Raw genomic sequence first — 144,179 nt, 5'->3', positions numbered from 1 at the left:
AATAGTGTAGGGGTACAATTTGGTAGCCAAATCCTTATTGTTGCAAGTCTTGGTCCAAAAAGCTCAACACAATGAATTCTTATAGAGTATGGATTGAAGAACTAGGTTTAAGTAAGTTAAACGGAATATTGCATGGGGTAAAGGAACACATGAACAAGAACAAAAGTCATTGTATTGAAAGATCACCCGAAATGATAGGGCTTTAAACTTGATTTATGGATACAGGTTAGTGCAGTAGGATTCCTTTGCATGTTACCGTATTTCCCTCACCCTTTTTTTTTTGTCCCCCTCTTATGGGGGCTTTTACACATTATATAGACATTTTCCTGTCATCTAGGCTTTACACTTGTCGACCATCCAAACCTCCACTTGAGCATTTGTCCCATCAGACACTTCTTTCAGCTCTTTGTGAGTTACGGTAATCAAGACAGCACTGTTCAGGGGTCTTCTCCACATTAATGTGGCCAGGAGAGTAGCTGTAGTGCATTCAATGTGACGGTAGCAGCTTTTGTTTAGATATTTTGTGTTTCCTTCATTTTCACGTACTTAGGGGATGGGCTTTAGTGCCTGGGGTGTCCTTTCGCTTCAAATTTTCAGTGTCCGAGGAGAAATTCCTCCTTGGACCTGTTTTCTTTGTTTCCAACGATGTTTAACGTGAGTTGCTTAAACCACGTTAACTCTTTGGATGGGCTGTATCCTCGGACGGGTTCAAGACCCAACCTGTTATTTTGGGCCATAGTCCTCACAAATAGTATTTAAATTATATATATAGGAATTATATTATGCATCTTATTGTATATCTTTAAGTGTATCCATGCATATGCATGTGGTTACAAGCTAGTCTATATATATAATAATAGGGAAAGTAGAGAGAAAATTCAATTAGATTTCAAATTGGGATTCAATTGGAGTCTAATTTTGCGAAACGTGTCCCATCTAATCTAAGTTTTTAAATTTTTGTGCCAAGTGAGTTAATTTAATGTAAAAATTGGATTTCAATTAGAGTTTAATTTTGCGACATGTATCTCATCTAATCTAAGTTTTTTAATTTTTGTACCAAATGAGTTAGTTAGTATAAAAAACAAGGAGTCCAATATAAGTAAACTATAAAAAACATCATTTTTAATGATTTTATATTTATGAGTCTTTTTTTTGTAGACCTAAAACAATTCAAGTATATAAGTCATATATATATATATATATATATTAATAAGTAAAACTGATAGAAAATCCAATTAGATTTTAAATTGGAATTTAATTAGAATCTAATTTTGCGTCACAAGTTCCATTTAATAAAAAATTTAAATTTTTTGAACCAAGTTAGTTAATTTAGTGTAAAAATTAGATTTCAATTAGAGTTTAATTTTACAACACGTGTGCTATCTAATCAATTTTTTTTTTTTTTTTTTTTAATTTTTGTGCCAAATGAGTTCATTTAGAGTAGAAAACAAGGAGTCCAATATAAATAAATCATAATAAACATAATCATATATCTAACACTATATATAAAATTAGGGGAAGAGTGAGTTTGAATGATTTTATATTTATGAGCCTTTTTTTTTATAACTAAAAAAAATCCATTTGGAACAAAAATTATATATATATATATATATAATAAGTGAAGATGAGAGAAACTCAAATTAGAATTCCTAATTAGTGTTTTATTTTTGCGTATGTTTCTTAAATTATTTATTCTTAAAGAGTTTTATTTTTTAATTTTAAAATCAAATGTAGGACCACATTATAAATATTCATCCAAGTGAGTTATTAAGTATAAAAACCAAAGAGTCTAGAATAAATGAATCGTAATTTTTTTTTTTATAAAAAAAGTTCTTTATAATAATTTTAAAAAATTGACAATTTACATTTTATATTTAATAATATCCTTACAAATTTTTTTAAAGAGTTAACAAAATATAAAAATGACTATTAATAGTATTGAAATTATATATGTGGGGCCAGAGAGTTTATGGTCCCGGCCCACTTTCCATTGGGGTCCAAGGCCCGCGTCGAGGAGAGTAGTTGCCGAGGACAAGCAGCAAAAATCCAAATGGCCTAAAGGTGCAGCCGAGGATGACCCTGTCCTCGGCATCCTGAGGCCTAAAAGGGAAGAACGACGCGTCATCAAAGGCAGCATCCAACGCACTCCCAGAAGAAAAGGCAAGTAAAATGAGACTCGCACGGGGGTACAGTGTGGGAGTGGTTCAAGGAAAAAACGTCACCTCCACATTGAATGCACCAACAAACGTCCTGGCCACATTGATGGAAAAAGACCCCTGAACAGTGTGTCTTCGGTTATTGCAACTAACAGAAAGTGGGGGGAGGCGGCTGATGGGATAGACACTCGAGTAGTTACCTGCCTGGTCGACAGATGGAAAGTCAGGATCAACTGAGAAGGGTTATATAATGTAGGGATTCATGCGCCAAAAAAGGAACCCAAAAAAAGAAAAAGAGGGATAATAAGAACATGAAGCTCAATGGACAAGGTCCATGGAAAAACTTAATTCACCTCTGTGCGTCCATTATGAACACCGCGACTAATCACTGTCCGATGACCAAGGCTTAGCCTTTCAGCTCACGCTCTACAAATTTTATTGTTTGGGCCTTTAACGTACGAACCTAATAACAGTTTGGGGTCGTTACAAATTGAGTCCTTACAATATATATAGGAATTATGTTATGTATTTTATTGTACATCTTTAAGTGTATCCATGCATATGCATGGGGTTACAAGTTAGTTATTATATATAAAAGCAGAGACCTCATATGGGAGTACATGAGGTCTTGCCATGTGGCGCTCTAATTTTGTATTTGGTTTTTTTAACCTCTTTTTATTAAGTCTTTTTTACTGTTATCCAAATGATCATAGTAACTTCTTTTTATTGATATATAAAATATGGGCTACCTTTTAAAAATAAACTAAACCTTATGAAAAGCCCAAGCTCAATTATTACGTTACATATTATGACCCAGGTCTAATTCTTTCTACATATAGATCAAAGTCAAAACTCTTACCCGCTTACAAACTCTCTTCCACCTTTCCCATGTGTAAATGATACTTCTAGAAAATCTCATGCTCATGAAAGCATGTCTATGCAATTTATGTAGGTAAATTTTCTTTGTCATCAACAAATGCAACAAAAATATATATAAATCTTGAGATTCTTGAGATTGATGAAATAATTGACAGATGCATATTTTTAAAATTTTTAATAACAAAGAAATTTGATAAATAACATATACTATCTCACAAAATACCATTTACATAATATTTTCTTTAAAAAAAAATTCAACGACAAGAATGGTAAAAAACATGAATCTTTACAAGAAAGATAAAACAATACATGCAAAAAAAATTTCATAGGAGGATTTATCTTTAAAGAATATGAAGATAATAGAAGAGAACAAATGCATTGAATGGGATCCTATGAAACAGGTTTATTAATCATTTCAAATTATACTCATCATTTACATGTAAAAATAATAAGACATCATACTACTTACATTAAAAAAAATTCATATTGACTTCAAAATTCATTGCAGGATGAGAATTGCTATGGTATTACAACAAAAAACATTGATACAACGATGTTTTGGTATTACATTTCATGCGTTCTTTATGGAAGGGATGTCAAACCACAATCAAGATCATTTTGGTGTGCAAAATCTGAAAAAAAAAAAATATATATATATATATATACCTATCCCAAGGTTAAAGGCACCCACATTAACTACATACTCTCTAAATATTTATAACATATTCATCTTACTATAAGTACTATATATACAATTGCAAACTACTTCAGATACATGATTCAAGATGAAGTTTTCAATATAGCTAACAAAACAACTTTTGTAATATTGATGTTGAGAAAATTCTAAATAAACCTTCAAGAAATCTTATTGAAAAACAAGATGAGGTATAGTTTATTTAAATTATTGCAAAACTTTTGATAATAATATATATTAAATATATTTCCTCATATGCAAATTGATATTGGAGAAGGAATCCCACATGATCTGAAGAAAATTTTAGGAAGAAAATACATTTTACTACTTCATTCGAATGAATTCAATCTAAAAGATAGTTTTAAAAATTACACAGTTGCTAGGATTTTTGATGCACCTTCAAACGACCCAAAGGTATGGAAGAAAAAAAAAACTCAATTTATTATGCTATATTAATGCTTTTGCTACACTATTCCTTATAAAGTAACAAAAAAAATATATAATTATTTACAAAAAAATGTCACATCACTGAAATTTAATATGAATGCAAATATCTACGCAAAATCTTAGTGACAATAAATCCACAAGTTCAAACTTTGTAAGATCCAGTCATGAATCTTCCAATACCAATTCATTAATGATTAACACAAATGATGCAACAAAAGGAAAAAGTGATGAAATCTCAAAATTGAACAAATGGGGATGGACCAAACTTCAAAACGTTGAAGATGAAAAAACAGGTGATGATAATATACCCCTCAACAAGATTTACAAGCATCATCATTCTACAGAAAAAAAAAAAAAAAAAAAGAGAAGATGATTTCGCAATGAAGTTCTTTTTTACATCACATAATAAAGATTAATAATATGGAATGAATTAACATGCCTTTATCAACTTTTATTATACAATATTACTCTAAAGTTGTTTTATTATTGTACATTACTTGAACAAAATATTATTTCTTATGATGAACTCATCACTAACAAAGTTTTGTAACAAATATGCTATAATATATGTAAATCATTCTCCAATTTTTTTTTTACATAAAATATTACAATATTATTCGTGCATCGCACAGACAACATACTAGTTATAATTAAAGAACTTGGCTGTGGATGTGCTATTTGTTGAAAGAAAGTTTCTACCAGATACCTTATGAATTTGATTCTTTTGGCAACCATGGTAATAGCCACAAATTGTTTCAATTATCTCTCACTTATGTTGTATATCATTGCAATATTGCCCACTTCATGTTTAAGGCCTGTTTAAGTATTTGTCATGCTTAGTAGAAGATTCCGTGCGCCAATGACTTTTAAGTTGATATAAATATATATTTTTTCTATTTTCAACAAAAATATTCAAGATATGAATCTCCCTTCTACACTAAAGATCTTTAAAAAAAGAAAAAAAAAAAAAAACTCTACGTGCAATTGCACATGAATTTATCCCTTTTTATATATATATATATATATATATATATATATTTTATATATACCAAATAAAAAACATGCATTAATCATAGAGAGTATTACAAAATAGGCCAGTAGGCTTATAAGGGATTCGAATATAGTCTGTGATAATAGCTTAATTTTGCATATTTATATTATTATTAGAAAGCATTATCATACTTAGAGGTATTTGAGGTGTGGTGCGGTTTTAGGCCATTTTTAGCACCGCACTTTGCAGTGCGGTTTAGTTAAAACTATAACTACACTGCACCTCATTTTTGCGGTCACATGTGTGGTGCGGTGTATTGTTTAGCCAAAACCATAACCGCACTATACCTCATTTTTGCGGTCACATATGTGGTGCGGTGTGGTGTAAATTGAAATAGAATATCACATTCTTTCATTGCTAGCTTCCCAATCTGCCTTTTCCTCTCCTTCCTTCTAAGCAAAAAGCAAAGTTTATGTATATCTATATACCCAGATTCAATATCAAACATAAACAAAGAAAACCCACAAAATTTAAACTTAAATATCTAACATAGGACCCATCAATAAACAAATAATATCTAACTTAAATATCTAACATAGGAAGTTCCAAGTGCCAGTATACCAACGACAACACAACAATCAATAAAAATATATATATATAATTAACAACTAGTGCAACGACAGTGAATTGAATAAAGAAAAACTTTAATAATAGATTAACTTTAACAACTTGTCTTGAGTGATAGTATAATAGGCCAATAGATTAACTTTAACAAAGAAAAACTTGAATTGAACACATGAATACCTCAATAGTAGAAGTAATTGGTGCAACGGCAGTGTCGCGGCTAGGGTCTGACTTCTGAGGTCTAAGAGAGTGATAAGATTTTTATTTTTTATTGTTTTTTTTACTAACAGAAGTTACATAACAATGAGATACGACTAGGGACTAGGGTATTAAATTATTAATGTATTGATCTTTTATCCTTATATATATATATATATATTTATTTATTTATTGATTTAATATTAAATAAATAAATATATTAATATATATAAAAAGGGTGCAGTGCGGTGCGGTCGGTGCGGTGCACTGTTACTTGTGGTGCGGTGCAGTTATGCCATTTTGCGGGCGGTTTTGATGCGGTTTGGTAAACACACCTAATCATACTTATTTTGAGTTAATTTATGAATTTTATAGTTGGTTTTGGAATAATGCTGAATAATCAATTTTGTGCTTAATTGAATTTTAATGCATGAATTTGTCTTTTGTAGGATAATGAAATTAAATAAGTAGATTTGTGCAAAGAAGAAAGCTAATGGACTTTACTTTTACAAGGGCCATGATGAAGTCGAATAGGGCCAACTCAATTAAATTCGAGTTCAATTGGAGTAAGGAATCAAAGGAAATTTGCACCAAATCGAAGTCCAATTTAGGTTAGGATTCTAGCCTGCGCAGCAGTTAGTATTTGGAGTATAACTTTCAGCTCAGATGTCCAATCGAGATGATTCAAGTTGGGCTAGAAAGCTAACTTAAAGGGCTACAACTTTTTAGTTTACCAAAAGTCCTAATTCTGAAGTTAAATGGGCCTAAAACGTCGGTTAAGTGAAGCCTAAAAACCTGGGAATTTTTCAAAATGGGAATTCAGCTTGTAATAGGATTCCTTGACTTATTTAAAGGCTCTTTAGGGCAAAATTCAGGGAGAGCTGCTGTAGAACATAATTTAGGTTTCCTTACAGTTTTTTTTACAGTTTTTAGAGTTTTATTTGTGATATGACTTGCTAGAAGCTTTGCTGAGGCAAGGGGTGAAACCTAACTATTTATTGGTATGTTCTTAACAATTATTTTATGGTTTTAATGCTTATGTTATTATGTTTTTGATTGATTTACTAATCTAGAAAAGTGTTTAGTTCTGTATAATTCTTTGATTTATCATAGACTCTGAGCATGTTAAATGCTTAGTATTCCTTGCGAACTAATTCACTAGTTTCGTTTTGCCTAAAATCAATCAATTTCATGAAACTACCTTAGACAATTAATTTTTGAGTTTTTATTGTTAAATTGTCAGACTAAGATCATCCTTCATATGAAATTTAGTTGAGTTATAAAATAAATATTGTTAGTTTCGTTTTGCCTAAAATCAATCAATTTCATGAAACTACCTTAGACAATTAATTTTTGAGTTTTTATTGTTAAATTGTTCGACTAAGATCATCCTTCATATGAATTTTAGTTGAGTTATAAAATAAATATTGTTAAGACTACTAATAGATATGTTGTGTGTGGATTCCTAAACCTTAGCGCTTTAATATATTGTTATTTTCTCTTAGTTTAAATTAACTTTATTATTTTAATTTTATTCTCTTGTGGTTTGCTAATCAATTCCCTTTTCCCTATAGATTTGAACTCGGACTTATCGAGTTATTACTTCGCGACAATCCTGCACTTGGGAGCATTATTTAAGTTGCAGCAAGTTTTTGGCAATGACGCATTATTTAAACTTGCTGTAACTTAAATAATGCTCCCAAGTGTAAGATTGTTGCGATGTAATAACTCGGTAAGTCTGAGGTCGAATTCACAGGGAAAAGGAAATTGATTAGCAAACCACAAGAGAATAAAATTAAAATTATAAAGTTTAATTGAAGAGATTTTTAATAGTTTAGTAAAGGTAATTTAAATTGAGAAAAAATAACAATATATTAAGGCGCTAAGGTTTAGGGATCCACACACAACTCATCTATTGTTAGTCTTAATAATATTTATTTTATAATTCAACTAAAATTCATATGAAGGATGATCTTTGTCGGAGGATTTAACAATAAAAACTTAATAATTAATTGTCTAAGGTAGTTTCATGAAATTGATTGATTTTAGACAAAATAAAATTAATGAATTAGTTCGCAGGGAATACTAAGCATTTAATGTGCCCGGAGTCTACAATAAATCAAATGATTATACAGAATTAAACACTTTTCTAGATGAGTAAAACAATAAAAAAACATAATAACATAAACATTAAAACCATAAAATAATTGTTAAGAACATACCAATAAACAGTTGGGTTTCACCATTTGCCTTAGCAAGGCTTCTAGCAAGCCATAACACAAATAAAATTCTAAAAACTATAAATAAACTTTAAGAAAACCTAAATTATGTTCTAAGGCAGCTCTCCCCTGAATTTCACCCTAAGGAGTCTTTAAATAGGTCAAAGAATCCTATTACAAGTTGAATTCTCGTTTGGAGAAAATCCCAGGTTTTTAGGTTTCACTTAACTGACGTTTTTAGCCAATTTAACTTTAGAATTCGAACTTTAACTACAAAGTTATAGCCCTTTAAGTTAGCTTTCTAGCCCAACTTGAATCATCTCTATTGGACATCTAAGTTGAAAGTTATGCTTCAAATACTAAGTGGTGCGTAGATTGGAATCCTAATTTGAATTGGACTTGGATTTGGTGCAAATTTCTTTTGATTCCTTTCTCCAATTGGACTCGAATTTAATTGGGTTGACCTTCTTTGACTTTATCATGGCTCTTGTAAAAGTAAAGTCCATTAGCTTTCTTCTTGTACAAATCCATTTATTTAATTTCATTATCCTACAAAAGACAAATTCAAGCATTAAAATTCAATTAAGCACAAAATTGATTATTCAGAATTATTCCAAAACAAACTATAAAATGCATGAATTAACTCATAATAAGTATGATAATACTTTTTAATAATGATATAAATATGCAAAATTAAGCTATTATCAGTGTACAAAAGTGAACTGGAAAACTAGTAGCTCTAACAGCAAGTTCTAACACATGTGAAACCACTATCTTAGGTACAAAAATGACATGTGTGATCAGTCCATGTTGCTACAGCTGAAGTAGGTCCAAGCTGAGAGTTTGTTCCTGCCATGATGGTTTTCTAGTGTAATTGCAAATCTGAACTAGTCTTATGTTATTGCTCATTATTATGATTTTGCTGAATCCTAGATCTTTAGCCTTGATCATTGCCTCCACCAAAGCTTCCTAGGCTATATGACATTGAGTTTGTCTCCCACTGCTAGCTTCTCCTGTGAACAGGATACCTCCATCTAGCTTAATGGCTTCAAAAGCATAGCGACATCTCTTGGGTTTTCTATTCCTATATGTGGCCACTTTGATGAGAATCTGCCAGTTTTGGTTAGTAACGAGTTAAGGATGTTTCTATCTGGTATTGTGTTTCTACTCTTGAGTTTGTTGGAAGGCTTCCTAGTACATGCAAATGAGAGATTGAGAAGTGAGAACAACCTCTATTGGATTAGGTACCTTTCCTTAATGAAGAATGTTGTTTCTGTGATTCCAAATTGACCACAGAATGGGGAATAGAGATTGTAGATAACTCATTCTGTTTTGCTCCATAGATCTGCTTGTGATGATACAATTTAAAATCCATTGTTTTGCTATGTTGTGATTTAGATCAAATGTCCTAATCTCGAGAATAGAGTCATGCCAAACAACTCTTGCAAAAGGACATTGTAAGAAGAGATGAGTTATGGTTTCCTCTTCTTCATCACACATCAGGCATCTGTTAGAGGCTGGAATACCTCTTTTATTGAGGTTTGCAAAGACGGGGAGATTATCATGCAAAGTTTTCCAAATGAAAGTGAGAATTTTCAAAGGTAGCTTAACTTTCCAAATCAGCAAACACCAAAGGGACTCCGATTTCTCCTATTTGTGTGGTTCACATGTTGGTGGATTAGAGAATATGCTTTACCAGCTTTATATTCTCCTAAGTTAGGGTGCTTCCATAGGAGCTTATTTGCATTGCCATCAGTCTTGGCGATTGGAATTTGTTAGGAATATTACACAAAGTAATAATGGAAGAACAATGTTAACACAAAAGACAAATAGAAAATAGATAATTTGGAGGCACTATATCGTTTTCCTTAGACAATATTTGCCCCCCACACTTCTGTGCTAAACGGTTATCGCAAATTTGTCCTTATGATATAACCAATATGTTAGGTTCTACAGATAGCAATTTTGGAGAATGACCATAGGATTTCTTATGTTTCTCTTTAACTTATTATTTTGTGGAGTCAGTTATTTTTTAAGTGAACATAAGTCTCTATTTATACCCATATGGTTATATTTCATCAAAAGGCACGTATGGAGAGTTAAAATGTTTCATAAAATCATTAACAAACTTGAAACCTCTTCAACCTTTCTGAACAGTCACCATAAAATTCTGTAGAAAATCCTATTTTGAACATAAGTCTCTATTTATACCCATATGGTTATATTTCATCAAAAGGCACATATGGAGAGTTAAAATGTTTCATAAAATCATTAACAGACTTGAAACCTCTTCAACCTTTCTGAACAGTCACCATAAAATTCTGTAGAAAATCCTATTTTGAAAGTTACTTTCGATTGATCGAGTGCACTTTTCAATTGGTTGAACGAGAATCGAACAGCAATCGAGTCATCCAGAGACTCCAGGATTATTTTCTCACCATTTTGATTGATCGAGCCAAAGTTTCGACCAATCGAAAATGCTGAATTTTGAATTTTCACTTAGAAAATTTCAAAACTTGAATTTTCACTTTATGAAACCATATTCTCTAAACTCAAACATTATTATTACAACTTATCCATGTATATACCTATATATGCAAAAAAATTTGCATGATTTCCTTACAAATGGGATATTGGTATAGTTTCCTGACTAGATTATATTTCCGGGATTTTGTACTGATCTCAATGAGGTTAGCCACAATACCATTAAGAAGATTATTCTCACTTAGGGAATGGCTTGGACAATGAAACCAATCTAGGTGAGTAAGAGGGATTTGGTGACTGGAACCTATCAACCAACAACCTTGATGTAAGGAAGCAAACTATGGCGCTGTAATCTTTTTCCAAATCCAAGAGTGATGTGGTTTTGGCTTATAGTCTTGCAAAGGACATCTAGGAAAGTATTTGGCTTTGAAGGTCCTAGCCAGCAAGGAAATTGGATTATTTTGGATTCTCTAATATTGCTTAGAAATCATTGCTTGATTAATAAGATTGAATTCTTTATCCCTTAGGTCTATAAGGAAATGTGTACTCTTAGTATTGACATTTTTTTAGCTTCTAATTATGAAAAAAGCTAAAATTTGCTATATGATAAATAAATTATTGATTGTTCTAAAAGTTTAAGTTTTTTTTTAAAAATTGAGAATTTCATTTATACAATATTCGAATAGTAACAAAGAAATAATAATTAAATGAAATCAGTAAGAGGCTTGATATAAAGTTTTTCTTCAATAACAAACCAACTAAAATAACAAAGTAACTAAAGAGGCAACATCTTAAAAAAAGAAAAATAAAATGGGTATCTTTGGAACCAACTAATTTCCCACTCTTTGTTTGAGAAATTAGCAAATACTTCAAATATTCGAATAGTAACAAAGAAATAATAATTAAATGAAATCAGTAAGAGGCTTGATATAAAGTTTTTCTTCAATAACAAACCAACTAAAATAACAAACTAACTAAAGAGGCAACACTATCTTAAAAAAAGAAAAAGAAAATGGGTATCTTTGGAACCAACTAATTTCCCACTCTTTGTTTGAGGAATTAGCAAATACTTCAAATATATTACTTTTTCAGTTAAATCTAATGCAATTACAATTATTATAAATGCAATTTAAGAAAATAACAGTGTAATCCTCAACTTTTTCTTCAAAATTTTGTTAAATTTAATTGAAAAGGTAACAAATTGGGGGTATTTGCTTATTTTCCAAACATAAAAAAGGAAACAGGTTGGTTTCAAAGTTGAATGTGGGAATTGTGAACCACTCCAAAAAATGCTTTTTCCAAAAAAAAAAAAAAAAAAAAAAAAAAAAAACCCTAAAGAGGCAGATGTCCTTTGGCCACATTGGCTCCATTTGTGTTCACTAGCCACGAGAATTGAGTCCAAATTATTTTACGCAAACACAATGATGATGACGAGAGAAAGAATTTAAATTATTTATAGGTGTGAGATCTGATTTATGATCCTTCATTTGGCATCCACCAACTATTTTAATTGTTTCCAGTTTGATGAACCAGAACCAATGTATTTTGTTATCTTGATTTTGAGCATTCTAGTAAACATAATAAAATCAACATAAAATAAAGTAACAAGAACAAATGCATTTTAATACATATTCAACATATAAAACTGTCCAATAAACTCTCCATTAAAAACACTCACCTGAGCTACAAGATTTTTCGTTAAAAGAAATTATTCACTTTTACGGAATCCTACCATGTGTTTCACAAAAGAACTCACATCCCTTGTAAGAGAAAGAAAATCATTCGGTAAGAGTGAATAATTCTCATTTGGACTGACACAATTGATTATGAAAGTTACACCCAAAAAAAAAAAAAAAAAAAACCAAACCAAAAAGGAAAGCATGTACAGCCAAGGCTTTGCTAAGAATCTGGATTCAAATGTCAAATCAAAGTTTGCATTGCTAACCAAACAGAATCATCGTGATTTCAAATCAAAAAACCAAAAAAAAAGGTTTCCAAATTAAGTATCTTACCAAACTTTCCTAATTTTCCTCAACTTTCAAGTGAAACAAACACAAAACAAAACAGCCATCAGTGCCAAAAATTCAAAGTCAACCCATCCATCCACCACCGTCAGATCTCACACTCTCACAATCCACATCAACGGTTACCAAACTCCCAAAACCAAAACACCACGTCACAGATTTGACATTCCCTACGTTAAAAATACAACAACAACTTTGAACTTTCTACGTGAAAATAAGCCACAGCCATATAAAACCCTCTCTCACATTTCCATTCAAAACCCTCATGCATTTTTTGCACTTGCCTCTCTTCCTTTCACTCTCCGAGAACCAAGGCAAAGCCAACCGGTACTCTCTCTTTCTTTGTGTCTGACTTGGTCGGTTTTTCTATATGTGTTAGTGTCTAAAAAAGTGTTAGTGGTTTTTGTGTGTTTCTGTGAACTATCTATGGTTGGCTGTGTTTGTTTTAAGGATAGCTGGAGTTTCGGGTTGTTATAGGTTGTTGTTATAATTTTTTTTTTTGATTGTAAACTAGGAAAAGGGTATTCAGATCTCTCCCTTTTTGCTTCTGGGTTTTCTCTGATCTGTTTCATTCTGTCTTCCTGCTTTTGTTTTTTGGCTTTGGATATCATTTCTGCAGGTTGGTTTTGATTAGATCCATGTATGATTGATGGTTGATTTTGTTATGTGAATCTGAGGCTCATTGTTTAGATTTTAGATTTGGGTTTGAATTGATTAATTGAGATTGATGTTGTTTTTTTTTTTTTTATAAAAAAAATTCAAACTTTGATTGGTTTTTCTTTTTCTTTTCTAATGGGTTGTTTGGAAAATATTAATTGGTTAATCATTAATTGTTAAATGTACGTTAATTTCTACAATGTAGATCTGGGGTGTGATGGGTACGATGTATTTTAACTTGTTAGATGGTCTAGATGGGCATTTTTTATTAATTAAAAATGAATTATGGTGGTAAATCTGAGCAGGGAAATGCTGTTATTTAAATTTTCATTGGCTTAAGTATTGAGCAGGCATATAAACTAATAAGAATAAGTGATCGTGTTGAATATTGGTGTTAGAACTAGAAGTGGTAGACTGATTCAGTCAGGTAGTGAAGTCACTAAGAGAACTCACTCTTGTATAGCAATTGTTTTTGAGATTAGTTCTGTTTGATTCTGTTTTTCAAGGTGGGAGTTATTGTCCATTTCAATTGATTGTGAGCGAATAAAACTGGATTTTGGATTTTTTTTTGTTTTTTTCCGATTAGTTAAGATGTCAGACTTGCACAAAAATGAAAAATCAGCTTGATGTTATTTTTTCATTGAGCTAATTCATCATGACTGTATACAGTTTCCTGTTCAGAACACACTGCCACCTGATTTTTTCTGGACCTTTGTGGTGTTTTTAGGCTCATAAATTTTTTGATCAATGGTCGTTTTTTGCATTTCTGTGAGTTTACAATTGTAAACACATTGCACTTTTGCTATCAATAAAACTTTTATTACTTATCAAAAAAAAAAAAGAGGTACAAGATTCAGTGTGTAGAACTTTGATGTTATCTTTCATTGATCTATCTGTACACTGATTGAACCATTTTGTGGTCTGTAACTATCTCAATCATTCTGGATAGTTATTGTTTTCTTATGTTGGTCCTCTCTGACCTCTATGTGTTGAAATGGGTTGCAGAGGTTTTAACTGCTAGAAGTGATGGCTATGGCTGATAGGCACCAGCACCCAACTGTCATGCAAAAGTTTGCTGGCCAGCTCCATCACAGCTCCAGCGTTTCCCAAGATGTTCAAAACCGCTTTCAAAGTCCTGCTTTGTACAAGAGAAATTTTGCATATGGAAATTACTCCAATGCAGGATTGCAAAGTCCCATGACTCAGTCATGCCGAGCTACACAGGATTTGTCATTGCTTGCCTCACCTGTGTTTGTCCAAGCCCCAAAAGAGAAAGGCTTTTCTGGCTTTGTTATTGATTTTCTTATGGGTGGAGTTTCTGCTGCTGTGTCCAAAACCGCTGCTGCTCCAATTGAGCGTGTGAAGCTCTTGATCCAGAACCAGGATGAGATGATCAAGACTGGTCGGCTATCTGAACCCTACAAGGGAATTCTAGATTGTTTCAAGCGAACAATGAAAGACGAGGGCGTTGTAGCATTGTGGAGAGGGAACACAGCTAATGTCATCCGCTATTTCCCCACACAGGTTTGCCTTTTCTTATGTTGCTAGCATTTCAATTTAGCAGTAACTTTTATTGCAGTACGTGTGTTTATTTAATTAGTTTTTAATTTCTCCCCCAGGCCTTGAACTTTGCTTTTAAAGATTACTTTAAGAGGCTGTTCAACTTCAAGAAAGACAAGGATGGCTACTGGAAATGGTTTGCAGGTAACTTGGGTTCTGGTGGTGCTGCTGGTGCCTCTTCCCTGCTCTTTGTCTACTCTTTGGATTATGCTCGAACCCGTCTTGCAAATGATGCTAAGGCTGCAAAGAAGGGAGGAGAGAGGCAATTCAATGGCATGATCGATGTCTACAGGAAGACTCTCCAATCGGATGGTATTGCTGGCCTTTACCGTGGCTTCAACATTTCTTGTGTTGGCATCATTGTTTACCGTGGTTTATACTTCGGAATGTATGACTCATTGAAGCCGGTGCTCCTGACTGGAAAGATGCAGGTTAGTGAGTTAGTTGGGGGATTCATTTTATTTATAATTATGATATGATATGATGATTCTGTTGGTGATTTTAATACTTACATAGCATGGATATATCCATAATTAACACCATCACTGATAATTTAGGCTTATTGACATGTTTCTAAATTTTGGAATTAAGAATAACTTGTGGTGTTTTTTAGGCTTAGTTCTTTATGTTCTGTGCTTCGACTAAGCAATGTTCAATATTGCAACTCTTTTACCATAAATGAATCATGTTTTTCTATCTCAAGTTTACAATGAATTGTTAGATTTGTGGAGAGCAGTTGATCTCATATATATCTTCTGGATGATTTCAGGATAGTTTCTTTGCTAGCTTTGCTCTTGGTTGGCTCATCACAAATGGTGCTGGCCTTGCCTCGTATCCAATTGATACAGTCCGGAGAAGAATGATGATGACATCTGGTGAGGCTGTCAAGTACAAGAGCTCCCTCGATGCATTCTCTCAAATCCTTAAGAATGAGGGTGCCAAATCTCTCTTTAAGGGAGCTGGTGCAAATATCCTCCGTGCCATTGCTGGTGCTGGTGTGCTTGCAGGTTATGACAAGCTTCAGTTAATCGTGTTTGGTAAGAAGTATGGCTCAGGTGGCGCCTAATTAAGATGAACAAAGAGACATCTCCACTCCCATATAACTATAGATGTTGATGAAAATCTTTTTGAATTCTGCTTTTCATGAATTTATTCTTTATTCAATTGAATAACTTAGTTTAGAGGACTTTCGCTACGAAAAAATTGTTTCCTTCTTGAAGGATTTTTGTTCTCCCATAATCTTCGATTATCATTCAAAGCAGTTGCAATTTCACTTTGTTGGATTATTGATTCATAAGCAATTTTAAGTATCGCCTTTTGAATTTTACCACATCTTTAGAATTTCGTAAGAGCTTTGCTATGTTGTGGATCATTCTTTTCTTTTACTTGAGACTTGAGATAGAAAGCAGGTTTGATGAAAGCTATAAATAAGATATTCAGCTGAAATTAGTTGCTTTGCTGTGGTATTTAAACCGGCCTTGTTTGAACCTTGTTGTTAAGGTTTTTGATATTATTAACAAAATGACAGAATTTGGCTACAATTTCTCTCAATACCTAATGTCTATTTATTAAATGTGAATATTGATAAATCCATCATTGAATTACATTTTCTTTTTATATATTTCATACTTGTAAAATTTCTTGAAGATTAAAGATCTATAACTATTCCATCATTCAAATGTTTTGATTTCAAGTTTTTATACTCTAATATTATGCATAAAAAATAAGTTTATTGATCGAATAGTAAATAACATTCGATTTATACAAAATATGACATACATGTTAAGAACATAAAGAACATGCAATGAAACAGTTATATATTTAAAATTATGCAAAGATGTTAACCAAACTTTATCCTCAACAAAATGGAAGTAAGGTGATGATGGTTTTATCTTACAACTAAACCATACAGCCTTTGGTAGGAGTGAGATTGGAGGTTTTGTGGATTGTGATAGGTATAGTTTAACTACAAAATGACACCAAAAAAAAAAAAAAACACATTACGTTCCATCGTTTCATGTACAATGTGGAGATTCACAAAGCAGATTAGAGAGGAACAATTTCCATGGAAGGTTTACCAAGTCCTAATACTTTTTTTTTTTTTTTTTTTTGAATCACTAATCCCTAAGACTTCATCCTCAGAGTCAGCGGATGATTACTATCCATTACAAAAAGTATTGGGTCGTTTTTCAAAATTTAAGCCTCTATTTCTAATGCTCAGAAGAATTTGTGAAGTAAATCTCTTTTGGTGGTTGCAAGAAAGTATAAAACATATGCAAATTAATTTAATAAAAGAAATGACCTTTTTTTTTTTTTTTGTTAGTCCAGGATCCTGGTATATAACTATATATGTTGGCCAAGAGTTGATATTGTATTATACTCCAAACCTGGAAATTTTAATTTTGTTTGATAAATCTCTCTCTCTCTCTCTCTCTCTCTCTCTCTCTCACATTAACAATTGATTGGAATCACGCCTCATGTAGCAGAGGTCACTAGTTTGAATATATCTTCTCTCCATCCCTTGAGCCAAAACTTAAAAAAAAAAAATGTATCTTCCTTCATAATTATTATGAACAAATCTTTTATTTAAAACTTTAAAATTATCTCAATTGCATTCACTTTAATTGAAATAAAAATTTCCAAAATATGTATATATATTTTTTGCCTTTCTTCCGCTCAATAAAACAAATTTTAATAAATTTTTCAGTCAGCCTAATGACTTAAATATGAATTTGAATTTTTAAGTCTTTACAAGAAAATATAATTTAAAAAAATTCCTTAAGGGAACAAACAACCATTCACAAAGGCACAAAACTATGGTCCACTCCATATATTTAGCTATGAAAAGCTTCTAGCTTATTCACCTACATTTTTCTTTTCCTATTATCCTAACGAGTAATAATGTTATAGTTACAAACTATTTTATAATATTTTTACAAAATATTGATGTAACTAAATTTTTATTGGTTTTTATCTAGATTCATCATTGTAAGGATACGATTTGTAACGACTCAAAATGATACTGGGTTCGCACGTAAATAGGCCCAAACAATATAATTTGTAGAACGTGGGTTTGAAAGGATAGGCCTTGGTCACAAGACAGTGGTTTTCCGTGGTGTTCATACATAATTAAATCGTGTTCGTTCTAGGAGTCTTTCTCCTGGAGGCGGGCTGGGAGGCTTTGGTTTTTGGCCATTTTTCCCAGCCCCTTTTTTGGTGCATTAACCTTCACATTATATAGCCATTCTTGGTTGATCTTAGCCCTCCACTTGTTAATCAGGCAGATGCATACTTTTGTACCCGTCCCATCAGCTGTCCCTCCTTACTTTTTGTTAGTTGAGATGATCGAAGTCATCCTGTCCAGGCGTCTTTTCTCATTAACATGGTCAGGACGCTGGCGGGTGCATTTAATGCGGAGGGGACGTATTTACCCTGAACCAGTTTTGCACTGTACCCCCACGTGGGTCCCATTCTACTCGTATCTCCTTTAGGGGGCTTTTTGGGGGCAGCCATCATCGAGACGTTACTCTTCCCCTTGAAGTCCTAGAATGCCGAGGACAGGGTCATCCTCGGCTGTTCCACTCGACACTTTGGCCTTTCCCGATTCGTCCTCGGCAAATACCCTCCTCGGCACGGGCCCCGGGCCCTAATAGAGCGTAGGCCGGATTATAAGTTCCCTGGCCCCACAATCATTAATATCATTTTTTCATTTACTAATAACTACTCATCATATCAATAATTTGTAAAAATTTTTGGAAAAGAATTTGTATCTAGCATTATTCATTAGAGCATTTGTATCAGATGTGGTAAATGTGCCAAATGCCAAATATTTGGCACATTTGCCACACCAAACACAAAAATGGAGGTTTATCAGATGTTCCAAATTCCAAAAATTATACAACACGGCTACAGTACCGTCTTAAATATGAGACGGTACGGACAGATGTTGCAAAATTTTTTTATAGTTTTTTATTCTCTTTTCTCTCTCCTCTCTCTTCATTTTTTTCTTTTCTCTTCTCTCTCATCGGTTCCCTCTCTCTTCTCTTTGTATTATCTCTGTACTCATCTTTCAGGATCTTCAACCAGTCCGGGATGTTCACTGACAGCGACGATGGCGTAACTCCGACGACGACAGTGCGCTCCGCCGGCGAGGGCTTGGAGGACAGCTTCTTGGAAACGCACGCCAATCTCTCTCACCCTCTGAAGCCGCCACCGCCGATCTCGCCTAGCCACCATCAATATCTCAGCCATGCTCGATCTCGCCAATCTCACTCACGGGCCGATCTCACCCCGAGGCCGCCGTCGATCTCACCCTCTTCCCTCTCCTCTCTGTTTGCCTTTCACTTTGCCCTTCTCTGATATTGGTGAGTAATTGTGGTGGTTGGTTTGCAGTAGAGGTGGGTTGTAGTGGTGGTGATGGTGGGTATTTGTGTTTGTTTTTTAAATTGTAGGAGGTAGGTAGTGGTTCAGTTAATCTGGGTGGTGGTGGGCTGTGGGCTGTGGGCTATGAGCGGTGACAGTGGCAGTGGTGGTGGGCTATGGGGGTGATGGTCGATGGTGGCTATCGGTGTTGTTGCCACAGTGGATATTTGTGGCCGGTGGTTGTGCCGTTGATGTTGTTGCTGTTGTTGAGGATAATGGGGGAGGGGATAATATATTATTTTAATGTGTAGTAAATATTATTTTAATGTATAGAATTGTATGATAAAACATCTGATAAATGAGATATTGTAAAATGATGTGATAAAATAATAAAATAGGTATTTAGCATGACAAAATGACATAATTTTTGTCACATCTACTGTGGATACTCTTATAGATCATTATTTTCTTTTCACTATCCATAAGTCATAGCCAGTCACATAAAATTAATAAATAATTTTTTTTTGACTTATTGCAACAAAATATTCGACTTTACATCTATAACACTTGACGTAATATAAACTTTTTGGTAACAAAATCGATCTTTTTTCCCGCCAAAACAACAATGCAACACAGAAATGAACACACTTAGATCTCTACGTTTATTCCCAAACCCAAACCCAAACCCAAACCCACTCTCACTCTCTTCTTCTTCTTTGCTTCACGCTCGCTCGCTCTCACTCCACAAGGAAAGAAGAAGACCCACAAACTGGAACACAACCCACACTCTTGTCCAAACAAACCCACTCCTCTCTCTCTTAGAACGATGCAAATCCTTGTCCCAGTTGAAGCAAATCCAAGCCCAAATGACTCTCACAGGCCTTTCATCAAACAGCTTCGCCTCAAGCCGGCTTATCGCCTTTTGCGCCATCTCTGAGTGGCGGAACCTTGGCTATTGCTCTCAGATTTTGTATAATTCGAATAACCCAAATGTTTTCTCTTGGAATGTTGCCATTAGAGGGTACTCTGAGAGTGAAAATATGGAAGAAGGGGTTGTTTTGTACAAGAGAATGTTGAGGGATGGTGGGTCTTCGAGGCCGGATAATTATACTCATACTTATTTGCTTAAAGTTTGTGCTGGTTTGTCGTGGAAGTTGATGGGGGATGAGATTGTTGGGCATGTGTTGCAGATGGGTTTTGATTCGTATATGTATGTGCACAATGCTGTGATTCATATGTTGGTTTCGTGCGGAGAATTGATCAAGGCACGTAAGGTGTTCGATGAAAGTTGTGTGAGAGATTTGGTTTCTTGGAATTCTTTGATTAATGGGTATGTTAGACGTGGGTTAGCATGTGAGGCATTGGGAATTTATCGAGAAATGGAAGTGGAGAGAGTGAAGGCCGATGAGGTTACGATGATTGGGGTGGTTTCTTCTTGTGCCCAGCTTGGGGATTTGAATTGTGGGAGAGAATTTCATCAGTATATTGACGAAAATAAGTTGGAGTTGACAGTTCCACTTTCTAATGCCCTTATGGACATGTATGCCAAGTGTGGAAATCTTGAGGAGGCACAAGCAATATTTGATAGTACGGAGAATAGAACAATTGTTTCTTGGACTACAATGATTATGGGATATGCCAAACTTGGGTTTCTGGGTATTGCACGGAAGCTTTTTTACGAGCAGCCAGAAAAGAGTGTTATTTCATGGAATGCAATTATTGGTGGTTATGTCCAAGCCAAACACAGTAAGGAGGCTTTGGCTTTGTTTCATGAAATGCAGGCTAGTGATATTAAGCCTGATGAGGTGACTATGGTTAACTGCTTATCTGCATGCTCACAACTTGGAGCAATTGATGTTGGCATATGGATCCACCGTTACATCGAAAAACATAATATTTTTCTAAATGTTGCCTTAGGAACTGCTCTAGTTGACATGTATGCCAAGTGTGGGAACATCACAAAGGCTCTCCAGGTTTTCCGAGAGATGCCACAGAGAAATTCACTGACTTGGACAGCTGTTATTTGTGGCTTAGCCCTTCATGGGAAGGCACATGATGCCCTATCTTACTTCTTGATGATGATAGATAGTGGGTTGGTGCCAGATGAGATCACCTTTATTGGGGTCTTATCTGCTTGTTGTCATGGAGGTTTGGTTGAAGAGGGCCGTAAATATTTTGCTCAAATGAGCTTCAAATTCAATATTTTCCCCAAGCTCAAACACTACTCCTGCATGGTGGACCTTCTAGGTAGAGCTGGTCATTTGGAAGAGGCGGAAGAGCTGATTAAATGCATGCCAATGGAGGCAGATGCTGTGCTTTGGGGTGCATTGTTCTTTGCTTGTCGTATTCATGGAAATGTAACAATGGGAGAAAGGGCAGCTTTGAAGCTTCTTGAGTTGGATCCTGGTGACAGTGGAATATATGTTTTGCTTGCAAATATGTATGGGGATGCAAATATGTGGGAGGAGGCTAAGAAGGTAAGGAAGATGATGGTGGAGAGAGGAGTAGAGAAGACTCCAGGTTGTAGCTCAATTGAGGTGAATGGCATTGTGTATGAGTTTATTGTTCGGGATAAATCACACCCTCAATCTGAACAAATTTATGAATGTTTAGTGCAGTTAACAAGACAATCAGAGCTCGTATATCCAATATACTTGTAATTAGAAACAAGTAGTGCTGAATTTAGCAAGCAAGAGGCGAGGAGAGAGGAGAGTAGATGATGGATCTGATGGAAGTTGATATGTTGGTACTGAAAATTGTTCATGAGCCATATTGTAAGAAAAACCTAATGGTCGGTTTTCAGAAGGTAGCTTGTGAGCTCCATCTCAGTTCCATTCTTTTTGTAAGTGTCTAACTCACTGCAAAGGCTTTGCAAAGCTTGCATTTTATCAAGGTGGTAGAATGTTGGTTAAATGATTAAATTATCATTTCCTAATAGCTTAAGCTTTAGGGATCAAGTTGTAGTTTATCAAGAGGCATTGAACATTTGGAAAAATATTCTGTTAAGATTTCACTTCTGTGAAGTACACATGCTAAGCTGTCCTTTAGTGGTTTCAGCTCATTACCTGTTATTCCCAGACTCCTAAGAAAAAGGCTTTGCCATTTTTCTCTGGCAGGGCAGCTGCTCTGATTTATTGTGCAAAGCTTGTGTTTTGAAACCAGGAAGATTGGCTGGTTGACTATCTGAACCTAAAATGGATGGGATATATACCAGGATGTTCTTTGTCAAACTCCAACTCAGGTCCACTAAATCCTTTATCCTTTGGAATTTATTTGTTATCTCCATTTCATCCATATATTTTGGGCTTATTATTGTTTGCATTCTTCCCTAGGTCTTGGTCATTACATGTCAGGAGGAGTAATTCAAGAAGCTGGAATTTCATGAAAGATCAGTATCTAAAGCCAAAGGATTCGAAATGAGGAAATCTGCTTAGATAGGGGTAGCCTCTATTGATGAAAAGATGAGGGTAAGTCACGTCAAATAGTTTGGTCATGTGCAGAGGGGATCAATTAATACATTGGTAAGAAAGAGTGAGTTGATTCAAGTAAAGGAAATGGAAAAAGGTAGAGGATGACCAAAAATAACCTTAGTGGAAGTAGTTATAAAGGACATATCAATTAAAGAAGTTACAAAAACTATGACTTTGGATAGAATAGAATAGAGAAAAAGAATATATGCAACCGACCTTGACTATCTTGTTGAGGATCCTTAGGCCATAGCTGCCCCCAAAAAATATGGGATTAACGCTTTGTTGTTGTTGTATTAGTAATTTAGTATCTAAAGCCAAATCAAGGTATATTTGTTGTGACATTTGAATGATCATAGAAAATGGAGGTCTTGTGTAAATGGTTTGGTAGTGTTCATGCACATGGTTGTACTGCTTTTGAATCTTACTGTCTCTCCCAAAACCAGTAGGTGACACAAAGGTGTAAATAGGTGTTGTGAATGTAATGGATTGATTGAAATCTGCAACAAGATAAAAGTTCCAAACTGTTGGTGTTGCAGGTCTTTACCATGAATTCAATCAACCGTCAATATCTGTATCTTCTATTTATTAGTCTTCTGAGTGGGTCTGAAAGGAGCTTATTATCTGACGGGTTAAGGCCCAGCAATAAATGCTATCTTGTTGGGCTTGCAAAAAAGGAACAAAGAGTCCAACTTAACCCCAATTGGTTGGACCATCGGCTCAATCTCCCTCATTGGCCCATGAAGCCCAAATCCATGTCATTCCCCATTCCACTCCCTCCAAGTCCTTTTTGCTATGATCCCTGAGTGTTGCGGATTACTTGGTTAGTATTAAGTTGGTAAAAGAGTATGGAAAAGTTGTTTTAAAAATTATGTGAAAACATACTATTGGTCCCTAAAATTTTAATCAAGTTCTGTTTTAGTCCTTGAAATTTGGAATTTCTTTTTTTATCCTAAAAAATTATAACCTTTTGTGTGGCTTTATGGAATTTTTTCCCATGTAAGCAAGAATTTTAACCATAAAGTTTCGGAAGGACTAACTTGTTATGTTTACAAGTTTTGAGGATTAAAAATGAACTTCGTATTTTAAGTACTAAAATAGATCCTAACCCAAATTTTAACCAACTTATTTTTTTGCCTAAAATTATCTTGGAGTGACATATCTTAATCTCTTTTTTTTTTTTTTTTAAGTCCTTGAAGATTTCGTTTTTCATGTTTTCTCTTATGAAAAAAATTATTAATAAGCTTTTGTGTTGAATAATCATTATAGAGATGTAGTTGTGAATTTGATTCAATAGATTGACATATATGGCCATGTAACTATTCCCTTTACTGGAGCATATAGTTGTTTGGTTTGATTGTTTTCATTCGTAGGAATATCCTTTAACTTATTTTATTGGAGCATATTGTTGTTTGGTTTGATTGTTTTGATTTGTAGGAATATCCTTTAACTTATTTTAGACAACTCATAAAACCACCAACGGATATTATTTAAGCAAGTTAAATGACTTACTAAATAAGCCATGTGACTAAAAATACATATGAATAATTTTATCAATCATCACGAAATAGGTTGGAAAAATTTTCTTTCAAATTAGTTTGAAGATAAACTTTTTTATTTTGATTGAGCATGATAAGCCTTTCTTTTCTTTTCGGGTGTGAGCTGATGTGGAGCATCCTTAATCCAAGACCAGCCATAAAAGCATACATCTTGAGCTCTAGCCTTTCGGCAAGAAAAAGGCATTTGAAGAAGAAAAAATTTGAAAGTTACTTGTAAGTTGTAACACACACACATTTATACATATATCACACTATTTCTTCTTAGCAGCAAATGCGGTCCTAAGCCCAAAATTGTATTTCTATTTAGCCATTAGGTGGATTTTCATTTTACAGACATAGAGCATTTCCAGTCTCCACCCCAATCAAATTGGGACTTTCTTAAAACTTATTTTTACGATAGGTTTCAATCAACCAAAAGTATGAAAGTTTCTTTAAACGAAAGACCAACAAGGCATCTAAAAGATGTGGACTTGTGTGTGTGTGTGTGTTTTGTTTTCTTCTATTCATGGTAAAGGCCAGCTGGTGTATTCGATTAAACAGTCTTGAATTTCTTTGGACCTAATTCAGCATAAATAGAATTTCTTTCGCCCAATATAACTTGCTTTATAGAATTCGATTGGCTTTAAATTTACAAAGACATTGTCTGTGGTGAAACTGAGCCTATCACATGCGATATGACGAGGAGGAGGGAGGATGTAACACTCATCATATGATAAAAGCAAATATTCTTTTTTGTACGTATTGTCGTATTTGGAAAAAGACAGTCTAAGGAAAAAATTTTTGTACCACAATTCTAATTTGATCAATTGTGAGGGATGACGAAAAAACGATTGGTTCATACAAAAGTAATCATTCATTGCTTACAATCGATTACTTCAACAAGTGACAACAAAAGTTATGATCCTTCGTCTCCCAGGTGGGTTACAATTTCCATTTCTAAGCCAACAACACCATTCAATTGTTGTGTTCCAAAAGCACCTAGCCACGCCCTCTTAACGTGTCATTGATCATCAGGGCTTGCCTATAAAGCCCTAAAGTATAGTAAAGTTGAAAGAAAAAAAAAATGAAAAAGAAGAAGAAGAGAAGTTAAGTTTAAAAGTGAATCCAATTACCCTCTAGGCCTCTCTACCTGCACAGCCTATGGGGGCAATGGAAGTGAAACAAGACCAAGTAAAAAACTTTTGGGTGTTGAAATTTAACACAGCCAACTGTGTTTGAGAGTCTGAGACACGTTTTCAGACAAAAAGAATGGGAGAGAATATTATGACACGTCCTTCACTTCCCTTGCACGCCAGGTTTTTGTTCCATTCTGATTACTCACTCATTCATGTCTCCTTCTTTAGCTTCTCTCTCTCTCCCACATGCATGCCTGACAGCCTTTGCTGTTCTTGCTTACTCCAATTTGTGATTGCATAAAACCCCATGGAAAAATTGGCATAAACCCAAAACAGAAGTCATCTAGTAGAGGTGATTGGGGGGAACAGAATTAAGGTGATTTTAAGCACCTTTTTATTTTGGTCAATTTGTAATCATATTGTCAGCAGTAATAGCAACATTTTTCATTGGTGAAGAGAGATTTTCTTAAACCTCTTCACCAATGATTGGTTCCCTTATCTTATTTTACTACCTATCTCTGCATTTTTAATGGGAGAGAGAGAGAATTGAACTTGCTTTACCAAGCATCACTGGTTTTTTTTTAATAGACTACAATATATAGATTTGATCATTGTAGTGTACTAGTGTCAGTGTCACCCATGAGTACTTTTACTATTGTAACATAAAAAAAGTATGAGCATGGTGGCTCGTGGGTTAAACTTAAGAGAGAGGGAGAATTTTTAAAAAAAAAAAAAAGTAAAAGTGAAAAGTTAATTATAAAAAAATTCTTCTACAAAGAAAAGTAAGAGTTACGAGAGGCAGATAGGTTTCATGATTAAGTAAAGTTTCAAATATTTAATTTAAAAATGTTCTTATTACATGTTTTGAGATCCATGGTCATACACAAACACACCTTCACTCCATTATAATCACCTTCCCTTCCAAGCAACATCTTTGAAAGGAAAATTTGTTACATAATCTATTGTATTTAAATAAAACTGTAAATACTTCATAGTATATATTTTGTTTTTTTACGCCCTCTCTTTCTATTTCATCTCTTGTCTACTATTTTTGTGAGTGTTAAAAAGAATGAAATGAAATGAAATTGATAGATCATGAAAGACTGAAATGGAATGTAAATAAAAACAATATATTTTATCTAATCTGTTCGAGAGTTTATAGAAGGTGTGAAGATAAAATAAATATATTATTTAATTATTATACCATTGACATTTTATTTGTTACAAAGATCCAACATTGGATAACGGATCATACGAACATTGAGAAGGAAGACCCATACTAATAATGGATTGAAAGAGATCAAAATGATTTTATTATTTTTAAATTCTTTTTTAGTAAGTGAGAAGCAAGAGTGAATGAAAATCTTTGTAAGTGTGAATATGAATGTTCGAATGTTATGAGGGAATAGAATATTGTAAAAAATCTCTTTCAATTTGTTTCATTTTCATTTCTTCTTCCCTTATAATTCCTTAGTATTAAGGCAAGAAATAGTAAATGAGGAAAGCTCTATTGAATTCGTGTCAAGTTTTTTTGTTCTTTTTTCTTTTAAGCCATAAATTAAGTATTTGATCTCATATTTGTTTTAAATTTCAATCATACACATCTCAACAACTAACGTATATCGGATATGAAAATACTTGAATCCTAGACCTTGAGAATTACTAGGCATATATTAAAAAAAAAAAGAAAGAAAAAAGAAAAAAAGAGAGGCTACAATAGGGATTTGAATGCATCCCAAATTTTTGCATGATGATGGAGTAGGTGGAAAAATTTCACCATCTAAATTCAATGCAATGGTAGAAAACCTAACCTATGGTACTCTGTTACTTTGTTTGCTACAATAGCCCTCCCTAACTTTTGGAAATATGTCATTATGAGACTTTATCCACAAGTAAGAATTCTTAAGCAACCTTTTGAAACACATTAGAATTTCTTTTGCCAGCACATAACAAAGTTAGATCCATTAAAGGAAATTCCCAAAAGTCATTTTCATTCTCTGTTTTTATAATAAGAAAAAAATTTCTAATAAGAAAAAAATTTCTAATATGTCCAAAATAACATGATGATTTTTTGGTTGTAACCTTAATTCTCTTTCCTTTTTGTTCTATTGGTCTTTGGTTTTTGGGAGATAGTGTTGGCTATTTGATACCCTACCTGGATGACATTAAAAATATGTTGTTGCTCACATGATTATTAGCAGAGCTAAAACTAGCTATGCACAAAAGGAAAAAAAGAAGAAGTATTTCTTTAATGATAGTGTGCTCGTAATTTTAATTCCTAACGACCCCCAACCGACACCAACTTCCATTTTTGGAGAGAGTCAGATGGTTTTGGTGACCATTCTTCAACCACACTGATGGTTCATTTTCCATGCACAAGCCAACCACTAACTTCAACCCCTATCCACAAAATCCTATGATTCTGTTCTCTATAGCTTTGGCACTTGGCAAATGGTTCAACCTATTATTATAAAACATTGCTTTCAATGGCATTCACATGATTCAATTTTCTAAGCATGAGAAAGAACCTATGATTAGATTTGGATGATGATTCTGATTTTGTGACTTTCAACAGCTAATTAATTATGGTTTGCAAAACTTCTAAGCTTTTATTTCATGTCATGTCAATAGGTGATAGAAACTTAAAAGACTACTACCTTGCTAACATCTCAAGTCTTAGAAAAAGAACTACACAACATGTTAACCACATTTATCATCCAACCCAATTTCTTTCAATCATCTCTACCTAAAATTGCTAGAGTTATTTAATCATGTTTATGCCAATTTAATTTAATACTCACAATCATAATTAATTTGTACTCTTAACGCACTGTTAAAAGCTTGAATATATTTATAAAGAGTGTCATAATCTTTATTAAAAAAAAAAAGATTAAAATGGATGACTAATCGTAAATTTTTATTTGGATAATTTGATAACTACAATGAGTAACAATAACTTCAAACAAATCAAAATCAACTTATCAAAACATTCCTATCACCAAATCACATGAAAACAACCTTTTTATCAATTGATCACTCACACCCATATTGTCACACAAATCACATTACTCACAAACCTAGAGTGAATGAAACAACTCATACTCTCTCTCTCTCTCTCTAACACTATACCCCACAAAACTGCATGTGAAAATGAATCATCATGATTCATTGGTGGGTGAGGTAGCTATAACATTTACGTACACAAAAAAAATACTATAAACCAAAAAGAAAGAAAAAGAAAAAAAAAAAAAAAAAAGTAGTAGTAGTAGTAGTAGTAGAGTGCTATAATTGCAAACACACACCGCGTGACACTGGAACATTTACCCCCGCACTCCATAACAAGGTTCGCGTGTCTCTGCATAAAATGATAAAAGCCACAGCTTGAAAACCAAGCTCTGTGAAATAACAAAAACCACAAACCAAAAACAAAAAAAAAAAAGCCCAAACAGAATCACGTATTTACAAACCTGCCATTCCCTTCCAAATTCACAGACACAGAGAGAGAGAGAGAGAGAGAGAGAGAGAGAGAAGTAGAAGATGAAGAAGTTCGTTTCAGGAAAAAGCGATCAATGTCGGTTCTTTAATCTCTCTTTGGAATCCTTCTTTTTCTTTTTTAAATTTTTTTGGATTTAACAAAAATTTTTTTTTGGGTTCTTTTATATTACGTGGTGCATTGACTCCATTAAGCTCGCTTTCTCTCACTTTCCCGAGAATTTTCGGTTACGGAAAATGAAAATTGTGAAAAAACCGTGAATTTTTTTCTTTCTCTGGGTGAGGTGGTGGAGATCAGTTTTGTGCCTGTGGTGTAATGAGGAGCTCGTTTTTGTTGGTTTGTTTAAGTTCTGTTTGGTTGCTGAGAAAATTAAGTGCAAAGGAGAGGAATTGAGACGCTTTTTTTTCGTTGTTGTGTGGTTTTAGTAGAGGACGAGTTTCAGCTTTTGTAAGCATACATTTCTTGCTTTTTGTATTAATTAAGCTCATTAGTGATCGGAATGTGATTTTGAAAAATGCTAGTTTTGTTTGTTTGTTGTTTTTGTTTTCCTTCGTTTTCTCAGCCGCCAAACAGAGATCTTGATTTTTTGTTACATTGTGGTGAATTCAGCTCAATTTTGATGTTAATGGAATATTATTACTTTGAAAATTTTTACTAGAAAGGGAAAATTTTTATGGACTATTTACTATTGAAAATATTATTGTTGTTTTGATTTAGAGAGAAAAAAAAAAAAAAACAATAAAAGAAATATAGAATTTATTGTGCTTCAATGTTTGCATTAAATGGGTTAGATTTATGAAATAATAGAGTTTATGTGAATGTGGAAGTGGTAATTATTGTTGTTGTTTTTTTGGTGATTACATTTAACTTGTGAACTTAAGGCCTTTGAATTGACTTGGGGGCAATTGTGTTTGTTGGCTTTGCATTTGTAGGAATCGTTGAAAGGCCGGAAAGAAATCGGCTTTTGTTGATGGCTTGATTATATTTCTGGATGAATGTATTGGCTTGGATTTTGTAGGAAGATCAGGTTTATTGCTTATGTATAAACATTTTTTTTCTGTGTATGCTTAATGGTTGTGTTTTGAAGATTAAAGTATTCATTGATTCTGCTATAATTTGCTTTGTTTATGCTACAGATTACATGTGTGAGAGCTTAGTAGTGGAGATTGAGAATGAGTTGGAACCCACATATGGAAGTTCATTATGTGAACACCAGCTATCCTTATAGTACAGCTGGAAGCTTTATGGAGTACTTTGAAGGACTTACGTATGATCATGTGAATTTCATATTTTCTGGTGCTTCACATGCTCAGGTACTTTATGTTTCATGTATATGTCTTTTTCTTTCAAAGAAATATAGGGAAATTATATTTATTGGGTTCAAAAAAGAAAAAGAAATTTTCAATTAAAATTTAGTAAGTTACACACACCTAGTGGGTTCTGATGATGAACCAAATGGAATCCATTACCTCGCTCTTCTGCCCCTTTTTTTGGGGAGCAAGTGCCATTTTAGCTAGAGCTCATTGGCGGTTTTTCTATATGCTTTTAACAATGATTTGATCCAAAAGATTGGAAACAGTTTATGTGAATTGATAGAGATTGTTCCTTTGTTATAATGCTCTGTTTCCCATATGCAGATTTGTGAGGAAGCTGTACTTCTTTGATTAATTTGGATCTTAAAATTGCTCATAAACTCTGATGTGCACTCAAATTCTTTTCATTGTTTACTACCAATACTTTGTACATTTGAAGCTTCTAGTGATTGGTTACATTTTGTCTATCTGTGGTTAAAATGTAGTTGGTTTAACTTGTAATGGAAGATCACTGCAAAAATTATATTAAGATTTTCATGTAAGCATAAGATCTACTCCTATACGTGCAGGAGAGCGTGTACCCACAAATGAATACGAGTTTTTACAAGTTTGGATTTTCTGAACCTGGGAACACTTCTTATTATGATCATGGTCATACCTATGCGGTGAATGATCACGAACCTAGAATTGATGAGTACAGAAGACCTTTTGAGAACTCTTCGACAATGGTTAATGAACAGGCTGCTGCAGCACAGACAGAATGGGAAGGAAATGCAGCCACTAGTACTACTACGCATGACAACCCTATAGAATGTAAGTTCTGACCTTAATAGAATGGAGACGATATTTACTTATTGTGTTCATTATTGCAAATCTTGTTAATATTGCTCAATATTGCACTCAAGAGGATAGTGCATTACAGAATTTTATGCATGCTTGTCAATTTCATTGTAATGCTGAAATTACTTCTTGATGCTTCCACCAGTTACTGCTTACCTTATGTATTACACTGTCATCTTTCTGTACAAAGTATAATTCATTCTGAATTTCCATTATTTCTTACTCAATAATGACTAGCTATATGATGGATTTTGAGCTTAGCTTTCTCTTTGGATGCAAGATTTCACATCATAGTCCCAACTGTTCCTATCCAACAGATTGTAGTCAAAATTTTAGGCTGTTTGGTTTGGATATCATAGCTCAAATTCTTACAATGAGTTCTAAATTCTGTAAATATTTTAATGGACAGTGTGGAGGCTTCATATTTATCCTAGGTTACTCCCTAGACTATCTGCAGAAAATTGGTTATTTTTGTGTTTAGGAGACAGAAAATAGAAAAGCAAGCATGAAAAGAACAATGCATCAAGAGGATCATCCTCTGATATCTTTCTCTTGCTTTTTGCTGAATTATAAAGATTTTATTTACTACTATTACATATAAGCTCATCGTCATTGATAACAGCTTCATAAAACTTTGGACGAAACAAAGAAAACACAAACAGAAGGTTTGTTTTCAAAGACCATCTACTAAGCTCGTCAATTGCTATGTTAGCTTGCCTTTTAATCTAATTAAACTGACAGTTAGAGAAACTATCTTTCAGCACCTTGATATCTTCAAGAATCATGCTATTTTCCAAGCTTGTCAGATGATTAACACCTCCAAAGGCATCCAGTCAGCATTTGTTATCCCCTTCTCCAACAGTGCTGTCTAGATTTTCTTCATGAGCCATTAAAAGTGGAAATTGAGCTGCTTTTGCTTCAGCAGTCTCTGGTTTGCATTTTTCAATAATCTTCAACCAACCGCTGCTATACAAACCTTTTTTTTTCTCCAACAGCTGCATTGCAATTGATCTTGAGACTTCCTGGAGGTGGACTGCACCATTTATAATCAGGATAAGGCCTTGGGTTATGAGATAAATCTTTTAAAACAGAATTCTGTTTTTCCACCCTAGCATTAATTGTAAATGGCAAATCTTCCAGTTTCACTCGGCTTTTTGCAATAATCGTTGTGTTCTCATTTTCCATATAATCTCAATCACAACAGTTCCAATATCTTTCTCTAACTTACCCAAGCAACATAGGAGGGAGCTTGCTAACCAAAGAATGGAGTGCACAGCTGAGAGAAACAAGCTTGTCAAACCTCTTTTGTGAATGGGCAACCTATGAGCTGGTGATTCATTAGGTTGAAATTTGAAGAGCTGTAGTCCATATACTTTCATGATATTGTCCATTGGTATAATCTTCTGCTGTTTCATGGAATCACCTGATGTGAATCATCTTGATTGGAAGCCCCAATATTCAGTGTCATTCATCATTATTTTCCCTACTCTATTCTCACTTAAAGTAGCTGTGTGCTGGGAACTAAGGAGTGAAGAGTGTGGAATGCCAAGTTAGCAAGCAGTTTTAAGACATGTATACAAATTTAAATTTGAATTTGAACTTTGATAGTCCAAAGATATAACACATTGACTTTCTATGATGGTTGTACCCTAAAATTTTCTGTTATTTGATGTTTTTTTTATTGGTAGGACATAAAGGGATATAATGGCTGCTTTAGAAGTTTTTCATGATCCTTTCTTCCCTCTGATGTTATTTTTTTTTCTCCTGTAATAATTATTTGGAATATGAACTACTTGTATCTCAATTTAAGTTTCTTCTTTTATTTTACAGGCCCACGGAGACATCATAATTCTCATGATTATCAGGTGTGTCAGTTGTATAAGTTTTAGTGCAAAATAAGACGTACATAAATGCTTTAAAAGTATGAATTGCCTCTCATGTTTTGCTTAAGTCTATCTTTCTCTATGACTTGCACACTAGCACAAACATACACACCGAGAAGAGAGAGAGAGTGGTGGGGTACAGATCTAGTTCCTACTTCAAGTCTCTCTCTCTGTAACATGAATGTTGTGTAAACATGCATAGAGAGAGGGAGAGGCACAGCCTTCCAGGCTTCTAATAACCAATTTCCTTGATAAAATGTTTTTGTCACATTTGTTGGGCCCCAAATTTTCTTTCGAGATCATTTTTGCTTAATGGGAGAAACTTAATGATAGTTGAACACATTGATTAACTGAAGCAATTTCCCTTTGAAACGGGCAGGTCATTTGGCAAGACAACATTGATCCTGATAACATGACCTACGAGGTTAGAACATAAAACTCTCACATTTTCTCTTGGCATTGCTACATTTCCTGATTAATTGAATATGCTTCTTAATTCTTATTTTTGAGTATATATGTAGATTTTGGTTCTAAGATTATAAAAAAGTAAGACAGGTTAAGAAGCTTCCACTTTTTGGCTCATGGAATTTTTAATTCTCATGGTTTGGGAAGTTTTAAGAAGCTTGTATTTTGCAATTAATATATTCAACACTTTTATATTGGCAAAAACTGTGGCAAGTTTGGGACTTCTGAGAAACTTAGTGCAATGTTCAAGTTGATCATACAACAATCATAATGACATGTCATGTATGATTAAGATGTGAGAGAGGCAAAACCCCTTGGTGGAAAAGATTCTTGTAAGAGGTGTTATTGAGTGAGTCCTTTCATGATCGACGAGGTTGCCGAAGTCCCATAAGTGATGCTGTGTAGTTTGAAGCGGATTTGTCTGAATATGTAAGATTGTAAAAGAGGCTGTAGCCAATGCACAAAGCTCTCACTTCTATAGGATATAAGAGATGTGGGAGACTTGATTAGTACGCAGCCTTACCCCCAATTATTAGGGGCTATACTAATAGGTTCTTTAAACTATGCAGGTCATTGGGCTATTCTGTTATTTGTTTTTGGTGGGTGTCTAGAGCTCTTCGAGCACCTAACTATTTCCCTGGGTGTGTGTAATCTTCCCGTCCCAGATGCCAATTAATTATAGGAAAGAATCCATTGGGGTGGCCCCAGCATGCTAGCTTGGAGTTTAAGACCTAGGATCTCATGAGGCCTTGGCCCCAGGAAGTTGGAAACTCATATTAAAACTGAAAACCTTATGTCTTTTAGGGGTTTCTATAAACATTAACTCTATAATCTTAAGGACACTGCTTGGATGAAAGCATAGGCAGCTTCCATGGTCTTTCATTTTTGGATTTTATTAGGGGCTATACTAATAGGTTCTTTAAACTATGCAGGTCATTGGGCTATTCTGTCATTTGTTTTTTGGTGGGTGTCTAGAGCTCTTCGAGCACGTAACTATTTTCTCGGTGTGTGTAATCTTCCCGTCCCAGACACCAATTAATTATAGGAAAGAATCCATTGGGGTGGCCCCAGCATACTAGCTTGGAGTTTAAGACCTAGGATCTCATGAGGCCTTGGCCCTAGCAAGCTGGAAACTCATATTAAAACTGAAAACCTTATGTCTTTTAGGGGTTTCTAGAAACATTAACTCTATAATCTTAAGGACACTGCTTGGATGAAAGCATAGGCAGCTTCCATGGTCTTTCATTTTTGGATTTTATTGCAGTTTTGAACTTTAGATTGTAATTTTCTGGTGGTTACTATGCACACCTCCATCATACCTTTTCTACTGTTTCTCCAATAATTCTTTTTTAAAAAAAAAATTTATAAATTGAAAATGTGGTTCTGGTACTCCAGATTAGCTTCATATTAGTAGTATAACTTGTGTGCTAAGCAATCATGCATACGTTATTCATCAAGAAAGAAAAAATCATGCATAAGTTATAAGCAATCAAATTGAACACCTAAATACTCAATTAGTCATATCTTGGTTCTGTTTAATGTGATGACAATTGTAGACTCTCGGCCACTACTGCCTTTCCACTGAAAAATTATCTATATTCCTGTAGTCATTCAATAGCATTCTGGTCAAAGTGCTAAACTTGTGTTAAAGCCTAGCAGAACCACTCATTGCTTACATTAAGCCCAATTCTGGTGGTTGTAGCTAGGCATGACATGGAAAGCCAGAGGAACCAGGTCATAGCTATAAATGGTTGCTTAAATTTCATTCCTGTTATTTATCCTCTCCATAACTTTGAGTCCTATCACTCTAATGAAATATAGGAATGTGGTTCTTAGGCTGATGATATGTGTAATGAGAAAATTGTGACTCAGTGTATTATTTCTCATGAGGTGGTAATGTGATTTTAATTTGAGCCTGTGGGAAGGAAAAGGTTTTGGTTAAGCAGATCATATTCCAACTTCCTTTATGCCTGATGAGCTTTAAAAGGTTTTGGTTAAGCAGATCATATTCCAAGCTTCCTTTAGTCCTTATGAGCTGTCATATTTGGATGTGGAATGGTGGATTAGAGTTTAATGCTGATTTGGCCAAACACATTTTGATTAATAGAGACTACTTGCTTTTCTCCTACAGTCTTATCTGGTTATGATGGTTGTTCTTACAGCAAAATATCTACGATATGTGAAAACTCTAATTATGAAAATTTTGATGAAAATTGAAATTATTGAACGACTTTTTTATTACTCCTCCCTTTATTATTATTATTATTATTATTATTATATTACTGACAGCATTTTCATGTTTAGGAATTACTTGAATTAGGTGAGGCAGTAGGAACTCAAAATAGAGGTCTTTCTCAAGAACAGATTTCTTTGCTTCCAATCTCAAAGTACAAGTGTGGTTTTTTCTCAAGAAAGAAGTCACGAGATGAGAGGTAGTGTTCAGGCTTATGAACTGTGCTTTTATGAGATTCTGATATCTTTGTTTACTTTTCAACTGGCCTTTTTTTTAAAGTGTGTGTGTGTGTACACACTATATATATATATTATTGTAAATATATTTTATTCAGCTTTTGAAGTCATGATCCTTTCTATTTCATGGGATGTGATTATCACTTTCTTCATCACCTGTGGTAATTTAATACCTAATCTTTCTTTCAACAATAATTTAAGGGTCCGTTTGGATACCGTTGAAAACTGAAAACACTATAGCAAAATAATTTTTAAATGTGTAAATAGTACTGTAGGATCCATTTTTATTTTTTTTATTTTATTTTTTCTGAATAAAGTGGTTGTGGGTCCCGTGAACAGTGCATAATGTCTCCTGCACAGTGTAATCTACGTGCATGAACAGTGGGTTACTGTTCATGCACTAAAAAAAAAAAAAAAGAAGGCTGAAACGCAGAGGCAAAACGTGCTGCGTTTCAGCTATCCAAACCGCACCTAAGTTTGATTTTTCCAAAATGGAGAAAAAGAAAGAAAAAGGATAATAATAAATGGAAAAGAAATCATTTGAAACTTCCTGTTCTTTCATAGGCATGTCATTCTGAAGAATGAGTACTATGAAATGACATTGCTTGAGAGAAGTTTGGAGGTAGATTGTGTGATCATATATTAGTACATTGTGTAGGGCTATGCAATTTCAAATTTAATTGAAACTTACAGGAGAAGGAAAAAAGGGATAACTGTTAGGTTTAACTTCTTGTTACAAAATGATAAAAACCAAAAAAATATATGAAATTAAAAGAGAGAACCATAAATTCTCCCCAAGTAGGATTTGAACCTATGATCAGCCTTTTAACAGCCAACTTCTCTACTACTGAGCTATTGATGAACAACGGCTTAAGGAAGCTGACTCTTGTTCTTTGGACCAACATAAGACAGAACAAAAATTGGTTCATCACTCTTTTTTTGACATAGAATATTCAGATTAGTATTGGACACAGGCAGTTGCCATGACTTTCCTCCCCCTGCTCTGCACAGATGATAGCTGAACAATTTACCATCATCTATGCTACTAGTATATTAGGTAAGTTTTCTTATGGGCGGTCTTATACTCCAGTAACTTGTTGAGATGTAATTTTGTCACTACTCAGGGTAAAAGTAAAAGTGCGACAGATAACCAGCCAATCCCTTTTTGCTTCAACAATTATTGACATCTGCCTATGCTATCATATCAGTGGCCTTAAATTCATATCTAATAGATCATCAATACCTCTGGGAGAGAACTTACAAACTCGTATTCAAATATTCTAATTACATCTTAATAATGACTCCATATATATAATATTTTTATTCTTGCACTTATGGTTTTATGGACACTTTGCTAGACATGGTGGATGTTATACATGTACATTTTGAGACATTCTCTTTGTCGTGAACCTCAAGTTGAGCTTGGCATCATGGCTATTATGAGACATCTTTTTGGGCATCATTGTCTATAAAATCATCTTATGCATGCATGCAGAATTTCTAATATATATGCATCAGAGCATTAATGTACAAAGTTTTTAGAATGCATTGGGGGTTGGATGTGCACACATCACAGTATAAGGTGCATCTGCATTGCTTGCCTTACATTTCTGAGGCCTTCCTCCAGAAGCATAAGAGCACTGGAATTTTATCCAATTTGACTGCAATTTTTGTCTTTCCGTCTCTGTTCTTACTAAACTTTTTGTGGCCTGTTGATCTAACTTGTTTAATTTTGTTCTGTATAGATGTGTGATTTGCCAGATGGAATATAAACGAGGTGACCGACGGATCACACTACCATGCAAGCATGCCTACCATGCTAGTTGTGGGACCAAATGGCTTAGCATCAATAAGGTAAGCTATTGGGATTTTTAAAGATGAAAATTATAAAATATCTCATCAGTGGCGTATTTGGCCATAACCCAAATTTGGCTGACAATTTTCTGTTTTCTCAGGCTTGTCCCATATGTTACACTGAGGTGTTTGCTGATGCTTCAAAAGATTCGAAACAGTAAGGAATAATCACTAAGAAGAGAAGTGTCATACCTTTTTTCTTTGTTTCTCAAGTTCATTATTTTTCTTCCACACAAAGTTGTTTGTTTCACTCTCCCACTTGCTTATGTTAAAAAAAAAAAAAAAAAAAAATCACTTCCTTTAGTAAAGAACCATTTTATTAGCTTCTACAATAAGGGAATTCAGACTATACATGATTGGATGTGTTAGTAAGGTAGGAGATTGCAGCAAGTTTGTATGATTCATCATATTCTATCTTCTTTACTTTTCCAAGCAAGATTTTATTTTTCTCTAGCTTTTTGATCATCTATTCAACTTGAAAGTATGGGTGTCACAATTATTGAGTGTTCGGAAGTGACTCTTGGGGAATGGATCCAAATGAATTATACTGGTCACTAAAATGATTTATAGGCGGAGTCTTGAGAGCTTGATGCTGGTCTAAGCTCACAGGCTTGAAAATTTTGGCTTTGGGAGCAATTTGTTCTTGATTTTGGTTTTAGTTTTTAAAGCTGCAATTCTCCTTATCAAATTCATGTCAAAACTGAGATGTCAATGCCAGCAGATAGCCACACGGGCCAAATTAGATCTTGCCTTAAAACTAGAGATCTTCTATTCCGCTCCTTGTCTGCAAAACTGTGTTGGTCCTCTCTCTATGATTATATCCCACGTTTATTCCTCCTCTTCAAGCGCTGGATTTGTTATTTGGAGCATTGTGTTGTGTTGGGGCAGTGTTTATTATACACTAACACAAGTTGTTGCACATTTTTTATTTTTGAACTGGAATCGTGAGTTGAATTGAGTTACGCAAGCAACTAACCAGCTGGTGGAGCCTATGAAAAGTGAGAATAAGTGATGAAAATTGAGTTACACCTGCTCAACTAAACACAGCCTAAATGAGCCCCTAAGTGCATTCCTAAAAAAATACAAATCTTGAGATGGTTTAGATACATAAACGTAAAACATGTACTAGGCCACCTAGGTGGTTGACTTAATTGGCTGCTTCATCGGCTGCCGGTGGAATCTTCGAAATTGACTAGTCTTTGGTATTTTAGTTCAAAGCACACTATATGGAAGAGGTTAAAGTAGCGGCTGACTAGCTTAGAGCAACTGCATTAGTTGATGCAAAGTTGTGCAAAATAGAAAAATGTGCTCATTTTACACATTTTGAGCAAAAAAACACCCACATCAGTTGGTGTAAAATTGTGCATTTATGCATAATTGTTACAGTAATCGTGCATATATGCACGGTTACTGTAGCACTTGTATTTATTATTTTATTAGTTTTTTTTCCATCTCTCTCTCGTCTCTGGTACTCTCCTTTTTCTTATTTTTCTCTGTGCTTGAGAAACTTGACAGAACCAGCGCCTCTCTCTTTCCATTGGTTCCCATCTTTATCGAATCGATAAACGATCGGAGCAACCTGAGCTTAACGATCGGAGCAATCGAATCGGTAAACGATTTGATAAAGATGGGAACCAATGGAAGTTTCATCCTCCTCGCCAGTGGTGACGGCGATCTCCTCGAGCTTAACGATTGGAACAACCTGAGCTCCGGTGTCCTCTTCCTCATTGGTTGGGGGTTCCTCTTCTTCTCTGTGCTCGTGCTCGGGTTCAGTGCTTGCCATAGCCTTTAGTTTCTTGCTTTGATGTTGTAAAGAATGATTCAAAAACAACGAGGATTCACAATAAAGCTAAAGAGAGATGGGGGAATTGGGCTGCTGCAATAGGAGGGTTGTAATTGTTGTTTGGTTGATGAGAAAGTGAGAGAGAGGCGGATTGGGTCTGTGAGAGAGAGAGGCGGTGAGGGAGAGATGGGTTTCGGATTGGGTCTATGAGAGAGAGGCGGTGAGGGAGAAAATAATAAAAAATGGTAAAAAAGAATGAATATTTTATTGAATAAATGTGCAGAATAATTAAACTGATGTGAGTGTTTTATAAAAATGAGTGTGTAAAATAAAAAAAGTAGCTTTTTCTGTGCAAAATAGAAGGAAAGTTTGTATCAACTAATGCAGTTGCTCTTATATGTCCCCTGTGGGCTATGTACAACGTTGTCAAGCATTGAGTTAGGTGTGGATGCTGACTTGTATGTATTTTCTTTTATTATTATCACTATTATTAAAGAAGTGTTATCTCAACTTTAGTTCACACTATTCTACTCATTACTCACGATATACATGGAAATCCCATGAATTGTTAGTATGGTGGAATAAAATTTGGAACTTTCAGATTTATGTTACTGTCTCAAAAGATCATTAAGCCAACCACTTAGGTGGCCTAGTACATGGTTTACTTTTATGTATCTAAACCATCCCAAGATATGATTTTTCTTTTTTTTTTTGAAATGCACTTAGGGGCTCATTTAGGCTGTGTTTAGTTTAGCTAGTGCAACCCAGTTTTCATCACTCATTCTCACTTATCATAGGCCCCACCAGCTGGTTAGTTGTTTGGATTAATTTTTTTGTTCTCAATTCTTATTACTCATTATCCAAAAACGTGAGTATGAGTTATGAGAATTGAGAAAAAAATTTCAGAGTTTTTAGTTCGCATTAGAATGAGTTAAGTGGCAAACTTGTAATATTACACCATCAATGGAACTCACACAAATGAGTTCTCTCACTCAACTTTGACTTCATTAATTCGCCCAACGGCTCTTTGTGTGTTTAACCCCATCTCAGTTACTACCACTCCAATAGAACACTAAAACTGGATTTCAGTTCTCTCTCCGTCTGTCATTCTCCTCTCTTGGCCACATATTCTCTCATCTCTCTCGGTCTCTCATCTCTTTCAATCTAGCAGATCTGTATTTTATCTCTCTCGGTCTCGTCTCTCTTCAGTGGGTTATTGATGTTGTGCTCTTTGTGTTTTTGGGTTAAATTTCTATGGGCTTTTTAGTATTTGTAAGGCTTTTATTATTATTATTATTATTATTTTTTTTTGCAGTGTTTTTTGGGTTTTTCCAAGTTAGCAATTTCAGGATGAGCAATGAGTTTTTCTAGTTAGTATTACTTTGTTTTTTTGTTTTTCCAATTTTGTCTTGGAATTGTTTGGGTTTGGAGTTTTTTATTTTTTTGGAATCTGTTTGTTGTGTTTGCAGATAACAATTTAGAATAAGAAACTTTCTAAAATAAACCAATTACGTGAACAACAAGAAAATGGTCAAGCAAATGTGCCAAAGATTATAATAGAGTAAGTTGTGACTATGTGGATTCCCTCCGAACAAAGTATTGAGGAAGAGTGACATAACAAAGAGAACGTATTTGTTAAAGATTTATGAGAATGGTGCGTGGTAGGAACCAAGCAAGAATTTATGCATGTGGGTTTTGATAAGTAATGGAGTTTGGGATTTTATGGGTCACTAGTTGCAGACACACGCGATGCGTGAGAATAAATAATTATTTTTTATAGTAATATAATGTATAATTTTTTCTCTAAAATTTTTTGAAGATAATTTGTTCTTAAAAATTAAATAATTTTTATTTGGTCCAATAAGGTCTATTTCGGTCCCATATGGTCTAATTCGGTCCACCCGGTCTATTTTGACCTACTTTAGTCAATTTTAGACTAATTAAGCCTTAAATTGATTCTTTTTGTAGGTTACATTTTCAAGTTTAGCTCAAAAATTCATTTTTTTCTTAATTTTTGGGTTGAAAAGTATGAAATTTTATTATATTTGGGCTAAATTCTATAATTTTGAGTTAAAAAATATAAAGAAAATAGATATTAGAAATTAGAAATATGAGCCCTGAAAATTCAATAAAAATGGCAAATATTCTCATTGTTTCTATTTGGTCCATTCTGACATCTTCGGTCCATACGGTCCTAATCGGTCCATTCAGTCCTATTTAGTCTATTCTGTCTATTAAAGTTCTATTCGGTCCAATTCTATCTTATTCAGTGCACGTCGGTTCTATTCGGTCCATTCAGTCCATATTGGCTCTATTCGGTCTATATTTGTCCTATTTTGTCCACTTCGGTCCATTCTTTCTACTTTGGTCCATTTCAGTTTTATTCGGGTCATTCAGTCCACTTTGGTCATATTCGTTCCATTTTGGTTCTATTTGGTCCATTCTGTCCACTTCAGTCCAGTTTGTCCATTAAGTCCAATTGGGTTCTGTTCGGTCCATTCTGTCCATCTTGTTGCTATTCGGTCCACCTTGTTCCTATTCAGTTCATTTGGTCATATTCTATTCATTTGGTCCACTTCAGTTCATTTTGGCCCACTTAAATCTATTTTTGTTCAATTACATAATGGGAAAAGACATATTTGGGTTGAAAGCACCTAATCAAAATCCAAATTTATTAAAAAAATATAAATTTTAAACTCGTAATATCTAAAATCTTAAGTATGGCATTTACTGTTGTTACACTTTTGTTGAGACACATTAACATAGCATTTTAGTCAACTTCGATAATGCTAAATTTAAGAGAAAGTTTTTCTAAACATAAAGGCTATGAATATATAAATGTAATCTTTAGGGTAGTTATTCATTTGTTTTAATGTCATTACTTTTAAATGAATTGCATGAGGTTGATAATACATTTAAGCAAAATAAACAAATATATACATATATGAATTTATGTATGTATGTATAATTTTTATTCAAATAAATTATTCAAATTATTCATTCTCTTAAAAGAGATTATCATGATAGTCAAAACTCATATCAAACTTATATTGAATATGTATAATTTATTCTCTAAATTTTATTTAGATCACTTGTGATGAGGAACTAAAAAATACAACAACAAAACATATGAGCCTAAACAAGAGTTTTAAAAATCACAATGATTCACCAATATAGAGTAGAGTTGAAAGAAAGAGTAAAAAAATAAGGAGAATAACCACTTTTTCAAGAGAGAATGTGAGAGGGAATAATAAGAAATTTATAGAAAATAATATGATAAGAAAAAAGTTAAAAAAAAAGTAATAAATACCAAATTATCCAAGTTATGTTACGTAATAAAATAACATTATATTTTTATATATTATCTTTATAATGCAATATGATAAAATCTATGAAATCAAAGAGAATAAAAAATATAACAACTTAAAAACACAAAACTTAATCACATCAACCCAAAGTAGAGTTCCAAATAATACAAAAACTTATCAATTTAAAGTAGAGATGCAAGAAAATATTAAAAAAAAATCCACCAAAAATGAAAAAAAAATGAGAGAGAGAAAGAGATAGAGAGAAATATCTTTTTGTGTGTATGAAAACTATGTATAGAATGGGAAAGAGAATTGTAAATTTATAGCAAGAGGAGGGGAATAAGAAAAGTGAAAAAATAACAGAAGATAAAGGGTTAGAATTAAAGTCATATTAAAATAGATAGTAGTGGGGAGATGAAAAGGTAAAAGGGAGGAGAAAAGTTAGAGAAAGTATAACAATAAGTTGAGAAATTAATAAGAAAAAAGAATTAAAAATAAGAGAGAGAATGTTGAAAATGAGTGGGTCATATGGCCGTTGATGGGGCTTAATAGGAGCGTAACAATGATAAATGCATGCTTCAACTTTTTGTTATATATAGATGCGAGTTATATATGAAGAGAAGGGACACATTACCGTTTTGACAAGATCAGTAAAGGCCATTGAGTTAAAGTTACTTTTGTTAGAGAGAACAAACTAGATTTGGGGTGTCAAACATGGTGACACCAAGTTAGGAGAAAATTGGGAAATATATATGAGTTAAGAGTTAGATATGGGATATGGGTGAGTTAGAGCATTCACAATCATGATGCTAGAAGTGGGTTCCAGTTAGTTTAACTGGTCAAGTCTCTGATGGTTGAATAAGAGATCTAAGGTTCAACTCCCACTTACACCAAAAACTGACTGGTGTCTTGGTCTGGTGATAAAGTATTATCATCAAGAGCGGACGCCATAGGTTGAAACTCTCTTAAAAAAATAAACAATCTTGGTGCTAGAAAACAACTTTATCTATTTTAATACCATACTTTACAATACACCCAACATAAAAAAATTCTATTTTATTTACTACTTCATTTAAATATTATTTCTTTATTTTCCTCTGTGTCTCTTTCTATCTCTTCATGTTTGTCTCTCTCTCTTCTCTCTTACAACTCACCGCCAGCACTTCTTTCTTACAACTCACTGCCAGCACAACTAGCCACCACAGTACATGGCCTTAGCCTTTCTCGTGGTCATAATGGAAAAACAATAATAATAAAGCAAATGGAGAAGATAATTTTCCTCATTTAAAATATAAGAACAAAATAAAAAATGAATACTTTTTTTTATTATTTGGGTAGGAAGTAGCTAATTTTCCTCATTTAAAATAGAACAAAATAAAATAAAATTGAATTCTTATTCTTTATTTATTTTTATTTTTTTTAGGAAGGAAAGTAAGGAAAGAGATTTTTGGTAAAGATTTCATTTTAACTCTGTAGTTTTCAGGTGTTACAAATTAAGTCTAATGGCAAATTGAACCATGGAATTTTAGAAAAATAACATATTTCACTAATTGTAATATACCATGTGTGTTTTTTTTTTTTTTTTTTTTTGCTGCCCCAATTTTAATTTTGCTTATTTTATAAGGAAGTGGATATACAACAAAGTGTGATTGGTGGAGCGTAAATTGAAACACTTAAAGTAAAATTGAGGATTTGTATTCATTAATAATTGGTTTTTATTGATACGAGCATAATTCTTAAATTCCACTGAGGGCAATGTTTTCTTTGAAAGTATGTCCAAACTAAAATAAATTGCATTAGGAGTAGTACCACAAGTTAGATTCTAAATTTCTAAATTTGAATACTAAAGCTAAATAATGCAGCAATTGTTACAAATTAAAATGTAAATCTAGGAACTGATTTTACCTTTATTTTTTCAAAGCTAGACAAACAAAGGACCTAGGAACATTGAAGAGACTGTATTGCCACATTAATATTTCATGAAAATCTTAGAAATAATATTGTATGTGATATGGCATATGAATTATATATGTAGGTTTTAACTTTAGGGTAAAAAACAAGACCAATTCAAAGTAGATCCAGAAGCACTACGATTTGCAACTTCTACGGAAGAAATATATAGTATAAACCCATATGGAGTATGGATTCAAGTGGAAGAAAAATATTTAATAAAACTGCAAAAACACTAAACTAGTTGTTGAGATTCGAAAGTGCATCACAATTATTAAAAAAAGACTATAATGTATAGATCTTGTAGTAGTACGGTATCATATCATATGATCTTCTTTAAATTTAATGGAATTTCTCCAATGATTAGAAAGTCATAGGGCATGTTTAAGTCAAATTAATTACCTTATCATTCACAGCCCTACAAGTATGTCATGTTAAGCAAAGAGCTATATGTCATCCGAGTTCTTGTAATTAAATCTAACTCCATAACTTTTACCCCCCTTAAATAATGAGATAAAGAGTAATTATTGTGAACATAAGTATTAGTTGAGTTTTTATCCCAATATTCTTGGAGTACGAGATATAATTTAATATCCCATTATATTATTGGACTTTGTTAACAGGTGCCTTATATACATGGTTCTCCTAATCAACATAAGTAAATCATTTTGGGTTTCAATTACTGGCTCCTTATCAATCAATAAGAAATAACTTCTTTTTATTGGTTGGGCTAACCTATCATTGTATTGAAAAGAAAATACTAAGCTACTCACATTAGATACCGATGATACGAATAAGTGCAGAAGCGGAGTCATGTACATGGCGTGGGGGGCCAAAATTTTGGAATTTTCCTAAATATATATAATTATTTTAATGTTTTCAAAATTTAGCTTACAAAAATAAGAGTGGTCCCTCCAAATATTTGAATCAATTCAATGATAATCTTACAAAAAATTATTGGTCTTAGATCCGTAAAATGTGCTCTTAGATTTGTCAAATATTTGATAAAGTTTGGCACCAAAAATGTTAGGATTTATCTTTTTCAACCCATTATGTGGCAGTTAACAAATCATTGACTCATTAAAAAAATCTTATTACTAAAATTACAAATGAAATGTCTCTTTAATTGTTATATAATGAATTAGAGCAAGATAACTTCAAATATATTTAAAGCATAACTGATTCCTCCAAGTTTTGAATTATTTATGTTTTTGAAAATTTCATTAATTCAATTGAGAGATTTTTTACTTACTTTAGTATAAAATTTGATAATTTATATTGAAAATGAAACTTTTTAAGAATTTCACAGTAAAAATGAATTTTATTTTATAAAAGATCGCTATCAAACATAATTTTGTGTAAAAATACTAAGTTATTTTTTGTTATTGGGTGTGTGTATTACTTATTAAAAAAAAAAAGTGTGTATATAATAAAAAAAAAGTGTGTGTATATATATATATGTGTGTATGTGGGAGGTTGTCTTGATAAATATATTAGTAACGCAACTTGCTCTGTCAAACAAAAATTTCTAGTTCCACCACTAAATGAGTGCTTAATAACTTAATATAATATAATTGAATAAAGGTCAACTAGATGTGGTGAAATTCACGTGTGAGTGATGTGAGTCTCTCCGAGGTCACTCTCCCCAATAGTGACAATGAATATGATCTGTGTTGTGCCATTTTACCAACATAATATATAATATTTGCCTTACTTCTTTTGTGATTAGCAATGCATTAGTTTATAAAGCTCATTGAATAACTTTGAAATTATCCAATAATTTTTCATATTTTTGCATTAGTTTGTTGTCGCTTATATATATATATATATATATATATATTTATTTATTTATTATGTAAGGAAGGGTTTTTCCCTTCTCAATTTTATTCTACACAATTATATACATTCGAAAGAAAAAAGAAGAAGGCCTGGCTTTAAAGGGTCTACGTTAAGTTCAATTGAAAAATGTAATAAGTACTAATATATTTGCTAAATCAAAATCATTGCACCGTCACTTTGGTAAACAAAATAATATTTGTAGAAATAGCTATCCAACACAATAACCATTTAGACAGTAAAGATATGCATTGTGCACGAAATTTTTGCTTACCTAAACACGTAGTAAACATTTGCTAAAACAAAATAATAATGCAGCCGATGACGGGTCAAGTAGAACAATATTGAAACTGTTGCCATCTTTAAATGAAGGGGCCAGGTCTTATTAAGACAGCCTGTCTATAGCAAACTTAGATTTTCATTTCATATACACGTCTGTCCTACCCTTATGCCTTCCTATACGGTGGAAGACAAATACCCTTAACTTTCAATAAAATGTACTATATTGAACAAATTTTTTTTAAAAAAAAAAAAAAATCTCTAGCCATCATCCAGCCAAATACTACCACTTTTCCTACTCTGTATCTTCTGTATCTTCGCATCTGTTCATGCAAAAGTTCCTATCTATTTTAGCATAAGAACCTTTTTTTTTTTTTTTTCCTCTCTATTTTATGTGCTTACTTTTCAGAAACATCTCACATCAGATTATCTATTTTACACATAATTTCATTAAAATTATAATTTTTCTTAATTGTTTCTCTTTCCTCAAACGCAACAACCGTCATTCACTCTGTTTCTTTATCGTCATAATACATAAAGAAATAATAAAAAATTAAATGCAAAATGAATAGTACCAGTGTAAATTTACATAGTTACTCTAGCAACCATGTATCTTTACATAACTTTACATGCAATCAAATATTGGAGAATTGTGGATTTGGTTTGCTAAAAGCTTAAAATATGGTCATTTTTCTATGTAATAATATTTTTACAAGACTTTTTAAAGAATTAACAAAATATAAGAATGACTATCAATAGTATTTTAATTATATATGTACAAATTATACTATGCATCTTAATATATATCTTAAGTATATCCACACACATGTATGGGGTTACAAGGTAGTCTATATATATAATACTCCCTCCGTTCCACTTTGTTTGTCCCTTATTCCATTTTGGAATGTCCCAAAATATTGTCTTGTTTCTAAAAATAAAAGTCATTAATTTATTAATGTTCCTATTATACCCCTATTTTATTAATAATTCAGTTTTTTGATAAATTTATTTAAGAGTAGTTTTGAAAACTTATACATTTTTAAAAGGTAGACAAGATAATAAATGATGTTCCCTTAAAAAGTTTGACTTTTCAAACAAGACAAATAAAGTGGGACGGAGTGAGTAATAGGTAAAGCAGAGAGAAAATCCAATTAAATTTCAAATTAGAATTCAATTAGAGTCTAATTTTGCGTTATGTGTCTCATCTAATTTAAATTTTAGAAATTTGTGTCAAGTGAGTTAATTTAGTGTAAAAATTTAATTTCAATTAGAGTTTAATTTTGTGCTACATGTCCTATCTAATCTAAATTTTTAAATTTTTGTGCCAAATTAGTTAATTTAGTGTAGAAAACGAGAAGTCTAATATAATAAATCATAAAAAATATAATCATATAACTAAAAAAAATTCAAATTTATATGTCATCTATATATATATATATATTAATAGGTAAAGTTTAGAGAAAATTGAATTAGAATTTGAAATTATAATCTAATTTTGCGCCATAAGTCTAAATTTATGTGAGGATTATACCATAATTATTCACTTAAGCTTGTGCCATGTGTCTACTTAAGTTTTTTAATCTTTGTGTCAAGTGAGTTAATAAGTGCAAAATACTAAGAATCTAATATTAATGGACTATAATTAAAAAAAAAAACAATCACATATACTTAATAAAAATCACCACATGTTTCTCAAAAAATAAATAAAATAAAAATCACCACATAAGAAAAAACACTACACATTCTATCTTATTAAACATTAGAAAAAAAAAAAGATCATAAGTGGTATTAAATTTAGGTAATAATTTTAATATGTGAATAATTACGTTTAATTACTTTAAAAAAATAATTTGACTAATTATCTATATTTTATGATAAAAATTGTGTTTAATTTTAAAAATATCTATATGTATGCATGAATGCATGTGTTACATGCTTTAAAAAAAAAATTGACTAATTATTTATATTTTTATAATAAAAATTTTGTTTAATTTTAAATGCATCAATGCATTTGCATGAAGTTATATGCTAGTATATTTTAATAGCCAAAACTGAGAATAAATCCAATTAAATTCTAAATTGGAGTCCAATTTTACATCACATGTCTCATCCAATTTTTAAATTTGTGTGTCAAGTGAATTATTAAGTACAAAAATCAAAGAGTCTAAATTCAATTAAATTATAAATTGAATTTTAATTGAAATTCAATTTTGTACCATGTGCCATCTAATTTTTTAATTTTTGTGCCAAGTAAATTATTATGTGCAAAAACCGAAGAGTCTAGATCCAATTAGATTTTAAATCATATATATATATATATATATATATCTAGGAAAATACTAACGAGTGCCCTTAGGGTACTGGTTAAGAATCTAATTAAAGAAAGTTTTTATGGGAAAAGAAAAAAAAACAATTAATGTTTTGACAGCTTTTTTCATTTCCCATAAAAGTGATGCCAAAACTTTCTTTAACTGGATTCTTAACCAGTGTCCTAAGGGCACTCGTTAGCATGACCCATATATATATATATAATTGTGATTGGTTTTAAATGTACCCATACATATGCATGGGATTACACATTAGTTTAACATAAAGCTTGACACAATTTTTTTGGGATTGGTGATACATCTAGTTGTAAAACTCATTGAATTTCTCTACAGCTTGACAATGTGGTACTCCCACCAGTCACAAAATAGTGAATTTTATTAATTAAATTCATAGTAGTATATATGATTGATATGAGAGTATAGAGTACTTTGAAAATATTTAATAATATTTCTTCAAAAAAAAAAAATTTAATAATATTACTTACGCAAGTACCTAAAGTAGTATGTACTAAAAATGTAGTAATAAGTACTAATGTTTGCTAAATCAAAATTATTGCACCGACACTATTTTTATAGAAATAGCTATCCAACACAACCATCTAGACAGTAAGTTTTACATTCTACATGAATACAGAGTTCAAGTCTTACTGAAATACACATAATAAATACACGCTAAATCATAATAATGGAGCTGAAGGCTGGTCAAGTAGAACAAAATTGAAACTCTTGCTATCTTTAAAATAAATGAAGGGGCCAGGTCTTATTAGGACAAAGTCGGTCTATAGCCAACTTAGATTTTGACTTTATTTCTTGACTTTCATGTTGTCTTTCCAATATGGTGGCAGACAAATACCCTCAACTTTCGATAGAATTTGCTTCTAAATTGATATATATATATATATATAAAGTATCCTAGCCATCATCCAGCCAAACACAACCTTACCTACTCTGTACATCTTGACTTCGTTCATGAAAATGAAATTGAGATACTTCGTTGGAAACTTCTAATCATAATGACGGTCAATATTTTTGATTTGATTCAGTAAAAAGGAGAATCAAAAAGAGAATTGGAATGATATTTAAATCATTGATACAGTCTGTTAAAGGAATAAACAAATACATCATTGTCAAAAATGATTATGGAGTTCACTATATAAAGGGTTAGCATCCTTTGTTAACATGCAAGTCTAAGAACTAATCCTTCAGAAATTAGAGTTGAAATGGGTACCTTGAAATACCTGGGGCATTGGCCTCAGCTAGTTTATGCTATAACCTTTTGCATTATAGCTACTAGCGTAGTAGCTGATAAGCCATACATTTATGCTTCACCTCCTCCACCACTTCCACTATTGAAATCTCCACCACCTCCACCTACCTACCACTACAACTCGCCACCACCACCTTCTCCATCACCACCTCCTTCATCACCATACGTTTATAAATCACCACCACCACCTTCACCGTCATCACCTCCACCATATGTTTACAAGTCTCCACCTCCTCCATCTCCCTCTCCTCCACTACCGTATGTCTATAAATCACCACCTCCTCCATCACCATCTCCTCCACCACCATACATTTATAAATCACCACCACCACCTTCACCATCACCACCTCCACCATATGTTTACAAGCCCCCACCTCCCCCATCTCCATCCCCACCACCTCCATATGTTTACAAATCACCACCACCACCATCACCTTCACCTCCCCCACCTTATGTTTACAAATCTCCTCCTCCACCATCTCCATCACCTCCCCCTCCATATGTCTACAAATCCCCACCACCCCCGTCTCCATCTCCACATCCTTCATACATCTATAAGTCTCCACCACCACCCTCACCATCTCCTCCACCTCCTTACATTTACAAATCACCACCACCACCATCTCCATCACCCCCTCCTCCATATGTTTACAAGTCACCACCACCACCATCTCCATCACCTCCTCCCCCTTATGTCTATAAATCTCCACCACCACCCTCACCATCACCTCCTCCATACATTTACAAATGACCTCCACCACCTTCTCCATCGCCTCCTCCTCCTTACGTCTATAAATCACCACCACCACCCTCACCATGCCCTCCTCCTCCATACATTTACAAGTCACCACCACCACCATCTCCATCACCTCCTCCTCCTTACGTCTATAAATCACCACCACCGCCCACACCATCCCCTCCTCCTCCTTACATTTACAAATCACCACCACCACCATCTCTACCAGCACCTCCTCCATATGTTTATAAATCTCCACCACCGCCCTCACCTTCACCTCCTCCTCCTTATGTCTTCAAATCTCCACCACCACCCTTACCATCCCCCCCTCCTTATATTTACAAATCACCACCACCACCATCTCCATCACCTCCTCCTCCCTATGTCTATATATTTCCACCACCACCCTCACCTTCACCTCCTCCTCCTTACATTTACAAATCACCACCACCACCATCTTCATCACCACCTCCTCCATATGTTTATAAATCTCCACCACCACCCTCACTATCCCCTCCTCCTCCTTACATTTACAAATCTCCACCACCCCCATCTCCATCACCTCCTCCTCCCTATATCTACAAGTCACCACCTCCTCCATCTCCTTCATTGCCACCTCCGTACGTCTACAATTCTCCCCCTCCCCCATCCCCCTCTCCACCGCCTCCTTATTACTAAAACTCACCTCCTCCTCCATTAAAGTCCCCACCACCTCCAACTTACTACTATAAGTCTCCACCTCCTCATTCTCCATCACCACCTCCTCCATACTACTACATTTCTCCTTGACCACCATATCACCATCATTGTCCAATTCCTTCATATTTCCATAACTCACCACCACCATCTGATTGGGAACATCTACCATACTTCCAAAAATCTCCTCCTCCACCTTCTGATGAGTCTTCCTCACCCCCACCTCCAGAATACTTTTAAGTTTAAATTTAACCCTTATTCAATGGTCAATTTGAATAATAATCAATTATCCTTGGATTTTTTTTGAATTGTATAATTCTTTTTACAGATTTGAATTTTATTTATGAACAAGTGACCTTCTGTACAATAAAAGCATGAAATGGAGAGCCCAAATGATCTATATTATATGTACGAAGAATTCCGTTGTATTATTTTCTGTAATGTATGCTAGAAATTCAAGTTCTTAAAGAAATTCTATGTATATTTCTATTTCTGTAACCAATGCATGCCAGAAATTCAAGTTTTTAAAGAAGTTTTGTTTATATTTCTATTTGCACAACTACAAGTCACTATTATTACAAATGTCATCTAAACATTCTAGTTCTTGTTGCTGCAACATGCAAGGGTTATTATATCTCAAAATCCAAAATCAGGTTTGTTTTAAACAACTGCAGATGGTCAAAATTCAATCAAAAACACCTTGGTTGATATGATTTATATCCATGCATTCTACGTGTATTCGATTTTTGGAGTTGAATCCACAACATTACTCATAAAAATGTATTTTCTAATGGTTTGGCTTAAAATCTTGGCTAACTAGAGGGTGTGGTAATTAGTTTTATGACAATAATTTGTTATCTTAGCAAGTATAACATATCTTGACATAGATGACTAACCAACCATTATGGTTTCACGTCAATGGCAGACCATACACACAACCGTAACTCGTTTAGTAACCCAAAAATGATTGAGTGAATGGTGACTTTTTTTTTTTTTTTTGGGTAAGGTTGGGACCAATTGTAGCAGTTGTACATGAGGTTCTTACTTGTATTTGTTTTGTTTTTATTTTATTTTATTAAGAAGATATAAAGATAGTGACCAGTCGTGAATGGTCTGTAGTAATTATCCGATTGCACAAATGGCAATTTTCCTTCACTCCAAACCACGACAAATTTGTTTTTGTCTTTGATTAAGCAGTAGAGTGCAAACAAAGTATGATTAATTATAGAGTGCTTTCACCTAGGGGTGTTTGTGGTGTGGTACAATTTTGGGCCAATTTTAGTACAGCGCTTTGCGGTGTGGTTTAACCAAAATCATAACTACACCGCATTTCATTTTTGCAGTCACATGTGCGGTGCGATGCGATGTGGTGTGGTGTGGTTTGGTTTAGAGTTTAGCCAAAATCATAACTGCACTGCACCTCATTTTTGCGATTACATGTGTGGTGCGGCATATAAGATGCGGTTAGAAGCTGGTATATTTTTCAAATTTTGGATTTTTCCTACCCAGCCCAAAATTGATTTTTTCCTTTGTTTTTGGCCAAATTTTAAATTATTGAGCTAGTTTTTCTTTATTTTGGGCTGATTTTCCTAATCAACACTTGCTAGGTTTATTAAACTTTTTTTTTTTGAAAACTAGGGTTATTAAACTATTAATAATATATTTAATATTAAAAAAAATATATATTAATATATAATGAGGGTGCGGTTTTTTTATTATAAAACTGCAACTGCACTGCACCATGCGGTGCGGTGCACTGTTACTTGCGGTGCGGTGCGGTTATGCCATTTTGTGGGTGGTTTTAGTGCGGTTTTTACGTTTTGTGTGGTTTTTGCAGTTTGGTGAACACCCACACATTGTCCATTGGGTTCTTTTGTTTTTCTCCACAACCTACTATCACGCTGGAACCATTTTTTTTTTTTTTTTGGTAAAGTAAAATTCTAGTACTACTTTTTTGTAAAGAATAAATTATTATTCCAATTAAAACTTAACTACCAAAAATTTCAAGATTATTAAAAGAAGTTTCATTATAATTTTTGGGTTTCTATAAAAACATTATATTTATACTATGTGTGTGGGGGCTATTTAATTAGGAGGTACTGTTAAGGTTGTACTAAATGGGCCTATGGCCCAATCTGAGGAGATTGGACCATCCGAGGATGTTCAGATGAAATTATAAGGGGAATAGAATAAAGAGAAGAGTAGAGATAATAAGAGATAAGTCCAACAAGTGTCCGAGGAGAAAAGCCATCTCAGTATCTAGTGTTCGAGGTCAGTAAGAGTGCCATATCATCATGGACTTTCTTCAAAGTTACATCACAAATAAGGGTTGGACGTTGGACAAGGGGTGGAAAAAGGAAAGGGGCAAACAAATATCTTCAAAGGCTGCTACCTCCGCATTAAATACCTCCCAACCAACTCTCTGGCCGCATTAATGTGAAAATGATGCCTGAACAGTGATCAAGCAGCCTTACAACTACTAGTTGATGGTTCTGGGAGGTGCTGGATGGGACAAAAAGGAGTTCCCCGAATCTAACCTACACGTGTGCGGTAGGGATGATACCAAGATTGAAGTATATAACATAGGAAAATGCGCCAAAAAGAGAAAAATGATTTTGAGAAGAAGAAGACTACGAACTCTTGTATGATCTTATTGTTTAACAAGTACAATATAATATAAACCCCTGGAGTTACTCCGAGAACAGATTTTCTCATCTTACATGTATTTAACAATCTTAAATTACCAAGTTTAATCGTTTTTATTCTGGAGTAGATCTAGTTCTTTCATCCACGCTCTACAAATTTATTGTTTGGGCCGCTTGGGTTAGAACCCAATCCTATTTTGGGTCTAATCCCATTTCAGTCCTTACAATTGGCGCCGTCTGTGGGAAGAGTTTGATCTAGTTTAAAGGAGATTTGGTTACAACATGCACGATGGAGGAGGCAGGTCCACACCAAGCAGTAGCAGGACCACACCAGATAGATGTTGATCTACATCAAGCAGAGTTAAGGGGTTCCCAGCATGGCAATCAGCGCAGGAGCCTCGAACGGAGAGGGGGCCGTGAGGGAAGTGTGCACGCAGCTCATACCGGTTAAAGTCAATCTTGAGGGAAGAGTCATGTTTCCCATGCAAAAAATGACAAAGACATGCTACATGAAATCGACGAGTTGAAGAGGGAGCTGCGTCATGCTCGGCGAAGACGTTCACCGCTAAGCTCTGAGCCGTCCTCTAAAGAGACAAACGGTGCTAGTTATAGACGGAGGTCCAGAACTCCGCCCAGCGAGACCTTTTCCTATGAAGAGGAGCACCACCATAGACATAGGTACAGAAGCCCACCTTGTAGAGGCTTGGGCAACGATGCCATGAACAAGGCGTTGAGTCAAGTTTCTAAATCACCCTTCACACGAAACATTGAAGATGCGAGCCTTCCTCGGCGATTTCATCAACCCACATTCACCATTTACAATGGTCGGACTAACCCGGTAGAACACGTTAGCCATTTCAGTCAGAGGACGGCTGTTCACTCCAAAGATGAGGCCTTGATGTGTAAGGTCTTTCCATCTAGCTTGGGCCTAGTGGCAATGAGGTGGTTCAACAGTTTGAGGGGACATTCTATCGATTCCTTCAAAAAACTCACCCGGGCTTTTGGTGCTCGATTTATTACTTACAGCAGGGTTCCTCGGCCTTTGGGGTCCTTATTGTCTATGTCCATGCGGGAGGGTGAGACTCTGAAGGCTTATTCAGATAGATACTAGGAGATGTTTAATGAAATAAAAGGAGAGCACGATGATGTGGCTATTAGCACTTTCAAGGCTGGTCTTCCAACTGAGCATGATTTGAGGAAATCTCTAACTGGTAAACCTGTTACTAGTGTACGCCAATTGATGGATCAGATTGACAAGTACACAAGAGTAGAAGAAGATCAACTGCAGGGGAAAGGAAAGGCTAAGTTGATCCCTCAGGAGAGGAGGGATTTTAGGTCGGACCGGTACAATAATAACTGACCTCGGAAAGACTTTGCAGGGCAGTCAGGATCTGCCAACACCCAGGCAGTTAACGCTGTGTTTCGAGAGCCAGTGCAATAAGTACTAGAGAAGATCAAGAATGAGCCGTTCTTCAAATGGCCAAACAAGATGGTAGGAGATTGTATGAGACGCAACTAGAATCTTTATTACCACTATCATCAGGATCATGGACACACAATAGAGGATTGCAAGAATCTATAGGACCATTTGGACCAGTTAGTCCGAGAAGCGAAGTTGAAGCAACTCTTACATCATTCCAGTGGTTGGTTAAGCCAGGCGGGCTCAGAGCTTCATGGGGATGCTTCTTCAAGACTCCCTATTGGCACAATAAACGTTATTTTTGTTGCCTCGGGAAGGACTGGATCTTGTCCTTCCAGGGTAATGTTGGTATCCCATTCTCCGGCCGAGGAGTCTAGCTCAATGCCTAAGAGAGCCAAGATGGGTGCCCCGTTGGTGTTGGGATTTTCAGATGAGGACAAAGTTGGAACTATACAGTCTCACGATGATGCTCTTGTAGTTAGCTGAGAATTGGTGGGTACGATGTGAAAAGGGTGATGATTGACTAGGGCAGTGCTGCTGACATAATGTACCTCGACTTGTATAGAGGGTTAAATTTGAAACCTGAGAACTTGACGGCTTACAGTTCTCCTCTGGTGAGTTTTAAGGGAAAGACGGTTATCCCAAAAGGTCAGATCATATTACCTGTGCAGACCGGTACGGATGTGGTGGAGGTGCACTTCATCGTCGTAGATGTCTTCTCTCCCTACACAGCCATTATGGGCAGACCTTGACTTCATACCCTGGGGGCTGTCTCCTCTATTCTACACCAGAAGATGAAGTACCCATCCGGAGACCAGGTTTTGGAGATAGTAGGAAATCAAACTGTGGCCCGACAATGTCTGGTAGCGGCTATCTAACATCGGCCCAAGGTGGAAACCTCGGCCACCATTGATAACGATTTATAGCAATCAGAAACCCCGACGTTACCCTTCAACGGACCAGCTGACGAGGCGAAGTGCGAAGATTTGGAGAGGGTAATCGTTGGTGATGATCCGGAGAAGTTCTTTCAGATTGGAGTTAAACTGCCTCTGCAGGAGAGAAAGCATTTGGTTGAATTCCTTAGAGAAAATGTTGATGTGTTCGCGTGGAGCGCATATGAAGCCCCAGGTATTGACCCAAGTTTCATCTGTCATCATCTAAATGTTAATCCTTCCATCACCCCGAAGAGACAGCCACCTCGGCGTCCATCAAAAGAGCATGCAGAAGCTGTCAGAAATGAAGTGGCCAAGCTCAAGCAGGCTGGGGCTATCAAGGAAGTTTTTTACCCCCAATGGTTAGCCAACACGGTGGTGGTGAAAAAGAAGACTGGGAAATGGCGAGTGTGCGTGGACTTTACAGACTTCAATAAGGCTTGTCCTAAGGACCCTTTCCCTATGCCTAGGATAGACCAGTTGCTGGATGCAACGATAGGTCATCCTTGGATGAGCTTTTTGGACGCATTCAAGGATATCACCAAATACCGTTAGCATTGGATGATCAAGAAAAGACAACTTTTGTTACTCCCATTGGAAACTATCATTACAAAGTGATGCCCTTTGGTTTAAAAAATGCGGGGTCTACTTATTAACAGATGATGACTAAGATGTTCGAACCACAATTGGGCAGGAACATTGAAGTCTATATCGACGACATGGTTGTAAAGAACAAAGTGGTGTCTGGGCATGTGGGAGATCTTGCGAACATTTTTGGAATTCTGAGAAAGCACAAGTTACATTTGAATGCTTCAAAGTGTTCATTTGGTGTAGGCTCTGGAAAGTTCTTGGGCTACATGGTGACTCACAGGGGAATCGAGGTGAATCCAAATCAGATTAAGGCCATAAATGGCTTGCAAGCACCTTGGAATCCCAAGGAGGTGCATAAACTGACAAGGATGACAGCTGCTTTGAACCGATTTATATCTAGGTCAGCTAATAGGTGCAGACCCTTTTTCCTTTTACTGCACAAATGGAAAGGATTTGAATGGACTGAAGAATGTGCTGTAGCGTTTCAGCAATTGAAAGAGTACCTATCTCGGCCACTTATCATGTATAGTCCTGAGGTGGATGAGTCCTGTTTGCCTATTTGGCGGTAGCCTCCCATGCAGTAAGTTTTGTTCTGATACGAGAAGACAGTGGCATCCAAAGACCAGTCTATTACGTAAGTAAGTCACTTCATGAAGCCGAGGTGCAGTACTTATCATTGGAAAAGGCTATCCTGGTGGTAGTACATGCTACGCGAAAACTCCCCCATTATTTTTAGGCGCACACCGTGGTGATTCTGACTCAATTACCGCTCAAGTCCATACTTCAAAGTGCAGATTATACTGGGAGGATTGCTAAATGGGGCACGATTCTAGGGGCTTTCAATATCAAATATATGCCTCGTACATCTGTGAAAGGCCAGGTCCTTGCCGATCTAGTAGTTGAGTTTGTTGAACTTCCAGAAGAAGCAGAGGTGAAGCAACATGACATGGATGAAAAATCGGTTGGCCTAATCTTCGCACAGGACACCTCATCCTGGAAAGTATATGTGGACGGAGCAGCAAACCAACGAGGAGTAGGAGTGGGGCTAGTTCTGGTATCCCCCGAAAAGATCATCATTGAAAAGTCCTTGAGGCTGGGATTCTCGGCTACAAACAATGAAGCGGAATATGAGGCTTTGGTAATGGGAATGACTATGGTACAGAAAATGGGTGGAAAGGCAGTGGAAATGCTCTCAGATTCAAGACTGATCGTGGGTCAGGTAAAAGGGGAATTGGAAGCCTGAGATACAAGAATGCAAGAATATTTGGGTCAAGTTAGGAGTGTACAAACGAAATTTGAATCCTTCGATTTGTCACATATCCCCAGAGGTGAAAATACCCATGCAGATTCCTTGGCTACCCTTGCCACCTCCTCGGCACGGAATTTGTCCCGAGTGATAATTGTCGAGGATTTATGCATTCCCACCCCAACGAGGAAAGATTTGCTCCAGATCCATCAAGTTAATTTGGGGTTGAGCTGGATGGACCCTATACTGTTATTCCTTGAAAGGGATATATTGCCTGAGGAGAAACTAGAAGCTGAGAAAATATGAAGGAAAGCTCCTCGGTTTTAGTTGTCCGAGGATAGAAAGTTGTATAAACATTCTTTTTCTGGGCCATATCTGCTTTGTGTACATCCTGAGACATCAGAGTCACTCCTAGAGGAACTACATGAAGGAATTTGCGGAAGTCATACGAGGGGAAGATCCCTATCTCACCGAGCTATTACTCAAGGATACTGGTGGCTAAATATGCAGAAAGAAGTGCAAGAATATGTTAGAAAATGTGACCAATGTCAAAGATTCGCTCCAAACATCCACCAGCTTGGAGGAATTCTTAATCCTCTTTCCAACCCTTGGCCTTTTGCTCAGTGGGGTTTAGATATCGTAGGTCCTTTTCCTAAAGCACTAGGGAACAAAAAGTATCTGCTGGTTGGCACGAATTATTTCACTAAGTGGGTCGAAGCTGAACCTTTGGCTAATATCAGGGACGTAGATGTTAAAAGGTTTATCTGGAAGAATATCGTTGCTCGATTTGGGGTTCCCCATACCCTTATCTCGGACAATGGCCTTCAGTTCAATAGTAAAGCCTTTAGGCAATACTGCTCTGACCTGGGGATAACGAATAGATATTCCACTCCTACCTATCCTCAAGGGAATGGGCAAGCTGAAGCTGTCAACAAGATTATAGTGAGTGGACTTAAAAAGAGGTTGGACGATGCAAAGGGAAAATGGGTGGAGGAATTACCACATGTCCTTTGGACGTATCGAACAACACCTCGACTATCAACAGGAGAGACCCCTTTCTCAATGACATATGGAGCTGAGGCCGTAATCCCTCTAGAAATTGGTTTCCCAACGTTGAGAACTAGCGCATTTACCCTGGGCGGTAATGATGGGTTGTTGGAAAGGAGTCTGGATTTTATCGAAGACCGAAGGGAGAATAAGATGGTCCAATTGGCTTACTACCAGCATAAGCTTAAGCAAGGTTATGATACCAATGTAAAGCTGAGGCCTTTAGCTGTAGGAGATCTGGTACTAAGGAAAGTTCTGGGAACCACCAAGAGTACAGCATGGGGAAAATTGGGGCCTAATTGGGAAGGACTATATCGGATCACTTCAGTGGCGGGAATAGGTGCCTACTATTTGGAAGATTTAGATGAAAAAGGTGTACTCCACCCTTAGAATGTAAACAATCTAAAAAGGTATTATTATTAATAAAAATAGTCCTGTTTAGTTTCCCTTTAATTTGTTCCAATCATATGTCATGTGCTCCCTCATCTATTGAAGTATTAAACAGAAACTAAGTTATGTCAGGTTCCTCAGACCACAAATTTAGTGGAAATTAATACCCTATGACATCTATTGAAGTATTAAACAGAAACTAAGTTATGTCAGGTTCCTCAGACCACAAACTTAGTGGAAATTAATACCCTATGAAATCTATTGAAGTATTAAACAGAAACTAAGTTATGTCAGGTTCCTCGGACCACAAATTTAGTGGAAATTAATACCCTATGACATCTATTGAAGTATTAAACAGAAACTAAGTTATGTCAAGTTCTTCGAACCAAAAATTTAGTGGAAATTAATACCCTATGACATCTATTGAAGTATTAAACAGAAACTAAGTTATGTCAGGTTCCTCGGACCACAAACTTAGTGGAAATTAATACCCTATGACATCAATTGAAGTATTAAACAGAAACTAAGTTATGTTAGATTCCTCGGACCATAAACTTAGTGGAAATTAATACCCTATGACATTTATTGAAGCCCTAAACAGGTTCAATAGAAATTGATACACCCTCGTACTATTAAAATGCCAGTTCAACACGAATTTGAGCACTTAAAGGGAGTAAACCCTTAATTTCCATTCTCAGATCACAGGGTTAGTGATCACCTAGTAAAGATATAAACCTCAACAAGCCTATAAGCATCGTTTAGAGCATACTGAGGCCCTCCAGATTTGACTTTATTTAATTAAACGCTTGGATGTTTAATTGAGGTTAAACTTGTTAGAATAGATATATATGTATTCAAAATATGTCTATGTAATGTTATGGATTCAATGGTTATCGTCCATTTTAACTGCCAATTAAAAGCATGTGTAAACTATGTTTTTTCTTTTGTACAGACAAAGGACAGTTAAGATGGAAACTACTCAAAACCAAAGTAACAAAACATATAAAATAAAAATGAAATGAATAATAACTCAAAAGAATTCAAGAGGTTAAAAACGCATACTTCATTAAAATATGTCTAAAAAAGAAGAAAAAAGAAAGGGGGACAAAATGCCTTACAAAAGTCATAATTATATTACAAGGCAAGACTGATTTCTTCAACTTGATCTGAAGCTTGGAAGTTTTGTTGGTTGGGTTATCTGCCTCCGAGATAGTTGTTCCTTCTTTACCTTTGGAGGCTCCCTCAGCAGGCAATACAGTTGAAGCCAAGTCTTGCTAGAAGCCCTGGGAAGTTGCTCCTACCTCTAGAACAACTGCAGCCTTGTCCGAGGGTACTTCTTGGGGAGCATCGATTTCTTTTGTTGGCCTTTGCTGGCTGGGAAGAGGAGGATCCTGAGGCTGTACTTCTTTATTTGGATCAACAGCTACAGAAGCCACCTTATCTTGAATAGAAAGAAGGACTGAGGCTCGTATTGCAGAAGGGTAAAACACATTTTCTGGTTTCCTTAACTCAGAAGAAGCCTCAACCCCAGCTCGATTAAGGGCTTCATACCAAGTTTGGGTGCAGTAAATGCGACACACAGCTGGGACCTCTGCCTAAGGTTTTCCTTGGTCTCAGCCACTCTGAGGTCATAACCCTTTTGCTCGGCCTCGTCCTTAGCCTTCTTAGCCTCAATCCTTGCCTTCTCAGCTTTAGCCTTGGACTTTTCAGCCTGATCTTTTAGCCTTTAGGCTTCCTCCAGTTGTTTTTTGAGTGCTGCCATCTGTTCCCTGGCAGCAGTCAGTTGATCAGTTGTCTCGCGCAGACGCTTCCTCTGGTCCTCGGCTTGCCTTTGCGCGCCAAGTTAGCACTGCAGCGAGCTTGTTGCTCCTCGGCCAACTTTTTCTTCAGCTCGGCAATGCTATTTTCTGATATGGTCAGTGTTTGCACAGCCGTTTTTCGTCTTTTCCTCTCATCTTCTAACTGCTGGTAGCAGTTATTGGTAATTTCCTCCAGCCTGAAAGTGACTTGGATAGCCTAAAAGAAAAGGATTAATACCATAGCCAACAAAAAGTATATGTCTACAAATAATGATTATAAAAAAAAAAAAAGTGGGGTTAACATTTTACCATGCCCAAATATCTTTTATAGTTGAGGAAGACCTCATTCTTCCTCATGCTCTGCAGGTTGGACATATCTTTTGGGAGCAGCAAGGCCTCTTCCACGACCGAGGTGACGTGGCACCCAATGCCCCCGTTGAAGTCCCTGAGTGATGCATCATCCTTCAGGGGCTCCCCGCCGTGCATGGGTGCTGGGAGCTAGGCTCGTGGCTTTGGAGGCTGAGTGTCCGACCTCTCCAGGCTCCGTTGTGATGTGTGACTGACCTTTTGTTGCTTCGCAGCTCGTTGGGCCTCGTCTTCCCGGGTCGGACAGGCTCTTCCAGCCTCAACCACATCTTTCCCTCTCTGCTCCCTTTTCCTTTTTGGATCATCATGTTCGGGTCTGATTGGTTGAGGTTGGTGAGGAGCAGGAGGAGGAGATTTGGGAAGAGGAGGGGGAATTTGAGACTGTGTAGATTTCCCCAGTGCACCTTTTCCAAGCTGATTTTCTATCAGCTCCATCAAACTCCTCTAGCGTTTCCTCTGGACACCCATTTCGTCAAATATGTCCTCGGGGGATAGAGTTTGGTTGAAAACCTCAAATTCGTCCGAGGAGTCTGACAGGTCCACAACCTCTTCTGGGCTCCTTTCTTCTTCTTCTTCTTCTCCTTCTTCCTCTTCCTCGAGAACAGGCTGGGATGAGGATGCTCCAATTGAAGGAGTGGCCATAAAAAGTGGTTGGGTGTGGGGAGTATCTTTGGGGAGTGGAACACCCTCTGGAAAGATGAACCCTTGATAGGCAACACTGATACGGTGGAGCCGAGGGTCACGAGCTTTGATTACGTACTTAGGGGCTTGGAAGGCGAACGAGAGGGGTGTGTATCCAAGGATTAAATGGGCTGCTCGGAGTTGACCGTCAGCTTCGTTCACATACACCTCGGCTTGCAATATCCTATCCAAGCTCGCTCTGTTGACTAAGTTGAGCTTGGGTTTGGTAGCACGCTTGTATGCAAAATCATTGAATTAGAATGGGTTTTCATTAGAAACAAGAATATTGAGACACGAAAAAGAAATATAAACCAAAATTCATGAATCTATAGCTATACCCCCACCTGGTTCTCCTTCCTCCATTGGACAAGGTAGGCCGTCGTGCCATTCCCCAGAAAAGATAAGGAAATCCTCCTTTAAATTTTTGTTTGAAGTGGGGAGGCACTGGATTAGCCTTATTTTGGGATACCTTGACTTGAAGTAATATCCCTGCCCCTTCAAATTGTGTAGATTGTATACCCAATTCACATCGTGGTGGGTCAAGTTTAAGTTCATTCTTTCGTTTAAGGCTTTTATACTCCCTAAGACCCTGAACATATTTGGGGTGCACTGTGTGGGAGATAACCTAAAAAACCTAAGATAATTTCTAGTGATGGTACCCATGGGAATGGTCATCCCTCCCTCTATGAAGGCAATCATGGGAATGACCACCTCTCCAGTTTTCCTATCACCAACCCACTCTCCCTAGGCAGCATACCTCATGCCTACTATTGGTGGGATCCTATACTTAGCCCTGAAACTTCTCATACCCTCCTCGAACTCAACCAAACTTTTGAACTTACCCATTTTTCTAAGAGGTTTTGAAGAAAAATTAACAAGTTTACAATGAAGCTAAAAGGGTTTAAGAAGACTTACAAGTTTGGAAAAGGGTCCTCGGACAAATTTCTAGTATTTGTAGATGCACAGGGAGATGAAAGAGAGAAACAAGTTCAGTGTATGAGCTCTAGAACTATGTGATTGTAGAAAGTAAGAAAAAGAATTGATTTGAAAAGCTATTTATAGTGGCACAGAAGTTACAAGCGAGAAAGTTCCCACTCGTAAAACAAGAAAAATCTCCCGCTGTACGATTTACATCCTATCGTTAAACGTGGGGGACAAGGGCACCACCAAAATTTAATGATGGCGCACTCTAGACGCCGAAGCGTCAAGAGTGTGCCTTAAGCAAGTAAAAAGACATATAGGAAGTCAGGAATACAGAATATGACCTTAAACGAGAAAGGCTGAGGACGTCAAAATCATCTTTTTTTCCCGAGGAGTTGAAAAGCAAGATTTTGAAGGGCTATTGTGGAGGCCATTTAATTAGGAGGTACTGTTAAGGCTGTACTAAATAGGCTTATGGCCCAATCCGAGGAGATTGGACCATCCGAGGATGTTTAGATGAAATTATAAGGGGAACGGAATAAAGAGAAGAGTAAAGATAATAAGAGATAAGTCCAACAAGTGTCCGAGGAGAAAAGCCATCTCGGTATCTAGTGTCCGAGGTCAGTAAGAGTGCCATATCATCATGGACTTTCTTCAAAGTTACATCACAAATAAGGGTTGGACGTTGGACAAGGGGTAGAAAAAGGAAAGGGGCAAACAAATATCTTTAAAGGCTGCTACCTCCGCATTAAATACCTCCCAACCAACTCTCTGGTTGCATTAATGTGGAAATGATGCCTGAACAGTGATTATGCAGCCTTACAGCTACTAATTGATGGTTCTGGGAGGTGCTGAATAAGACAGAAAGGAGTTCTCCAAATCTAACCTACACGTGTGCGGTAAGGATGATACCAAGATTGAAGTATATAACATAGGAAGTTGCGCCAAAAAGAGAAAAATGATTTTGAGAAGACGAAGACTGCGAACTCTTGTATGATCTTATTGTTTAACAAGTACAATATAATATAAACCCCTGGAGTTACTCCGAGGACAGATTTTCTCATCTTACATGTATCTAACAATCTTAAATTACCAAGTTTAATCGTTTTTCTTCTGGAGTAGATCTAGTTCTTTCATCCACGCTCTACAAATTTATTGTTTGGACTGCTTGGGCTAGAACCCAATCCTATTTTGGGTCTAATCCCATTTCAGTCCCTACAATGTGTATTCATCATGTAATTTAAAATAACTTTTTTTTTTTAAATTTGTACTATCTATTTTGGTATTAAAATTCAATTATATCATTAAGTTATTTGTTATTTTTTATATGATTTTTTTATTATAAATAATATAAAAATAAACTTATGGCATTCACTCCATAAACTAGAGGCATTATTGGGTTGCTTAGAAGAAATAGAAAAAGAAAACTAGGAGGGAACTAAAAATGTGGTAGTACGGAAAAAGGAAACTGAGACCGCATGGACATCAATTCCTTACATATGAGCATGATTTTTTTTTTTGGTTAAAAGGACTGAGCATGATTCTAATGCTCCTCAAGATGGCAATGTTTTTTTTTTTTTTTCTTTTTTTGAAAGCTAGCCTAATCTGAAAAATTGCATTAGGAGTAGTAGTAGTACCCCAACTTTAGATTCTACATTTATAGTAATTGTTGCTAAATACGAGGTAAAGCCAATAATAATGATAGCTTTGGGTGCTAAGCTAAAGTTGAACCTCCAGTAGTAGCAGTTCTAATTAATCTTTTATCCAAAAAAAAAAAAAAAAAAAACCCTCTAGTAGCAGATTTTACTCTCGAATTTTATTTTATTTTAAAGATTTTTCTAAGCTATACTTACAAATGATACCAGTTTGACTTTTGAAGAGACAATATATCAACATTTATTGTTCAGAGTCTTATAATTTAGTGATTTTATCCAGTTCATTCATGTAAAAGATTTCGAGTTCAAATTAATCTCTCCCCCTCACTTATTATGAGAAGAAAATATATATGTCAACATTTCTAGAGAATTTAGGTGCTAAAAAAAAAAACCATTTCTAGAGAATTTAAAATAATTTTGTATATAATTTGACATAGGTAGGACAGTAGGATTTAAATTTTATGAAAAAATTGTTAATCTTCAAAGTAGGTCCAAAAAAAAAAATAATTTACGGCATCTACGCAAGAAACATAGACCAATATAGTGTACAGATTCAATGAGGGCGAATAAAAGATAAACCAAATAAAAATTGCATAACACTAAATAATCTCTCGAGATTGATTGGGAACCAATTAGCGCAATTATTGAAAAAATAATATACATATTAAACAAATTAAAAACTGAATATTCAAATAATGTGTAAAACATCTTGAACGTTTAGACCTCCAAATTACAAAATACCAATTCAAGCTTATTATCAAACAATGTATGTGTAGTATATGAACACAAACTTAAAATAGAATTGATAACACAATCTAAACCAAATAAAATCACAACCATAGCAGAAATTAAATGACAAAAATTAAGGGAAGAGAGATGCAAACACAAAGACAACACAGCGATGTGTTATCGAAGAGGAAACCGAAGTCCTCGGCGTAAAACCTCTCCGCCGCCCTCCAAGCGGTCAATAATCCACTAGAGAATGAAGTTGGGATACATGAACAACAGAAGACCCTCCAAACCTAATCTATCCAGTGTACCTAAGCTCTCCAAGCTTCTTGCTCCAACGAGGTTACGCCGAACTTTTGTCTTCTCTAACTTACCGGATTCCGCTATAACCCATAGCATCAACCAATATCAATTGGTTCCTTCCTAACTGTTTCCCAAGCACCAAACAGCCTCTTCACAAATATGGGTATGATAAGAAAAGGTTTTGGCTAATGTACCTCTCAAGGATGTAACAATGAAGAGGGTGAGAGTAGAGAAATTTAGAGAATCAAAGGATGAAAATTGTGGATGAGTCAATTTTGTTTTTCTTTAGGGTTTCTCTCACAAAAATTCTCTCTGGAAGCTCTCTACATTTCGTGGGTATAAGGGGTATTTATACTGGTGTATATTTGGAATGCGAAGAGTCAGTTTTTTCCAAACAGAGTGGATTGGCGACTTGGCCTCGCGACTTGACTGAGTCGCTAGTTCAAGTCGCGAGCTAACTAAATGGCCAAACTGGACTTTTTGTCCTGTAGTGCTCCAGTTGGCGTGATTGTTCAGCTCCTCTACATGCTTCACTCGTGTGCATCCTTTAGCGACTTGCAAGCCACGAGATCCAGTCGCGAGTCTCTTGCTGAGTGCACAATCTTGAGCTTTTCTTCACACTCTCTCACACACTACCCTTACATGATTCTCACCTAAATACAGGGTTTCTAAGTGCTGAATTACAAGCAAATTGGCACAAAATAAAGCCAACAAGATGGTTGATTAAATTCAACCTTACAATCTCCCCCTTTGACTATTTCGTGACAAAACCTTAAAACAAACTCTAGACTTAACATGTGAGTTGGGAACAGTTGAACAAAACTCACTCACACCTAACTCTAGGATCTATGTGGCTCTTGAACCATAAGAATAAGTATCTCCTGAAAAACAACAACACAATATGATCATTGTATGCAGAAAACTTGTAATGCATATAGAGCAAGCACAATGAGATCAAGCAAAATGGAATTAAACAATAAGCCATGACTTGACCAAAAATGAACAATCACTGTAAATAGTGACCACAATGCTTATTCACACAGGGAATGAACACCCGAACATGCAGGCTAATAAATTCAATGCAAAGTATCATTTGCATGTCCAACACTCAACCAATTCAACAACTCAAGGTAATTGCATTAAGGATATAAAATCCAACAAAGGGCACAAGAGTGATGTACTTAAAGAAAATGCATAACATTAATCAACAAGTACTACACTACAAAGCAAGGGTACAAATCTAAATATTGAATAAAAAAGCTTATATATATAAACCAATGATCCAAAAGCTTTTAACCACAAACACTAAAACCATATCCACACAAGCACTGTAATCATATCCAAGAGTTTATAAAAGCTGTAAGTAAATAGCTATAAACTAGACTAGCAAAACAAAAGTTTGTTAGGCTATCCAAAAGTATGTGTGAGTGTATGTATCAGCTTCCTCTTGCTCCCCCTGTCACTATGCACATTTCCTTTTTCTTGTGTTGCTTTCCCCCTTACTTTATGCTATATTTCTCTCCATTTTTGACACGAATAGCTAAAGGTTGACCTCCAGTTTTTGTTGAATAGCATCTAATTGTGTCTCAATGGTTGTGAGACGCATTTGAACTTAATTGTTGGTGGAGAAGAGAACTTTTTCAAACTCGACAATACGCTGATGTAGACTCGCAAACAAAGTACCCAACCTGTCACCTTAATGGCTGGATTGTTCATGCTAAGTGCCAGTTGTCTGTAGCATAAGAGTAATGGGAGAAGCAGTCTCGGTATGCACAGGTGTAGCAGAGCCATGACCAGATGAAGTGGCATGAAGGAAGGGTTCACTCTTAGGTGCTTTAGAGGAGTGACTCTAACTTGCTTGAAGAGATATCATGGATAATGGTCGAAGACGTGGCAGTATTTTTCCATATGTTGGGGGACGAATACCTTCAAGGACCATGATCTTCATAAGAAGACTACAGAAAGGGAGGCATGTTCGTGCTGCCGATCGAGCTGCTGTTTTCCTAATGGTCTGAAAAATGTGGGCACAAATGTCAATTACAACTCCAGTGATGAGATCACATAGAAATTGCGCTCTTTCAAGGTTGATGAAAGTAGTGTTCAAGAGTGGGTATAAGGGGTATTTATACTGGTGTGTGTTTGGAATGCGAAGAGCCAGTTTTTCCTAAACAGAGTGGACTGGCGACTTGGCCTCGCAACTTGATTGAGTTGCGAGTCCAAGTCGCGAGCTAACTGAATGGCTAGACTGAACTTTTTGTCCTGTAGTGCTCTAGTAGGTGTGACTGTTCAGCTTATCTGCATGCTTCACTCGTGTGCATCCTTTGGTGACTTGCAAGCCACAAGCAAGCCGCGAGATCCAGTCGCAAATCCCTTGCTGAGTGCACAATCTTAAGCTTTTCTTCACACTCTCTCACACATTACCCTTACATGATTCCCACATAAATACAGAGTTTTTAAGTTCTGAATTACAAGCAAATTGGCACGGAATAAAGCCAACAAGATGGTTGATTAAATTCAACCTTACAAAAACATAATTGTTATTGTTGTTGTTGGTCTCTCTCAAAGTAAAAAAATGGTTAAAAAGTCGAGGAAAGTGGAAAAATGAAGTTATAATTTCATATCACAACACTAATTGGTGCTAGTTTTATTAGGTGTTTATCTCCCCAAGAGTGACAATGAATATAATATATGTCATTTCACCAATATAATAGGTTTTTTTGACTTATTTTTTTCGTAATTGGTGATACATTAGTTTATAAAGCTCATTGAATAATTTCTCTAATGATCAACGATCCCCTTATATAATAGAGGGTTTTACTAATTAAATTCACAAAATTATACAACATTGATGTGAGAGAAGGGAGAACTTCAAAAATACCTAATAATCTTTGAGAGATGCTACGTCTATAATATTTTTACAACAAATTACAGGTGATTAGTTGCTATTAGTTCAAATTTGAAACTAATACTAAGATTACTTTTTTGTCCTAACAATAACAACCAGTAACAACCTACCACCTGTGATTTGTTGTAAAAATGTTGTAGATATATCAATTCTCATAATCTTTTGTACTTATGCTAATACCTAAATTAGTATTTATGAAAAATGTAATATGAACTAATGTTTGTTAAATCAAAATTATTGCACCGACACTTTTGTCAACAAAAATATATTTGTAGATAATAGCTATCCAACACGACCGACTGTAAGTTTTGCATTGTGCTTGAAGACTCTGTTCAAGTCATACTGAAAAACACGTAGTAAATGTACAATGCTAAAGCACAATAATAAAGGACCCGACGACGGCTGGTCAAGTAGAACAATATTGAAAATTATTGCTATCTTTAAATGAAGGGGCCAGGTCTTATTAAGACAAAGTCTCTCTTAAGCCAACTTAGATTTTGACTTTAATTCTAAATTTTAATATACACGTTTGTCCTACCCTTATGTCTTACTTTATCGTGGAAGACAAATACCCTTTAGCTTTCAATAGAATGTGCCTCTAAATTGATAAAAATTTGTATCTCTAGCCATCATCCAGCCAAACACCGCCTTTACCTACTCTGTACATCTGGACTTCGTTCATGAAAATGAAATTGAGCTACGTGGTGGGAAACTTCTAATCATATTGACTGTCAATATTTTAGATTTGATTCATTAAAAAGAGATTTGGAATGATATTTAAATCATTGACACAGCCTGTAAATGGAAAAAACAAAAACATCATTTTCAAGAATGATTGTGGAGTTCACTATATAAAGGGTTGGCATTCATTGTTAGCCATACAAGTCTAAGGACTAATCCTTTGGCAATTAGAGTTGAAATGGGTACCTTGAAACATCTGGGGCATTGGCCTCAGCTGGTTTATGCTTTAACCTTTTGCATTATAGCTACTAGTGTAGTAGCTGATAAGCCTTATATTTATGCTTCACCTCCTCCACCACGTTATTACTATGAGTCACCACCTCCACCATTGAAATCTTCACCACCACCACCTATCTACTACCATAAGTCTCCCCCACCACGATCTCCATCACCACCTCCTGCATATATTTACAAGTCTCCACCTCCTCCATCTCCCTCTCCTCCACCACCTTATGTCTATAAATCACCACCTTCTCCATCACCATCTCCTCCACCACCTTACATTTATAAATCACCACCACCACCTTCACCATCACCACCTCCACCATATGTTTACAAGTCCCCACCTCCTCCATCTCCATCCCCACCAACTCCTTATGTTTACAAATCACCACCACCACCATCACCTTCAGCTCCTCTGCCTTATGTTTACAAATCTCCTCCTCCACCATCTCCATCACCTCCCCCTCCATATGCCTACAAATCCCCACCACCCCCACTCCCATCTCCATCTCCACCTCCTCCATACATCTATAAGTCTCCACCACGACCCTCATCATCTCCTCCTCCTCCTTACATTTACAAATCACCACCACCACCATCTCCATCACCCCCTCCTTCATATGTTTACAAGTCACCACCACCACCACCGCCATCACCATCACCCCCTTCTCCATATGTTTACAAGTCACCACCACCACCATCTCCATCACCTCCTCCCCCTTACGTCTATAAATCTCCACCACCACCCTCACCATCACCTCCTCCTCCTTACATCTATAAATCACCACCACCGCCTACACCATCCCCTCCTCCTCCTTACATTTACAAATCGCCACCACCACCATCTCCATCACCACCTCCTCCATATGTTTATAAATCTCCACCACCACCCTCACCTTCACCTCCTCCTCCTTACGTCTACAAATCTCCACCACCACCCTCACAGTCCCCCCCTCCTCCTTATATTTACAAATCGCCACCACCACCATCTCCATCACCACCTCCTCCATATGTCTATAAATCTCCACCACCACCCTCACCTTCACCTCCTCCTCCCTACATTTACAAATCACCGCCACCACCATCTCCATCACCACCTCCTCCCTATGTTTATAAATCTCCACCACCACCCTCACCATCTCCTCCTCCTCCTTACATTTACAAATCACCACCACCACCATCTCCATCACCACCTCCTCCATATGTCTATAAATCTCCACCACCGCCTACACCATCCCCTCCTCCTTACATTTACAAATCGCCACCACCACCATCTCCATCACCACCTCCTCCATATGTCTATAAATCTCCACCACCACCCTCACCTTCACCTCCTCCTCCCTACATTTACAAATCACTGCCACCACCATCTCCATCACCACCTCCTCCCTATGTCTATAAATCTCCACCACCACCCTCACCTTCACCTCCTCCTCCCTACATTTACAAATCTCCACCACCACCATCTCCATCACCCCCACCTCCATATGTTTACAAGTCACCGCCACCATCATCTCCATCTCCTCCACCTCCATACGTTTACAAATCACCACCACCTCCCTCTCCATCACCTCCTCCTCCATATGTTTACAAGTCACCACCTCCCCCATCTCCATCACCACCTCCTCCCTATGTTTACAAGTCACCTCCTCCACCATTTCCTTCACCTCCTCCTCCTTATGTCTATAAGTCACCACCTCCTCCATCTCCTTCACCCCCACCTCCTTACGTCTACAAATCACCACCCCCACCTTCTCCTTCACCTCCCCCTCCTTACATTTACAAATCTCCACCACCCCCATCTCCATCGCCTCCTCCTCCCTATGTCTACAAGTCACAACCTCCTCCATCTTCTTCACCGCCACCTCCATACGTCTACAATTCTCCCCCTCCCCCGTCCCCCTCTCCACCGCCTCCTTATTACTAAAACTCACCTCCTCCTCCATTAAAGTCCCCACCACCTCCAACTTACTACTATAAGTCTCCACCTCCTCATTTTCCATCACCATCACCACCACCACCACCTCCATACTACTACATTTCTCCTCAACCACCATCTCACCATCATTGTCCAATTCCTCCATATTTCCATAACTCACCACCGCCATTTGACTGGGAACATCCACCATACTTCCACAAATCTCCTCCTCCACCTTCTGATGAGTCATCCTCACCCCCACCTCCAGAATACTTTTGAAGTTTTAATTTATCCCTTATTAAATGGTCATTTTGAATAATAATCAATTATCTTTGGATTTTTTGTATTGTATAATTCTTTTTACAGATTTGAATTTTATTTACGAACAAGTGACCTTCTGTACTATAAAAACATGAAATGGAGAGCCCAAATGATCTATATTATATGTACGAAGAATTCCGTTGTATTATTTTCTGTAATGTATGCCAGAAATTCAAGTTCTTAAAGAAATTCTGTGTATATTTCTATTTTTGTAATCAATGCCTACCAGAAATTCAAGTTCTTAAAGAAGTTTTGTTTATATTTCTATTTGCACGACTACAAGTCACTGTTATAACAAATGTCATCTAAACATTCTGGTTCTTGTTGCTGCAATATGCAAGGGTTAATATATCTCAAAATCCAAAATCAAGTTTGTTTTAAACAATTGCAGATGTTCAAAATTCAATCAAAAACACCTGGGTTGATATGATTTATATCCATGCATTCTAAGTGTATTCGATTTTTTAAGTTGAATCCACAACATTACTCATAAAAATGTATTTTCTAATGGTTTAACTTAAAATCTTGGCTAACTAGAGGGTGTGGTAATTAGTTTTATGACAATAATTTGTTATCTCAACAAGTATAACATATCTTGACATAGATGACTAACCAACCATTATGGTTTCACGTCAATGGTAGACCATACACACGACCCTAACTCGTTTAGTAACCCAAAAATGATTAAGCGATTGGTGACTTTTTGTGTGTGTGTGTGTGTGTGTAAGGTTGGGACCAATTGTAGCAGTTGTACATGAGGTTCTTACTTGTATTTTTTTTTAAAAATTTTAATTTTATTAAAAAGATATAAAAATAGTGACCAGTCGTGAATGGTTTGTAGTAATTATCCGATTGCACAAATGGCAATTTTCCTTCACTCCAAACCACGACAAATTTGTTTTTGTTTTTGTCTTTGATTAAGCAATAGAGAACAAACAAAGTATGATTAATCATAGAGTGCTTTCACCTAGGGGTGTTTGCGGTGCGGTGCGGTTTTGGGCCAGTTTTAGTACCGTGCTTTGCGATGCGATTTAGCCAAAATCATAACCACACCGCATCTCATTTTTGTGGTCACATGTGCGGTGCGGTTTGACTTAGATTTTAGCCAAAACTATGACTACACTGCATTTCATTTTTGCGATCACATGTGTGGTGCGGCATATAAGATGCGGTTTGAAGTCGATATATATTTCAAATTTTGAGTTTTTCCTACCCAGTCCAAAATTGATTTTTCCCTTTGTTTTTGGCCAAATTTTAAACTATTGAGCTAGTTTTTCTTAATTTTAGGCTGATTTTCCTAATCAACACTTGATAGGGTTATTAAACTTTTTTTTTTTTTTTTTGAAAGCTAGGGTTAATAAACTATTAATAATATATTCAATATTAAAAAAATAAATATATTAATATATAATGAGGTTGCGGTGCGGTGCGGTGAGGTGCGGTGCGGTTTATGCAGTTTCTTATTATAAAATTACAAACTGCACTACACCATGCAGTGCGGTACATTGTTACTTACGGTGTGGTGCGGTTATGGCATTTTATAGGTGGTTTTGGTGTGGTTTCTGCATTTTGTGCGGTTTTTTGCAGTTTGGTGAACACCCACTCATTGTCCATTGGGCTCTTTTGTTTTTGTTTTTCTCCACAACCTACTACCCCGCTGGAACCATTTTTATTTTTATTTTTTTTGTAAAGTAAAATTCTAGTACTACTTTTTTTTTGTAAAGAATAAAATATTATTCCAATTAAAACTTAACTACCAAAAATTTCAATATTATTAAAAGAAGTTTCATTATGTATTTAAAATTAATTTATAATACATTATAATTTTTGGGTTTCTGTAAAAACATTATATTTATACTATGTGTATTCATCATGTAATTTACAATGACTTTTATTTATTTATTTGTACTATCTGTTTTGGTATTAAAATTCAATTATATCATTAAATTATTTGTTATTTTTTATATGATTTTTTTTATAAATTATATAAAAATAAACTTATGGCATTCACTCCATAAACTAGAGGCATTATATTATTGGGTTGCTTAGAAGAAATAGAAAAAGAAAACTAGGAAGAAACTAAAAATGTGCTAGTACGGAAAAAGGAAACTGAGACCGCATGGACATCACAATTCCTTACATATGAGCATAATTCTAATGCTCCTCAAGATGGCAATGTTTTTATTTTATTTTATTTTGAAAGCTAGCCTAATCTAAAAAATTGCATTAGGAGTAGTAGTAGTACCCTAAATTTAGATTCTACATTTATAGTCATTGTTGCTAAACACGAGGTAAATCCAATAATAATGATAGCATTGGGTGCTAAACTAAAGTTGAACCTCCAGTAGTAGCAGTTCTAATTAATCTTTTATCCAAAAAAAAAAAAAAAAAAAAAACCCTCTAGTAGCAGATTTTACTTTCGAATTTTATTTTATTTTAAAGATTTTTCTAAGCTATACTTCTTACAAATGATACCAGTTTGACCTTTGAAGAGACAATATATCAACATTTATTGTTCAGGGTCTTATAATTTAGTGATTTTATCCAGTTCTTTCATGTAAAAGATTTTGAGTTCAAATTAATCTCTCCCCCTCACTTATTATAAGAAGAAAATATATATGTCAACATTTCCAGAGAATTTAGGTGCTAAAAAAAACAAAATTTCTAGAGAATTTAAAATAATTTTGTATATAATTTGACATAGGTAGGACAGTAGGATTTAAATTTTATGAAAAAATTGTTTATTTTCAAAGTCCGAAAAAATAATAATTTACGGCATCTTCGCAAGAAACATAGACCAATATAGAGTACAGATACATTGAGGGGGAATAAAAGATAAACCAGATAAAAATTGCCAAACACTAAATAATCTCTCGAGATTGAATGGGAACCAATAAGCGCAATTATTGAAAAAATAATATACATGTGGGGCTAGAGAGTTTGTGGTCCCGGCCCACTTTCCATTAGGGCCCAAGGTCCGTGCCGATGATAAGCGGTGAAAGTCCAAATGGCCTAGAGGTGCAGCCGAGGATGACCCTGTCCTCGGCGTCCCGAGGCCTAAAAGGGGAAGAATGACACATCATCAAAAGGCAGTCTCCAAAGTGCTCCCAGAAGAAAAGGCGAGTAGAATGGGACTCGCACGGGGGTATAGTGTGGGAGTGGTTCAAGGAAAAGATGTCACCTCCGCATTGAATGCGTCAGCAAACGTCCTAACCTCATTGATGGGAAAAGACCCCTGAATAGTAAGGTTTCGGTTATTGCAACTAACAGAAAGTGGAGGGAGGCGGCTGATGGGACAGGCACTCGAGTAGTTACCTGCCTGATTGACAGATGGAAGGTCAGGATCAACTGAGAAGGGCTATATAATGTAAGGATTCATGCGCCAAAGAGGGGTGCCCAAAAAGTGAAAGGAAGAATAAGAACATTAAGTTCAATGGACAAGGTCCATGAACAAACTTGGTTCACCTCTGTGCGTCCACCATGAACACCATGACCATCCACTGTCTAGTTACCAAGGCCTAGCCTTTCAGCCCACGCTCTACAAATTTTATTGTTTGGGTCTTTAACGTACGAACCCAATACCATTTTGGGGTCGTTACAATTTGAGTCCTTACAATTGGCGCCATCTATGGGAAAGGCTTGTGCGTTGGCACAGGTGGTGGTAGGATCGAGCTCCTGTCGAACAAGGGACTGAAAAAGCCCATCCGTCATTTCCAGCAGCACGCTATTGTTGCCCTAATATAAAGTTCCACTAGGGGCTACGCTTCGAAGCACCAGTGGCGTGGACAGTTCTAGGGGCTTTTAACATTATGTCAACGCCCCATACCTTGGTCGAGGTGCTAATCCTCGAAACTTTAAGCAAAAATCTAAGTTTTAGATAGAACCAAGGTATTGCATGGTCCTCGGACTCAAACCTATGGGGAAACCAACTACTTTTAGCAAAAATCTAAGTTTTGGACAGAACCAAGGTATTGCATGGTCCTCGGACTCAAACCTATGGGGAAACCAACTACTTAAAGAAAATCTAAGTTTTGGACAGAACCAAGGTATTGCATAGTCCTCGGACTCAAACCTATGGGGAAACCAACTACTTTAAGCAAAAATCTAAGTTTTGGACAGAACCAAGGTATTGCATGATCCTCGGACTCAAACCTATGGGGAAACCAACTACTTTAAGCAAAAATCTAAGTTTTGGACAGAACCAAGGTATTGCATGATCCTCGGACTCAAACCTATGGGGAAACCAACTACTTAAAAAAAATCTAAGTTTTGAATAGAACCAAGGTATTGCATAGTTCTCGAACTCAAACCTATAGGGAAACCAACTACTTTAAGCAAAAATCTAAGTTTTGGACAGAATCAAGGTATTGCATGGTCCTCGGACTCAAACCTATGGGGAAACCAATTACTTAAAGAAAATCTAAGTTTTGGACAGAACCAAGGTATTGCATGGTCCTCGGACTCAAACCTATGGGGAAACCAACTACTTAAAGAAAATCTAAGTTTTGGACAGAATCAAGGTATTGCATGGTCCTCGGACTCAAACCTATGGGGAAACCAACTACTTAAAGAAAATCTAAGTTTTGGACAGAATCAAGGTATTGCATGGTCCTCAGACTCAAACCTATAGGGAAACCAACTACTTAAAAAAAATCTAAGTTTTGGACAGAACCAAAGTATTGCATGGTCCTCGGACTCAAACCTATGGGGAAACCAACTACTTTAAGCAAAAATCTAAGTTTTGGACAGAACCAAGGTATTGCATGGTTCTCGGACTCAAACCTATGGGGAAACCGACTACTTAAAAAAAATCTAAGTTTTGGACAGAATTAAGGTATTGCATAATCCTCGGACTCAAACCTATGGGGAAACCAACCACTTTAAGCAAAAATCTAAGTTTTGGACAGAACCAAGGTATTGCATGGTCCTTGGACTCAAACCTATGGGGAAACCAACTACTTAAAGAAAATCTAAGTTTTGGACAAAACCAAGGTATTGCATGGTCTTCGGACTCAAACCTATGGGGAAACCAACTACTTTAAGCGAAAATCTAAGTTTTGGACAGAACCAAGGTATTGGATGGTTCTCGGACTCAAACCTATGAGGAAACCAACTACTTAAAGAAAATCTAAGTTTTGGACAGAACCAAGGTATTGCATGGTCCTCAGACTCAAACCTATGGGGAAACCAACTACTTTAAGCGAAAATCTAAGTTTTGGACAGAACCAAGGTATTGCATGGTCCTCGGACTTAAATCTATGGGGAAACCAACTACTTAAAAGAAAATCTAAGTACCAGGCCCGGCCTAACAACACACTCGGCACCTCGGATGATACCTTTGGCTCCCTAGAAGTATGTTCAAGTACAAGCTCAACTCCCCATGGGCATGGATAAGTTAGAATTTCGGGAGGTGATCCCAAATAAATCATATGTACAACCATTCATACATGTTAAGATAATTAGTTCAAAAACCATGAGGTTCGCAACAATAGTAAGCATCGGCAAGGAAGAAAAGAATTTCATATATGTGGTCGAAGAGTTCAACTACAAGAAAACTCTGAAGTCCTCAAAATAAAAGGGAAACTAGTTACCAGTTAAACTAGAAACAAATACAAAAGTTGGCCAGGGCTTCTACTTCTTCTTCAATTTCGTTTTGGCTACATCCTGGGAAGGCTGAGCAGGATTAGCCTCAGGGCCCTGGGAGACATCCCCTTCTTAGGAAGGCTGAGCAAAGTCAGCCTCGGTGCCCTTGGGGACATCAGTAAGGGAAATGGCCTGAAGGGGTTAAACAAAGATGGCTGGCTCCTCGGCAGCAGAAATCTGAGCACTAATCGTAGACTTGGCAGCCTCTTGAGGCATCTCGGGATTCAGATCTCCAGGTGCTTCTGTCGCCTCATGAGGCTCTCCTCCCTCAGGCGACTCGTTAGGAATGACAATGATCTGAGCAACTTCTAACCGAGCAGCCTTAGCCTCCTGTGGAACGCTCATAGTGTCGGAGCTAGCGGAGGCAGTCTCACGGATGGCTGGAGGATAAAATACGCTCTCCGCCTTCCACAAGTCGGACGAAGCCTCCACCCCAGCTCGTTTGAGGGCCTTGTCCCAAACCTGGGAGCAGTATAGCCTGCATACTCTAGGGATTTAAGCTTTAAGGAGGGCCTGGGTTTCAACCACCCCCGCCTCGTAGCTCTCCTCCTTAGCCTTGTCCTTAGCAGTTTTGGCCTCAGTCCTGGCAAACTCAACCTCCGTCTTGGCCCTCACGGCATCATCCCTGGCAAATTCCGCCACGCCCTTAGCATTGTCTGCTTCGATCAGTTTCTTCTTTAAATCACTGATCTGCTCCTTGGCAATCTCCAATTGCTCCTCGGCAGCAAGTAAGCGTCTCGTCTGTTCCTTGGCTTGTTTTTGGGCACCAGTTAAGCCTGCCTCAGCGCTATCCTTGGCTTTGGTTGCCTCCGTTATGTCCTCCTTGGCCTTCGCGAGGTCGAACTCGGAATTTTTGAGGGTTTGCGCAGCATCTATACGTTTATTGCGCTCAAGCTGTGCGGTCTTACTCTGCTCTTTAACTTCTTCCTCCATCCTATAGGTAGCCTGGATAGCCTGCCAATTTAAACAAACATGTTATGAACAAGAGTCTAGGAGCAAGAATCGACGGAGTTATAGGTTTTAGGAGCCTTACCGTACCCAGGTACCTCTTCACGCTGAGGGCAACCTCCTGTATCCTCATATTCTTCAACTCTCCCATATTAGTGGGAAGCAGCAAGGCCCTCTCTAGCGCGTCGGCCACATAATCACCTACGCCGTCTCTAAAGTTCCTCATGGATGCATCTTCTAGCAATGGCTCCCCATGGAGCATTGGGGCGGGAAGCCAAGCACTCGGCGCGGATTGGGCATCGATCCCTTTCCCCCGGCCTTGATGCTCAATCTTTAATTGCTTTTGGGCTCGCGGGGTTTCGTCCCCCTCCTAAGAGGATTAGGATTTTCCCCCATCCATTGGTTCCTTACCCTTGAGACTCCTCTTTCTCTTTGAGTCAGTGGGCTCAGGCTGAGGAGGCGGAGTTGATTGAGGAGGAGCAGGAAGTTTGGGGTGGGGAGATTGCGACTGCAACTTGGAAGAGGAAGACCTTGTCTGGATAGGCTGGGGCTGGGGTTGGGGAGTTGGAGCATTGGATTGCGGCTTTCCCTGTGCACCCTTCCCCGGCTGACCCTCAATGAGGTCGAATAAGCTGGTCGGGGGCTTTCTTTTAAGACCCATCTCGGCTCGAGAGGATGTTCCCACTGATAACAGTTCTGCTTCGGACAAGTCAGGGTCACCCAAATCACCAGAAGGATCCTCAGATGGGTCAGCTTGGTCAAATGCCCCAAATCCCTCCTCGAATAGACCCAAATCATCTTCGTCCTCTGCTGCCTGGTGAGACGGGGAAGAGCCCGCCAACAGGATGCCCTCCGGGATAGGAGATCCTTCAGAGATCAAAAACCCATTCTCGACTACAGTAATTTTCGGAAGTCGAGGATTGTTAGCGCTAATCACATGCTTTGGGTCGGCAAATGACTTCTGGATGGAATCGTATCCTAAGATTTTGCGAGCGGCTCTAACTTGACCATCCTCGTCATTTACAAAAACCGCCGCTTGAAGAACAGTCTCCAAATCCACCCGGTTGACCAAATGAAAGTGTCAGTGAAAGGCGTGTGGATCTGCAAAAAAAGGCATGTACATGGTTAGTAACCAAACCACACCAAATTAAAGACGGTGCAAAGGATTGGCACCCTCCTACTCTCTACACCCACCTGGTTCTCCCTCCACGATTGGGCAAGGAAGGTCATCGTGCCATTCCTCAGATACGACAAGAAAGTCCTTGTTCAACCCTTTGTTGGACTCGGGGAGGCACTGGATTAGCCGAACCCTATCGTCTCTCGTCTTCATGTAGTAGGATTTGCCCCTCAAATTTTGGAGGTTGTAGCACCAATTTACGTCATGATGGGTTAGTCTTAGCCCCTTTTTTTGTTTAAAGCATTCACACAACCCAGAATCCTAAACATATTGGCAACGCACTGGGTGGGAGCTAATTGGAAATGCCTAAGGTAACTCCTCATTACCGGCCCCATGAGAATTCTCATACCCCCCTCTACGAAGGCGAGAAGGGGAATTACCACCTCGCCCGTCCTCTTAAGATGCCACTCTCCCTCCTTGCAGTGCCTCAAACTTACGTTGACGGGAATCCTATAGTCGACGATGAACTTTTCCATCGCCTCTTCGGTCTCAACCAATTTTTTCAATTTAACCATCTCTAGGAACTACTGAACAGACTCAGAGGATGATGAGAGAAGGAGAGGAATAAGAGAAAAATGAACCCAGAAGAGAAAAAGCACGAGTTAATGAGAGCAGAAAACTTACAGAAAGAAGGAAAGGTTCCTCGAACAGGCTTTTTGTGCTGGAGATAGACTTGAATTTGGATGAAAGTTTGACTGAACCCAGGATATGTGCGCTAGAACTCTTAAGTGCGAAAGTAAAGAGACAAATCAGTTCTAGAAATTATTTATACCTCCCATCAAAAGTAACTGCACGAATTTTCCCGCCCATAAAGGTAAGGAAATCTCTACCGTTAGATTACCATCGCGCCGTTGAACGTGGGAAGTACAGAGCCGCCCGCATTTAATGAAGACACGTTTCTCCTTCTAAGGCTCCAAGAATGTGTCTCGGGCAGACGAAAAGTCTCTGGAACTGATAGATGACAAGGATTGACAAGCTTTGGCAGATGCCTGATGTCATCAAAACCCTCTTCTTCGTCCGAGGATCCGGACAGTAGGATTTTGAGGGGCTATTGTGGGGCCAGAGAGTTTGTGGTCCCGACCCACTTTCTATTAGGGCCCAAGGCCCGTGCCGAGGAGAGTAGTTGTCGAGGACAAGCAGCGAAAGTCCAAATGGCCTAGAGGTGCAGCCGAGGATGACCCTGTCCTCAGCATCCCGAGGCCTAAAAGGGGAAGAACGACACGTCATCAAAAGGCAGTCTCTAAAGCGCTCCCAGAAGAAAAGGCGAGTAGAATAGGACTCGCACGGGGGTACAGTGTGGGAGTGGTTCAAGGAAAAGACGTCACCTCCGCATTGAATGCGCCAGCAAACGTCCTAGCCCCATTGATGGGAAAAGACCCTTAAATAGTGTGGCTTCGGTTATTGCAACTAACAGAAAGTGGAGGGAGGCGATTGATGGGACAGGCACTCGAGTAGTTACCTGCCTGATTGACAGATGGAAGGTCAGGATCAACTGAGAAGGGCTATATAATGTAAGGATTCATGCGCCAAAGAGGGGTGCCCAAAAAGTGAAAAGAAGAATAAGAACATTAAGTTCAATGGACAAGGTCCATGGACAAACTTGGTTCACCTCTGTGCGTCCACAATGAACACCATGACCATCCACTGTCCGGTGACCAAGGCCTAGCCTTTCAGCCCACGCTCTACAAATTTTATTGTTTGAGCCTTTAACGTACGAACTCAATACCATTTTGAGGTCGTTACAATTTGAGTTTTTACAATACATATTAAACAAATTAAAAACATAATTGTTATTGTTGTTGTTGGTCTCTCTCAAATTAAAAAATGGTTAAAAAGTCGAGGAAGTGAAAAATGAAGTTATAATTTCATATCACAACACTAATTGGTGTGAGTTTTACTTAGGTGTTTATCTCCCCAACAGTGACAATGAATATAATATATGTCATTTCACCAATATAATAGATTTGTTTGACTTTTTTTTTTTTTTTTTTTTTTTTTGTAATTGGTGATACATTAGTTTGAATAATTTCTCCAACGATCAATGACATGATACTCACTCCACTCATATGATAGCGGGCTTTACTAATTAAATTCATGAAATTATACAACATTAATGTGAGAGGAGTGAGAACTTCGAAAATACCTAATAATATTTTGTACTTATGCTAATCCTAAATTAGTATTTATGAAAAATGTAATATGAACTAATGTTTGTTAAATCAAAATTATTGCACCGACACTTTTGTCAACAAAACAATATTTGTAGAAAATAGCTATCCAACACAACCACCAAGACAGTAAGGTTTGTATTGTGCATGAAGATTGTTCAAGTCTTACTGAAAAACACAAGGTAAATATTTGCCAAAACACAATAATAAAGGAGCCGACGGCAGGTCAAGTAGAACAACATTGAAAGCTATTGCTATCTTTAAATGAAGGGGCCAGGTCTTATTAAGACAAAGTCTCTCTTAAGCCAACTTAGATTTTGACTTTAATTCTAAATTTTTATTTACACGTTTGTCCTACCCTCATGTCTTACTATATCGTGGAAAGACAAATACCCTTTAGCTTTCAATAGAATGTGCGTATAAATTGATAAAAAATTGTATCTCTAGCCATCATCCAGCCAAACACCGCCTTTACCTACTCTGTACATCTGGACTACGTTCATGAAAATGAAATTGAGCTACGTGGTGGGAAACTTCTAAGCATATTGACTGTCAATATTTTAGATTTGATTCATTAAAAAGAGATTTGGAATGATGTTTAAATCATTGACACAGCCTGTAAATGGAATAAACAAAAACATCATTTTCAAGAATGATTGTGGAGTTCACTATATAAAGGGTTGGCATTCATCGTTAGCCATACAAGTCTAAACGACTAATCCTTTGGCAACTAGAGTTGAAATGGGTACCTCGAGACATCTGGGGCAGTGGCCTCAGCTGGTTTATGCTTTAGCCTTTTGCATTATAGCTACTAGTGTAGTAGCTGATAAGCCTTACATTTATGCTTCACCTCCTCCACCAGAGCATTCTCCTCCACCGCCTTATTACTATGAGTCACCACCTCCACCATTGAAATCTTCACCACCTCCCCCTATCTACTACCATAAGTCTCCCCCACCACAATCTCCATCACCACCTCCTCCATATATTTACAAGTCTCCACCTCCTCAATCTCCTTCTCCTCCACCACCTTATGTCTATAAATCACCATCTCCTCCACCACGATATGTTTACAAGTCCCCACCTCCTTATGTTTACAAATCACCACCACCACCACCACCACCATCTTCACCTCCTCTGCCTTATGTTTACAAATCTCCTCCTCCACCATCTCCATCACCTCCCCCTCCATATGTCTACAAATCCCCACCACCTCCATCTCCATCTCCACCTCCTCCATACATCTATAAGTCTCCACCACCACCCTCACCATCCCCTCCTCCTTACATTTACAAATCACCACCACCACCATCTCCATCACCACCTCCTCCCTATGTTTATAAATCTCCACCACCACCATCACTCTCACCTCCTCCTCCTTATGTCTATAAATCACCACCACCACCATCTCCATCACCTCCTCCTCCATATATTTACAAGTCACCACCACCACCATCTCCATCTCCTCCACCTCCATATGTTTACAAGTCACCACCACCACCACCGCCATCTCCATCACCTCCTCCACCCTACATTTACAAGTCACCACCTCCTCCATCTCCATCACCACCTCCTCCCTATATTTATAAATCTCCACCACCACCACCACCCTCACCACCTCCTCCTTATGTCTATAAATCTCCACCACCACCTTCACCTTCACCATCCTCTCTTCCTCCTTATGTTTACAAATCGCCACCACCACCATCTCCATCACCCCCTCCACCTTACATTTACAAGTCACCACCTCCTCCATCTTCATCTCCACCTCCTCCCTCTGTCTATAAATCTCCACCACCACCGTCACCCTCACCTCCTCCTCGTTATATTTACAAATCACCACCACCATCTCCATCCCCTCCTCCTCCATATGCTTACAAGTCACCACCTCCCCCATCTCCATCCCCACCTCCTCCCTATGTTTATAAATCTCCACCACCACCCTCACCCTCACCCTCACCTCCTCCTCCATATATTTACAAATCACCACCACCTTCATCCCCATCACCTCCTGCTCCATATGTTTACAGGTCACCACCACCACCATCTCCATCCACTCCTCCTCCATATGTTTACAAGTCACCACCTCCCCCATCACCATCCCCACCTCCTGCCTATGTCTATAAATCTCCACCACCACCCTCACCCTCACCTCCTCCTCCATATGTTTACAAATCACCACCACCTCCATCCCCATCACCTCCTCCTCCATATATTTACAAGTCTCCACCTCCCCCATCTCCATCCCCACCTCCTCCCTATGTCTATAAGTCACCACCTCCTCCGTCTCCATCACCACCTCCTCCCTATGTTTACAAGTCACCTCCTCCTCCATCTCCTTCACCTCCTTCTCCTTATGTCTATAAGTCAACACCTCCTTACGTTTACAAATCACCACCCCCACCTTCTCCTTCACCTCCCCCTACCTACATTTATAAATCTCCGCCACCCCCATCTCCTTCTCCCCCACCTCCGTACGTCTACAAATCTCCCCCACCCCCATCTCCCTCACCACCACTTCCTTATTACTATAAGTCACCTCCTCCTCCATTAAAGTCCCCACCACCTCCAAAATACTACTATAAGTCTCCACCTCCTCCTTCTCCATCACCACCACCTCCATACTACTATGTTTCTCCTCCACCCCCATCTCGTCATCACTGGCCAATTCCTCCATACTTCCATAACTCACCACCGCCATTTGAGCATGAACATCCACCATACTTCCACAAATCACCTCATCCACCTTCTTATGAGTCTTCCTCACCCCCATATTACTACAAATCACCCCCACCTCCAGAATACTATTAAGTTTAAATTTACCCTTTATTAAATGATCAAATGATCAATTTGAATTGTTTGAATAATAATCAGTTTCGTTTGGATTTTATTTATCGTACAATTCTTTTTGCAGATTTGAATTTTATATAGGAACAAGTGTCTTCTATACAATAAAGGCATGAAATGGAGAGTCCAAATGATCTCTATGTATGAAGAACTCAATTGTATTATTTTCTGTAACCAATGAATGACTGAAATTCAAGTTCTTTAAGAAGTTCTATGTATATTTCTGATTTGCCCAACTACATGTAATTTTTATTACAAATGTCATCTAAGCATTCTGGTTCTTGTTGCAATATGCAAGTTTTTATATATCTTAAATCCCAAATCAAGTTTGTTTTATACAACTGCAAGTGATTAAGATTCAATCAAGAAAACCCTGGTTTGTATAATTTTTATCCATGCATTCTAAGTGCGTTCATTTGAGTTTAATCCACCGCCTTATGATAATGTACTTCCTAATGCTTTTAGCTATAAATCTTGCCTATCGATCTAGAGGACGTGCATGTCTACTTTTAGACGAGGAAAGACTAACTTATTTTGATTTTTATCTTAGCAAGTTTAAAGTATCATGAAATAGATTACTAACAGTTACGGTTTCATGTCAATGGCAGACTATACAAACAACCCTAACTCACTTTGTATCCCAAAAATGATCGAGTGATTGGTGACTTTCTTTTTCAGGCAATGTGGGTATTGTAGCAGCATTACATGAGGTTCTTTCCAGTATATTTTTTTTTTTCCTTAAGATAGCTAGCGACCAGTCGTGAAGGGTCTTCAGTGATAATCCTATTGCACAAATGGCAATGTACCCTCACTCCAAACCACGGAAAATTTGTTTGTGTTTCTGAGATCTTACAATATGTTATTAATCTTGCAGTACAAGTTTTTCTTCCCTAGACCTCCAAAAATTTTGTGCATGGAAAGATGTCAGTTAAATTATGAGACTCAGGGCAAATAATGTGTAAATAAATATGATTAAGTAGAGTGCTTGCACCCACTATCCATCGGGGGGTGTCTTTCTCCATAACCAACTACCATACTCTCTCTCTCTCTCTCTGGTAATAAATGTTTAATTCTTACATTAGATATAACTTGAACTCACATGTGTGTGTGTTGTTTTTTAGAAGAACTCATATATGTGTGTAATTGTTTTTAATTTTACCATGCATATGCATGAGTTATATACTAATTTATTTTTATATATACTACCTCATAAATTTTTTATTCAATTATTGTTTTAAAAATTCAACAATTAGAATTGTACATTATTTTCGTTCTTAACATGTACGTCAATTTTTGTGCTAATATGATGTTATTTACTTATTGATCCATAAATTCACCAAGTTTTGTATATAATTTTAATAGACAAAAAACTAAGAATAAAAACATAGGTTAATTGCACTTTCCCCCCAAACTGTGGGGCTATTTTCAGCCATTAACTATAAAATAATGTTTCTAAAAAAAAAAAAAAAAAATCTCCCTACTGTTAATAATTTCAATTACATTCAAGTTATCTCACAAAAAATTATGTCCATGAAACTGGCACATGACCCCGCTGTCATTTATAAAAATGTTGTTCTTAATCTGTACATCAAATATTTCCCCTTATTTCATGTCTGTTTGGAAACAACTTATTTAGCTGAAACTGAAAACTTTTTGCTGAAAGTATTATAGATAAAACTAAAATGTAGTTGAAATAGTACAATGAGACCCATAAATAGTACCAAAAAGTGTAACGGTACCCATAAATAGTAAAAAAAATAAGTTGAATAGTAAAAAAAAGCTGGTCTTTTAAGCCAATGCCAAATGCATAGTTCGTATCTATTTATTTTTTAGGCATGAAGGAAATGTGAGAATGTAAATTTAATTCATTGAGTCACATATTTCGAGAAAACTGTATATTCCATTAAAAAAAAATTTAATTGAAATTTCTAACCGTTAGCGGTAATGTATATTTTATCAATTAATCAAGAAGACATTACTCGATTATATAGTTTACATGAGTGGAAATATAATTATTGATTTATAATTATCTTGATATTTTGTATCTATAGAGGATATAAGGAGACAATATAATTTAAATAGAATTTATTGAAAAGCTCATCTAAATAATTATTAATTTATAAATATCTTGATATTTTGTATCTATAAAGATATAAGTAGACAATATAATTCAAATATAATTTATCGAAAAGCTCATCTAATTGAGAGACATTAAATGAAACTAGAATACCTTTGGTATATTATATGAGAATTTTAAAATTATCTTATAAAAATTAATTAATAATTATCAACAAATCATTCAAAGTAAAATTCTTGTTATATTATACACTATATGTTAGGGTTCATAGATATGTTAGCCAATCCTAGTGCCAAAACATAGTTTCATTTAAGCCATATATCAATAAAATTGTGTTAGGGTTGAGTCGAATTTAAAAGCTATTTAAGGATGATGAGTCTATGATCTTTTGCTTGTATCTTTACACTATAACGAACTTATTTTTATTGAAACATATTGTATTGGAAAGTAAACATCCATAGCTTCAAAATAGATAAAATTTGACACAATTTGGATGTTAAATGGGTTATATATGGTTGTTTGAAGTTCAAACAATTGTGCAATCTCTAGTCAAACAAAAACTTTGTTCAACATTTGCGGCAATTGCTTCTATGACCATTGAGAAAGCCTTTTTTCTCTTAAACCTAAATTGTGAGAAAACTCTCGTCGTGAGTTGGTCGGTCAAACTTCAAACCATATAAATTCTTAAACCTCTACAAATGTGTTTGTTGATGTATTAGAGTTCTTGGTTGATGCAGACAGGTTCTTTTATGATGGAAATTGCATAGAAGAGTTCGAAAGTTCTAGAGGTGGGAGGCAAATCGGTCGCTTGCTAAGGTTGTAAGTTGTGTCTAGTCTACATAGGTCTTGTGTGTTAGGTTCTACATGTGTATAGATAAATTGGCAATCATGTGAGCACAAATTTGTGAAGATATAGGTTACTAAATCTATAGATATGATTAAACGATACTCAATATGCTGGTATTTAGTGTACAAGAATAGGAAAGAAGCTGATTCAAGGATTTGGATTTTTCACAGCTTCGATCGATCAAGAGAATTTTCAATTGATCGAAGATCGCAGATCATCAAACATAAAAAGCCCATAACTTGTCCGTTTAAAACCCAAATCATAATCTGTTTGTTGCAGTATTTAAAGGACATTTAAGCTAACCCTAGAGAGCTTTTTGATTGAAAGAGAAATGTCTCTTGTGCCTCCTATTGTAGATCTAGGGTTTTTGTATCCAAAACTCTTTCAAATCTTCTACCGGTGTTATTCTTTGAAGAAACTCAAGATTTGGTGGTGTAGAAGTTGCTGCCTCATTCTAGTCATCAAGGGTGCTAGAGATGTAAATCTTCAAGGGTGGTCTTAGAGTCATAGACTAGAGGTCTATGTGAAGAAAAGTTTCAGATATCAAGCGTATTGAAGATCAAAGTGTGGATTGGAGGTTCACATTTAGAACAGATCCATATCAAAGAAGACTGAAGGTTTAAGAGCTAGGTTTGATAATCATAGTTAAGGTTACTACAAATTAAATATTCTTGACTGTAAATTTCTATTTGATAGCGGATTGTTCTTCTTGAGATTGGCCCCCCTGGATTTTTTACTTTGAAACTAGTTTGTTTTGTTGTTTTTTCTAGGTCATCATATCATTATCTTATTAGAGGTGGCAAAATCTGACACGACCCATGAACCCGACACGACTAACCCATTTATAAATAGGTCATGGGTTAAGGCTAAATGAGTTCGGGTCATATTCGGGTCGACACGGCTGACCCGTTTACTAAACAGGTCGTGTTCGTGTTCAACATATGAACCCGTTTGACCTGATTAGCTTATAAAGGTAATTTTACCAATTTACCCTTATAAACCTAGGTATATAAGATTACCTATTCTCTTATTCTCCTCCCTCACTACTAGATCTCAGTCACACCTCTCTCACTCTGTCTCTTTGTTTTTATCATCAGCCTTAACTCTCTGACTGTTCTTCTTCTCCTCAATACTCCAACTCTACAGATTCTACATTATTTAAAATCAAAACTCTAGCCGTCCCCATGTCTCTCAACCCTCTACTCTATCTTCCCTTCAAATCTCTAGCTGCCTCCACTACCGTCTCTTCTCCTCAAAACTGTAGCTACCTCTCTGCTCTCTCTTCTCCTTCACGGGTTCACAGCTTCACCAGTTCACCTCTTTCTTCAGCTTTCAACAGACGAATCCACTAGCAAGGTATATGAACAATGTCTATTTCTCACACTCATTTACAATTTTACACACACCACTTTTGCAAAAAAAAAATTGTTACTTTTCCAAGTTGAAAATCATGAATTATTTTAGTTCAAAAAAACAGAGTGAACGGTTCTATCATTGTCAAAAGCTAAAGCATTAGATATTAGATCTGTCATTGCTAGATCAGCTTGATTAGGAAGAGAACTAAAATTGGAAGGGAGATTTGCTCGGTTCTATTTTTTGTAAGAGAGACTAAGAAGTGAGATTCTCATAAAGGAAAAACAAAAAAGAGACAGAGAAGCGGGGAGGGAGATGAACTGAAAAGACTAAGAGAGCTATGTTGTGTTTATGTTATCTATTTGGGGAAGAGATTAGAGCATGAGATATTTTATATTTTTTATACAAAAAAATTCCACAGCCACACACCTATTTCTCATCACATGACTTTCTCTTGTTTTATTAGATGAATGTCTACCACATTTCAAACTTTAACGTATCTTTGTTTTGTTTGTATGAAATAAACTTTTTTGTGTTAAACTATCATGTTGATTGTTCAGTACTAATATTAGATCTGTTTGTTTGTTTGTTTGTTTTTTTTTTTTTTTTTTTTTTTTTTTTTTTTTTTTTTTTTTTTTTTTTCTAAATGTTGATTTTAAAATAATTGGGTCTTGCTCTATGTCTATGATTACTTTTCTGATTTTTTGTTTTTTTGTCCTCTTAAAATAAAATAATTGAAGATCCATTCGCTTGTTTTTTTTTGGTGTTAATCACTATACTGTTAACCATTTAGTACTAATATTAGACTTGTTTCTTTTTTGTTGATTTTAAAATTATTTGTTGTGATTTATGATTTCTTTTCAAGTTTATTTGTTTCTGTCATCTTAGAATTACTAATTTTCTGCTTAATAATTTCTCTTTAAATTTTTCTAGATGGAAAAAGATGAGATGCAGTGTATTGACACTAAAAATGAAGGTGAAGACATTGACTTAAAAGATAAACTTGATGCACTGGCTGAATTTCCTCCACCAAAGAAGTCTAAGTCTAAGACTAAGACAAATAATAAAAACAACAAAAGGAGGAGGACTTCAAGTGTTTGCCATTTCTTTCAAATGCTTCCTACAAAAGATGGAGAATGGCCTATTTGCAAATGCAAAAGGTGTGGAAAGGAATATATTTCTGTTGGAGTATATGGTATTGGAAATTTGATGCGCCATTCGAATGTATGTTGAATAAGAATGAGCACAAAGAAGACACCTCTTCAATGGAACCCTCAATCTCTTCTAATACAGTCTCTTAATTTGGATGTCTTTTAGTTTTTGTTCTGGCACTTGGATGGCTGGACTTAAATTTTGCCATCATGTGTATTTTGATATGCCATGTAATCATTTTGGTTTTTTAATCTTAAACTATGATTTCTTTTAGTTTTTGATATGGCACTTAGATGCCATGTAAAAATTTGTTTATTTTATTTTAGGGATAATTACACATAACCCACCTGTGGTTTGGGCGAAAATCACTTTACCTACCCGTGGTTTGAAAAGTATCACTTAACCCACCTGAGGTGTGTTTCCGTCACTCTCCGTAACCCACCTCGGTCTCTGCCGTTACAAAAACACCTTTTAACCCCAAAACAGAACATAACGCGAATCAAAACCCCCAAAACTCAAACACTTTTCGAGAGAGACACCCAAGGTGCAATTAGGCTTGTTCTTCGTGGTTTGGAGCGTGTGGAAAGGGAGAAAACACTTGTTTTGCATCATCGAACCTGGGCAAGGTATGTGTGAAGTTTTTTCATCTGCATTTGGGTTCTTGATGTCATTTTTTTATGGTGACCCACCCACGTAGTTAGGCTTTGCTGTTCATCTGCACATTAAAATTTTTTTTGTATGTTAAATTAGCATTTTGCGATTTATGTGTAGAATCGCTTAGGATATGCATTTTGCTATTGTTGTTTCTATAATGCATATACCTGAAGGAATCAAGTTTATTTGTCAATGATTGCACTTGTTTGTGAAGTGTGGGTAGTGTGGTCCTTATGAATTTGTTGGGAATCTGGTTTTGCATGTGCTTTATGTGGTCCTTTGTCCGTGTGTTATTGTCAATTTGTTGGCTTGTTGCCTCTTTTGGCTTCTTGTCACTTTCTGCATGTCAGTGTGTGTAAACAAAATACTTATTTTAATTGCAGATGGATGATGTCACATTTGACCTTGAAATTCATGTTGGGAGATGTTTTGTGGAGGAGCCAACCATACAATATGTGGGTGGGTCTGTACGTTTACTGACAGAGATTGACCCTGACAAGTTGAGTTACTTTGAAATTTGGGATTTATGCCATCTAGTTGGTGCTCCTAAGGAACACAGTAGATATAAGTATTTAATTCCTGATGGTGATCTACAGCATGATTTGAGAGACATAGAAACAGATACAGATGTCGTAAACATGACTAACCTTCATAAGGCATGGTATGCTGAAAAAATCATAATCTATACTGACATAGATGTGGAGCCATTGGCAGTTGAGTATCCTGATGCAGGGGGAGTGGCAGATGGTGGTGTAGGTGGTGATGCAGGGGGAGTGGCAGGTGGTGTAGGTGGTGATGCAGGGGGAGTGGCAGATGGTGTAGGTGGTCATGCAGGTGGTGATGTAAGTGGTGATGCAGCAAGGGTTGAAATAGAATTGGATAGTGATGATGATGAAGATGATGAGAATGATGATGAGAATAATGATGAGAGTGATGATGAAGAAGATGTTGAGGATGTTGACATTGATGCAAGAGATGAAGAACAGAATGTTGAAGGAGATGATGATGATGATGATGATTGGCTAAATGAAGGCCTAGAGGGGGATGGCTTTGGTGATGATGTATTTGCTGCTCAAAACTCAGCTCCACAAGGTTCTGCTCCCAATACAAACCCAGAATCAAGCAATGCACCCTACACAGCCCCAGAATCAAGCAATGCACCCTACACAGACCCTGAGTGGGCTGAGCTAGCCCTTGAGGATGACCTAGTAAGCATGGATGGGTCTGATGATGAGCAGGTACCTGAGCAAGTAGAGTTTAATGCTAAGAGTGACATGAGAAATGTTGTACTGAAGAAGGAGATGAAGTTCCCTAATGCAAAGGTGTTCAGAGCTGCTTTGAGGGAGTATGCAATCAAAAAACCTATTGACATCAAATTCAAGCTTAATGAGAAGACCAAGATATTAGTTCACTGCAAGAATGGGTGTGGGTGGAGATGCTATGCATCTCAAATAAGTGGAGAGCTAACATTTCAAATTAAGACCTTGACTGATGACTGTACTTGTCCCAAGTCTTTCAAAAACAGCCAAGCAACATCAGCTTATGTTGCTAAGAGGTTCATTGAGGATTTTAGCAAAAATCCAAATTGGGAGGTGAGTGGTGTACACAACCATGTGATGCAAAATTTATCTGTTGACCTAAGTGTAAACCAAGTGTATAGGTCAAAGAGAAAGGCAAAGGATTTGATAAATGGAGATGAGCAACTACAATATGGTGTCCTTAGGGACTATGCACAAATGATAACCACTATAGACAAGGGGAGTAGGGTTATACTGCAGATAGAAATGGCTGAGGAGACTTCCCAGCCAAAATTTAAGAGGATGTATGTTAGGTTCAATGCTCAGAAGGTAGGATTTTTAGGTGGATGCAGGCCATTTATAGGTTTAGATGGTTGTCACATAAAGCACAAATTTGGTAGGCAAATCTTATCTGCCACTGCCAAGGATGCAAATGACAACATTTTTCCAGTAGCCATGGCTGTTGTGGAACAAGAAACCAGGGAGTCTTGGATATGGTTTTTGGAAATTTTTGCTGATGATATAGGGAGGCCAGAGGAGCTTCAGTTGGTCTTCATTTCTGATAGGCAAAAGGTATGCAAGTTTTGTTTTGTTCAGTTACACTTGAATAGTTGACTTTGTTTACTGAACTAACTTGTTTTGTTTGTTTGTTTGCTTATTTACAGGGGCTTATACCTCCAATAGAGACACTATTCCCTACCGTGGAGCATAGATACTGTGTGAAACACATCTACAACAATTTCAAAGTTGATCACAAGGGATTGGAGCTGAAGGATGCATTGTGGAGGTGTGCTGCTGCCACAACAGTAAGGGAGTTTGAGAGATGCATGTAGTACATAAGGGATTTGGATGAAAAGGCATATGAGTATCTTGCAAACATTACACCTGCACAGTAGACAAGGTCACACTTCACTCCTAGGGCCTTAACAGATTGTTTGATAAATAATTTGAGTGAGTCTTTTAATGCAATGATATTGAAGTCTAGGGACAAGCCTATCTTGGCAATGTTGGAGTGGATTAGGGTTAGACTTATGACTAGGCTTTACACAAAAAGGGAAGGGATACAGAAGTATGCTGGAAAGTTGTGTCCAAGCATACAAGATAGGTTGGAGAAATTGAAGGTTGAAAGTAAGGCATTTAGTGCTACCCCAGCTGGTAGTTTCCTTTATGAGGTAGGCAGTCAGTATGAGAGGCATGTAGTTGATTTGGTGAAGAAGACATGTAGCTGTAGGTCTTGGGATTTAAATGGCATTCCCTGCAAACATGCCATAACAGCCATTTATACAAACATTGAGACACCAGAAGACTATACCCACCCATGCTACTTCAAAGAAACTTACATGGAGATATACAAGGAGGTACTTCCTCCCATGCCTGGCCAGTCAGAATGGGCTGAGACTGGACAGCCTGCTCCCCTAGCACCTCACATATACAAACCACCAGGTAGACCACCCAAGCAAAGAAAGAGGGTTTCTGATGAGCCTAGGAACCCTTACAAAGCAAGTAGACAGAACAGACCTGTAAGATGTGGGAAATGCAAAAAGGAAGGGCATAACTCAAGAGGGTGCAAGGCTAGCATCACTGGGGAGACAGCATGGCAGAGGAGACAGAGACTTCAAAGAGAAAAAGCTGTAAGTAATTAGGATTTAAATGGCAAAAAAAAAAACAAAAAAAAAACTTGTTTTTAAACTTACAATAGACACTGTATTGAAACTGGGTTTTGTTGCAGGCAAGGGAAGGGGTGCCTGCACCTAGATCTGCACCTCAGCCTGCACCTCAGCCACCACCCCAGCAACCTACCCAGACCTACAACATGATGTTTGCCACTCAGCCTTCATCCTCACAGCAAGGAAATCAACCTAGGCCATCTCACAAGAGAGCAGGATGGTTCTCTTCCTCACAACCAGAGTTTCACACACCTAGGGAGACCTGGGATACCTTACCAAGTTCTTCACAGGTAACTTAGTCCTGGATGGTTGTGTAGCTTGGGATATTTTTTAACAAGTGGATCTATTTTTTATTTTGTAGCCTTCACATGCAAGTGGGAGCACTGGTGGTGTGAGGACTAGAGGATAGCTTGCTGCACAAAGGCCACCAAAAATGAATCCAGTGGGTGGAAAGAGGAAAGAGTAAAGGTAAGAAATGAATGAAGCTAGTGAGTACGCATGCCAGCATTGGGAGTAAAGCTAGTGGGAACATGTGGGCCTTTTTGGTTTTTTTTTTTTTTTTTTTTTTTTTTTTTTTTTTTTGTGAAGACCACTGTTGGCCTTTTGTAATTATCAATTAGTGTAAAAAACAGTCACTACTGGCCTTGGAATGTGCTTTTTTGTAATTACTAATTAGTGTAAAAAACAATCACTGCTGGCCTTGGAATGTGCTTTTTTGTAATTAAGGTACAATACACTCCAGGTTGTTATATGGAAGTTGTGATATTACAGTTTGTATGGAACAATATTTGTCCAAACTAGATTATATGGAAGTTTATTTATTGCTACTACAAATTGTGTCCAAGTATATTATTTTTATTGTGGAATGGTATGCACAACCAAATTATATGGAAGTTTATTTATTGCTACTACAAATTGTGTCCAAGTATATTTTTCTAATAGGTGTATGAGAAGTTTTTATTGTGGAATGGTTGTTATGGTATGCACAGCCAAATTATATGGAAGTTTATTTATTGCTACTACAAATTGTGTCTAAGTATATTTTTCTAATATAGTGTATGAAAGTTTTTATTGTGGAATGGTTGTTATGGTATGCACAGCCAAATTGATAATTGACCATTACTTCTTCCATTGAATGGTTGTTATGATATGTACAAAATACTCAATAATTGACCAATTCTTCATTCATTTAAACATCAAAACATTACATCAGTAGGCTAGTGCTATTACAATGCAAATTCATTAACACCATTGCCATAACTATCTCTACTAACCAATTAACTACTTCAGGGGCAACAATTTAGGTCTCTTCACTCCAGAGAACTCAATTGAGCCAAAACACAACAACATAACAATAACAAAAAAGATCCATGACAAAATGCATGCAGACTTCCACATTCTTTGCTTCTCTTCAGCAAGAATGGCTTTTTCCTTAGCTTTTGCACAGACAGCTCGAGCCTTTCTCTCCCTCTCCTTGGCTTTGGCTTCCTCTTCAAAAGCCTTTTTCTGCCATTTGCCTAACTTCTTCTGCCGTTTCCAGAGCTGTCATTTCCCTCTCATTTGCAAGTTGGAGAGCAGTCTGAAGCCTAGACATCTTCTCTAGAGCCAAAGGTGCAGTTTCATTCCCACGAGGACAGGTTGGGTTACAATCCAAACAAAAAAAGGACACTTAGGACCAACCTTATAATGGCTACAACCCAAGAACCTCCTCCCAAAATTGTGCAAACTCAAACTTGTTCTCAAAACACAAGTCTGCTCATTGCACATATGTTCACATGAACCCGAGAAATTACCACTTGATGAAGACATCTCAACATAACACGATTCCTGGGAAGTACAAATTTAGACTTTCACACAGTAAGTTCACACTTGAACAAAATCTGAAACCCTAAATCACATCAAGAACCCAAATGCAGATGAAAAAACATCACACATACCTTGCCCAGGTTCGATGATGCAAAACAAGTGTTTTCTCCCTCTCCACACGCTCCAAACCACGAAGAACAAGCCTGATTGCACCTTGGGTGTCTCTCTCGAAAAGTGTTTGAGTTTTGGGGGTTTTGATTCGCGTTATGTTCTGTTTTGGGGTTAAAAGGTGTTTTTGTAACGGCAGAGACCGAGGTGGGTTACGGAGAGTGATAGAAACACACCTCAGGTGGGTTAAGTGATACTTTTCAAACCACAGGTAGGCAAAGTGATTTTCGCCCAAACCACAGGTGGGTTATGTGTAATTATCTCTTTATTTTATATATTTTATTATGGAACTTTGACATATTATTGAATTTGATAGAATGGATTAGAACCTTTTGGACTAGTAATTTGATTTTGAAGGAAGAAAAGAATTATTTGCTTTTATTATTATTACTAGATTTATGATTGTAAGTTGTAATGGAATGTCTAATTATTACTTGATTTATGGTAATTATATAATTTTAGATATATGAGATTTTTTTTTTTTTTTTTTTTTTTTTTTTTTTGAGAAAGAGATATATAGGAATTGATAATAGGTTATTTGGGTTAGACATTACCTATTAATCAAACAGGTTATTCAGGTTAGTTATGACCTATTAATTAAACAGGTTAATAAATAGGTCATTTGTGTTGACCATAACATGACCTACTAATTAAACGGGTTAAACGTGTTATGTTGGGTTACCTATTTAATAAATAGGTCATGTTAGGGTTGAGGAATCCTGACCCATTTACTAAACGGGACGGGTTCATGTTGACCCATATAACATAATACTCACAGCTCAACCCGACACGAACCTGACACGTGAACATGAATTGCCACCCCTAATCTTATTTACTTCTCCGTTGCAAGATATGTTTGATATGTTTAACCTGAGGCTTGTCTAATTGGCTTAACTAATAATTAGACCATAAAATCAGGTTAAACATTGTTTGTTTAGAGGTTTAAAAACTAACATTGTGATTATAGACTATAGATTGATCCAATTATTTCTTATACAGTAAATATTCCTTGTGGGCTGGGGTTGGTTATCCCAAGAATGGTTTTTTCTTTGAAGAGTTCTTCAAATGTTTTCCACTTCATTATCAAATTAATCTCTCCCTTACTTATTATAAGAAAAAATATATATCAACATTTCTTGAGATTTTTTTTATGGGAACATTTATAGAGATTTTTAAATAATTTTGTATGAGATTTGACATTGGTAGGATAATATAAATGAAAATTGTAGGGGGGGGGGGGGTGTTGTGGGGGAGGGGAAACGATCGTTTATTTTCAAAGTAGATCCGAAAGAGCAATAACTTGCGGCATCTTTGCGAGGCATATAGACTAATATGGAGTACAGATTCAATGGGGAATAAAAGATAAACAATTTTCTTTTTACAAAATACTAAACAAACTTTCGAGATTCAATGGGAACTAGACAGGGCAGCTATTGAAGAAAATAATATACATCTTAAACAAATTAAGAACATATTTTTTTTTGTTTCTTGTTGGTCTCTCACAAAGTCAAATTTGTTAGAAAGTCATAGGACAAGTTGAAGAATAATGAAGTCAGAAGTCCAGATCACAACTGTCTAGGTATGCACTGCACCACTAGCTAGGTCAATGGTGATTCGTAGGTTCTTTCAGATTCTACAAGAATTTCAGAGAAATTCCATGATACCTTGGATACGTAAATATATCCTAACTTATCATAATCTTTTTAACTTCTATTTTTGCTGAATCATTTTTTTTTCTTCACTTGATAATTGAATGAAGTTATTAAAAGTTATGGAGCACTTTACAAAATGTCTCCTAGCCCATTCTTAGGCCTCTAAATTTCAAGCTGTTTATCTGATAATGAGAAGCTCTTTGGAAAATAAGAAAAAAAAAATTATTTACTCTAAAATGTTTCACTAATTGCACTTTGCTATATATATTTTTTCTTATAAAATAATAAATGTATTAAAAAAAATTAGATTGCAATTGATGGATCATAAAGTGAAACGTTAAAACTTAAAAGTGAGACAAAAAAAACTTTTATTCAACAAACAACAAATAGGATAAACCAAGCTATCTAGTTTAACAAATTTGGAATTTCACCATCTACACTAAAAAACTGTGCTTATGACAATAGCAAAACTCCAGCCTAGTAACTAAAATTAATTCTTGCGATCCGTATAAACATCAGCTGCTTTTCACCTTCCCAATTTTAATTTATGTAAAAAATTAATCAAGAAAAAATCCTTCATTTTTTTTTTAAAAAAAACTTGGCATAATCAATAATGCATGTAAGTTAAAGCAAAATCATTGCACCGACATTTCAGCCAAACAAAAATATTATTTGTAGAAATTGCCACCTAACACACCCATCTAAAGAAGTTAAAGTTATGCTTTGATTGTGCATGAAGACTGCTTTCAAGTTTTACTTAAAAATTTATCATAAATTTTGCTAAATCACATTTGTGGAACCGACACAGGATAATGTAGGAATTTTTTTTTTTGTTTTTGAAATTATTGATATGTTGCGTACCCATCTGGATAGAAAGTTAAGCAATGTGCATGAAAGGTTTAACTCTTAGCTGAGGAATTGAAAGTCTGTCTATATTCTATAGCAACTATTCCATCAAGGAAAAAAAAAAAAAAAGGTCTCTGTCTATACCAAGGTTGCATATTGACTTTAGTTCCTTTCATGAGTCTCTTTCATCCAATCCTCTTCTGTCTTCCTACAGGTCTGAAGGACGTGCTTTAAATTAAATTGATAAGAGGAATTTAAAAATAGAGATTTCCCAACCATAGCACGTTACTCATGTCCACTTTGACTTCATTCGTGGGAATGAGATTCAGGTACTTAGTGGGAATCATCTATTGGCAGCACGTAATAAAAAACACATTGCTAAAAAACAAAACCATGTTGACATAAATAATTAATTAGAAAACACAAAATCATTGAAATATTTGGGAAAATATTGTTTTGAATCATTAACACAGCCTGTTAAAGGATTAAACAAAATTATCATTTTCAAACAATGATTAATGGAGTTCACTATATAAAGGGTTAGCACCCATGCAAGTCTCAATAGGAGTTATCCTTTCACAATTAGAGTTGAATTGCAAGAAATGGGTACCTCGAAACACTTGAGGCATTGGCCTCCATTGATTTACGTTATAGCATTTTGCCTCATTGCAACTAGGGTAATTGCTGATAAGCCTTACATCTATGCTTCGCCGCCACCACCAGAAGAAGACTTATCACCATTACCACCAAAGCATGAAGACCGCCCACCACATAATCACCATGACGAGTCATCACCTCCGCCATTGAAATCTTTGACCCCACCCCCAGCCTCGTACTACTACAAGTCTCCCCCACCACCTTCTCCATCACCTCCTCCTCCATACATTTACAAGTCCCCACCTCCTCCCTCAGCATCTCCCCCACCACCCTACATTTACAAATCACCACCCCCACCATCACCCTCCCCTCCTCCTCCCTACGTCTACAAATCACCACCACCACCATCACCTTCACCCCCTCCTCCTTATATTTACAAATCCCCTCCTCCACCATCTCCATCACCCCCACCTCCTTATGTCTATAAATCGCCACCTCCACCATCTCCATGTCCACCACCTCCATATGTCTACAAGTCCCCTCCTCCACCATCACCATCACCTCCTCCTCCATACATCTATAAATCTCCACCACCACCCTCACCATCACCACCTCCTCCTTACATTTATAAATCACCACCACCACCATCTTCGTTATCTCCTCCACCATATGTCTACAAGTCCCCACCTCCACCACCACCATCACCTCCTCCTCCATACATCTATAAATCTCCACCACCACCCTCATCATCACCACCTCCTCCTTACATTTATAAATCACCACCCCCACCGTCTCCCTCACCTCCTCCTCCTTATGTCTACAAGTCCCCTCCTCCTCCATCACCATCACCACCTCCTCCCTACATCTATAAATCTCCACCACCACCCTCACCTTCACCACCTCCTCCTTATATTTATAAATCACCACCCCCACCATCACCAGCACCTCCTCCTCCATATGTTTATAAGTCACCACCACCACCATCTCCATCACCTCCTCCTCCATCTCCTTCACCCCCACCTCCTTACGTCTACAAATCACCACCGCCACCATCACCTTCACCTCCTCCTCCTTACGTTTACAAATCCCCTCCTCCACCATCTCCATCACCTCCTCCTCCTTATGTCTATAAATCCCCACATTCACCGTCTCCTTCACCCCCACCTCCTTACGTCTACAAATCACCACCTCCACCATCACCTTCACCTCCTCCTCCTTACGTCTACAAATCCCCTCCCCCACCATCTCCATCTCCTCCTCCTCCTCCTCCTTATATCTATAAGTCACCACCTCCTCCGTCTCCTTCACCTCCACCTCCTTATGTCTACAAATCACCACCACCACCATCACCTTCACCTCCTCCTCCTTATATTTACAAATCCCCTCCTCCACCATCCCTATCACCTCCTCCTCCTTATGTCTATAAATCTCCACCTCCACCATCTCCATCTCCACCTCCTCCTTATGTCTACAAGTCCCCTCCTCCTCCATCGCCATCACCTCCTCCTCCCTACATTTATAAATCTCCACCACCACCCTCACCATCACCACCTCCTCCTTACATTTATAAATCACCACCACCACCATCTCCATTGCCTCCTCCTCCATATGTTTACAAGTCACCACCACCACCATCTCCATCGCCTCCTCCTCCTTACATTTACAAGTCACCACCTCCCCCATCTCCATCACCTCCTCCTCCATATGTTTACAAATCACCACCACCACCCTCTCCATCTCCTCCTCCTCCTTACATTTACAAGTCACCACCTCCCCCATCTCCATCCCCACCTCCTCCCTATGTTTACAAGTCACCTCCTCCTCCATCTCCTTCACCTCCTTCTCCTTATGTCTATAAGTCACCACCTCGTCCATCTCCTTCACCCCCACCTCCTTATGTCTACAAATCACCACCCCCACCTTCACCTTCACCTCCCCCTCCCTACACTTATAAATCTCCACCACCTCCGTCTCCATCACCTCCTCCTCCCTATGTCTACAAGTCGCCACCTCCTCCATCTCCTTCACCACCACCTCCTTACGTCTACAAGTCTCCACCTCCACCATCTCCTTCACCACCCACTCCATACTATTACAGCTCTCCTCCACCCCCATATCATCTCTAGTCACTTCCTCCATACCTCCATGAGTCAGCACATTCACCAGCTTAGTCTCCACCGCTGCCTCACTGGGTTATTACTATAAATGATTCTCACCTCCAAAAGGCTATTTATTTTAAATGCACCTATTAAATTATCAGTTTGAATTGTTCCAAGAATAATCACTTTCTTTTGGATTGTATGCATGGTGATTTCTTTTTTTAGAATTGTAGCTTTTATGAAGTGTCCTTGTGTACAATAAAGACATGAAATAGATATCCTATGTGATCTATATGCAAGAAGCACTGATTATATTATGTTATGTAACCAATGTAAGTCAGGAATTCATGTTCTTAAATATTTTCTATGTATTGTGGCTATTTTACGTGACTACAAGTTATTGTTACTATACTACAAAGGATATCTAAACATTCTTGTTCTTTTTTTTTGGGGGGGTGCTGAGTTAAACATCTTGCGCTTGCTGTTGCAATGTAAGTGTTAATATATCTGAATTTCCCGAATGAAGATTCTATTGAACAACTTCTGTCGATCAAAATTCAATACAAAACACCCTGCTAATGTGATTTATATCCAGCCATTCTAAGCGTGTGCATTTTTTGAGTTGAATCCACCACATTATAAAATAGTATTTACCAGTGCGTTTAATTCTAAACCTTGCCCAACCAAAGGATGTGGCTTATTTTACAAGAATAGTGGCTAACTAGTTTGTTTGTTATCTCTTCAAGGATAGCATATTGTGAAATAGATATTGCAAACCATTATGGTATCACGTAAGGGAAAAGATCGATTCCTCTCCATTTAAAATGGAATATTTATTTTATAAATTTGATTAAACATTACATATTTTACATTGTCTCTAGTGTTTTGTCACTTAAAATTTTAAATTATGTGACATTTTGTACACTGTTATATTTTTAAAAAATAAAGTTATCTATAACATGGACTGTCTCCACTACAACAATAGACTGCACACATGATTCTAATTCTTTGTATAGTGAAAACAATGTACCATACAGTTTACAATTAATGATCCAAATGTTCTTACAAAAATTATTATTATTTCAAATATAAATTTCAATGGAAAAGCAAACCATGTTCTAAAAAATTGATTATTAATAGCTTATTTGAAAATTTTATACATGAAATAAATCTATTGCACCACAATGACGAAAATGAAGTTAAGGAGTAACAATTTTTTTTTTTTTCTAAAATAAAACAATTAAGAATGAATAATTTGCATAAAATCCAAATAATAAACTTATAAGGTTTTTTTTAAGAGTTGACAAAAATTGATTAGTGTATTATTTTGATGATAAAGAGAAATATATAAATAAATAAATAAATAAATATATATATATATATATATTAATAGCCAAAATTGAGAGAAAATCTAATTAAATTCTTAATATATTGGAGTCTAATTTTGAGTCATGTGTCTCATCTAATTTAAAAATCTAATTTGTGTGTCAAGTGAATTATTAGGTGTAAAAATCAAAGAGTCTATATTCAATTAGATTTTAAATTGAATTTTAATTGGAATTCAATTTTGCACTATGTGTCCCATTTAATTTTTTTTTTTTTTGAGGCAAGTAAATTATTAGGTACAAAAACCGAAAACCTAAGAGTCTAAATCCAAATAAATCCTAAATTTATATATATTTATATATAATGAGAAACCATTATATATTTTAGAAATTCATGGCTTAATGTGTAAGTTGTAATTTTTGTACTAAGTTTAATTTGAATTTATATATACATGTAATTGTGATTGTTTTTAAATGTACATGTGCATACGCACAGAATTATACACTAATTATCATAGAAAGTACACCATAAGTTGAAATTCTATTACCTTTAAAAAAAGAATGAACAATTTGCATACACAATCAAATGACATCCTTATAAGATCTTTTTAAGAGTGGACAAATATATAGAAATAACCATAAGTAATATTCAACTTAGGTAGGAATTTTAATATGTATTAAGTTATGTTTATTTTTAAATGCATCCATCTATGATATGCATGTGGTTACAAGTCAGTATGATATTTATGATCTAATGCACATATTTAAATAAAATAAAATAAAATCAGCCAAGCAATTTTTTAGCTATAAAATTACCATATTTAAATATAGTAAGAAAACAACTCGACTTTGCCTAATGAAAAAAAATTCATTTAATCTATTCAAAAGAATTGAATACCATGGCAAAACCCCATAATGCGTATAAAAACCAAGCAATTGACTCAATTGAAGTATACAAATTCCAGCTAAACAATCGAATTGATCATGTGGTTTGATTAATTGAGAAATAGGAAGTTGAAGGACTTCAATTAATTATAATGTCATCTTTTAATTTAATTAAAGAAAAAGATTATTAACATTCATCTTATTTCAATCAATACAATTAAATAAACTAAGTTAACAGTAATGATGATGAGGTAATCTTACTTAATTAGATGAGTGAAGTATCCATTTGAACTTAATTTTGTATTGAATATTATGAACAGGTCACTTGATATCAAAACTAAGAAAATTAAAATGGAAACTTGGCGTAAAATTAGATTATCACTCTGTTTGTTTCGTTGGAAAACCTTCTGTAAAGATAGTTTTCCACATTTTCCAGTGTTTGGTAGCACAAAAAAAACCTGGTCAATGGAAAACTATCTTTGATCAACGGAAAACTCTAATAAAAATAAGGCTTATTTTCTATAAGCTGTTTTCCAATTTTTTTTTTGGAAAACAATCTTTCTCTCATGCGTTGCAACTCCTATAAATATTATCTTCGTCTATAGCCGTGGGGAACATAATTTTTTGGTGCCTTCTCTCACTCATGGTAAGTTTTTTCACTTTTTCTCTCTTCCCTTTGCTTTTTATTTCTTCACACCCTCACCGTCACTAACTTTGGTCTCTCCTCTTCCCATAGATCTCTCTCTTTAAATGTCTCTCGTATCTCTTTTCTCCATGTTTCTCTTCCCCTCTGTAACACAATTCTCTGATTAGATTTTTTCTTTACTTCACTGATCGATCAATAGCTCCAACTTGCAAAGGAGAACAAATTTTCAGCGGTAATTATTTCATTCCTCTCTACCAAAATCCCAATTCTTTGCTTCAAATTTCAAGCTCGATTTTCTTTTTTCTCTAAGAAATTTTCGATTTGATGGATTCTAAGCAGAAGTTACTTCTTTTTTGTACATAAAGTGCAAAAAAATAAAATAAAATAAAATAATAGAAGAAGAAGAAGAAAGAATGAAAGAAGTAAAAAATGAAAATTTTAAACATAGTACCTATATTGCTCTAAATTGCTTTTACATGGGACAATTTTTAACGTGGACTAATAATATTGTTATATAATGAATGATAATTGTTTAGGAAAATTGCATTTGTTGGCAAATACATTTTTTGTTGGCAGATACTCTGTAGTAATGATATATTATGTAGTACATTATGTAAATATATAATTTAGAGTAATATTGAAGACTTGTGGTTGATCATAGTAGACAAATGGTTGATATATGTGTGCGTGTATGTGTATGTACGTTACTTTCTATATATATGAGCAAGATGAGTGGTAGAGATCATGAAATTTGACAACTAATTAATTTTGATTGTATCTATTGTCAAAATTTTAGATTAATTAGTATGAAAACCAAATTCATTCTTGGTTTTTTATTTATAATGATTACATTAATTAGTTTACATAATATACATGTTTTAAATTATAAAGGAAATATTTTTTTAAAAAAATTGCATACCAAACACCAGAAAATATTCTCAAGCATATTTTCAAGGTCGTTACCAAACACTGGAAAATAAGACAGTTTTCTAGAAAATGTTTTTTGGAAAATGAACCATTTTCCAAAAAACGTTAATGCTGAAACAAACAGAGTGTATAATGAAAACCTAATTTGGATTTGAATTGAATTTCAATGGTGTTTTGAATTTAATATATTATATATGATCATTTCCAAAAAAAAAAAATTGTAAAATTTTAAACCACTAAATATGTTGAGTAATTGAAAGAAAAAGAAGAAAAAAAAAACGGAAGCAAGAATTTAACATTGTTGGTTTGATGATTTATGTTCATAGTGGAAAACCATAGATGATGACATTCTTACTATATCATTTATACACATCACAATAAACTCAATGTAGGGTTTACATAGTAAGAACACTAAATTAATCATAGACTACTAACCCTAAATTAATTCACTTGCTCTTTATATAAGTTTTTGGACTTTTTAGACCATAATCTCTAACATAAACTACGTAGTCCCATGTTTTTTTCCAAAAACAATTCAACGGGACAGATTTCTCCACTCAAATGCATGTGGCTCTGCCCTTACTCACGGATTAAGATTCGATCTTAAAAACAGGAAAAAAAATCATCAGAAACTAGCAAGAACATTCTATTCTCAATTTAAAATAGGCAAATTGGAGCAAGTCTGACACGGTTTAATTGATGGAAGGCCAGCATTTTGACTTCGAATTTTTCTTTCATGCAGTTTCTTCATATCTTCTCTCTCTGATCAATATAGTTAAACGATAATTTAGAGCTGTTTGCACAAAACAAGCTTTCTTGGGTGATGAACAAGCGAATGAGTGCTTAATTACCAACTATACAGGACCCTCTTCACTCTCCGTGTTAGACTTGTTCAAGGCTGACATGCCTGCGTATCGAAGACACTAAATTATGGGACAGCACCACTGCTCCAGCTAATAGTTGAAAACAGAAGAGTAATATTACTAAACAAATAAATCAATCAGTATCAGCAATGATAGAGCTAATTATATTTTATGAGGGTGTACGTGCGTGTGTATTTTATTTTAATCATTCAATTATATTCTAACAACTATCATAGAAAATGTCACTATACACAAAGGGTTATTGCCAATCCCACCATGCAATTAGGCCCAAAAGGGTTAGATTTGATAACCGGAACAGAATGTGGCACAACAGGAACAGAAATGTGAATCCCTGGGAATGGGCCTCGGGGAGTCTATATATGCTATGGTATCCTATTCCTGCTTCAATATATAGTTCAATGCCACTACTAGTGTGGTTTGCTAATATGTGCTATATATATTTATTGCTTCATCTTCATCACCACACACTTGTAGTACGCTACCCCAAATACACTGGCCTTACAAGTCCTTCAAGATATATATGTGTATATATATATATATATATATATATAAGCATTTAGGGTTGTAAATGAGGTCATTTTTCACTTGTACTCAATCTTATAAAATTAACGCAATTGAGTGAATTTTGCCATGGTTAAGATTTTTTTTTTGAGAAGATGGTTAAGAAATATTTGATTTATCTAATAGAATTTTAATGTTTCCATACCCTAGAAAAGTTCAATGTGAGTCCATGGATTATTATTTAGTTTTTTCATGGAGTCCAATTTAACTTCGAATCTCTTCTTCTTGGCTTGTTGTAATAAAAGAAATTCATATTATTAGGTAATGAATCAATAAGATAAAAATAAAAATTATTTTTTTTTAGGTATAAAAATAATGATTGAGAATTATTTCTAATAAAAAGGTTAAAATAAAGCTTTTGACATCAGGCCCAAATAAGGCATAATTACATAAGATCATGAAGAAACGATATGTCGATCCCATTGGTTAGAATATGATGTTTAGCTCATATGTTAGCTTTTACACTTTAATCTTGATCAAAGGAGAGAGTTGAGTCATGAGTGTCCAAAAGTGAAATTCAAGGGATTTTATGTTTTATGGAAGGGTTGAGAATATCTCAAGTTGAAATTCAAGGGATTTGTGGATTTGTGTTTTTTGGATTAACTAAAGGAGGGAAAATGCATTTCTCCTAAATTTAATAATAAACTTTTGAAAGTTTGGACCTCTAAAAGACAGCTATGAATTCATATTATTAATTAAATTGTAGGTTCACATGCATATTGTATATTATATAATAAAAATTATGTGTGACTCAACGTAAATGTTACATGTATGATGATGTATTCGGCTGCTTTGGCCATATGTTCAAAATAAATACTTTATTAATATAATTTACTTTGAGTTAAAATTTCACGAGTTAATTGTAACTTCTTATATTTAATACTTTAATTTAAGATTAATTTGCAATATTAGTATCCATTGAAAGGATTAGTACAGTGGGTTAGGGTGGATAATATAAATCAAGATGCAGTGATCAAAAAATTTTGACAAATTAGTGCACTCCACCACCCAATATCCACAAATTTTTTTATTTTTTTTATTTTTTTTTATGGGACTAATTTGTTAAGTGGAGATCAAAAATTAATCTCAAACATTATAATTTAAGGTGAAAAATTATGATTAAACCTAATTGACTAATTACTTATTTATTTCAAATCTTGCAATGATAGAAAAGGAGTTCAGATTCAAGCATTCAAGTCCTAGAACTATGAGCTCTTAGACCATCTTCGGACAAAATGGGCTTTTGCCCTTTTCCACAAAACTAATTAGCCTTTTGCCCTTCTTCCCAAACTAAATAGGGAAATGCCCTTCTTTTGAAACTCGACTTTTTCAAAATCGAGTTAAAAAAAAAAAAAAAAAATTCTGAAGCCCTATAGTGACGTTTTTAAGGACCTATAGTGACGTTTTAAGAACCTATAGTGACGTTTTATAACTTGATATTCACAAAATCGAGTTATAGGCAATAAAATTGCCTATAACTCGATTTTATGGATATCAAGTTACGAAACGCCACTATAGGTCCTTAAAAATGTCACTATAGGTCCTTAAAAACGTCACTATAGGGTTTAACTCGATTTTGAAAAAGTCGAGTTTTAAAAGAGGGGCATTTCCCTATTTAGTTTGGGAAGAAGGGCAAAAGGCTAATTAGTTTTGTGGAAAAGGGCAGAAGCCCATTTTGTCCGACCATCTTCATCCATTCATAATAAAAATTCTTGGAAATGGGACCATGGGTATATATGCCATAGTATTTGCCTGCTAAACGCTGATGATCAAAGGAGCAGAGGGAAAATGAAAACGACTCCTTGTGACGGTGGTTTACAGCTTTAAGAATTGAATCTTATCAATAAAATAAGGAAAACACTTTTCTTTACAAGAATTGTTTTCATTAGCTGTTAGCCTGTTACTATTACTGTTTTCCAATGGGATTTTATTACTTCGAAAATGACAACAATTTAGACATATCAAAAATTTGGTACAATGCATGACTTTTTATTTATTTATTTTTGTAGTTGCACGAATTTCCTGGCCCAAACCCTTTTGATCTGGCCCTGACCCAAAGCGCAACACACAATAAATGTTTGTAGAGGATGGGTGAAAGAACTTAGTCTCAGTGAACCTGGTCGGACTTAGGTATGGAGAAGGTTGTTGCAAGGATAAAAACACCAGAATGAATATTCCCCAGAAGTTTTTACTTCCTAAGTGATGAATACAGTTTTTTCCGTCCCTTTCTTTGAGGGATTTTATTACATTATATAGCTCTATTATTCTTATCTGAACCTTACACTTGTTGATCATCTAAGCCCCCACTTGAGCACCTGTCCTATCAGACACCTTTATCATCCCCTTGTGAGTTGCAGTGGCCAAGGCAGTACTGTTCAGGGGTCTTTTCCTCATTAATGCGGCCAAGAGGGTGGCTGTAACACATTTAATGTGGCAGTAGTTGCTTTTCATGAGATATTTTGGGTTTTATTCTTTTTATATGCTTGGAGGATGAGCTGCAGTGGTAGGGGCGAGCTCTTGGCCTGGACTTCGTAGCGTCCGAGGAGATGTTACTCCTCGGACAGGTTTCTTTTACCATAGTTGGGCTTGGATAACGTTTTGGCTATGACTTTTCCTCGGACATGATGCTTTTCGGACGGGCCTGTGTTTAGGTAGCCCATTGTTTTGGGCCGGGCCCCACAATAGCCCCTCAAAACTCCGGTTTTTATCTCTTTCCGAGGAGAAAAGCGGGGTTTTGATGTCAATGAGAGGATGGAAGCAAAGAAGCCTTGGGGCGCGCGTGCGGGCAGTTACTTTTGGACGCGCTACAATTTACGAGGCGCGGCCATTTACTTCTGGAGGTTTCTTGTCCCCTTCATCCAACGATGAGACATGGATCGAACGGCCATCATTATTTCTCGACTTTTTAGGCGAGGTCGATCTTTTCTCTCTCCTCCCGACTATATAAGGCGTCAGACAGGCTCCCCTCTTCTTTTCTTTTATTCGCTCATCAGAACAGAGCCCTTCAGAGAACTCCAGCGCCCAGAAATCCTTAAGCACATCCTTCCTTCAGATCTTCATCGTCATTTCTGCGAGGCGCCCTCCGTAGAAGAGCTTTGCGATTCCCTTATTGGGCATTTGAGAAGATACCTGTAAGTTCCGTACGCTTTGTCGCTTCGACTTCCTCCTCGGACTTTATTTTTCCCTTGGTCTTTATTTTCATTCTTCCAGTACAACTCGGATGGGTAGATTCGAAAAATTAGTAAATACTCCGGCCGCTATGGAGGCCTTTAGGGCAAAATACCACATTCCCCCGGGCGTGGGGCTGCGGTACTGTCCTCTTGAGGGAGTATTGACAGATAGAGGCGAGGGAGAAGTTGTTATCCCCATGATTGCTTTCATAGAGGGAGGGATGACACTTCCCATGCGTAGGATCACAAGGGAGTACTTGTCCAACCATAGGTTGACGCCGCATCAGTGTGCCCCTAATATGTTCAAGATACTAGGCTGTGTAGATGTCTTAGACGAGCGGATGAATCTAGGCCTTACTTGGCACGACGTGGCTTATCTGTATGAGTGTCATCGCCTCGAGAGTGGCCTCGATAAGGGAGGGTATTATCTCAAATCCCGATCCGAGGTGGTTAGATTGATCTCCTGTCTTCCAGTCTCCAATAAGACTGTGAAGAATGATTTTCTTATTGCTTCGGGGGAGTGGTTCGTCGGTATTCATTGTCCGACTAGGGCAGGAAAACCAGGTGCGGCGTCTTTAGGGCCAGTCCTTTTGGGGATAGGGTTTAGCATTGGGGGGTCACTTTTCTAGCTTTCCTCACACTTGGAGAATTTCATGTACTAACCCCGTTGTTTTTGGATGTTTTGCAGATAAAGTTCACGTCGCTCCCCGACTAAACTTCGTGAATGTGCCGATGCTGAACTATCTTCTGAGGTCGGAGATTTACGTTGCCGAGGACGGACAGCTACGTGCGGCTCATCTGGTCTTGGGCTATCAACCTCTAATCCGCTCTTTTCAAGTCGTTGGTCACGCCATAAGGGCTGGCAGTCCGAGGTTGGCTAGGATTGACGTATCCATAAACGGGTTCCTAGCTCCACATGATCTTCCCCCAGTCGTTCTACCCGTTGTTCGGCATCCCCGTATAGCAGAGCAACTACCTTCGCCGGAAGAGCCTGGTGTTGCTGTTCCAGTTGAAGGGCACACCGAATCATCTCGTCTTTCCCTTGAGGAAGAAATAGACAAGTTTTATTTCGAGGAGGAAGTTCAGCAAGACCTCGTGGTTGAGCTTTCTGATCCTGAAGGAGAGCAGGACCGCAACTCCGTGGTCGCTGGTCCAATTATTATAACCTGCTCGGAAGACTCCTCGGACGAAGAAGGAGGTGATATGGGAAAGTCTCTGAGAGAGTTGATGTCCAGCCGAGGCAAGGGTCAGTCTTCGAAGGCGCCTGCCAAAGCGCAAACCCAGGACCCACCTCCAATCGCCCCTCAGGTCCCTACTGATCCTGGCCTCAAGGCTATCCTTGACCTGAAAAAGAAAAGGCAGGCTGACATCCCTGAGGAGGGCGAGCTGGTTACCCGGCCTACTAAGCAGCAAAAGGCTGCCAAGGGACAGAGGAGTAAGAGGGCAAACTCCTCTGAGAGCAAGGACGAGGAGAACCGTGCTGAGGTGCGCGCTACCCCGCGTACGTGGAGCCCTAAGTTGGAGTTGGATGGGGTTGCCATCCCCTACAACTCGTCGATCCGAGAATACAATCGGGGCCGAGCAGGGTACGTGGTTGATGCCTTAGAGCAACCCCTACTGCTTCCTCGGGATATGGAGGCCTATAGGCGGTTCTCTCAGCCGGAGCTTTTCCTATCCCTTAAAAGGGATCTTGCGATGGTGAGTAATTCTTTTACTGTTTTATTAACTTACTTAACCCTGCTAAATTCTGAGCCGATTTTATTTCGCTTGCAGATCACTCAGCAGGTATTTATGGCTGAGGAATTTTGTCGTGATAGTCGGAGTCAGGCTGAGGTTGAGGCTCAGTCTCGGACGGAGATGGAGACAACCTTGGGGTCCCCAAGCATGATCACCTTGGGCTTACTGAGAAGTTCAAGGAGTCGGAGAAACGGCGCAAAAATGCTGAGGCTGGTCTGAAGAGTGCCGAGACTCAGGCGGAGGATCAGCGTAAAGAGCTGTATTCGACCCAGCTCAACCTCGCCACTGAGAAGCAGGTAGTGGTGGATCTCAAGACTGCTCTGCAAAGAGTCGAGAGTGAGCTGCGGAGGGCTAGAGAGGAGGCTCAGCTGATCCGGGAGGCTGCGGAGGCTGAAAAGAATACTGCTCGCCAGCTTGGGGTCCAAGAAACGGAGGCCAGGCTATCCGAGGAGATCCCTGAGGTGTGCAGGGACTACTGCAGTATCTCGTGGGCTCAGGCTCTTGATGCTGCAGGAGTTCCCACGGATTCGGCGCTAAGGTTGCCTGAGAACGTTTTCTACCCTCAGGAGATCCGAGAGAATCTTGACGGCGCCCAAGCAGCTTCTGAGCAGGGTTTGGCGGTGCCTGACGCCGTCCCTGTGCCTGACAACACGAAGAATCCGGCTGCGGACCTTACCGTTGAGGTTTCTCCTCTTCAGCCAGAGCAGAAAGAAAACCCTCCTGCCAAGGCTTAGATTTTAGGCTTTTTGACTTTTATATCTCTTTTTTATGTTGTTATATATGTGTTTATTATTATTTTTTTTTAAACGAGAGTCGTCCTGTTTTTGCACTTTTTGTACGAACCTCTCTTTTGTAGTGATCTCGGAACATTAATATAGAATGTTTCCTTCATTTTCATGGATTTTTGTTAACACTATCCCTTTATTTAGTGCTGATAACGATATAAACGGTCGTGGTGAAGAGGATGTTGTAGCGAATTTGAGTGAGGGTTGCAACGGTGCTAGACTGTGCGTGCGCCCAAAAATGATTTCCCTTAGGTAATAGTTTCCCAAATTGTCGAGTAATAATTTCCCCTAAGTCTGTGGTCCGAGGAGCCATGCAGGACTTAGGTTCTGTTTAAAACTTGTATGAATAGTTGCCGTAAGTAATAATTTCCCCTAAGTCTGTGGTCCGAGGAGCCATGCAGGACTTAGGTTCTGTTTAAAACTTGTATGAATAGTTGCCGTAAGTAATAATTTCCCCTAAGTCTGTGGTCCGAGGAGCCATGCAGGACTTAGGTTCTGTTTAAAACTTGTATGAATAGTTGCCGTAAGTAATAATTTCCCCTAAGTCTGTGGTCCGAGGAGCCATGCAGGACTTTGGTTCTGTTTAAAACTATGAATAGTTGTAGATAGATCAGCAGATGAAGGATAATCACGAAACAAAACATGGGCGAAGCCATTTTCATTAATAACAATATCTTCTGAGGTTATTTACATTCCATGGCCGAGGTACAGTTTTTTCATCCAGATCTTCTAGGTAGTAAGCGCCTATCCCGGCCACGGATGTGACACGGTACGGTCCTTCCCAATTGGGCCCCAACTTGCCCCAAGAGGGGTTTTTCGCGCTGCCGAGAATCTTTCTCATCACGAGATCACCTGGACCTAGAGGTCGCAGCTTGACGTTGGCATCATACCCTTGTCTCAGCTTCTGGTGGTAGTAGGCCATATGAATCATGGCTTTTTCCCTTCTTTCCTCGGCTAGGTCTAGACTTCTTCCCAATAACTCGTTGTTATCGCTTGGGGTAAACGAGCTAGACCTCAGTGTGGGGAAGTTGTTCTCAATTGGGAGCACGGCCTCAGCCCCATAAGTCATGGAAAAGGGGGTTTCACCGGTTGAACGCCGCGGCGTTGTACGATAGGTCCACAAGACGTGCGGGAGCTCTTCTACCCATCTTCCCTTTGCCTCATCTAGTCTTTTCTTCAATCCGTTCACTATGACCTTGTTCACGGCCTCGACTTGCCCGTTTCCTTGGGGGTATGCGGGGGTGGAATATCGATTAATGATCCCGAATTCGCGGCAATACTCCCTAAAATTCATACTGTCGAACTGAAGACCATTGTCGGAAACGAGTGTACGTGGAGTTCCGAAGCGGGTGATAATGTTCTTCCAGATGAATTTCTGGGCATCCACGTCCCTAATGTTGGCCAAAGGTTCAGCCTCCACCCATTTAGTGAAGTAATCGGTTCCGACTATTATGTACCGCTTGTTCCCCGCAGCCTTGGGGAAAGGTCCGACAATATCAAGACCCCATTGTGCGAACAGCCATGGGCTAGAGAGTGGGTTGAGAACCCCTTCGGGTTGGTGGATATTCGGGGCAAATCTTTGGCACTGATCGCACTTTTTAGCGTACTATTGGGCCTGTCTTTGCATGTTTGGCCACCAGTATCCTTGGGTGAGTGCCCTGTGCGCCAACGACCTTCCTCCGGTGTGACTTCCACAAATTCCTTCATGCAACTCTTCAAGTAGAGACTCGGACTCTTTTGGATGTACACAGAGTAAGTACGGTCCAGAGTAGGAGCGCCGATATAGCTTGCGGTCCTCTGATAGCCAGAACCGAGGAGCATTTCTACGTATCTTCTCGGCCTCTAGTTTTTCTTCCGGTAAGATATCGTCTTGGAGGAAGTTCCTTATGGGGTCCATCCAGCTGGGACTTTGTCTAATCTGATGGACTTGGGCCGGGTTTTTACCGACGGGACTCGCCCTGATTAGATCTTCGACGAGGATCATTCGTGGCAGGTCATGCGCAGAGGACGTGGCAAGAGTGGCCAGCGAATCTGCATGAGTGTTTGCACTTCTGGAAATGTGCCTCAGATTGAATGACTCAAAACTCGTCTGCAGGCGCTTGACTTGTCCCAGATACTCTTGCATCCTAGCGTCTCTGGCTTCCAGCTCACCCATCACTTGTCCGACGACCAACCTGGAGTCCGAGAATGCTTCTATTACTCTTCCGCCCAGTTTTTGAACCATAATCATCCCTTGGAGCAAGGCCTCGTATTCGGCTTCATTGTTCGTAGCCGAAAATTCGAGCCTCAGTGATTTTTCAATGGCGGCACCGTTTGGTGATACTAAAACTATCCCAACTCCAGATCCTTTCTGGTTGGCCGCGCCATCCATGTAGATCTTCCAATGCAAGGCCTTTCCTGCCGTAATTACACCAACCGGTTTTCCATTCGTGTCTTTCTTCTCGGTTATTCTTTCTATAGAGGGTTCAGCAAACTCTGCTACCAGGTCCGCGAGGACCTGACCTTTGATGGAGGATCTGGGCATATATTTAATATCAAAGGCTCCCAAAAGCGCACTCCACATGGCAATCCTTTCGGTGTAGTCAGCGCTTCGAAGCACTGCTCGGAGGGGAAGCTGGGTGAGAACGATAACCGTGTGTGCTTGAAAGTAATGAGGGAGCTTCCGGGTGGCATAGACTACCGCCAGAATTGCCTTTTCTAGAGGTAGATATCGTACCTCGGCTTCGTGTAATGATTTGCTCACATAGTATACTGGTCGCTGCACCCCATTATCATCCCATATCAGTACCAGGCTTACAGCATGGGGAGCTACAGCAATGTACGCAAACAACACCTCGTCTGCCTCAGGACTGGACATGATGGGGGGCCGTGAGAAATATTCCTTAAGCTGCTGGAAAGCCCGAACGCACTCCTCCGACCACTCAAACCCTTTCCACTTATTTATCAGTAGGTAAAACGGTCGGCATCGATCCGCTGACCGCGATATAAACCGGTTTAATGCTGCAATCATTCCCGTGAGCTTCTGTACTTCCTTCGGGTTCCGAGGAGCCTGTAAGCTGTTTATCGCTTTGATTTGATCGGGGCTTACTTCTATTCCCCTATGAGTTACCATGTACCCTAGGAATCTTCCCGACCCAACTCCGAAGGAACATTTGGAAGCGTTCAACCGCAACCGGTGTTTTCTTAAGATAGCGAAGATTTCTTCAAGGTCTTTCACGTGCTCGGACACCCTCTTACTCTTCACAACCATATCATCTATGTAAACCTCAATGATCTTGCCCAGTTGTGGTTCGAACATCCGGGTCATCATCCTTTGGTAGGTTGAGCCTGCGTTCTTTAGCCCAAACGGCATCACCTTATAGTGGTAGTTTCCGATGGGCGTCATGAAAGCCGTCTTCTCCTGGTCCTCAGGTGTAAGGGGGATCTGATGATAGCCCTGGAAGGCGTCCAGGAAGCTCATCCAAGGGTGACCCACGGTTGCATCCACCAACCTATCTATTCGTGGTAGGGGGAATGGGTCCTTTGGGCACGCCTTGTTCAGGTCCGTGAAGTCCACGCAGACCCTCCACTTACCTGTCTTCTTCTTTACCACCACCGCGTTTGCCAAACATTCAGGGTAAAAGACCTCTTTAATAGCCCTTACTTTTTTCAGTTTTGCAACCTCGTCTCTCACGGCACTAGCGTGTTCCTTTGAAGGGCGTCGGGGGGGCTGCTTCTTCGAAGTGGAAGACGGGTTGACGTTAAGGTGGTGACAAATAAGACCAGGATCAACCCCCGGGGCGTCATAGGCATCCCACGCAAACACGTCGACATTTCCTCTGAGAAATCTGATTAGTTCCTCCTTTTCTTGAGCAGGCAATTCAGAGCCGACATGAAAAAACTTGTCTGGGTCGTTGTTGACAGCGATCTTTTCTAAACTTTCACACTTGATCTCCTCGGCTAGCTCATCCCCTTGCCCTGCCGAGGAGGCTGGTTGCTATGAGTTCTGTGGGGCCGAGGACTCTGTAACGGGCCGATGTAGGATGGCGGCAACCATGCACTTCCTGGATACGGCCTGATCTCCTCGGATCTCTTCTACTCGTCCTCTGGATGGGTATTTTACTTTTTGGTGGAGTGTGGAGGTCACGGCTTCTAGGGCGTGGATCCATGGTCTGGCAACTATCGCGGTATAGAGGGAGTAAGCGTCGACCACGATAAAATTTACCTCCACCACCTCTGACCCAGTCTGCACGGGTAGCCGGATCTGCCCTTTCGGTGTAACCATCCTCCCTTCGAAGCTGAGAAGAGGGGAATCATAAGCTGCCAAGTCCTCCGGCTTGAGGTTCAGCCCCTTGTATAGATCAGGGTACATTATTTCTACCGCACTACCTGAGTCTACTAACACCCTTCTCACATCGAAGCCTCCAATTCTTAACGTAACCACCAAGGCATCGTCGTGAGGTTGAATAGTTCCCTTCTTATCCTCGTCCGAGAATCCCAGTATCAAAGAGCTTCGCTTTTTCGGCCTTTTGGGTTCCCTGTGCCCGTCCTCGGAGTAGGGCCGATCCACCGCCAATATTCTGGGGATGGGTGGCCCAGTTCTTCCTGGTGCAGCGAGGATGACATGTATCGTTCCAGTAGGGGGTCTTAAGGACACATCCTTTCGAGACTCTGGTATTGCTTGACCGTGGTGTCCGCTTGAGGGGTGTAGAAGGTGACGTAACTTCCCTTCTCGGACTAGCTGATCTAGGTGATTCCACAGATTCCTGCAATCCTCAGTGGTATGCCCATGGTCCTGATGGTAGTGGTAGTATAGGTCATGGTTACGCTTGGACGGGTCTCCGGCCATCTTCCCTGGCCATCTAAAGTAGGGCTCGTTTCTTACTTTCTCCAGCACCTGCTGTACTGGCTCCCTGAACACAGCATTCACTGTTTGTGCGTGGCTCTGTCCAACCTGTCGCGAGAAATCTTTCCTCGGCTGGCTAGGGTTATACCGTTCCGATCTAAAGTCATTTGCTTTGAGGGGAATGACCTTCTCCTTTCCCTTTCCCTGCAGTTGATCTTCCTCCACCCTTTTGTACTTGTCGATCCTATCCATCAACTGATGAACATCGGCAACTGGTTTACCAGTGAGGGATTTCCTCAAGCCATGCTCGGTGGGGAGGCCGCTTTTGAACGTGCTGATAGCAACATCATCATGGTTGTCATCTAAGTCATTATACACCTCCCAATATCTATCCGAGTATGCTTTCAAGGTTTCCCCTTCGTGCATAGACAAGGATAATAATGAACTAAGGGGTCGAGGGACTCTGGTGTTTGTGATAAAACGGGAGCAGAAAGCCTGAGTGAGCTGCTTGTAGGAGCCTATGGAGTTTGTCTTCAAGCTGTTAAACCACCTCATCGCCATTGATCCCAAGCTGGATGGGAAGATCTTGCACATTAGGGCTTCGTTTTGGGAGTAGATTGCCATTTTCTGGTTAAACTGGCTCACGTGCTCTACCGGGTCTGCTCGGCCATTATAGATGACGAACGCCGGTTGGTAAAAGCGTCGAGGCAGCTTAGCCCCTTCAATTCTATATGTGAAGGGTGATCTCGAAACCTGGTCCAGCGCCTTCTTCATGACATCGTTCCCTGAACCTTTACTGGACGGGTTTTCACATTTCCGCACAGGGCGTGATTCCCTCTCGTAGGAAAAAGTCTCACTTGGGGGGGTCCTCGACCTCCGTCGGTAACTCACATCCTCCGCATTAGAAGACTCGTCTGAGTCAGAGGGGGACCGTTTTCGCCGCACATGTCATAACTCCCTTTTCAGGTCGTCTATCTCCCGCTGCATGGCCTGATGACTATTTCGCCTCTGGGACACGTGACTGCCTATCTGAGTGTGACTCTGGCTCGTCCGGACAGTATGCACACTTCCCTCACGATTCCCCCTGCCGCCTGGGTTGGTGGGGTTATTCTGCCTCTGGGACTCAACGGGTTGTGTCTGTTGGGAGTTTGCCTGGTGGGGATTCTCCTGGTGCGAGCCTAGTTCTGCCATACTTCGACCGTTGTGCTAGCTGATGCTGTAGTTCTTCCCACAGACGGCGCCAATTGTAGTTGCACGAATTTCCTGGCCCAAACCCTTTTGATCTGGCCCTAGCCTAAAGCGCAACACACAATAAATGTTTGTAGAGGATGGGTGAAAGAACTTAACCTCAGTGAACCTGGTCGGACTTAGGTATGGAGAAGCTTGTTGCAAGGATAAAAACACCAGAATGAATATTCCCCAGAAGTTTTTACTTCCTAAGTGATGAATACAGTTTTTTCTGTCCCTTTCTTTGAGGGATTCTATTACATTATATAGCTCTATTATTCTTATCTGAACCTTACACTTGTTGATCATCTAAACCCCCACTTGAGCACCTGTCCTATCAGACACCTTTATCATCCCCTTGTGAGTTGCAATGGCCAAGGCAGTACTGTTCAGGGGTCTTTTCCTCATTAATGCGGCCAAGAGGGTGGTTGTGACACATTTAATGTAGCGGTAGTTGCTTTTCATGAGATATTTTGGGTTTTATTCTTTTTATGTGCTTGGAGGATGAGCTGCAGTGGTAGGGGCGAGCTCTTAGCCTGGACTTCGTAGCGTCTGAGGAGATGTTACTCCTCGGACAGGTTTCTTTTATCATAGTTGGGCTTGGATAACGTTTTGGCTATGACTTTTCCTCAGACATGATGCTTTTCGGACGGGCCTGTGTTTAGGTAGCCCATTGTTTTGGGCCGGGCCCCACAATTTTAATTATGACACTTGACTTAAATGTATTACAATTAAGAAGAAGTGAAAGGACAATATTTTAGGCATATCCTTTTTCTTTTTCTTTCTTTAGAAACCCATTTTAGGCATATCCCAAAAAAAAAAAAAAAAAAAAAAAAAAAGGGGTAAACGCATATCCAAAAAAAGTTGGTAAATACTATACAATACAATACTTGACTTTAGATGTATAAAAGAATATATAAATAGAAATCCCATAAAAGAATAAATAGAAAACACAAAACGTCAGAAGTGGGATTTTCATTAGCTGTTAGCCTGTTACTATTACTGTTTTCCGATGGGATTTTATTATTTCGAAAATGACAATAATTTAGACATATCAAAAATTTGGTACAATGCATGACTTTTTATTTATTTATTTTAATTATGACACTTGACTTAAATGTATTACAATTAAGAAGAAGTGAAAGGACAATATTTTAGGCATATCCTTTTTCTTTTTCTTTCTTTAGAAACCCATTTTAGGGATATCCCCAAAAAAAAAAAAAAAAAAATGGTAAACGCATATCCAAAGAAGTTGGTAAATACCATACGATACAATACTTGACTTTAGATGTATAAAAAAGAATATATAAATAGAAACCCCATTGAAGAATAAAAAAGAATAAATAGAAAACACAAAATGTCAGAAGTGGGATTTGAACCCACGCCCTCTCTCGAAGACCAGAACTTGAGTCTGGCGCCTTAGACCACTCGGCCATCCTGACTGTGTGATCAGGTTGCACAATTTTATTAGCTAATTAATTGTGTTTAGAGGGTGAATTAGATTGAAGTTCGGGGTTCAAAGTTTATTGTGTGATCTCTTCAATCAATAAAGCATTTGTGTGATGGAATATGGTCATGGAGTGTCCAATCTGTAAAGCCATAATTTTTTTTTTTTAAAGATAGAATTTTTTCCATTTCATTTCAAGTATTAACTTTGGATGATGGGTGGGAGCCCTCTAGTTGAATCTAGTATTTATGCCTTGAAACAAGAACAACGCATGATCCCCTATCCACCAAGAATGAATGAAGAACATTTCTAACTTTTTCTTGGGGAAAAGTGGTATGAATTATGATTTGTTTTTTCTCGAAAAAAAAAAAAGAATTATCATCTAGGTATGCTAGAATTATTTTCCTAAAAAAAAAAAAGTATCCTATAATTAAATTTTAATTTTATTCGAAGTCAGACCAATGAACATGGTCGCTTTTATCATTGATCAAATGAAAAAATTATGTTTCTTCTCAAAAAAAAAAAAAATGAAAAAATTATGTTGAATATATGAAAGTATTGGATATAATATCCCAAAAGTGACATGGGACATTGACTTAATAGGAAAATGTTCTATTATATTTTTTAATTTTTCCTGCATAGTTAATAATTATCCTAAATCAAGTTAGGCATTTCCAAAAAAAGTAGGCATTTGGTTCTCCAAAAAAAAAAAAAAAAGTTAGGCACTTAGCCACTTAGGCATTCAGCACGTCGGCAAATTGATATTGCATTTTCAGATTTAAACATTTTAGTCAACTTATGAAACCCAAAAATCTTAACTTTATTAAACCCACCTACCAATCATGTATTCATGGTCTTATAAGATAATCACCGCTCTAATAAAGGTAAAATTTGACTCTTTCTTTTTTATTCAAGAGAGATTGAGATATAGTAAGAGAGAGAGAGAGAGAGAGAGCTTAAGATCCATTGCCGACAATATAGAAGCTGGTACATTTAAAAATTACTTGTCATCAAGATGATAACAATGTATATATATCCAGGAAAAGAAGCTTTCAAAGACGTACGTAGCATGTGTTGAATTTGTCTTATTTGACTTCTGTTTCAATAAGATATCTCTTATAATTTAGAGCATCTTTTCTTTTCACATTCTACTAGTTTAATACATGATATAAATGATGTTTTTTTTAAACATTATCAGGTTGTACCTAATATAATTATTTGTTAATGTTATATAATTAAATAGCTTACACTACAAAAAAACGGACCTCCGGCCGCGTTTTTAAAACGCGGCTACATGACAAAAAACCGTGGCTATAGCCTATAGCCACGTTTTTTTAGGCCACGGTTCCTAATGTGGCCTAAAACCCGTGACTATAGGACTGATGGTCCTATGGCCGCACTTTTTAACCGCGGCCCAAGCCCGGGTCCTATAGCCCCGTTTCAAACGCGGCCTAAGACCGTACCCTTAGGCCGCGTTTTAAACGCGGCCTAAGCCTTTCAACCTTAGGCCGCGTTTAAAAAGTGCGGCCATACGTCCCATGTGATGGCCTGTTACACTCATTTAAGCCGCGTTTTAACCGTGGCCTAAGGTTCAACCTTAGGCCGCATTTTAAACGCAGCCCAAGGGTGAACCTTAGGCCACGTTTAAAACGCAGCCCAAGGTTCAACCTTAGGCCGCGTTTAAAAAGTGCGGCCATACCTCCTATTGTGACGGCCTGTTACACTCATTTAAGCCCCGTTTTAACCGTGGCCTAAGGTTCATGCTTAGGCCGCACTTAAAACGCGGCCTAAGGTTGTGCGCTTAGGCCGCATTTTAAACGCGGCCCAAGATTACAACGTTAGGCCGCGTTTTAAGTGCGGCCTAAGCCCCCCGAATTCTTAATATGAATTTGGTCTATAGCCATGTTTTTATGGTTTTAAAAACGTGGCTATAGTATTTTTTTTTTTTCCCTTTTTATTTTATTTTTCTGGGCAGAGTTTTTTTACAAAACCTGTCAAACATACAAAAATTTCAACAAAATATCTCTAATAACAACCCAGAATTCCAACAAAATATCAAGTAAGAATTTTCTCAAGCATTAATTTTCTCTAAATAAATATCCAAACAACTATACATGAAGAGTCCACAAATAGTCCAAACAATATTACAATTATGTTTACAATATTTTCAATATCCACGAAGTTACAATATTCCGAATATACTAGAAATTATACATGAAGAGTCCATGACGAGTCCATGAAGATATTATACTATGATGTTGCGCTATATCCTGAAAATATTATATACGCAAAATTAGTAGCACATAATATTGCAATAAACACGCAAGTTTCATTAACTAAAACGCAAAGTTTGTATTACCTGAATATCCACTTAAACTGGGCATGTTCTTTTGGAAGAAGGCTACTATTTCATCCATTCTCTGCTTTGTATCGGCCATTTCCCGCTTTGTTTCGTCCAGCTGCTGCTGATGCCGTGTTTCTGATTCGCGCATTGCTTCGGCCATTTGCTGCTCATGCCGTGCATCTGACTCCCGCTTTGCTTCGGCCAGTGCTTCGGCTAGTTGCTGCTCATGCCGTGCATCTGACTCCCGCCTTACTTCGGCCAGTGCTTCGGCTAGTTGCTGCTGATGCCTTTGCTCTGCGTCAGCAAGTTGGTCCCTCATCGAATTTTCCAATGCAGTCATTCGTTGGACCGTTTCAGTGGACGACGGCCCAGGCACACATGGAAGGTTGGACCCACTTCTTCCTGATGGGGTTGGTCCAAACCCGACCCCACGGACACGTCCAGAACGTTCTTTGCCCATCACTTGAGCGAACGCATCATCTTTTGCCCAGAGAATTCCATCGCGATGGTCTCCTACTAGCTTGCCCCCGTTGTTTAAAATGTCTTTCATTTTATCCTGTTTTCATATAAGAACCAAATAACATATTATTTGCTATAAACATTTCACGCACAAATTAGAAAATAAATAGGTTATGATATAGGCTTACAATCTTGTCTCGCACTACATTACTAATAGGAGTCCCATCTTTCGTGCAGTATGCTTTTATGAAAACATCTGCACGCTCCACTGCTTGGCCGTTTTCTTTTGCCTACATCATATTCAACAGTCTCATTACAATAGTGAAAAATTATGTCGGTATGAAGCGACAACCAAACATAGCAAATGGAATTTGGAACATAACATGCAATATAACCATAAAACAAATTCCGTAAACATGTAGTTTATTACGTTCAAAAAGACGAGTTGTTTTCTTCATGTGAATGTTTTTTATCAAGCGGTTTTTGGGTCCAACACTGTGTTTATAATATTAGATTTAATAAAATAGCCATTTTATAAGAGGTAACGTTTGAAAAAGTGTGGCCATAACTATATGCCACAACTATAGCCACGTTTCTTAAATGTGGTTATATCTGTTACCTATAGCCACGTTTAAAACGCGGCTATAACCCCCTAACTATTTATTGAATTTGTCTATAGCCACGTTTAAAACGCGGCTATAACTCCCTAACTATTTTTTGAATTTGTCTATAGCCACGTTTTAAACGCGGCTATAACCCCCTAACTATTTTTTGAATTTGTCTATAGCCATGTTTTAAACGCAGCTACAACCCCCTAAATATTTTTACAATTACATCACAAGAAATGTCTATTAACAGTCATAAACATGCAAAAAAGCCAAGTATTCCTTACCCCAACACTGTGCATATGATCAGTAGACTAGTTTCTTCAAACTCTTCAGATTCATCACACATAATAATTTTAATTCAACCAAACAATATGTACGGAAACTCTTTTGTGATTTTTTAATATTGATTAATTCTAAACCAAGAAGTTTGTATTATTACAGTAATGAAATTGTGGATTGCTTAGTTTGGACCCTACGACAATGTTGGGCATTGCCACCATTACTGTCATCTCCATGCAAGCCCTTCCTCAATGCTAAACTCACGCCGACAAAATCTATTTTAATTTCCATGAATTCGAATCGACCATGTTCTTTCAACAACAAAATAAATAAATAAATACAACTAGAATTTATTGATACCACCAATATGTCACAAGTTCAATTAAAATAGTAGAGCATTAAAACTTGGCTAGTTGTTGTATAATGCATTTCTTACCATATTGTCAACAGTTTGTGCAAAACTTATAGGCCCTGTCCTCGCTATATCCGTCTGAAACGAACGACTTCTCTTGTTCGTATCCACTAAGTCCTTTACACATTCCTGCCAACAAATTAAAACAAACAAATCAGTTAAAACACTGTACTCGGTATAGAGCAAGAAAATAGAGCAAGAAAATAGCGCAACCTTCGTTTTAGCATCAAACCAATAGTCAACTAGTGCGCGGTAGTCCTGCTCGTCAGCCCAAGATGGTTTACTTTGATAAACATCTTCTTTTAACGCATCTTTTGGGTAGCATTTTTTTTTTTAACTTACTTCTTCGGTTTCTTCTCAACTCTCCTAACAAGTGCATTGCCCAGTTCATTTGATTAGCTGGGCTAATAATCTCTGGGTCAATGATCCATTTTTTCTGAAATGCAAAAATTGAGTTAGCATAGTGCAATAATTCACCCTACTGAAAATGCCATTTAGCACATACACGCCTATACATAACAATTAAAAGTATCTTAATTTGATACAACCTCTATCTCTACCCAAGCGTTTTCTTTGCATTTACGGTCGACATGCGTCCAAGTAGCAGGCATAAGTGGGCAATAGTTGCGGCAGATGCATAAGGTGCCCAACCACCTTTTGAATGTTTGCCCGCTTTCCCCAACCGGTTGCTTGCTCCCATTTAACCCACATACAAGTTTCTTGTTCGGTGGAAGAGCCCATATACGCTGCATTAGCGTTATTCCACGTTTTTTATTTATATTATTAGATATTGGGGATTCCCGAACTGAATCTTCTGCACGCCCATCATTGGATGGTGCGGTTTCTTGGACCAAATCGCCTGCATATAGTAAACCATTATTAGAGAGAATGAAATTTCAAAGTTCACAATTACAGAGAAGTCACTGTATATAGCTCAAGTGCTCAACTAAGATGATATATGTGATCTTTGTAAATGTGGAGATTTTGATACTTAAAGAAACTGATAATAACAAATAAGTCGATGTCTCTATCTAAAAGCTGTTTTTATCCCTTTCAAAAATAAAAAACTGTTTTTATCCAAAAAATATATGTAACTTGCATATAATTCAACCATAACACCATTACTGCCAGTGTCATGTACATGCACAGCCAAGTTGAATATCATTTCCAAAGCTCGTAAATCACATGAATATCATTATTACAGCTTGGGTAAAATAACCTCAAACAAGAACATAATATGAACAAATGGGGAGTGGTGTTAGGTGGGGGGCACGTGCGAACTAAAAATCTGACTTGACCCCCTCTTTTCTTTTTGTTTTTTCTCTGATGACAAGGACGTTACACATCCACAGTGAACAAAATATGAGATAAAAGTAACTGTGCTAAATGGAGTTAGGAATAAAAATATCCTTTAGAGACCGAATTAGTTGTTTTTAAGAGACTTTAACTTAGTTGATATGAACCCAAACTCCAAAGAAGTTTAGTAAAATTTACTTAAGGACACTCATTACCACTTCCCTTCTTAGTATTACTTGATTTTGCATGAAATGTGTGCCACTATATTTATTGAGTCCAATTTTATCGGAGTTTGTGTTCCTAAGAAATTCATTTACTTTTCCAAGGAACAAGTCCAATTCTATTAAATCGGGTCATCACCGTTTCTAAAAAAAAAAAAAAAATTCGAGTCATCACCATTTTAGGCTTTGCTTTTTATTAATTGCTTAAAGAAGTGCACATTTGAAATTGATTTGGTCCCTAATTATGTCAAGTGGTGGTACTTAATTGGATCATTTCCCTAAATCTCACTTCTTCTAGAACCCATCTAGGAGAAGATGTAACAAATTTTGTCCTTACCCCCAAGTTTGCACAGCCAATTTGGTTCCATGCACAACCAAATATTTTCCATACCCTCAACAAATTGCAAGCTGGCCAAATGCCAAAGAAAAAGCGATCTCCCATCCCACGCGACCTCACCATCTTTTACTAAAAAATAAGTAAGGCCTCCCATGCAAATCAAGTTTCCTCAATATTTTTCACACACGTCTCTACCCTCTCCACAGAGAAACACCCAAACTCCCAGACACACTACAAAAACTATCAAAACCCAGAAAATACACAAAAAAACCTTCTCACAAACAGAACCTGCAAGAATCCCTCAATCATATAGAAATCCAACCAAAAACCCACCTCTAAACCCCTACAAACTTTATAGAGAAACACCCAAATTCCCAGCCAAGAACACCACCAAAAATACCCAAAAACAATGCCCTTGCAAACCCAAATAGAACCATAAATATCCCTGTTTTAACCCATAAAATCAACCCCAAAATCGACAATCTCAACCCCCACTGAAAATAACCCAGCAAATCCTCCAAAACTCTCACTACAAATATCCTATAATAAGCCAAGAAAAATCCCACTGGAACTACAGCCAAAACCCCACTGTCAAACCCTTAACAATTCTCAGGAAGACCCAAAAATAGCCACTGTAAACCCAACACTGAAAACTCCATCAGATACCAAGACAAATCCCTTCATACAAACCAACCAGAAAACCCATTTGAAAACAGCATCAACAGAGCATAAAAAAAAAAAAAAAAATTGAAAGATAAATGGAGCAGAAGCATAAGCTAAATACCAAGACATGAAAGCAGAATACAAAGAAGGAAATAAGAAATTCAAAAGCAGAGAACCATACAGAAAATTTTGTTGAATTTTAAGGTCAACAAATTTTCTACTTTCTTGTTGGGCTTTTTGCATTTAATGTTTAAAAATGCTAAGATATTGTCTAGATAATCATATTTACGCTCATTTTTTCTGTTGAATTTAAAAAGTTTGGGATCAGGAGTTCAAAATTTTATTTCAAAGGGTCAAAAAAATATTTTAAAAATATTATACATAATTCATTTTTTTTTTTATTTAGCTCTTATACTTTATTTCTTTTTCTTTTTTGGCCAGCTCAGATGGTTTATTTAAAGTTTTGAACCCCCTAATCTTCACTTGGTGCCGCCCCTGTGACCACCCCGTGACTTTACCATTACATAAGGTAATGTCCCCCCAACATTAATTGTGTTCTTTTGTTTAGATCTAAATATATCCATCATAAAACTAAAAACTGATTTCTATACTGTGCAAACTGCACATTTTTACAAGGGAAAAGTGTGTTTTTTTTTTTTTTTCTTAGAAACAGAAGGGAAAAGTTAATTAAAATGCAGTAAGAGCAGTAGTTTAAAATATATTTTCAGAAATTTTTAATGATAAAATGAAAAATAAAATTAAGAGTTTTCTCAAGCTTAGTGAGGGAAGAGGGAGATTTGTATTTGTATTTGGAGTTAATGAAACAAGAATTGTGTTAGGAACTCTAAAATTTGCTACAGCACATCAACTCATTTACATATGCTTATAGGTTTTATTAGCTTGTTGAAAAATATTATAATGAACATAATTATGGAATAGTTTTTTAAGCGTATGACTTAGATTTCTGATGTGCACTCTGCACAAATATTGCAGTTTAATTTTTGATAATCAGCACAAGTCTTAATGCCTCCAATGTACAGTTGTTTGTAATAATTAATGAATTTCTATTATATAAATATATATATATATATATATATATATATTTATAGTTGACCCTATATCTTCTTCTTGTGGAGATGTACAACTGAGCTAAGCTATCTTAGTTGTCTGCTTCTTTGGATCATTGTGTGAATTTTAATTCATTCAATTAGTAAATTTCATTTTACTTCAATAATTAAAGTATGTATCAAGTCAAAACTACTAAAAAATTGAAACCATATAAACATAAGGTTAAAGATATAGGTGTTTAGTCATTAATAGCAAACATAAAAGTCTTACCCTAAGAATAATTTACACTGTACGAATAACTACCTGCAGAAGGCGGCTGTGTCTCATCATCATCATAATCATCTCCTTCCTCCCATCTTGCGTGCTCAGCATCATAGGCGGCCCTTAACTCCTCCTGCATGATGTCTCGTGAGCGTGATGAACCTTGGCCAACTTGCACAATTGTCAATGGATGGTCCCTCTCCTTTCCTGCAGCAAACGACCGAAAAATTAGTTACAACAGTCCTAAATATCAAACGTTACATTTCAAGATATGTAAACTACCTGTGGGTTGTGACCCAGCATCACTAGTATGGGCGGCTTGCAGCTCCTCCCCTCTCTGTCGTGAACTCGAGGGTCCTTCGCCGACTTCTACAACTGGCAATCGGCGTTTCTTACCCATTCCTGCGTCTAACAACTTTACAAAACAAAAAAAGTGTTAACTATAGACAACAATCAATTGCATAAAATTTAAGTTAAACATTTTTAGGTTCTGACACCCTTTACAATAATTCAACCATATACACGTTTCGTGCACCAAGATAGCCAGAAGAAAACTTTATATTAAATGTCGCAATTTTTGTTAGAATTGAGCTGGGTTAGGACCTATGGTAATTAAGATCATGAAGGTAAGATATTAAAGATGATTTTAAAACCCCCATAAATGAACCAATAAAAAGCTAGACTTTGGTATATTTACAATCTGCTACAACTCATGTAAATAAATACAACAAGAAAAAGAAAAAGAAAAATTTTAATTTGCTTTTGACGTCTATGTTTTTAATGACACCTTTTTTGTGTTGGTGGGTTTAGACAGTTAGCTTGTACTGCATGTTATAAGCAACTGAGGTACAAAAAATCAAGTGTTTTGACATATGATAAATGGGTTTTCAATTTTAATGATGTTTGGGAAGAAAGAAAGGTTTCTCTCTTCTTCTCTAGTCTCCACCCACTGTGGTTCCATCTTTTTTGTGTAGGGTCTGTCTGGCTTCTGTCTGTATCTATGCAACTTATGTCTTTGGTTAGAATGTCCCTTTCTATAGGGGTTTCAACTTTCAAAAATTACAAATAATAAGATATTCAGGACTCGTTCAGCTATAGGATGAGTACTATCCACCATCAGACTCGGAGAAAGGGTGGAATGTTTCATGCAACATAATTGGGGTAATGACTTAATGAAGGACACAATAAAATGGGCCCATAAATATCACAGAACAAGTTAAGGATGGTGATGTAATCAGCTTACCTCATGCCATTATTACATTAAAATTATATAAGCTTTTCTTCTCAAAAAAAAAAAAAAAAAAATTTATATAAGGTGATGTCATATGGTCCTAGCTAGCAGTGAGTATTGGTGTCCCTAGATACAGCTAATTACTTAATGAACGGGTGAGGTTTTGGTTGTTGATTTTTCTTTATTACGGTTTTCAATTGGTAAACTGAAAAAATAAAAAATAAAAAAAATCCTCCATTTATAGCAAAATTGTGAACAGTAGGCCACACATGGAAAATAGCATGATAATAAAAAGCATTCATATTAAACTAACCCATACCGAAAGTCTGACCACTATGATCCTATAAATGTCTAATACTGGCATGTTGTTTATTGAGAGTACTGTAATTGTTCATAAATTGTTTTTACAATAATATGGAGGAGTGGGATCATGTTTTAGTACATACCCAATTTGAATTAAGGCTATATGACCTAACCTGGCAAGACATGCCTATTTCACTTTCCTGTAATCAGATTCATAGATAATTCGTGACAGAAAAATTTTAGCTTGATCAGCCGAACTTTAAGAACTTACACATGTATACTTGGCTCGGTTCCAATTGATTTATATCTCTCAGTTTTAAGTTCAATTAAAATTGTCAAGAGTCTCATAACTCAATTAGTGTTTTCAAATAAGACATTTAAGATTCAAATCTCTTTCCTAATCAATGTAATTATCCAAAGAAAAAAAAGATAAAGTTTGGATTGGCATATTATAAAGTTGGTTAGGTAAAACAAAAAACATTTACAAAAACAAGCCATGATTATTTTCTAATATCAGACTTGGTAAAGAGAGAAAAATGATAGGGCATTCCAAAGATGCCGAAGAGATAGGGTGTTTCACGGAAAACGGAGACAAAAAAGGTATTTCTAGCCAATAGGCATAGTCTTGGCTGATTGGAGGGGAGCTTAGTGCGAAGCAAATTGCCTAATACACGGGTTCTTTAATCTATAGTCTTGCTGGTTACCATCACTGTCAATCTATATCTGCATTTGAAGAACGCAATTGGCAATATCAACATCATTTGATCCAAATTTCAAAAATGACATTATAAATAAGTGCGACATAATTATGATCAAACTACCCTATAGTTATGATGATAATCCCCCTAAAAAAAGACCTTAGGGCTAATAACCCCCCTACAAAAAACCTTAGGGCTAATAAATTCGTGATCCAAAAAGAAAGACAGTTTTTCTCCTAGTGAATATGAAGAGAAAATGTTTCCAAGAGAAAATTTTCAAAATTGGGTTTTTGCAAACAAGTCAAATCTAATCACAAGCTTAAGCTCGATTATTAGACACGCTAAGCTCAAACAATGTATTGCATTGGTGAACAAAACGAAGGTGATGGTAAAAGTGTATATTTGGAGGGGTAGGTATATTCACTTGTACAGGTGTTCCTTTTTGAACTAGGACTAGGCTCGAGTGGATTAGCTCCCCATACTTACTTCTTATCGTGATAGTTGATTCAAATCAATATGGTATGACCTAAGCCTAGTTTTGGAATACTAGTTTCGATCCTAACCATACCTATTTATTAACATGATAGTTGGTTCGAATCTATATGGTATGATATAAACCTAGTTTCGGAATAATGGTTTCAGTCCTAGCCATATTTTCATTTGGGTAAAATAACTTATTTTAATATCTAAAAATATATAAACTACCCTATCCAAGTTTAAGAGCTTCTCTTTGCCAAACACTACAACCACAACGAAAAGAAACCCTAACACCACACGATCATATATCCAAGTTCATAAGAAATGAATTTCAAATCCAATAGCGAAGAGGGGAAGGAATTGGATACATCATAAGTAAAAATTAAAGGAATTAACAATATGAAGAGGAATTACCAAATTCAACAAATATTACACAGAGGCATTCCAACTAATTCATGAATGAATACGTTTTCATTAACAACTGTAACATCCAAACACACAATACACTACTAAATTATTACACTACTCATCCTCGGTGTACTCATCCTTGTTGTCGTCTTCATTGTCAGACTCATCGTCAATAAACTCATCTTCATTGTTTACTCCATGAAGATCTCTTTCAGCAATGATGGAGGCATCAATTGTCATTCCCTCTAGATCATCCCGAGCCCAACGAAGGTTGTCACTCACAACCTCATTACTACTTATATTGTAGGGAACATTTTCAGAAAAACTATATATGTCATCCTCCTCACGTTGGGGACCAACACCAGCATCAAACACGTCCCTAGCTTTAGTTTTGACAACAGCATACCAATCCTTGTGCCTTTTATCTTCCACATAAAAAACTTGTGTAGCTTGAGATGCCAAAACGTATGGTTCATCTATCATTTTATCCCCACCATGTATGAAGTGTGTAAAGTTTACCATAGGAAACCCAAATTCATCAGTCCTATATCCTCTCCTATGTTGGTCATGAACCCATTTACACTTGAATAACACATGTTTGATATTGTCAGAATAATTCAACTCAATTATATCACTTAAAATACCATAGTAAGTATTGCCCCCATCAGTAGCCACACTAACTCCACTATTCTGCGTTTTCCTATTTGCCTCATCATTTACACTCCTAAATTTTAAGCCATTTATTACATAATGCTTGAACCGCTTTACATAAATATACGGCCATTTGGACAATGCAACAAGGGTATCACTAACTCCCTCCCTTTCCTTATCAGCACCAGTGAGGGACATCACCTAACATCAGTTGGCCAAAACAAAATAATTCATATCAGTACAGTTAATCATGGTTGAGACAGTGTTACAAGTTTAATAAGTTGAAAATGTCATACGTACGTGACCCCCAAACCAAGTACAAAACTTCTCCATGTGGTGCTTATATATAATGGCATCGGAAACGTTACGATTGTGGCCTTTTCGAAGTTCATCCTCTATCAATCTTTTGTGCATCCTGTGCAGGCAATTGTATTAGGGTTAATAGACCTTATGTACATTGGATTGACGTGCAAAGGCCATTTGTATATGTAATACTTACTCACGAAAGCGGTTGATGTTTTCAGAATTGAATAAAACGTAGCGATGGGCTTGGGTCCACTCTTTATTGTTTAATGTCATGATCGAAACCACCCCCGTTGACTCCTCAATCATCCTGGTGGGTCGATTGAATATAGTTTCCACTCCTTCCATATACCGTGAACAGAATGTTAAGCACTCCTCTACTATGTATCCTTCAGCAATAGACCCTTCCGGAGCAGCTCTATTTCGTACGTAAGACTTAAGACGTGAGAGGTACCTATAAAGGAATGATAAGATTAATGATTGGCAATGGTAATTCGAACACGCACATGAAACTGGAAGTTGATCAACAATATTACACACATCTTACCTCTCAATGGGATACATCCAACGGTAGTGCACTGGACCACCAATCTTAGCTTCAGCAGCTAAGTGCATGACCAAATGTACCATCACTGTAAAGAAGGATGGAGGAAATATTTTTTCCAATTCACACAATGTCACTGCAATCTCTGCCTCACTAGTCACAATATCTGAAACCGTAAGGGTTTTGGAACAAATTTCTCTAAAGAAGCAAGCTAACTTTATCAAAGGCCTACTAACATGAGATGGCAAAGACCCACGTAATGCTATGGGAAAAAGTTGCTGCATCAATATGTGATTATCATGACTCTTCAAACCAGAAATCTTACGTTCTTTCATATTCACACGCCGTGAGATATTGGAAGCATACCCATCGGGCACTGTTACATCCTTCAAAACTTGAAGAAACCATCTATCTCCGATGAAGTCATATGAAAACATGCAGCCGGTATGGTATACCGGTCATCACTTTTTCGTTGTAGGTGGAGTTCACTCCTTATCCCCATGTCCGCCAAGTCAAGGCGTGCCTTGTAATTATCCTTCGTTTTATCCTTCAAGTTCAACAGTGTGCTTAGTATATTGTCCATCACATTCTTCTCTATATGCATCACATCAAGATTGTGTCGCAACTTGTGATCCTCCCAATAAGGCAAGGTAAAAAATATACTCCTTTTCTTCCAACCACTCTGGTCTGCCTCCCTTCTCTTCCTTTTTTTGTAAGCAAGCTGACATTTCCTACCCAGACAACGTCCAAGTAAATGTTCAGTTTCCACAATAATGTCAGATGTGACTGGTGGTTCAGGAGCCAATCGAGTATCAATAGATCCATCAAATGACATACCATCTTTGCGGAAATCGTGGTCAACATCCAACCATCGCCGATGTCCCATGTAACAGAATTTGCGACCATTTCTCAAATATCGAGACTCGGTCTGAACGGCACAAGAAGGACACGCCAACTCACCTTTGGTACTCCAACCCGACAAACCTGCGTATGCAGGAAAATCATTTATGGTCCACATCAATGCTGCACACAATTGTAATACTTCTTTTGATGATGCATCGTATGCTTGTACTCCAACATCCCATAACTCCCTTAGTTCTTCTACTAACGGTTCCATGTACACATCTATAGCAATCCCTGACGAGGTAGGACCAGGAATAACTAATGATAGAATCAAAGATGACCGTTTCATGCACAGCCAAGGTGGGAGATTGTACGGGACCAACATGACAGGCCACGTACTGTGACTAGTACTCATAATTCTGAAGGGGTTGAACCCATCCGCAGCTAATCCAAGTCTGACATTACGAGGGTCAGATGAGAAGTGTAAATGCTTACTGTCAAAGATTTTCCATGCATCTGAGTCAGCAGGATGCCGCATTACCCCATCATCAGTACGACCATTAACATGCCATTTCATAGAACTAGCCAGATAGGGTGACAGAAATAGTCGCTGCAATCTTGGCTTTAAGGGGAACCACCGTAGGATCTTCGCAGCTTTCTTCTTCCCCTTACTGGATGAAGCATGCTTACTAGCAACAGATGCTTCATTTGTTTTCCACCTTGAAGCTTTACAACAAGGACACGCCTCAAGGTTAACATTTTGCTTCCAAAACAGCATACAATCATTGGGACAAGCATGGATCTTCTCATAACCCAAACCCAAATCTCGAACTATCTTCTTAGCCTCATAATGGTCCTTTGGCAACTTAGCGTCTGAAGGAAGCATATCCATCAGGACTTGAAGCAACAGAGTAAATGACTTATTTGTCCAACCACACAGAGTCTTCAACTGGAACAACACGACAATGGCTGAGAAAATGCTAAATTTTGTACAACCTTCATATAAAGGTTTGTCTACATCATCTACCATCTTGTAAAACTTCTTGGCGTCATCATTCGGACCTTCACCCGGACATTGCGCAGTTGGACCTTCTTCCATTGGTTCGGGTGGGATTTCATGCGGGGGGCACAAATCGTGCAACATCCCATGGAAATCACCATATGGATTTTGGGTTTCTTGCACATGAGAGCTCCCACATTCGGTAGCTGGTGTAGCAGCCGCCGATTCACCATGAAATTTCCAAACTTTGTAATTTTTAAGCATCCCCGAAGCCCAACAGTGCTCACGTACCACATTTAGCGGTTGTATAAGCAAATTCACACATTTCACACAAGGACATAAGATGTTCCCATTGCGCGCGGATGGAGCAGCAAATTCCACGAATTGGTTTACACCTTCAAAATATTCCCTTGTACCCCTCCGCTTCTCCATCCAACTTTTGTCCATTGCGATACAATATTTACGGAATTTTACCTACACCAAGATTTGTTACTACAAAGATACTAATTATTATAATTACATTCATTTGTCATTTGTTAAGAACAGACATACCCAAGTATGCGGCTATTTTCTTAGAACATATAACACTTGTCCTAGACTAACTCAATGTGATAAGTTGTAAAAGTAGTTAAGCATAAGTGTTTACAAAATATGAAAACAAATACCAAATTCATGTAATTGTAATAATTATTAAAAACTTAATAATTATTAAGTCTATAATACCATGATGCTCAATTACTTGGGGCATTGGTCAAAAGTGAGTTCAAAACATTTGTCAGATAGGTTTAAGATTTGGTGTGATTCAAGTTTATAGTTGTTTTGTTGAGGTTTTTATTTTTATTTTTTTTGTTTTTAGAAAAAAAATTACATTAGTTTTTCCATGTGTAGCAATTTAGCATATGGGACCCTCTATGATAGTGGGTTTTGTTTGCATTAATAATGATTGCAAACTTGCAACTGTTAAGACTTAATTTTACATGAATTAAATTTTTACTGTTGGGCGATTCCTTGAGTATGAAAGTCGATACATCTTGATCATTTTGTGTTCATTATGTTTGGATACATCATTATCATATATTTGTTTTAATTCATCATACAATCCTGGATTTGTTTGCAATTAGCCAATATAAGAAGTATCTATGCATTTCATTTTTATTCATCTATTGTGAAATTCTGTTTAGGTTATTCGAATGTTGTGGCCTATAGTTTTCTAATACTTACAATTCAGACCAGAAAAAGGGGGGTCCCATCTGTCGTGAAATTACCATTAGTTTATTAGAATGTTGTGGACTTTAGTTTACTAATGACTTAAGGCTCAATGCCAAGAGAGCACAATAATTACACTTTGAAAGCAATGACTGTGTGAGCTTCATCTTCATCTATTAAAAACTAGGTGGAAATTAAATTATTGGAAAAACATATCCAAATCAAATTAATTTATGTTGATAAAAACGGATAAATCAGAACTTACTTGTGAAACAACATGCATATCGTATTTGAAACAACATAATAATTTCTTACTACTGTGAGTTTAAACTTGAAACCACCAATTATTTCCTACTGTGAGGAACACAACAACCATTATAACCACATGGCAACAACTGAAACATATTCAAAATCTAAACATTAGGTTAGATGACAACTATCATTGAGGTCGTTGTGACATAGAAATCTACTTAAAAATCATGGCATTATAGGCACTTTATAATACCAACCAATCAAGTAATTTAACGAAATCCACTATGATACATCTATGGGTTTGGACACTCTGAGAGCATGTCTAAGACAAATTATGAAGACATAGTAACATTGAACTTAATTATCTTTAGCAAAAATAACATTATTTTCTTCTTTATTTGTCAATGCAAAAATGTGTTTAATTGGGAATCTAATGCATTGCACAAGAGAGTGTACTTAGGTTTTTCCCTAAAAATAATACCACTATGCATATGCATGACCAACTCTAGGCGTAGACCTAAATCTCCCTTGCTTCAAAATTTTGAAAAGGGTCCTATAGGTTGTCTGGGCGGGGCTGGCTAACAGGGCCCACGGTTTTCGAAGGGAGGGGCCCAACTATTAAAAACATACAATATACCTATGCAAAGAAAAAAAAAATTTGTGGAGGGGGGGGGGGGGGAGGGGCCGAGCCCCCTACTAGGTCCATCCCTGACAGAAAATCATGTACTTCAACAACAAAACACAACTACATATCCAAAGAAAATTCATAACTCGTAAAAAAAAGAAAAACCATTCCATTAGCATACATTTAGTGACATGAAGTTGCAAAATATTAATCTTTGTACGGGAAATAAGTGTAAATTATGGTTCAGCTTCAACCTGCTAGTGAATGTCGGTTTTTGATGACCAGTATGGATGAAATTTTCACACCGCTTGTTTACTGTTTGCACCTGAAATTAAGAAATAATTCATATTAAAGAACATGGAAAGTTTTATATAATAAGTTGTAGCTATGGCATATGTAATGAGAATTAAACCAAAAAGACATTGGATGACACTAGATAAAAAGACAACTTAAATACATTGGATTATCCCATTGAATTCAAACACATATTTATATTAAAATCTATAAAATATGATTACACAATCCTGGAGTTGACCATTGGACTATTCATTTGACTTGGTGATGCACTAAATGGTTAGTATTATTATGAGAAAGGCTTGTAGTTCACTTCAATTACAATGGGAGTTGCAATCTTTAGCATATTATGTGAAACTACAAAAACGTACATAGCAGCAAGGTTAATGTAACACTGTGATGTTTGATGTGAAATTGCGTTAGTAACAGTAATAGGGTAATGCACAAGCAATGATATTGTCATTAGTCAAAATAGAGTAGGTTAAGTGACTAGAACAAACAAGGAAAACTACCTTCACCATAACGTATGATAGAACACAAAAAACTAATTCATATTGTAACTATTAAAAATTGAGATGTGAGTACCTTACCGATGTAGAGATATATAGTGAATAACTACTCTAGTCTAGGAGGTCCCTTGTTCATATTATAATTTTTTGTCACCATGAGGGTGAAAATCATTGATTCAAATCTTGTGTTTTAACCATATGAGTGTTACTGGTAAAAACTAATCAATTATAGACATATAGAAGCAGACTCATTAATATGCTTTAAGATTTGAACCCTTTAGTTTGATATTGCCCTTCATCGTAGCCAAAACAATGAGGTAAGCGTTTAGTGTTATAAGAAGAGTTGTTTGTTGTTTTCGGCCTCGGTTGATTTATTGGTTGGCCATCAGGTGACTCTTTTCTTTTACGTACCAAAACCAATTGCAGATTCACTTAGTTTGTCAATTTCAGAAGATTCTTGGGTAATTATAGAATTTCAAAACATGGTTCGACAATCATGCATTTAATAAGTATTAATAGAATAGAGCAAAATTATTATATTCTATGAAATCTTGACACATTGGTTTTGCATATTCCTAGGACCCATCTAGTTCTGGTTTATCACCATGTTGGTGTACCATGCATATCACATGTAGTACATGTTGATATCCTAGATTGTCTGAAATCATGGAACATTAATTGACCTTGATTTTAGTCCAACCTAGGGATTCTCCTAAGTCAATATAGTTTCAGTATATACCCTACATAGATATCACTGTAAAACAACAATTTTGCATAGTAAAAATGTAGCTGCTAAGGGCTTTTTATTGCGGACACTGGCTGCTGGGCAAAACCAGGTAATATTCCTTGGTTCCTCCCTTGCCTTTTGATCTCTCTATATCTTTTATGTTCTTCGTATTATTTTAATAGTTGTTGTTGAACACATAGACAGAGACCAAGAAAGAGTGTAGTGTTGTGTTAACACCATTAATTTGGATTGAATTAGTATTCAGCATATAAGTTTGTATTTTGTGAATGATGTATGAGTGTTGTACTTATGACCCATGAAATGAGCATAGCTGTAATATTGTTATATGTTGTAGTAGAAATTGGTTAGGCAGTGACTAATCTACAGTCTAGTGACGGTTTTGCATTCATTCGTTGGGTATCTCTTTATCCTACTCCTTTTTTCTTCATCAATATTGAGAGTTATGTTCGCATTGAATCAACTTAGTCAACCTATCTTGTTTGGAAATCCCTTGTTATTCCGGTTTTGAAGAGCTTTAAGGTTAATGGTGATATTAGTGGCCCCTTCATTTTCCATTCTCCTTGTTGGAAAACCTTCAGCTGAAAAAAGTTTTAAATCTAGAATATTTTCTTTCGATGCAGTAAGACATCACAAATGTCTCCTGGTTAAATACTACTACTCTATAGATATTCTAGAAGGTGTTATTGGTACTGAAAGATTTATTGATATTGTAACTATAAAAAATTAATGGTCATTTTGTTTTGTTTCTAAAGCTTAAAGGTTAAACATTAAGAATTTGGATCCGAAAAGTAAAATACGCTTTGATATGCATCCCTTTGTCAGTACCCGTTGTTGGGGCCATTGTTAAATTCCAACTAAGCTGAAAACAATATAGTTTTGACGTACAGTATTAAACTACATCCTGTAAACTATGCTGTTTTCAGCACATAAAAATTATATTAATTTTTTAATAACTAGTCAATTACTACTTATTTCGTTTTCATTTTTATTTATTTAAATTTCTCTCTATACCCATCGAATCCATACCCAACTAATATTTTTATTTAGTTAAATAATATTGTTGTTATTGGTGCTACATAGTAATATGCCCAGTGCAGTAATGCATTGGACAGAAACTATGTCCTTAATATAATATGATTAATAAAAAGGGGGGAAAATAACCTTCTCTAATCTCCCTCTCCATACAATATTGAACACAATTTTGGTTGGGGGATAACACATTGGAGATACTGTAATGAAATAATTAATATAATATATATGACACCACTTAAGCATCATGCAACTTAAATTAATTGGTTTGAGTTTAATAATGTTATATTAACAACACAATGTTATATTAACAACACAACATTCTCATGACTATTCAATGTGTGAGATTTCACTCACGCGTATATATTAAACAATAACAATGTCAAATATTTTAATTATCTAAAATATGCCTTTGATTGAGTTTAAAAAAAAAAAAAAAAAAAAAAAAAAAAAAAAAAAAACCACTTCATTATACGGAAGAACCTTGTTTTAATTGGAAATTGATCTTCTCTATTTCATCCGTTTCATGGTTGATTAATAATTTTTTCGAAGATCTAACGGTGTATAATTTGTCACATCATATAAAATTTTTAATAACATGACAATTATTTTATTTAATAATAAACGAAATAATATTTTCGGAAAATTATATGTAGCTGTAGAATTTAGTCAAATATACCTTAAGCATCATGCAAATATGCTTAGCATCACATTAGATGCTATATATCCAGCTCTTGAAGAAATAAGGTGAAGAATTTTTTTTTGAGAAGAAATAATAGTTTGAACAATTATTTATTCTATCGAAATAAATAAATAGAAGAGATAATTATTCATATATTTTGAATAATCACTTGAAGCTATGTTCTGAAAAATGTAAGTTAGAAATTAAAACAATTCGTATATTAATGAAAACGGAAATTCTATATAAATTAGAAGTAAGAAATAAAATTAATGAAAGAAAATTTAGGTCACTAACTTCAATTCATTAAATTACGAGACACCTATATATGTACTATTGGTGTTATTGTGTTAAATGTACGTGAGCTCCATAAATTGGTTATTGTATTATAAATTCCCTATGTTTGTGGTTTCTTTTAAATTGGTTATTCAAATTTCAAAATGTGTAATATACCCATTTGACTATTAGAGTGTTGTCATTTTACCCCTTGTGCCACCTTAAAAAACTACAAATTATATATTTTTATAAAAATGATATCAATACAGCAGTTGTGAATAATTAAGCATTAACTAAAACACAAAAAATGAAATAAATATTCAGTTTTTATTAGAATGACAAAAAGAGCACATTATCATCTGGCTATTTTTAATGGGTGCTATTACAATTCTGTTAACAAGGAATCTATTGACTCTCACTCTATTAGAAAGCAACAAAACAAGAGAAAATTTAAAAGATGGCCTCAACACTTTGATTTAGAAAAATATTTGTTCACAATTTTGATTTTTAAAAAAAATTGGTTTTTTTTAAAAATTGGCATATTTTTTATATATATTTCTCATACATTTGAGCACGACAAAACAAATTCAAGAAGAAAATTTTAAGTTTTTAACATTAGATACTACTTTATAGGATAAACATCAATATGGCTAACTGTTAGGATTAAAACACTACATTTTATATAAAATAAAATTGTCAATAAAAAAAAAAAAAAAAAAAAAAACATCTACAACAACACCCAAACAAAAACAAACATGGATCTTGGATGCTTTTCATTTAACAAAAATAAAAGAGAAAAAAATCAGTAACAGAGAAAAATGGCTGCCTTTTACCGTAATAAAAATAAATAAACATGATTAATGATACTTGAGACAGGAGATATTACAAATGATACTCATATTATCATTTTGAAAGAGAGAAAAAGGAGATTGTTTCTTACATGCAGTGCAAGGAAATCCCCCAAGTAGGGTCAGTAGACGTCTGGACGTGTAGGGGCAATTGGGCAGATCCACTTAATCTCTGTCACAGAATTGTATTAGAAACCTAAGATACTTTTGACAAGAACAGTTAATTAAGAACAAGGAGGTGTTATATATATGCATGGAGAAGAATATGTACAAGCTGAATAAGTTCATAAATAATGAAATATGTATATCCTTACATTTGCAAGAGGAAGGGATTCCAAGAGATAGGAAGAGCTGCCAGAAAATGGAGCATGACATGAGAAAACAATGTAGCTTATTCAATGTTGAGCTATTTTCATTAGGGTAGACGCATATATACAAGATGGACCTTATATGCACGTGAACACAACTGCTTAATATAAATTTATATATTGAATTAACATTGAGAAGAAAAAAAAATGATCAAAACGCAACCATTAAAGCAGAAAATCAGGATTATGTTGGTATCATTGTACACAGTACTCAACAATGAAAGAGATTAATGTTGAATAGGGATTTAATATTCATCACACGATACAATGGGATTTAATCAAGTGCACTAGCAATTTGCATGACAGTATTTCCATATATACATATGAATATCCTTTGTCAAGGTCATCTGTAGTTGCTTAGGTGCGAGAAGAACCAAATGAATTATTGTTTCTTGCACATGAATTTGGCATATACTTGGTTCCAACTTAAGGCTTCTCAAGTTAAGCTTACATGAAATCAAGCAAGTGATGAAAGGGACAAATAAACATATTCTAGTAATTGACAGTGTCATTGCTCTCTCCCATCAAATTTATTCATGAGAATCTCAAAACGAAAAAAGAAATGAAAAGATAAGGGAAACCATCAAAGCATTTTAACATTTGCGAGCATGTTCACATCCGTGGACTCCTTTTTAGGTGCCTTTGGAACCAAGAAGCCCATCTTTCTAATAAAGAGCATGTCCTTATATTTAAAAGTAAAGAAAAGCATCAACCCTTGATGAAAAGACAGGGAATAAAAATGAAAGAAAGACAATTAAAAAAAAAAAAAAAAACTTTACTATTCATTTCAGTAGAATAGAAGCCGATCCGGGTTCTAAAAGCCCATTCAACTCAGCCTACTAGCATTATGGCTTTCAGTAACGGGCTTTTAGAACAATCATATAGAATTTAAAACTCGTTGGTTTATCTGACCATTCAGTACTCCTCCAAAAAATAACATGAGTTGTCAGCTGTAAGCTGTACTTGGGCCTAAACAGATGAAATTGTTAGATCATGGTCACTTTTTCTTCTATGCTTGGCCCAAAAGGCCCATACATGCACAGCTTAATGAAAAATCGAAGTGGTTGAAGAACTAAAGGCAAACCACAATCAAATTTCATAGTTATACAAAAATAATAATAGAGAGACAAACATCTTATTATGTTAAACTTTCTCGTGCATTACACAACAGATCTTGTTTTTTTTTTTTTTTTATTTATTTTTTTTTTTATATAACATGAATTGGGGCTCTTGATTGAGCAAGAAAATTTTGGTTAAAAAATGGTCAGGGTATTGCGATTGTTTTGTTTGTATTTGGGCTGTTTAGACCAGAGTTATGAGTTGTTACAGGGAGACAAACACAATGTCACAACCTTTAGCCAATCACTTCACACATAGGCTATTAGAAAAAGAAATAACTTATGTACACTAATTTAAGCTCAGTACACTAGATTCTCTAATTAAATTCAAATACATAATTCTATTAAATTTTATTGACCATGAGACAGAAAATATTGTCTATGCGTCATTGGTATCCATGTGTTTAAATTTAACTAGCCGTACACCCACGTGATGCGTGCAGATATATAAATATTACATACTTGGGTGTAATATATAAAAAGTAACAATTACTTCAAATATTGTCTATTTTTGTAAACAAATATATACAACTATTTTTTGTCTTTTTAGCTTTACAAATATAACATTCTATTTTTTTTGTGTTTGATTAATATTTTTTTAAGGTGAATCATATTCTTCTAACTTTTGTTGTAGTGTATAATATTTTACTAATATACAACTAAACATTTATAAGTTTCACACGGATTATTAATCAGATTTCTCATCTCTTGAGGAATAAGGATATTATTATTATACTCAAAACTCATCACAAAATTACAATATTATTTTAACCAAAATTAAAATGAAACCAAAGAAATGGAAGATAGATTTTATAATGGTATTTTTACTCAAACAATTCGTAGGCATATTTCAAATTCAAAGCCATGTAGATTGTGTTTTTAAATAAACTCAAATTTATATTTCCAAAAAACTAATAAAAAAAACTAAGTATTAATCCAAATGACCATATGCAATAGAAGTACTACAAATTAGCAAAATAAAAATGTAACTGGGGAAAAGTCATTTCAATGTTAGTTCCTATTTGATTTACCTTCCTCTATGGTTCTATAGATCCCTCAAATAAATGTTTGACATCAAGTAGACGTGGATCAATCTTTGCAGGCGCCTTGTACTTAAGACGTAAAATATATATCCCTGCAGATGCAGAACGACTAGCAGCTGGTTTATCTACCTCGACCTTCTCAAATAACTGAAAAATGTTTAAAAATTTATTCCTATATCACACAAAAAATCCAGCATTGTATATGTATAAGCAAGATAATTCAATAAAGAAGTAGAAGATCACCTGCTTAACGCAGTAAAGGAAATTTTATGTAGTCTTGTGACCGAAAAACCTGATACAATACAATAGACAAGCACTCAGCATGTAATCGACACACAGTAGCATTCTCTATGCATCAGACACAGAAACTTGAT

The 144,179-nt window shown here is 36.7% G+C and overlaps 9 protein-coding genes, 2 long non-coding RNA genes, 1 other non-coding gene and 2 pseudogenes across 16 annotated transcripts; 9 read left to right on the top strand and 5 right to left on the bottom strand.

Moving 5' to 3' along the window:
• The first annotated feature begins 12,940 nt into the window (after window positions 1–12,940).
• LOC126717762 (ADP,ATP carrier protein 1, mitochondrial-like) lies at window positions 12,941–16,260 on the top strand. Its single transcript, XM_050419647.1, has 4 exons — window positions 12,941–13,043; window positions 14,379–14,897; window positions 14,993–15,364; window positions 15,703–16,260. Exons 2-4 carry the CDS (start codon window positions 14,400–14,402, stop codon window positions 15,997–15,999), a joined length of 1,167 nt encoding a protein of 388 aa, XP_050275604.1. The 5' UTR covers window positions 12,941–13,043; window positions 14,379–14,399; the 3' UTR covers window positions 16,000–16,260.
• A 3,657-nt stretch (window positions 16,261–19,917) lies between these two features.
• LOC126717761 (pentatricopeptide repeat-containing protein At2g22410, mitochondrial) lies at window positions 19,918–23,346 on the top strand. Of its 2 annotated transcripts, XM_050419632.1 has the most exons (3): window positions 19,918–22,137; window positions 22,412–22,536; window positions 22,628–23,346. In XM_050419632.1, the coding sequence occupies exon 1, from the start codon at window positions 19,934–19,936 to the stop codon at window positions 21,953–21,955; it is 2,022 nt and encodes a 673-aa protein (XP_050275589.1). In that variant the 5' UTR covers window positions 19,918–19,933; the 3' UTR covers window positions 21,956–22,137; window positions 22,412–22,536; window positions 22,628–23,346. The 2 variants fall into 2 exon arrangements, with proteins under 2 accessions (XP_050275589.1, XP_050275577.1); XM_050419620.1 differs by having other exon boundaries at window positions 19,918–22,536.
• A 5,438-nt stretch (window positions 23,347–28,784) lies between these two features.
• On the top strand, window positions 28,785–38,206 carry LOC126717736 (E3 ubiquitin-protein ligase BIG BROTHER-like). 4 transcript variants are annotated; one of them, XM_050419598.1, is made up of 9 exons: window positions 28,785–29,007; window positions 29,862–29,969; window positions 30,066–30,242; window positions 30,812–31,055; window positions 32,913–32,947; window positions 33,345–33,389; window positions 35,735–35,862; window positions 37,645–37,753; window positions 37,855–38,206. In XM_050419598.1, exons 3-9 carry the CDS (start codon window positions 30,102–30,104, stop codon window positions 37,912–37,914), a joined length of 762 nt encoding a protein of 253 aa, XP_050275555.1. In that variant the 5' UTR covers window positions 28,785–29,007; window positions 29,862–29,969; window positions 30,066–30,101; the 3' UTR covers window positions 37,915–38,206. The 4 variants fall into 4 exon arrangements, with proteins under 4 accessions (XP_050275555.1, XP_050275548.1, XP_050275563.1 ...); XM_050419591.1 differs by having other exon boundaries at window positions 28,787–29,007; window positions 29,862–29,956; XM_050419606.1 differs by lacking the exon at window positions 28,785–29,007 and adding an exon at window positions 29,082–29,376.
• Window positions 38,207–50,413: 12,207 nt separating this feature from the next.
• On the top strand, window positions 50,414–52,477 carry LOC126717675 (extensin-2-like; annotated as a pseudogene).
• A 17,980-nt stretch (window positions 52,478–70,457) lies between these two features.
• Window positions 70,458–73,026, top strand: LOC126717651 (extensin-2-like; annotated as a pseudogene).
• A 10,392-nt stretch (window positions 73,027–83,418) lies between these two features.
• On the top strand, window positions 83,419–85,840 carry LOC126717671 (extensin-2-like). Its single transcript, XM_050419509.1, has one exon. It carries the CDS (start codon window positions 83,445–83,447, stop codon window positions 85,512–85,514), a length of 2,070 nt encoding a protein of 689 aa, XP_050275466.1. The 5' UTR covers window positions 83,419–83,444; the 3' UTR covers window positions 85,515–85,840.
• A 3,779-nt stretch (window positions 85,841–89,619) lies between these two features.
• On the top strand, window positions 89,620–90,831 carry LOC126717721 (uncharacterized). The gene is made up of 2 exons (XR_007652728.1): window positions 89,620–89,830; window positions 90,761–90,831. It is a non-coding gene; the product is annotated as an uncharacterized LOC126717721 (long non-coding RNA).
• A 3,287-nt stretch (window positions 90,832–94,118) lies between these two features.
• Window positions 94,119–95,217, top strand: LOC126717689 (uncharacterized). The gene is made up of 2 exons (XM_050419536.1): window positions 94,119–94,781; window positions 94,880–95,217. Exons 1-2 carry the CDS (start codon window positions 94,119–94,121, stop codon window positions 95,114–95,116), a joined length of 900 nt encoding a protein of 299 aa, XP_050275493.1. The 3' UTR covers window positions 95,117–95,217.
• A 4,646-nt stretch (window positions 95,218–99,863) lies between these two features.
• Window positions 99,864–102,375, top strand: LOC126717660 (extensin-2-like). Its single transcript, XM_050419501.1, has one exon. It carries the CDS (start codon window positions 99,892–99,894, stop codon window positions 102,010–102,012), a length of 2,121 nt encoding a protein of 706 aa, XP_050275458.1. The 5' UTR covers window positions 99,864–99,891; the 3' UTR covers window positions 102,013–102,375.
• A 17,940-nt stretch (window positions 102,376–120,315) lies between these two features.
• TRNAL-CAA (transfer RNA leucine (anticodon CAA)) lies at window positions 120,316–120,399 on the bottom strand. The gene has a single exon. It is a non-coding gene; the product is annotated as a tRNA-Leu (tRNA).
• A 4,161-nt stretch (window positions 120,400–124,560) lies between these two features.
• Window positions 124,561–128,763, bottom strand: LOC126717697 (uncharacterized). The gene is made up of 5 exons (XM_050419548.1): window positions 128,635–128,763; window positions 128,395–128,559; window positions 125,055–125,365; window positions 124,720–124,942; window positions 124,561–124,623 (listed from the first exon to the last, which is right to left on the bottom strand). Exons 1-4 carry the CDS (start codon window positions 128,750–128,752, stop codon window positions 124,787–124,789), a joined length of 750 nt encoding a protein of 249 aa, XP_050275505.1. The 5' UTR covers window positions 128,753–128,763; the 3' UTR covers window positions 124,561–124,623; window positions 124,720–124,786.
• A 2,811-nt stretch (window positions 128,764–131,574) lies between these two features.
• LOC126717682 (uncharacterized) lies at window positions 131,575–133,072 on the bottom strand. The gene is made up of 4 exons (XM_050419525.1): window positions 132,971–133,072; window positions 132,620–132,877; window positions 132,421–132,535; window positions 131,575–132,321 (listed from the first exon to the last, which is right to left on the bottom strand). The coding sequence occupies exons 1-4, from the start codon at window positions 133,051–133,053 to the stop codon at window positions 131,584–131,586; spliced, it is 1,194 nt and encodes a 397-aa protein (XP_050275482.1). The 5' UTR covers window positions 133,054–133,072; the 3' UTR covers window positions 131,575–131,583.
• A 283-nt stretch (window positions 133,073–133,355) lies between these two features.
• LOC126732657 (uncharacterized) lies at window positions 133,356–134,909 on the bottom strand. The gene has a single exon (XM_050435992.1). It carries the CDS (start codon window positions 134,907–134,909, stop codon window positions 133,356–133,358), a length of 1,554 nt encoding a protein of 517 aa, XP_050291949.1.
• A 128-nt stretch (window positions 134,910–135,037) lies between these two features.
• Window positions 135,038–141,676, bottom strand: LOC126717729 (uncharacterized). Its single transcript, XR_007652729.1, has 4 exons — window positions 141,591–141,676; window positions 141,369–141,448; window positions 137,148–137,218; window positions 135,038–135,284 (listed from the first exon to the last, which is right to left on the bottom strand). It is a non-coding gene; the product is annotated as an uncharacterized LOC126717729 (long non-coding RNA).
• Window positions 141,677–144,179: the final 2,503 nt, after the last annotated feature.

This window comes from Quercus robur, chromosome 1 (assembly GCF_932294415.1).
Source record: "Quercus robur chromosome 1, dhQueRobu3.1, whole genome shotgun sequence".
Taxonomy (NCBI): domain Eukaryota; kingdom Viridiplantae; phylum Streptophyta; class Magnoliopsida; order Fagales; family Fagaceae; genus Quercus; species Quercus robur.
This window is presented reverse-complemented; position numbering and strand designations above follow the sequence as displayed.

Coding starts and splice junctions, on each gene's coding strand:
- LOC126717762 (XM_050419647.1), top strand. CDS start 14,400: ATGGCTATGGCTGATAGGCACCAGCACCCAACTGTCATGCAAAAGTTT. Junction 14,898..14,992: donor TCCGCTATTTCCCCACACAG/GTTTGCCTTTTC, acceptor TTTCTCCCCCAG/GCCTTGAACTTTGCTTTTAA. Junction 15,365..15,702: donor TCCTGACTGGAAAGATGCAG/GTTAGTGAGTTA, acceptor GGATGATTTCAG/GATAGTTTCTTTGCTAGCTT.
- LOC126717761 (XM_050419632.1), top strand. CDS start 19,934: ATGAACACACTTAGATCTCTACGTTTATTCCCAAACCCAAACCCAAAC.
- LOC126717736 (XM_050419598.1), top strand. CDS start 30,102: ATGAGTTGGAACCCACATATGGAAGTTCATTATGTGAACACCAGCTAT. Junction 32,948..33,344: donor ATAATTCTCATGATTATCAG/GTGTGTCAGTTG, acceptor TGAAACGGGCAG/GTCATTTGGCAAGACAACAT. Junction 33,390..35,734: donor CTGATAACATGACCTACGAG/GTTAGAACATAA, acceptor TTTCATGTTTAG/GAATTACTTGAATTAGGTGA.
- LOC126717671 (XM_050419509.1), top strand. CDS start 83,445: ATGGGTACCTCGAGACATCTGGGGCAGTGGCCTCAGCTGGTTTATGCT.
- LOC126717689 (XM_050419536.1), top strand. CDS start 94,119: ATGATATTGAAGTCTAGGGACAAGCCTATCTTGGCAATGTTGGAGTGG. Junction 94,782..94,879: donor GACTTCAAAGAGAAAAAGCT/GTAAGTAATTAG, acceptor GTTTTGTTGCAG/GCAAGGGAAGGGGTGCCTGC.
- LOC126717660 (XM_050419501.1), top strand. CDS start 99,892: ATGGGTACCTCGAAACACTTGAGGCATTGGCCTCCATTGATTTACGTT.
- LOC126717697 (XM_050419548.1), bottom strand. CDS start 128,752: ATGGGTAAGAAACGCCGATTGCCAGTTGTAGAAGTCGGCGAAGGACCC. Junction 125,366..128,394: donor GACACAGCCGCCTTCTGCAG/GTAGTTATTCGT, acceptor TACTATATGCAG/GCGATTTGGTCCAAGAAACC. Junction 124,943..125,054: donor ACGCTTGGGTAGAGATAGAG/GTTGTATCAAAT, acceptor TTTGCATTTCAG/AAAAAATGGATCATTGACCC.
- LOC126717682 (XM_050419525.1), bottom strand. CDS start 133,053: ATGGTACATTTGGTCATGCACTTAGCTGCTGAAGCTAAGATTGGTGGT. Junction 132,878..132,970: donor TGGATGTATCCCATTGAGAG/GTAAGATGTGTG, acceptor ATTCCTTTATAG/GTACCTCTCACGTCTTAAGT. Junction 132,322..132,420: donor GTACTTGGTTTGGGGGTCAC/GTACGTATGACA, acceptor AACTGATGTTAG/GTGATGTCCCTCACTGGTGC.
- LOC126732657 (XM_050435992.1), bottom strand. CDS start 134,909: ATGGAAGAAGGTCCAACTGCGCAATGTCCGGGTGAAGGTCCGAATGAT.